Source organism: Lithobates pipiens, unplaced genomic scaffold (assembly GCF_037356315.1).
Source record: "Lithobates pipiens isolate NorthernLeopardFrog02 unplaced genomic scaffold, aLitPip1_a1.2 Scaffold_94, whole genome shotgun sequence".
NCBI lineage: Eukaryota > Metazoa > Chordata > Amphibia > Anura > Ranidae > Lithobates > Lithobates pipiens.
Genome location: NW_027507917.1, coordinates 1,155,824 through 1,300,002, shown reverse-complemented (window position 1 = coordinate 1,300,002; position 144,179 = coordinate 1,155,824). Strand labels below are relative to the sequence as shown.

Sequence of the window (144,179 nt, the reverse complement as noted above, 5' to 3'; positions counted from 1 at the left end):
GTGATGGCACATAATTGTGAAGTGGAAGGAAAATGATAAATGATACAAATAAATATGTGAAAAGTGTGGGGGGAGGGGCATTTGTATGGCGCCCCCCGGAGTCAATACTTTGTAGAACCCCCTTTCTCTACAAGTCTTTTTGGGGGTGTGAAATGGCTATTTTGATGATAGGCAACTCCTATCCTCATTATGATTAGTGGTTCCAAATTAATAATAACTACTGCAGTAGGGAACAGACACAAAAGATACGCTCAACATCTTTCCAAATAACCGTTCTCCTTTATTATGACGCATTTGAAGGTTTTTATACACATGATAACGTAGGTATCACATTAATATTACAATTGTACGTTTATGGTAACAAGGGGCGTAACATAGGCAGGCTAATTCTAATCAGGACTCGAAAGAATGCAAAACATGTACTGAAAACATTATTAGTGCCGTGTGCACAGTGAGGGCATTGTGCAATACGTATAAAATAGAATACAATTATATACAGAACCTACAAATTTCCATTACAGGGTGTCTCTACCAGCTTTGCACATCTAGAGAGGACATTTCTGCCCATTCTTCTTCTTTGTAAAATATCTCAAGCTCTGTCAGATTGGATGGAGAGCGTCTGTGATCAGCAATTTTCAGGTCTTGCCACAGATTCTCAATGTGATTTAGGTCTGGACTGTGACTGGGCCATTCTAACACATGAATATGCTTTGATCTAAAGCATTCCATTGTAGCTCTGGCTGGATGTTTCGGGTCGTTGTCCTGCTGGAAGGGGAACCTCCGCCCCGGTCTCAAGTCTTTTGCAGACCCTAACAGGTTTTCTTCTAAGATTGCCCTGTATTTGTCTCCATCCATCTTCCCATCATCTCTGACCAGCTTCCCTGTTGCTGCTGAAGAAAACCATCCCCACCACATGATGCTGCCACCACCATGTCTCACGGTGGGGATGGTGTGTTCAGATTGATGTGCAGTGTTAGTTTCCCCCACACATAGCATTTTGTTTTTAGGCCATAAAGTAGAGTTTTGGTCTCCTCTGACCAGATCACCTTCTTCCACATGTTTGCTGCCCCCTCCCCCACATGGCTTCTCACAAACTACAAACAGGACTTCTTATGACTTTCTCTCTCCAATGTCTTTCTTCTTGTCACTCTTCCATAAAGGGCAGATTTGTGGAGAGACGACTAATAGTTGTCCTGTGGACAGATTCTCCCCCCTGAGCTGTGGATCTCTGCAGCTCCTCCAGAGTTACCATGGACCTCTTGGTTCTTCTCTGATGAATGTTCTCCTTGCCCGGCCCGGTCAGTTTATAAGTTTGACATAAGTTTGATTTCTTTTTTTGTTGCAATGTGGGTCTACATAATGAATGAATGAAATATTTGTATAGCGCACAACGCAAACCAACCTCAAGGCGCTGTGAAGAGCTTGATTGTCCATCATCTAGAAGAGGAAGGTCTTGAGTTTTTTCCTAAAAGCCAGGTGATTTTCTTCCAGGCGGATGTTGATTGGTAGAGCATTCCATAGCCGAGGCCCTTGGACAGCGAATCTCCGATCCCCCTTGGATTTATACCGGGCTTCGGGCACGAGGAGGAGGTTTTTGTTGGCTGATGGAAGACTGCGGTTTGGTGTGTAATGATTTATTTTCTCCATTAGGTATTGCGGAGCTTCTCTATGCACGCATTTGTGGGTGAGGCAAAGGGTCTTGAACGTGATCCGATTTTTTACGGTTAGCCAATGTAAGCTCCTCAGTGAAGGAGAGATGGATTCCCAGGGTTTTTTTCCTGTTATCAGCCTTGCCGCCGTGTTTTGGATCAGTTGTAATCGCGCAAGTTGATATTGTGGTAATCCTATGTAAAGCGAGTTTGCGTAGTCCAGTCGTGAATTAATGATTGTTCCAACTACCACTGCTTTGTCATTCTTTGGGATAAAAGGGATGAGTCTGCGAAGCATGCACAGCAGATGGTGAGATCCACTGACTACAGATCCTATTTATGCATCCATTGACATTTGTGCGTCTAAAATGACCCCGAGACTCTTGGCTTTGGTCTTTGGGAGATAGTCTGCCCAAAGTTGGCGGTTGGTGCCCAGGAGGTCTTGGTTAAGGTATTATGGTTTTGGTGTAGGATAAGAAGCTCTGTCTTTGATTCGTTGAGTTTGAGGGAGTTGGTGGTCATCCAGTCTTCTATTAAATGGAGGCAATTTTCTAGTTGTTGGTGGCGATCTCTTTGTCCAGTGATATGGAAATAAAGTTGCGTGTCGTCAGCGTAAGAGTGGAAGCAGAGATCTGAGCATCTGATGATTTGGAGGAGTGGGCGAATGTAAATGTTGAAGAGGACGGGTGACAACGGAGAGCCTTGAGGGACTCCGCAAGCGACTGCCCGGGGTTCAGATTTTTTCAATAAGTCAGATCTTTTTTTTATATACATTTATTATTCTAAATGCAGCAGCAGTGTGGTATAGTCTATTAAATAATTGTTTTTTTAATGATTTTTAGGGGATTATTTTCAGCGCAATAATAATATTCATACTATTGTTTTAGTGTACGAAGGCGCCTTGTTATTTATTTTCTTAAATGTATTTCATGGACCATCCCAGTCCCAATATAGAACTGTTCAGTCAGTGCTTAGGGGAGGACAATAGCAGCTAGCACCAGAGGTCAATGCACCCAATCACACTCAGTGAAATCTATGAATATGGGTACAACGCTCAGAAAACATATGTACACAAAGACCTAAAAATCATGCAATATATGTTCCTAAAGCCTCATACACACGATCGGACTTTGTACAAACTTTCCCGTGGATTTTTGTACAAAGGGCGTCGGCCGTGAACTTGTATTGCATACACACGGCAGGACTTTTTCAGCCAACTTTCACCAAATCACGTGTTTTTTTTCGGCTCTTTACCGCCACCTTTGGTCAACTTCTGTATTGTTGTCTGATCTTTTGCATTGGTTTCTGAGCATGTGTGTTTGTACTTTGTACAAAAGTCCTATGGTTTTCTGTACACACGATCGGACTTTGCTCCATCGGACTTTTGTTGCCGGAAAGTTTGTCCGTTCGCACAGCCAACAAAAGTCAGATGAAACCCGAAAAAGTTTTGTCCGATGGAGCGTACACACAGTCGGATGTTGCTCCAAAACAGCTAATTTGCATGTTTGTTGTCAAAAAGTCCTATCATGTGTATGGGCCTTAAGCGTGTTTAACCTTATCATCTTGGTTTTAGACCAATGTTCTTAACACTCAATATATGTTCCTAAAGCCTCATACACACGATCGGACTTTGTACAAACTTTCCCGTGGATTTTTGTACAAAGGGTGTCAGCCGTGAACTTGTATTGCATACACACGGCAGGACTTTTTCAGCCAACTTTCACCAAATCACGTGTTTTTTTTCGGCTCTTTACCGCCACCTTTGGTTAACTTCTGTATTGTTGTCTGATCTTTTGCATTGGTTTTGCAAATCCTATCACCCCTGCAGGGGTAGCGTGTATGTAGTCCCACTCTGTTTAACTATTTCAGCCAGGTGTCCGCTTTATAGGCTCTAGAGGCATCCCTCGGGCTCCAGGTTAGATGGACGTAAGCATTAGTGTATTCCACATGGAAGAAAGAGATCAGCTCCCATAGTGTAGTATAAAATGTAAAATGTATAAAGAAAATGTATATAAAAAGTCAAACTACATAAAACCAAGCAGCGTATATCTCTTCACAACGCTTCCATATAGCTGTCAGCTAGGCAAAGCACAGACAGGCTGCTGGGGGGGGGATTGCGCTCCACCCTCTGGAGTTCCCGGAAATGACGTAGTGTGCGGGGCTCCTACGTACGCGTTTCGTCACAGATGTCTTCAGTGGCGGTGCCACATTGATACACGCTACGTCGTATATAGGAGAGCATCCATGCCTGTCCAACCCCCAGCGCTGGAACCGACCGATCCAACCTAAGGGGCACGTCAATTACCCAGAGTGTGTATGCAAATACACGACAGCGATCGTTGTCAGCGAGGATATGTCAGATCTGACATATAAAGTGTGTAGCCAATAAAAATGACAGTATTAAAAAGAAAATAGATTGGACGCCATGGCTGCGCTTTCCTACTAAGAGGGACTTTATAAGCATATGCATGTCGAAACCCAGCGCATGGATAGTATATGATTGGGATCTATATGGCATTACTCATGGACTCCCCCTAGGGGCAGAGGGTAAACCTCTGGGTGACCCCAGCTTCCTGTTCTTGGGACGGGGGACACGCACCACATACTAATAACTAGTAGTTTTCCAGTTAGTATCCTCAGTATATATAATTTAACATCACCTCTATTATTGTTTTTCTTTTTATATCAGTATAAATGAGAATGTAGCCCGGTATGTGGATAGATAAAAAAATTGGGATACAAGATTATAGGTGACGCTATCAATATGCGGTGGGTCCCCGGACTAGTTTTACCAGGTAATATCTGGTTCGGTTCATGGAGTGGTTACGCTCCAGGGTTTTTGCCCTCTGCCTCTAGGGGGAGTCCATGAGTAATGCCATATAGATCCCAATCTTATCTTATCCACGCGCTGGGTTTCGACATGCATATGCTTATAAATTCCCTCTTAGTGTAGTTATATATGCGGTATGGGAGAGCGCAGCCATGGTGTCCAATCTATTTTCTTTTCAATACTGTAATTTTTATTGGCGACATACTTTATGTGTCGGATCTGACGTATTCTAGCTGACAACGATCGCTGTAGTGTATTTGCCTACACACTCTGGGTAATTTGACCTGCTCCTTAGGTTGGTTCCAGTGCTGGGGGTTGGACAGGCATGGATGCTCTCCTATATATACGACGTAGCGTGTATCAATGTGGCACCGACCATGAAGACGTCTTTGACGAAACGCGTACGACGGAGCCACGCACACGACGTCTTTTTCTGGGAACTCAAGAGGGTGGAGCGCACGCCCTGCCGCTGTCATCCCCCAGCTCGGGGTTTACACCAGCAGCCTGTCTGTGCTTTGCCTAGCTGACAGCTATATGGAAGCATTTTGAAGATATATATGCTGCTTGGTTTTATGTAGTTTATTTTATATGAAATTTGAATTTTTGGGAGATGGTTATATTCTTTCTATTTTACTCTGTTCTATCTATTCTATTGTTTTTTCTGTTCTATTTTATTCCCCTCTGTTCTATTTGAACTAATTCTATCTGAATTTTGGGAAATGGTTATATATTCTTTCCATTCTATTCTATTGTTTTTTTCTATTCCAATCCTTTTATTTTCTATTCCATTCTATTCTTTTCTAATATATTATTTTCTATTTTATTCCTTTGTTTTCAATTCTATTGTATTCTAGACATGTGCGATTAGTTTCGTACGAATTTCCCAAAATTCGTACGTTCGGGAGGATCCGAAATACAAATTGCCGTGCGTCCGAATTCTGTACGCAATACGAACTTTTGTTTACGAATTTCGGATCAGTTGTCGTCGAATCGACGATGACTCAGTCATTATGCTTATTATGAGGGGCTCCCACCATCCCTGTGCTATGCTGACTTCCTCCTGGGGCTGTACCTCTGCTGTGCTCATTATGAGGGGCTCCCACCATCCCTGTGCTGACTTCCTCCTGGGGCTGCTTATTATGAGGGGCTCCCACCATCCCTGTGCTATGCTGACTTCCTCCTGGGGCTGTACCTCTGCTGTGCATATTATGAGGGGCTCCCACCATCCCTGTGCTGACTTCCTCCTGGGGCTGCTTATTATGAGGGGCTCCCACCATCCCTATGCTATGCTGACTTCCTCCTGGGGCTGTACCTCTGCTGTGCATATTATGAGGGGCTCCCACCATCCCTGTGCTGACTTCCTCCTGGGGCTGCTTATTATGAGGGGCTCCCACCATCCCTGTGCTGTGCTGACTTCCTCCTGGGGCTGTACCTCTGCTGTGCATATTATGAGGGGCTCCCACCATCCCTGTGCTGACTTCCTCCTGGGGCTGCTTATTATGAGGGGCTCCCACCATCCCTGTGCTATGCTGACTTCCTCCTGGGACTGCTTATTATGAGGGACTCCCACCATCCCTGTGCTGTGCTGACTTCCTCCTGGGGCTTCTTATTATGAGGGGCTCCCACCATCCCTGTGCTGTGCTGGCTTCCTCCTGGGGCTGCTTATTATGAGGGGCTCCCACCATCCCTGTGCTGTGCTGACTTCCTCCTGGGGCTGTACCTCTGCTGTGCTTAGTATGTCAGTACAGCACAGGAATGGTGGAAACCCCTCATACTGAGCACAGCAGAGGTACAGCCCCAGGAGGAAGTCAGCACAGCACAGGGATGGTGGGAGCCCCTCAAAATAAGCAGCCCCAGGAGGAAGTCATCACAGCACAGGGAAGGACCATGAACTCTGAAATGCAACATGTATAGTTCCCCATTATTGATATCAATGAGAAGAATAGTGCCCCATCATTTGTGTCAGTGGGAGGAATGGTGCCCCATCATTTGTGTCAGTGGGAGGAATGGTGCCCCATCATTGGTATCAATGGGAGAAATAGTGCCCCATCATTGGTGCCAGTGGGAGGAATAGTGCCCCATCAATGGTGTCAGTGGGAGAAATAGTGTCCCATCATTTGTGTCAGTGGGAGGAATGGCGCCCCATCATTGGTATCAGTGGGAGGAATAGTGCCCCATCATTGGTGTCCATGGAAGGAATAGTGCCCCATCATTGGTGTCAGTGGGGGGGGGGGAATAGTGCCCCATCATTGGTGTCAGTGGGGGGGGAATAGTGCCCCATCATTGGTGTCAGTGGGAAGAATAGTATCTCATCATTGGTGTTAGTGGGAGGAATAGTGCCGCATCACTGGTGTCAGTGGAAGGAATAGTGCCCCATCATTGGTGTCAGTGAGAGGAATAGTGCCCCATCATTGGTATCAGTGGGAGAAATAGTGCCCCATCATTGGTGTCAGTGGGAGGAATGGTGCCCTATCATTGGTATCAGTGGAAGCAATAGTGCCCCATCATTGGTGTCAGTGGGAGGAATAGTGCCCCATCATTCGTATCAGTGGGAGGAATAGTGCCCCATCATTGGTGTCAGTGGGGGGGGGGAATAGTGCCCCATCATTGGTGTCAGTGGGGGGGGGGAATAGTGCCCCATCATTGGTGTCAGTGGGAAGAATAGTATCTCATCATTGGTGTTAGTGGGAGGAATAGTGCCGCATCACTGGTGTCAGTGGAAGGAATAGTGCCCCATCATTGGTGTCAGTGAGAGGAATAGTGCCCCATCATTGGTATCAGTGGGAGAAATAGTGCCCCATCATTGGTGTCAGTGGGAGGAATGGTGCCCTATCATTGGTATTAGTGGAAGCAATAGTGCCCCATCATTGGTGTCAGTGGGAGGAATAGTGCCGCATCACTGGTGTCAGTGGAAGGAATAGTGCCCCATCATTGGTGTCAGTGAGAGGAATAGTGCCCCATCATTGGTATCAGTGGGAGAAATAGTGCCCCATCATTGGTGTCAGTGGGAGGAATGGTGCCCTATCATTGGTATCAGTGGAAGCAATAGTGCCCCATCATTGGTGTCAGTGGGAGGAATAGTGCCCCATCATTCGTATCAGTGGGAGGAATAGTGCCCCATCATTCGTATCAGTGGGAGGAATAGTGCCCTCATCATTGGTATCAGTGGGAGGAATAGTGCCCCATCATTCGTATCAGTGGGAGGAATAGTGCCCTCATCATTGGTATTAGTGGGAGGAATAGTGCTCCATCATTTATATTAGTGGGAGGAATAGTGCCCCATCATTGGTATCAGTGGGAGGAATAGTGCCCCATCATTGATGTCTGTTGGAGGAATAGTGCTCCATCATTGGTATCAGTGGGAGGAATAGTGTCCCATTATTGGTATCAGTGGGAGGAATAGTGCCCCATCATTGGTATAAGTGGGAGGAATAGTGTCCCATCATTGGTATTCGTGGGAGGAATAATGCCCCATCATTGGTATCAGTGGGAGGAATAGTCCCCCATCATTCGTATCAGTGGGAGGAATAGTGCCCTCATCATTGGTATTAGTGGGAGGAATAGTGCCCCATCATTCGTATCAGTGGGAGGGATAGTGCCCCATCATTGGTATAAGTGGGAGGAATAGTGTCCCATCATTGGTATTAGTGGGAGGAATAGTGCCCCATCATTCGAATCAGTGGGAGGAATAGTGCCCCATCATTCGTATCAGTGGGAGGAATAGTGCCCCATCATTCGTATCAGTGGGAGGAATAGTGCCCCATCATTCGTATCAGTGGGAGGAATAGTGCCCCATCATTGGTATTAGTGGGAGGAATAGTGCCCCATCATTCGAATCAGTGGGAGGAATAGTGCCCCATCATTCGTATCAGTGGGAGGAATAGTGCCCCATCATTGGTATCAGTGGGAGGAATAGTGTCCCATCATTGGTAATAGTGGGAGGAATAGTGCCCCATCATTGGTGTCAGTGGGAGGAATAGCGCCCCATCATTGGTGTCAGTGGGAGGAATAGTGCCCCATCATTGGTGTCAGTGGGAGGAATAGTGCCCCATCATTCGTATCAGTGGTAGGAATAGTGCCCCATCATTGGTGTCTGTTGGAGGAATAGTGCCCCATCATTGGTGTCAGTGGGAGGAATAGTGCCCCATCATTGGTGTCAGTGGGAGGAATAGTGCCCCATCATTGGTGTCAGTGGGAGGAATAGTGCCCCATCATTGGTGTCAGTGGGAGGAATAGTGCCCCATCATTGGTGTCAGTGGGAGGAATAGTGCCCCATCTTTGGTGTCTGTTGGAGGAATAGTGCCCCATCATTGGTGTCAGTGGGAGGAATAGTGCCCCATCTTTGGTGTCTGTTGGAGGAATAGTGCCCCATCATTGGTGTCAGTGGGAGGAATAGTGCCCCATCATTGGTGTCAGTGGGAGGAATAGTGCCCCATCATTGGTGTCTGTTGGAGGAATAGTGCCCCATCTTTGGTGTCTGTTGGAGGAATAGTGCCCCATCATTGGTGTCTGTTGGAGGAATAGTGTCCCAAGGGCCAGATAAAGGCAGGCAAGCAGAGGGCCACATCCAGCCCCTGGGCCATAGGTTGAAGTGGGGGGGTTTGAAACCATTTCCAGATAAAAGTTCTGATTTTAAAATGAGCACGAATAATAAAAACCTTTCCCCGGTAGACGAGTGGTTAGGGAATAGGGAATAGTGTTATATGAATGGATATGGATGGTCGGAGGATTGTCTTTTTATTTATTTTGTTACAACTAAATTTGTGATTGAGTTGCAGTCAAAGCTAAAAAATAAAACGTTCTCTAGAACCTTTTTATTCGATTTTAACCACTTGCTTACCGGGCACTTAAACCCCCCTCAGTCCCAGACCAATTTTCAATTTTCAGCGCTGATGCACTTTGAATGACAATTGCGCGATCATACAACACTGTACCCAAATGAAATTTTTATCATTTTTTTTCCCACAAATAGAGCTTTCTTTTGGTGGTATTTGGTTACAGCTCGGAGTTTTATTTTTTGCTAAACAAACAAAAAAAGATGCAAAAAAAAAAATCATGTTTAATAGTTTGTTATAAAATTTTGCAAACAGGTCATTTTTCTCCTTCATTGAAGTGCGCTGATGAGGCTGCACTGATAGGCTGCACTGGTGGGCACTGATAGGCTGCACTGGTGGGCACTGATAGGCTGCACTGGTGGGCACTGATAGGCTGCATTGGTGGGCACTGATAGGCTGCACTGGTGGGCACTGATAGGCTGCACTGGTGGGCACTGATAGGCATAGTTAAGGCGGCACCGATGGGCACAGATAAGGCGGCACTGATGGGCACAGATAAGATGGCACGGATGGGTGGCACTAAGGGGCACTGATGGGTACCACTGATAGATGGGACTGATAGGTGGCACTGCTGGGCACTGATGGGCGGCACTGCTGGGCACTGGTAGATGACACTGATGGGCACGGATATGTGGCACTGGGGTGCAGCACCTTTGTTGAGGCAGATTGTGGGCACTGCTGGGTGGCACTGTGGGCACTGCTGGGTGGCACTATGGGCACTGCTGGGTGGCACTGACGCGGGGCACTTATTTTTTTAATGCTGTTTAGTGATGAGGGGGCAGGTGGGCACTGGCAGGGCTGTCCGTGATCGGGACTGATGTCCCGATCACGGCCGCCGGTGATCGGCTCTTTTTTTTTCTCCTCGCGCTGTCAGCACGAGGAGGAATAATAGCCGATTACCGGCTCCGTTATATCACATGATCAGCTGTCATTGGCTGACAGCTGATCACGTGATAAGGGGTCGGGATCGACCCCTTGCTCGGATCGGTGATCAGGCAAGTCTCATAGACTCGCCGATCACAGAGCGCGCCGCGCTCGCCCCTCAGGGGGCACGCAGGCCGCTCGTGCACGGGACGACGTCAATAGACGTAGTCCCGGCAAAGGAGATCCGCGCTGTAGCCGTCATTCGGCTATAGCGCGGGTCTCAAGTTGGTAATGCCTGTCCCATGGAAATGTACTTTGGTAGAAGAGAATCCTTTTGAGCCGCTGTCGAATTAGCTTTGTCTTCATGCCGTAGATGAGCGGGTTCCAGAAGGGCAGGAATAAGATATAGAAATTGGAGGAGAGGATGTGGACGTTATGAGGGACGGCGTCCTGTCCAAAGCGGTATGTGACGAATGAGAAAATCGCACAGAAATAAGCCACCACGATAATACTGATGTGGGAGCTGCATGTTCCGACTGCTTTCTGCCGGGCGTCCTTGGTGGGCATCCTGAAGATGGCTTGTAGGACCATAGAGTAGGACAGTCCAATGACGAGCAAGTCGCACCCGGTGACACAAAGAGACATCGCCAACCCATAAACACTGTTAACATATTTGCTGCCACACGCTACATTGACCACGGCCATGTGATCGCAGTACGAGTGCAGCACAATGTTCCCACCGCAGTACTGGAGCCGCCCGACCAGAATAGGAATGGGGGCGATGACCGCGATGGCTCTGAGCAGAATGACGAGGGCAATCTTCTGCAGAAGGCTGTAGGTGAGGACGGAACTGTATCTGAGCGGGGAACAGACGGCCACACAGCGGTCGTATGCCATAGCAGCCAGGATCCCCGACTCGATGACCGAAAGGCAATGGACGAAGAACATTTGGGCGAGGCAGCCGGGGGAATCGATAAGACCGCCATTCGCCCAGAAGATCCCCAGAGTCTTTGGCACGGTGGAGCTGCAGAAGGCCAAGTCGTTGAGGGCAAGCATGGAGAGGAAGAAATACATGGGGGTATGGAGGCTCTCCTCGGTTTTGATGATGTACAGAAGGGAGCCGTTGCCCAGGATGGCCAGGATATAGAGGGCACAGAAGACGACTGATATCCACGCCACTCCATTTTCGAAGCCAGGGATTCCGATGAGGAGGAACGTAGATGGCATGTGGAGACTAGTGTTCGGAACAGGGAGCATGGCCAGTTACTGCCAGGAATAAAGGAGCCAATCACTGATAAAAAACAAAACACTTATAATGAGAAAGGAACAAAATAATTACATTAACCTGTCAACACATAGATTTTGCCTATGGAAAAGGCTTGAAAGAAATGTACAGTAAATTTCTTGGCCACTTTTCAGAGAACATGAATGACAACGCAAAAACTTTTCTTTCCCTCATGGTTAGTGTTTGGCTGAAGCCATTTATTATTAATCACCTGTGTTTACTCTTTTTATATCATAATGACAACAGAAACAACTCAAATGACCCTGATCAAAAGTTTTCACACCCCGGTGATTTTGGCCTAATAACATGCACACAAGTTGACACAAAGGAGTTTAAATGGCTATTAAAGGTCACCATCCTCACCTGTGATCTGTTTGCTTGTAATTAGTGTGTGTGTATGAAAGGTCAATGAGTTTCTGGACTCCTTAAAGACCCTTGCATCTTTCATCCAGTGCTGCACTGACCTCTCTGCATTCTGAGTCATGGGGGAAAGCAAAAGAATTGTCAAAGGATCTGCCGGAAAATGTAGTTGAACTGTATAAAACAGGAAAGGGATATAAAAAGATCCAAGGAGTTGAGAATGCCAATCAGCAGTGTTCAAACTCTAATCAACAAGTGGAAAATTAGTTGTTCTGTTGAAACCAAACCACGGTCAGGTAGACCAACTAAAATTTCAGCCACAACTGGCAGGCCACAATTGTTCGGGATGCAAAGAAAAAACCCACAAATAACTTCAGATGAAATACAGGACTCTCTGAAAACATGTGGTGTGGCTGTTTCAAGATGCACAATAAGGAGGCACTTGGAGAAAGATGGGCTGCATGGTCGAGTCGCCAGAAGAAAGTCATTACTACGCAAATGCCACAAAGTATCCTGCTTAAAATACGCCAAACAGCACAGAGACAAGCCTCAGACCTTCTGCCACAAAGTCATTTGGAGTGATGAGACCAAAATATAGCTTTTTGGTCACAACCATAAACACTACATTTGGAGAGAAGTCAACAAGGCCTATGATGAAAAGTCCACCATTCCTACTGTGAAACACGGAGGTGGGTCGCTGATGTTTTGGGGATGTGTGAGCTAAAAAGGCACAGGAAATTTGGTCACAATTGATGGCAAGATGAATGCAGTATGTTATCAAAAAATACCGGAGGAACATTTGCATTCACCAGCCAGGAAGCTGCGCTTGGGACGTACTTGGACATTCCAACATGACAATGACCCAAAACACAAGGCCAAGTCCACCTCTCATTGGCTACAGCAGAATAAAGTGAAGGTTCTGGAGTGGCCATCTCAGTCTCCTGACCTCAATATCAATGAGCAACTCTGGGGAGATCCCAAAACCTGCCGTTCATGCAAGACAGCCCAAGAATTTACAGGCACTGGAGGCTTTTTGCCAAGAGAAATGGGCAGCTTTACCATCTGAGAAGATAAAGAGCCTCGTCCACAAATACCACAAAAGACTACATGCCCTCATTGATGTTAAAGGGGGCAATACACGGTATTAGGAACTCGGGTATGTAAACTTTTGATCAGGGTCATTTGGGTAGTTTCTGTTGCCGTTATGATTTAAAAAGAATAAACATGGTTGATTGATAATAAATGGCTCCAGCCAAACACTGACCATGAGTGAAAGAAAAGTTTTTGTGTTTATCATTCATATCCTCTGAACAAATGGCCAAGAAATCATAAATTCTGCCAGGGTATGTAAACTTATGTGCACAACTCTAACAATAACATGAATGCATTGCATGCTTATACCGAGTGAAGCTAATACAATACGAGTTGAATTGATAGTACATCAATATAATAAAGTGACAATAGATTAAAGTGCATATAGTGATATTTGGTGCAAAACAGTCTTTTCTTCGTGCAGAAAGTTGCTGTAGTGCTCCGTGTCCCCTCTGTGGTAATCCGTCCACCTCCCATTGGTAGTGTAAAGATCCACACTCACCAGAAAGATCCGCACTCACCAGAAAGATCCGCACTCACCAGAAAGATCCGCACTCACCAGATGAATTGGACTCCTCTGCTTTATAGCAAAAAGAGTCTACAGTTCCTATAGGTCATTTAATGGAGACCAATCCCAATGTGATATCCTCTAGTCTCCTCTGGTGACTCCTCTATAATGGATGTCCTCCAAAGCTGACTACGGGGCTCCAGGGATAGACAGTGTGCAGCAGGCAGTGTACAGAAAAGACACATCGATATAATAAAGTGACAATAGTTTAAAGTGCATATAGTGATATTTGGTGCAAAACAGTCTTTTCTTAGTGCAGAAAGTTCTGTAGTGCTCCGTGTCCCCTCGGTGCCATTGCCTCCACCTCCCGTTTGGTAGTGTAAAGATCCACACTCACCAGAAAGATCTGCACTCACAAGAAGGATCTACACTCACCAGAAAGATCCACACTCACGAGAAGGATACACACTCACCAGAAAGATCCACACTCACCAGAAAGATCCGCACTCACCAGAAAGATCCGCACTCACCAGAAAGGTCCGCACTCACCGGAAAGATCCACACTCACCAGAAAGATCCACACTCACCAGAAAGATCCGCACTCACCAGAAGGATCTACACTCACCAGAAAGATCCACACTCACGAGAAGGATACACACTCACCAGAAAGATCCACACTCACCAGAAAGATCCGCACTCACCAGAAAGGTCCGCACTCACCGGAAAGATCCACACTCACCAGAAAGATCCACACTCACCAGAAAGATCCACACTCACCAGAAAGATCCGCACTCACCAGAAAGATCCACACTCACCAGAAAGATCTGCACTCACCAGATAAGTTGGACTCCTCTGCCTTATAGCAAAAAGAGTCTGCCATGCCTGTAGGTCATTTAATGGGGACCAATCCCAATGTGATATCCTCTAGTCTCCTCTGGTGACTCCTCTATAATGGATGTCCTCCAAAGCTGACTCCGGGGCTCCAGGGATAGACAGTGTGCAGCAGGCAGTGTACAGAAAAGACACATCGATATAATAAAGTGACAATAATTTAAAGTTCATATAGTGATATTTGGTGCGAAACAGTCTTTTCTTAGTGCAGAAAGTTCTGTAGTGCTCCGTGTCCCCTCGGTGCCATTGCCTCCACCTCCCGTTTGGTAGTGTAAAGATCCACACTGACCAGAAAGATCCACACTCACCAGAAGGATTCACACTCACCAGAAAGATTCACACTCACCAGAAAGATCCACACTCACCAGAAGGATCCACACTCACCAGAAAGATTCACACTCACCAGAAGGATCCACACTCACCAGAAGGATACACACTCACCAGAAAGATCCACACTCACCAGAAAGATCTGCACTTACCAGATGAGTTGGACTCCTCTGCTTTATAGCAAAAAGAGTCTACAGTTCCTAGAGGTCATTTAATGGGGACCAATCCCAATGTGATATCCTCTAGTCTCCTCTGGTGACTCCTCTATAATGGATGTCCTCCAAAGCTGACTCCGGGGCTCCAGGGATAGACAGTGTGCAGCAGGCAGTGTACAGAAAAGACACATCGATATAATAAAGTGACAATAGTTTAAAGTGCATATAGTGATATTTGGTGCAAAACAGTCTTTTCTTAGTGCAGAAAATTCTGTAGTGCTCCGTGTCCCCTCGGTGCCATTGCCTCCACCTCCCGTTTGGTAGTGTAAAGATCCACACTCACCAGAAAGATCCGCACTCACCAGAAGGATCTACACTCACCAGAAAGATCCACACTCACGAGAAGGATACACACTCACCAGAAAGATCCGCACTCACCAGAAAGGTCCGCACTCACCGGAAAGATCCACACTCACCAGAAAGATCCACACTCACCAGAAAGATCCGCACTCACCAGAAGGATCTACACTCACCAGAAAGATCCACACTCACGAGAAGTATACACACTCACCAGAAAGATCCACACTCACCAGAAAGATCCGCACTCACCAGAAAGGTCCGCACTCACCAGAAAGATCCACACTCACCAGAAAGATCCACACTCACCAGAAAGATCCGCACTCACCAGAAAGATCCACACTCACCAGAAAGATCTGCACTCACCAGATAAGTTGGACTCCTCTGCCTTATAGCAAAAAGAGTCTGCCATGCCTGTAGGTCATTTAATGGGGACCAATCCCAATGTGATATCCTCTAGTCTCCTCTATAATGGATGTCCTCCAAAGCTGACCATGGGGCTCCAGGGATAGACAGTGTGCAGTGGGAAGTGTACAGAAAAGACACATCGATATAATAAAGTGACGATAGTTTAAAGTGCATATAGTGATATTTGGTGCAAAACAGTCTTTTCTTAGTGCAGAAAGTTCTGTAGTGCTCCGTGTCCCCTCGGTGCCATTGCCTCCACCTCCCGTTTGGTAGTGTAAAGATCCACACTGACCAGAAAGATCCACACTCACCAGAAGGATTCACACTCACCAGAAGGATTCACACTCACCAGAAAGATCCACACTCACCAGAAGGATCCACACTCACCAGAAAGATTCACACTCACCAGAAGGATCCACACTCACCAGAAGGATACACACTCACCAGAAAGATCCACACTCACCAGAAAGATTCACACTCACCAGAAAGATCCACACTCACCAGAAGGATCCACACTCACCAGAAAGATTCACACTCACCAGAAGGATCCACACTCACCAGAAGGATACACACTCACCAGAAAGATCCACACTCACCAGAAAGATCCACACTCACCAGAAAGATCTGCACTTACCAGATGAGTTGGACTCCTCTGCTTTATAGCAAAAAGAGTCTACAGTTCCTATAGGTCATTTAATGGGGACCAATCCCAATGTGATATCCTCTAGTCTCCTCTGGTGACTCCTCTATAATGGATGTCCTCCAAAGCTGACTCCGGGGCTCCAGGGATAGACAGTGTGCAGCAGGCAGTGTACAGAAAAGACACATCGATATAATAAAGTGACAATAGTTTAAAGTGCATATAGTGATATTTGGTGCAAAACAGTCTTTTCTTAGTGCAGAAAGTTCTGTAGTGCTCCGTGTCCCCTCGGTGCCATTGCCTCCACCTCCCGTTTGGTAGTGTAAAGATCCACACTCACCAGAAAGATCCGCACTCACCAGAAGGATCTACACTCACCAGAAAGATCCACACTCACGAGAAGGATACACACTCACCAGAAAGATCCACACTCACCAGAAAGATCCGCACTCACCAGAAAGGTCCGCACTCACCGGAAAGATCCACACTCACCAGAAAGATCCACACTCACCAGAAAGATCCGCACTCACCAGAAGGATCTACACTCACCAGAAAGATCCACACTCACGAGAAGGATACACACTCACCAGAAAGATCCACACTCACCAGAAAGATCCTCACTCACCAGAAAGGTCCGCACTCACCAGAAAGATCCACACTCACCAGAAAGATCCACACTCACCAGAAAGATCCGCACTCACCAGAAAGATCCACACTCACCAGAAAGATCTGCACTCACCAGATAAGTTGGACTCCTCTGCCTTATAGCAAAAAGAGTCTGCCATGCCTGTAGGTCATTTAATGGGGACCAATCCCAATGTGATATCCTCTAGTCTCCTCTATAATGGATGTCCTCCAAAGCTGACCATGGGGCTCCAGGGATAGACAGTGTGCAGTGGGAAGTGTACAGAAAAGACACATCGATATAATAAAGTGACGATAGTTTAAAGTGCATATAGTCATATTTGGTGCAAAACAGTCTTTTCTTAGTGCAGAAAGTTCTGTAGTGCTCCGTGTCCCCTCGGTGCCATTGCCTCCACCTCCCGTTTGGTAGTGTAAAGATCCACACTGACCAGAAAGATCCACACTCACCAGAAGGATCCACACTCACCAGAAAGATTCACACTCACCAGAAAGATCCACACTCACCAGAAGGATCCACACTCACCAGAAAGATTCACACTCACCAGAAGGATCCACACTCACCAGAAGGATACACACTCACCAGAAAGATCCACACTCACCAGAAAGATCCACACTCACCAGAAAGATCTGCACTTACCAGATGAGTTGGACTCCTCTGCCTTATAGCAAAAAGAGTCTGCCATGCCTGTAGGTCATTTAATGGGGACCAATCCCAATGTGATATCCTCTAGTCTCCTCTGGTGACTCCTGTATAATAGATGTCCTCCAAAGCTGACTCCGGGGCTCCAGGGATAGACAGTGTGCAGCAGGCAGTGTATGGAAAGAAAAGAACTCCTCATAGAGTAATATCCTCAGGTTTATTTAAAACAGCTTACAAAAGAATTAAAAACTGTCAGTATGACAGAACTGGTGTCATCGTAAGACCATCAGCCCAGCTTGTGTGGAGACATGGTTACTGTTCAGCACATAGCGTGTGTTCCACTCTCCTGGCTGGAAGTGACGTTTGAGAGAGTGAGCTTGACGCGTTTCGTCATAGAGCTGTAACGTTCTCAAAATCAGGAAGCTCTCTTGCGTTCCATTCCCTTTAATAGGCTTGTCACGTCATGTTACACTCCTCCCCCTCCCATCCATCCCTTTCACTGGATACAGGGTAGAGCACCAGGGAGTACACCCCAATTAATGATTGTGCCTTTTATTTCGTGTTACCTCAGCCCAGGGGGAGGCAACCCCCCATTCGTCACTGGTGGAGGATTTTGTGGTGTAATATTCAAAAAAATTTGATTTATGGACATTTACATATTTTGGACATCATTTGATATTGGATTTTTGAATTTGGTTTAATTATATTGAGCGCTACTGTGGAAATATTATTAAATGGGTGATAATTGTGAAAATAAATGAAAATACTTAAAAACTATCTGTGAGAATTACATTTGAGTTTAAAAATAATATAAAAAAAAAAGAAATACAAATAAAAAATAAAACATTAAAATAATAACATTAAAAATTAAATAAATAAACATTATATATATATATATATATATATATATAAATATATTGCTGGGACGATGGTCTTACAGTGATGCCAGTTCTGTCATACTGACCCTTTTTTCATTTTAATCATTTTGTAAGCTGTTTTAAATTAGCGCATGAACGGATCACCGCCTTGTGCTTCACATGAACGGATTACTGCCTTGGAGAACATCCATTATAGAGGAGTCACCAGAGGAGACTAGAGGATATCACATTGGGGTTGGTCCCCATTAAATGACCTACAGGCACGGCAGACCCTTTTTGCTATAAAGCAGAGGAGTCCAACTCATCTGGTGAGTGTGGATCTTTCTGGTGAGTGTGGATCTTTCTGGTGAGTGTGGATCTTTCTGGTGAGTGCGGATCTTTCTGGTGAGTGTGGATCCTTCTGGTGAGTGTGGATCTTTCTGGTGAGTGTGGATCTTTCTGGTGAGTGCGGATCTTTCTGGTGAGTGTGGATCCTTCTGGTGAGTGTGAATCTTTCTGGTGAGTGTGGATCTTTACACTACCAAACGGGAGGTGGAGGCAATGGCACCGAGGGGACACGGAGCACTACAGAACTTTCTGCACTAAGAAAAGACTGTTTCGCACCAAATATCACTATATGAACTTTAAATTATTGTCACTTTATTATATCGATGTGTCTTTTCTGTACACTGCCTGCTGCACACTGTCTATCCCTGGAGCCCCGGAGTCAGCTTTGGAGGACATCCATTATAGAGGAGTCACCAGAGGAGACTAGAGGATATCACATTGGGATTGGTCCCCATTAAATGACCTACAGGCACGGCAGACCCTTTTTGCTATAAAGCAGAGGAGTCCAACTCATCTGGTGAGTGCGGACCTTTCTGGTGAGTGCGGACCTTTCTGGTGAGGGTAGATCTTTCTGGTAAGTGTGGACCTTTCTGGTGAGGGTAGATCTTTCTGGTGAGTGTGGACCTTTCTGGTGAGTGTGGACCTTTCTGGTGAGTGTGGACCTTTCTGGTGAGTGTAGATCTTTCTGGTGAGTGCGGATCTTTCTGGTGAGGGTAGATCTTTCTGGTGAGTGTGGACCTTTCTGGTGAGGGTAGATCTTTCTGGTGAGTGTGGACCTTTCTGGTGAGTGTAGATCTTTCTGGTGAGTGTAGATCTTTCTGGTGAGTGCGGATCTTTCTGGTGAGTGAGGATCTTTCTGGTGAGTGCGGATCTTTACACTACCAAACGGGAGGTGGAGGCAATGGCACCGAGGGGACACGGAGCACTACAGAACTTTCTGCACTAAGAAAAGACTGTTTTGCACCAAATATCACTATATGCACTTTAAACTATTGTCACTTTATTATATCGGTGTACTATCAATTCAACTCGTATTGTATTTGCTTTGCACGGTATAAGCATGCAATGCATTCATGTTATATAGTCACATTCATCATCCAAGGTTATAGAATTCAAAAGAGTGTAGCCATAGAACATATTAACAACTAGGAGGAGCAGGCGCTCTCTATACCCTATTTTATTATTCCTTTATATTGGCTTGTGAAGTTTACAAATGCGGAAACTTAGAAATTGAACGAAAGGTTTAGCATCGGGAAACACGTTTTAAAAGATAAAAAGTGTATTTTATATACAAGCGTATAACCAAGACCAACATGAGGGACAAACGAGGAGGAAAGAGGGACGGGGGGACTTTGTTCCAAACCAGGGAGAGTCCCTCGAAATCCGGGACATTTGTATGGGCACACTGCTGGAGTCCTGGAAATGTTATATGTGACTGGCTCAGTGATCTCAGTACAGCACTGCAGTATATGTCAGAGCTATATAGATGTATAATAATAACAGTGTGTGACTGTGGAGGGGATATTAGAGCGTAAGCTCCTCTGGTACAGAGACTGATGTGACTGGCTCACTGTTCTCTGTACAGCACTGCGGTATATGTCAGAGCTACACTGTATTGTCAAAAGTATTGGGACACATGCCTTTACACGCACATGAACTTTGATGGCATCCCAGTCTTAGTCCGTAGGGTACAGTATTGAGTTGGCCCACCCTTTGCACCTATAACAGCTTCAACTCTTCTGGGAAGGCCGTCCACAAGGTTTAGGAGGGTGTCTATGGGAATGTTCGACCATTCTTCCAGAAAAGCATTTGTGAGGTCAGATACTGATGTTGGATGAGAAGGCCTGGCTCGCAGTTGCTACTTCATCCCAAAGGTGTTCTATCAGGTTGAGATCAGGACTCTGTGCAGGCCAGTCAATTTCCTCCACCCCAAACTCACTCATCCATGTCTTTTATGGATCTTGATTTGTGCACTGGTGCGCAGTCATGTTGGAACAGGAAGGGGCCGTCCCCAAACTGTTCCCATAATGTTGGGAGCATGAAATTGTCCAAAATGTCTTGGTATACTGACACCTTAAAAGTTCCCTTCACTGGAACTAAGGGGCCAAACCCAACCCCTGAAAAACAACCCCCACATCATAATCCCCCTTCCCCCGACACCATAACCCCCTCCCTGCACACCATAATCCCCCCTCCCCCTACACCATAATCCCCTCCTCCACCAAATTATTTGGACCAGTGCACAAAGCAAGGTCCATAAAGACACAGATGAGCGAGTTTGGGGTGGAGAAACTTGACTGGCCTGCACAGCGTCCTGATCCTCAACCCGATAGAACACCTTTGCGATGAATTAGAGTGCAGACTGCGAGCCAGGCCTTCTCGTCCAACATCAGTGTCTGACCTCACAAATGTGTTTGTAGAAGAATGGCCAAACATTCCCATAGACGCCCTCCTAAACCTTGTGGACGGCCTTCCCAGAAGAGTTGAAGCTGTTATAGCGGCAAAGGGGGGGGCAACTCAATACTGAACCCTACGGGCTAAGACTCGGATGCCATTAAAGATCATGTGCGTGTAAAGGCAGGCGTCCCAATACTTTTGGTAATATAGTGTATGTTTTATTAGTAAAAATACCATTGCTATAGTACCTGTATATCCTCACTGTGCACAAGAAGTCTTGTGGAATATGATGGAAATTTAGATCATAATAGTAATATTGATGTGTTTCCCATAGATGCCCCTAACCTATACAAAGATATTGGCACTAACTATTCCAATATATATATATATATATATAAAATAATAATAATAATAATTTATTAGGAAGGAGGTCCAGCCTGGGTGTCGTTATATCGGGTCCGGTACTCACCGCCTCTTTCCTCTGCACACCGGGGATAGGAGATCCAGGAACCCGGCAGACGTATATAAAGATGTCCGCTCACCCAGGTGACCCCCCCCTCCCCCCCCCCCCCCCGATTAATTATGTTTCAGAAGAAATCACAGCACACTCCCGGGAATTTAACAGTCCCATAAGATTAAACCGTCCGGCTGAAATAATACTCTACAATGGGAGAGCTAACTATCCCAATGGGGAAGGCAATTAAAATGAATTAACACAAAATAAAAAGGAAGTGCGAAACCACAATAAATAAAAATAAAAAAGGCAGTGTAAAACCACAATAAATAAAAATAAAAAGGCACTGTAAAACCACAATAATAAAAATAAAAAAGCAGTATAAAACCACAACAATAAAAATAAAAAGGCAGTGTAAACCCACAATAAATAAAAAAAAAAAAGACAGTATAAAACCACAATAAATAAAAATAAAAAGGCAGTATAAAACCACAATAAATAAAAAGGCAGTGTAAAACCACAATAATAAAAATAAAAAGGCAGTATAAAACCACAATAAATAAAAATAAAAAGTCAGCATAAAAACACAATAAATAAAAATAAAAAGTCAGCATAAAACCACAAAAAATAAAAAGACAGTATAAAACCACAATAAATAAAAATAAAAAGACAGTATAAAAACACAATAAATAAAAATAAAAAGGCAGCGTAAAACCACAATAATAAAAATAAAAAAGCAGTGTAAAACCACAATAAATAAAAATAAAAAGGCAGTATAAAACCACAATAAATAAAAAGGCAGTGTAAAACCACAATAATAAAAATAAAAAGGCAGTATAAAACCACAATAAATAAAAATAAAAAAGCAGCTTAAAACCAAAATAAATAAAAATAAAAAAGGCAGTATAAAACCACAATAAATAAAAAGGCAGTATAAAACCATAACAATAAAAATAAAAAGGCAGTGTAAAACACATGAATTGGGTGATGGTAGCTAGCTTCTGCCATAACAATGTCATTCCTCGTCAAAGTGCCGACGTATAACGGCGGAGGGCGGTCCGGAAGTGGTAAAGATAACTAACATATGAACTGCATTTTTTTATCTGATAATGTTTTGCAAAAATGATTCTATTTTTTTATGCAATGCATAGACAAAGAATGTACTAAAACCAAACCAAACAAGAAAACTTTTATCAATGATCATCATTTTAACTGTAAAAAAATTAATTTTGCAAGACAATATCACAAAAAATTATCACATGAACGGATTACTGCCTTGTGCTTCACATGAACAGATTGGCGTGTTGTGATTCACATGAACGGATCGACGTCTTGTGCTTCACATGAACAGATTGGAGTCTTGTGCTTCACATGAACGGATTGGCGTCTTGTGCTTCACATGAACAGATTGGCGTCTTGTGCTTCACATGAACGGATTGGCATCTTGTGCTTCACATGAACAGATCGGCGTCTTGTGCTTCACATGAACGGATCGGCGTCTTGTGCTTCACATGAACGGATCGGCGTCTTGTGCTTCACATGAACGGATCGGCGTCTTGTGCTTCACATGAACGGATCGGCGTCTTGTGCTTCACATGAACGGATCGGCGGCCTGGTGCTTCACATGAACGGATTGCGGCCTGGTGCTTCCCATGAACAGATTGGCGTCTTGTGCTTCACATGAACAGATTGGAGTCTTGTGCTTCATATGAACGGATTGGCGTCTTGTGCTTCACATGAACAGATTGGAGTCTTGTGCTTCACATGAACAGATTGGCGTCTTGTGCTTCACATGAACGGATTGGCGTCTTGTGCTTCACATGAACGGATTGGCATCTTGTGCTTCACATGAACAGATCGGCGTCTTGTGCTTCACATGAACGGATCGGCGTCTTGTGCTTCACATGAACGGATCGGCGTCTTGTGCTTTACATGAACGGATCGGTGTCTTGTGCTTCACATGAACGGATTGGCGTCTTGTGCTTCACATGAACGGATCACCGCCTTGTGCTTCACATGAACAGATTGGTGTCTTGTGCTTCACATGAACAGATTGGTGTCTTGTGCTTCACATGAACGGGTCATCATTTTAACTGTAAAATATAAGTTTTGCAAGACAATATCACAAAAAATTAGCGCATGAACGGATCACCGCCTTGTGCTTCACATGAAGGGATTACTGCCTTGTGCTTCACATGAAGGGATTACTGCCTTGTGCTTCACATGAAGGGATTACTGCCTTGTGCTTCACATGAAGGGATTACTGCCTTGTGCTTCACATGAACGGATTGGCGTCTTGTGCTTCACATGAACGGATTGGCGTCTTGTGCTTCACAGGAACGGATTGGCGTCTTGTGCTTCACAGGAACGGATTGGCGTCTTGTGCTTCACAAGAATGGATTGGCGTCTTGAGCTTCACATGAACGGATTGGCGTCTTGAGCTTCACATGAACGGATTACTGCCTTGTGCTTCACATGAACAGATTGGCGTCTTGAGCTTCACATGAACGGATTACTGCCTTGTGCTTCACATGAACAGATTGGCGTCTTGTGCTTCACATGAACAGATTGGCGTCTTGTGCTTCACATGAACAGATTGGAGTCTTGTGCTTCACATGAACAGATTGGAGTCTTGTGCTTCACATGAACGGATTGGCGTCTTGTGCTTCACATGAACAGATTGGCGTCTTGTGCTTCACATGAACGGATTGGTGTCTTGTGCTTCACATGAACAGATTGGCGTCTTGTGCTTCACATGAACAGATTGGCGTCTTGTGCTTCATATGAACGGATTGGCGTTTTGTGCTTCACATGAACGGATTGCCGCCTTGTGCTTCACATGAACAGATTGGCGTCTTGTGCTTCACATGAACGGATTGGCGTCTTGTGCTTCACATGAACGGATTGGCATCTTGTGCTTCACATGAACAGATCGGCGTCTTGTGCTTCACATGAACGGATCGGCGTCTTGTGCTTCACATGAACGGATCGGCGTCTTGTGCTTTACATGAACGGATCGGTGTCTTGTGCTTCACATGAACGGATTGGCGTCTTGTGCTTCACATGAACGGATCACCGCCTTGTGCTTCACATGAACAGATTGGTGTCTTGTGCTTCACATGAACAAATTGGTGTCTTGTGCTTCACATGAACGGGTCATCATTTTAACTGTAAAATATAAGTTTTGCAAGACAATATCACAAAAAATTAGCGCATGAACGGATCACCGCCTTGTGCTTCACATGAAGGGATTACTGCCTTGTGCTTCACATGAAGGGATTACTGCCTTGTGCTTCACATGAAGGGATTACTGCCTTGTGCTTCACATGAAGGGATTACTGCCTTGTGCTTCACATGAAGGGATTACTGCCTTGTGCTTCACATGAACGGATTGGCGTCTTGTGCTTCACATGAACGGATTACTGCCTTGTGCTTCACATGAACGGATTGGCGTCTTGTGCTTCACATGAACGGATTGGCGTCTTGTGCTTCACAGGAACGGATTGGCGTCTTGTGCTTCACAAGAATGGATTGGCGTCTTGAGCTTCACATGAACGGATTGGCGTCTTGAGCTTCACATGAACGGATTACTGCCTTGTGCTTCACATGAACAGATTGGCGTCTTGTGCTTCACATGAACGGATTGGCGTTTTGTGCTTCACATGAACGGATTGCCGCCTTGTGCTTCACATGAACGGATTGGCGTCTTGTGCTTCACATGAACGGATTGGCGTCTTGTGCTTCACATGAACAGATTGCCGCCTTGTGCTTCACATGAACCAATTTTTTTTTGTACTGTTTTGCCCTGCCCAGGTCAGAGCTCTGCTGTAAAGGGGATGGCAAGAGGCTGATAACAATTTAATGTACAACATGTATCACACATGTATTACACCGCTCACATTATAAAAATGCCAGGCTGCACGTAGAATCTGCCATTATGAGGATGCTGCTGGAAATTGGATTGTTGAGAGCAGATAACATTTTTTCCCCCTAAAGACATTTCCCAGTCCCATAGACTTCGGTTAGACAGTCTCCTGTCCTCTCCGACCTCGGGACAAAGCTTTATAGAAGTCTAGAGGGCTGTAATGTGTGGGAGTGGCCAGGGCAGCGGAGATTTGTGGTGCTAAATATAAACAAACATTGGAACCACGGCAAGCATGGCATTGAGGTGTTTCCATTGGAAGGGAGAGAGTGGGGTGGTTTCGGTCAGGAGAAAGAGGCCAAAAGGGTAATTGCACATAGTGCTGTATGTATACAATACCTGTGGGGCTGCTGCGAAAACAGAACATCACTGTAGTAGTCACTGCTACTACAGTGATCACCGTGATCTTCTAGGTCCCGTGCCAAGCAGCTGTCCTCCTGCGTATATCTATAGGACCACTTCCTTAGCGCTCCTATAGGTATACTTACATTGGTCCAAGGGTGGTCAATTGGTGCGCTTAGAGAACATGACAACAGGCAATGGAGACACACAGAGGAACCTTCTTCATTTATTGAAGACAATTAGAAAATATAAAAAATGCTCAGAACATTCCTGACTTCAGCATCAGAGGCAAGAAAGGGAAATCAGACATATATATACTTCCATATATACTTCCTATAGAGACTTCCATACTGAACTGGAAAACGGAGCCCATATATACTTCCTATAGAGACTTCCATACTGAACTGGAAAACGGAGCCCATATATACTTCCTATAGAGACTTCCATACTGAACTGGAAAAACAGAGCCCATATATACTTCCTATAGAGACTTCCATACTGAACTGGAAAACAGAGCCCATATATACTTCCTATAGAGACTTCCATACTGAACTGGAAAACAGAGCCCATATATACTTCCTATAGAGACTTCCATACTGAACTGGAAAAACAGAGCCCATATATACTTCCTATAGAGACTTCCATACTGAACTGGAAAAACAGAGCCCATATATACTTCCTATAGAGACTTCCATACTGAACTGGAAAAACAGGACCGTATATGCTTCCTATAGAGACTTCCATACTGGGCTGGAAAACAGAGCCCATATATACTTCCTATAGAGACTTCCATACTGAACTGGAAAAACAGGACCCATATATATACTTCCTATAAAGACTTCCATACTGGGCTGGAAAACCAGAGCTCATATATACTTCCTATAGAGACTTCCATACTGAGCTGGAAAACCAAAGCTCATATATACTAAAGAAACTTCCATACTGGACTGGAAAAACAGGACTCCTATATACTATAGTCTTCCTTACTGGACTGGAAAAACAGAGCTCATATATATACTTCCTATGGAGACTTCCATACTGAACTGGAAAAACAGGAGCCATATATATACTTCTTATTGAGATTTCCATACTGAACTGGAAAAATGGCTCATATATACTTCCTATAGAGACTTCCTTACTGGACTGGAAAAACAGAGCCCATAAAAAGTATCTCACAAAAGTAAGTACACCCCTCACATTTTTGTAAATCTTTTCATGTGACAACACTGAAGAAATGACACTTGTCTACAATGTTAAGTAGTGAGTGTACAGCTTGTATAACAGTGTAAATTTCTTGTTCCCTCAAAATAACTCAACACACAGCCATTAATGTCTAAACCGCTGGCAGCAAAAGTGAGTACACCCCTAAGTAAAAATGTCCAAATTGGGCCCAAAGTGTCATTATTTTGTGTGGCCGCCATTATTTTCCAGCACTGCCTTAACCCTCTTGGGCATGGAGGTCACCAGAGCTTCACAGGTTGTCACTGGAGTCCTCTTCCCCTCCTCCATGATGACATCGCAGAGCTGGTGGATGTTGGAGACCTTCCCCTCCTCCACCTTCTGTTTGAGGATGTCCCACAGATGATCAATAGGGTTTAGGTCTGGAGACATGCTTGGCCAGTCCATCACCTTCACCCTCCGCTTTTTTAGCAAGGCAGTGGTGGTGTTGGAGGTGTGTTTGGGGTGGTTATCATGTTGGAATACTGCCCTGCGGTCCAGTCTCTGAAGGGAGGGGCTCATGCTCTGCTTCAGTATGTCACAGTACATGTTGGCATTCATGGTCCCCTCAATGATCTGTAGCCCCCCAGTGCCGGCAGCACTCATGCAGCCCCAGACCATGACACTCCCACCACCATGCCTGACTGTAGACAAGACACACTTGTCTTTGTCCTCCTCACCTGGTTGCCCCCACACACGCTTCTCACCATCTGACACCAAATACCTTTATCTTGGTCTCATCAGAGCACAGGACATGGTTCCAGTAATCCGTGTCCTTAGTCTGCTTGTCTTCAGAAAACTGTTTGTGGGTCTTTCTTGTGCATCATCAGTAGAAGAGGCTTCCTTCTGGGATGACAGCCATGCAGACCAATTTGATGCAGTGTGCGGCGTATGGTCTGAGCACTGACAGGCTGACCCCCCACCCCCCCTACAACCTCTGCAGCAATGCTGGCAGCACTCATACATCTATTTCCCAAAGACAACCTCTGGATATGACGCTGAGCACGTGACCTCAACTTCTTTGGTGGACCATGGTGAGGCCTGTTCTGAGGGGAACCCGTCCTGTTATACCCCTGTATGGTCTTGGCCACCGTGCTGCAACTCAGTTTCAGGGTCTTTGCAATCTTCTTATAGCCTAGGCCATCTTTATGTAGAGCAACAATTCTTTTTTTTTTCAGATCCTCAGAGAGTTCTTTGCCATGAGGTGCCATGTTGTACTTCCAGTGACCAGTATGAGAGAGTGAGAGCGATAAAACCAAATTTAACACACCTGCTCCCCATTCATACCTGAAAAATGGCTAATTGGGCCCAATTTGGACATTTTCACTTAGGGGTGTACTCACTTTTGTTGTCAGCGGTTTAGACATTAATGGCTGTGTGTTGAGTTATTCTGAGGGGACAGGAAATTTACACTGTTATACAAGCTGTACACTCACTACTTTACATTGTAGACAAGTGTCATTTCTTCAGTGTTGTCACATGAAAAGAGAGAAGAAACGATTTACAAAAATGTGAGGGGTGTACTTACTTTTGTGAGATACCGTATACTTCCTTACTGGACTGGAGAAACAGAGCCCATGTATACCTCCTATACAGACCTCCATATTGGACTGGAAAACCGAGCAGGGGTCAGCAGTCTGCGGCACACGGGCCATGGCGGGCATGAGAAGCCATTTTGAGTGGCACTTGGAAGATTGATAGTCATCTGTCTACAAATTTTTTTATTAGGATTTAATTAAAAATGAGTTGTCTAGTTCATAGTATGGTGAGTTTACCAGATGTAAGAATGAAAAGTAACCATACGGCACGCTATGGTACACTTGGCATGCCGGCTGTCTAGTGCCAGTACAGTAAACTGCCACTTGTCATCTATTTATGAAAAAAAATTGCTGGAGGAATATCACAAACATTTGGCCAGTCGCAGAGGCGTAACTAGAACCGTCAGGGCCCCCCGATAAAAGAAAACATGAAGGATCTGAGCCGGGGGCCCTTCCCACTGACCCTGGGGCCCTTTACAGAGTCCCCCCTTACATCAGAGTTCCCAGCACTCTCAGAGACCCCTGAATGAGGGCTTCCACTTTAAGGTGCAGGGGAGGAACTCTGCGGACCCTGATGTAAAGGGGCACTTTGCAGACCCTGAAAGAAAGGGGAATGCTGTGGACTCCGGTGTAAAGGGAAACTCTGATGTAAGAGGACTCCAAAACCCCCGTGATACAAAAAGACGCCACCTGCTGGTGGTAAGTAAGGCTTGTTTTTTTTTTCTCGGTTTATCCTTGGGTTTGTTTGTGACTCCAGAACCCCCCTTTACATGAGAGTTTGCAGAGTTCCTCTTTACCAAAAGATTACTCCTGCACTGTGATATAAGGGGGGAACGCTGGGAACTCTGATGTGGGGGGGAGCTCAGGTTACCAGAGTACCCATTTATATCAGATTTCCCCTTTACACCAGAGTCTGCAGAGTGAATACACTAAAGTAAAGTGGTTCACTGATGTAAGAGGGGACTCTCATTTTGGGGGCCCCCCCACTTACCTTAGGTTCTTCACCCTGCCTTACATCAGGGACCCCCCCCCCCCCACAGAGTGACTGACTGCCCCACAGACTTTGCTCCATCCTGTGTATGGCGCTTGCAGATTTTCTCATAACTTTTAAAGCGAATGCAAGGGGAGGGGAGAGAGGAGGCCTGGGGCCCACTACAGTGGCAAAGCACCAGGGCCCGGTGCCAAGTGAGACCTTTGCAATGCTGGTAGTTCCGCCACTGGCCAGTCATAATGAATTCTGTCTGTATTTTGCTTAATACAGTGATTTCCTGTGATCGCCATCCTCATCTAACAGGCCATAATGGCGCTATTTTTCCTCAATCAGAAAAACATCTCACTGGGGGCCCCTAGATGGAGCTGGCGATCATAGGAAATCACCGCGATAAGCAAAATATGGTCAGAATTTGTGACGACTGAGCAAATTTTTTTACAAGTAGACCCATTCCGCCTCTTTCACATAGGCTTCAAGACCCTTATACCGTGGATGTGTTTTTTTTTCCAGCATCTGTTGACTCCATTCAATTCCATTAGGACACAGGGCTCCATGGACACAGCCATTCCACCTAATGTGATACCCTTTATGGCAATAACAAATAGCTACACTTAGGTGGTGGCGCCCTCTCTCTTTTGATTGATTTGTGGATGAGTGAACCCAAACGCACACTGTGTGTGTCCTAATGACTGGGTTGTCTGCACGTAGCACCTGTAGTCTAGGGGCAGTGATGGCACACCCAGATGTTTTTGGAACTACATTTCCCACGATGCTCAACTACACTGCAGAGTGCATGGTCATTCACTTGGGCGCTGAGGTCCATGTACCATGAAGGCCCTAGACCAGTGATGGCAAACCTTGGCACCCCAGATGATACCCATCACTAAGCCATGGAGGGAAACACATTGGGGGCATGGCCTGGTTGGTGTCCAGCGCTGAGGATGACCACTCCATTCATTGCAATAGGACACCATAGATGTATAACTTCCAGGAGTCACCCTTCCTTCCTTAAGCTCTTGGAACCCCAGATGTTTTGGGGAATGTAGGTCCAAAAAATCTGGGGTGCCAAGAGGTTTGAAGGCTTCCATGCTGGACCCAGGGAAGTGATGGGGAACCTTGGCACCCCAGATGTTTTGGAACTACATTTCCCATGATGGTCAACTACACTGCAGAGTGCATGAGCACCATGGGAAATGTAGTTCCAAAACATCTGGGGTGCCAAGGTTCACCATCACTTCGTTGGGTTTAAGGAAGGAAGGGTGACCCCTGGAAGTCGGACATCTATGGTGTCCTACTGCGATGAATGGAGTGGTCATCCTCAGCGCTGGACACCAACCAGGCCACGCCCCCAATGTGTTTCTCTCCATGGCTTAGTGATGGGTTTCATCTGGGGTGCCAAGGTTTGCCATCACTGGTCTAGGGCCTTCATGGTACATGGGTCTCAGCTGAAGTGAATGAGGTCTTATTGTGAAAAGGGTTGCTGACTCTTGGTCTGAAGGCTTCCATGCTGGACCCAGGGAAGTGATGGTGAACCTCGGCACCCCAGATGTTTTGGAACTACATTTCCCATGATGGTCAACTATACTGCAGAGTGCGTGAGCATCATGGGAAATGTAGTTCCAAAACATCTGGGGTGCCAAGAGTTTAAGGAAGGAAGGGTGACTCCTGTAAGTTATACATCTATGGTGTCCTACTGCGATGAATGGAGTGGTCATCCTCAGCGCTGGACACCAACCAGGCCATGCCCCCAATGTGTTTCCCTCCATGGCTTAGTGATGGGTATCATCTGGGGTGCCAAGGTTTGCCATCACTGGTCTAGGGCCTTCATGGTACATGGGCTTCAGCGCCCAAGTGAATGAGGTCTTATTGTGAAAAGGGTTGCTGATTCTTGGTCTGAAGACTTCCATACTGGACCCAGGGAAGTGATGGCGAACCTTGGCACCCCAGATGTTTTGGAACTACATTTCCCATGATGGGCAGCACAGTGGTGTAGTGGTTAGCACTTTCACCCAGCAGCAATAGGGTTGCTGGTTCAAATCCCGACCACGACACTATCTTCCTGGAGTTTGCATGTTCTCCCTGTGCCTGCGTGGGTTTCCTCCGGGTACTCCGGTTTCCTCCCACACTCCAAAGACATGCTGGTAGGTTAATTAGACCCTGTCCAAAAAAATTGGCCGTATGTGTATGTCAATGTTGTAAGTGTGTCGGGACCCTACAGGTTAAAGGACCGCATAAAAGCTGCAGATGGACACCGTTGGCAAGAAAGCGCCCTGAGGCGATTCAGTTCGCATAGGTAGCGCTATACAAGTCATTCATTCATACCCTGCAGAGTGCATGAGCACCATGGGAAATGCAGTACCAAAACATCTGGGGTGCCAAGAGTTTAAGGAAGGAAGGGTGACCTCTGGAAGTTGGTCATCTATGGTGTCCTACTGCAATGAATGGAGTGGTCATCCTCAGTGCTGGGCACCGACCAGACCATGCCCCCAATGTGTTTCCCTCCGCCCCCTCCAGAGCTTAGTGATGGGTATCATCTGAGGTGCCAAGGTTTGCCATCACTGGTCTAGGGCCTTCATAGTACACGGGCCTCAGTGCCCCAGTGAATGAGGTCTTATTGTGAAAAGGGTTGCTGACTCTTGGTCTGAAGACTTCCATGCTGGACCCAGAGAAGACAGTGGATTTATGCACAGGAGGATGTGGGGGCTCATTCAACACCAGAACACATGGAGAAATACGTTGACCTCTGCTACAGACATTTTTAGAGTCTCCATCCTGATTGGCAAAATGCTGTTTGGCACACCCAGAATGCAGCATGCAGGAGCAGGAACACGCTATATGGAAGAACTATGGATTTTCCCCTGTCCGTTCATTCTTTCTCAGCTGGAAAATACAGGACAACGTGTCCAGAGCGATGGGGCCCCAGGCACCCTCTCAGTCAGGGGTCCTGCAGTGCTATGAGAAGTATGGCAGCTCCTTCCAGTAACCAGAGGGGTGCGCCGTCTCTTAGGTGGACCTCCATATAGTATAAGGGGGAGATGTGACTGGTGGAACCTCCTACCTGCACAGCCAGTATCATATATAGGAAAACATTCCACCTGTATATTATCAGTATTTTCTCATCCGTCTGTAACTGAAAACTGTCAATATGGAATATGAAATAAATCTTTATCTGCTATTCAAGTTACAGTTGAGAACGCCTCTGCTGGGAGGCAGCTCCGGGAAGCACTGATATCTCCAACAACGGGATTGGTTAATGCTTCAAAGCACGCACAGAAGGCTTCTCATGCGGTTTCGTGTCATTAAGGGTGGAGGGGGATAAGTGCTTGCAATGCTCACACCTCCACTTAGATTGTAGAAGCGCAGGGGGAGGGACTTTGCAGTTTTCAGCGGCAGTTTTTGATCTAATACGGCACCACTGGCTGGTAGAGCGATGGCGGAAGCTTGTCGCTCTTGCGTCTGGTGCGCAGCTGTTCGTTCAGCCTGTTGCGCACCTCGCTGTGATCACATTTGCGCAGACTGAAGTGGCGCTCCACGATCGCCATCACGCGCTGCTTGACGTTCAGCGGGATCCCCTTCCTGCCCCGCAAGCCGTCCAGGTTGACGCGGTTCACCCAGCTCTTATAGATGTCGAAGGGGATGAGGGCGCGGAAGACGAGAGCCGCGAACCTGCCCGGCTTCCCGGCGCTGCGGGCCAACAGCGTCCACTCCTTCTCCGTGCTGAGCGGATGCACTGCGATGTTGGGTAGGCGCTCTCCGGTCTGCAGGGAAGCGTACTGGGGGAGTCTGTAAAAGGGAAACTCGGGGGAGGGGCTTGGCTCCGGCTCCTCCTCCTCTCGTTTGATGGTGGTCGTGGGTAACATATCGTCTTCCAGGTCAGGAGAATTCCTGTACAACCAGGAAAGGCGATCGTGTCTCTGATCGGAGACTGTGTCTAGAGGGGATCTGTAGGCACAATGTAAACTGCTCTCCGGGGAGGCCCGGCCCGGTTCTGTACACTGCCGCTCCTCGGGGGTCTGGTTCCACAACGAACAGCGATCCTGGGCCAGAGCAGCGGAGGGCTGCGGAGGGCCGACACTGGACGAAGCATTGGCGGCGCCCATCATTTCCTTCAGCTCCTTCATTTCTTGCATCAGGTGGTCCATCGCGGCTCTCATGCAGTCCCTCTCGTTCTGAGCGCGGGCCGCGCTTTTGCGGCACCGCCTCAACTCCCGCAGTACCTGCTGCTGGATCCGACCCGGCCTTGTGTTCTGCCACCATAAAGAAGAAAAAAAAACAGCAAGAATTAGACTTGAAGGGGCAACATTCAAATGACAACAAGAGAAACTGAAATATAAATATGGTTCAAAAGGAACAAAATTGTTTGGGATTCATTTTTTTCTCTTTAAATGGCCATATTTGCCAGCCATGTTTCTTCAGAACCTATGTAGGATTATCTTCCTTTTAGACTTGCTGATTGGGGGGGCGGGGGGTCTAAAAGAAAACCAATAGATTCCAAACCCGAGCAAATCAATGACCAAAAAACAAATAAACTACAATAAAGATCTTCAATTAATGCTACTGTATAGTAAGAAAAAACAAAAAAACTTTAAAGTACCCTCGTCTTATATATTTGAAGAAAAAAAAATGGATGGCAGAGACTCTAAGGCAACTATGGACTTTCGTGGTACGGCAAGAACTTACATAAACTCTCATATAAAAATATATAAATTTATTAGAAAAATACAAAAACACAATTAATAGAACAACCCTTCAGAACAAGGTATGGACAATACACATAGACAAATCTCCATAAAGGAACTGGAACAGTAAGGCGTATATTTAATCATCCACAATAGGGGAGGACAAAATGACGATCGAACTGATTCAAACTCAACATGTTTCGCGCAGTAACCGCTTCTTCAGGAGTAAAGTTCACAGGAGATTATATGTAGTTGTCTCTATAAAGAATAAACATTCAAATAATTAAGTATACAAATCAAAAAAAAAATTATATAATTTAAATAGAGGTGCTACAAAAGACTGAATACATAATCTAACCCCCTCTTATTCCTCTGCCACAGAGGGGAATATAATAGACAATCTCTATGATGCACACATAATTACATAAGATGGAATTATGAGTCTTCTGCCACTCACAGACAAAGGCCCATGAAGGATAGTAAAAAATAAATAAATCGAGCTTACCATAACAAATCGAACAAAATGTCAATATAGATATATGATAACTTATCAATAATACAGACCTATAATCATTTCATAAAAAAAAAAAAAAATGTATTCAAAAATATGGTGGCGTGGCGGTGGGTGGGTGGCAGATCTCCAAAAGACGATAAAAGGAGCCACAAAGCTGGCTGGCTTTTGTTAATGAAAGTATTATATGTCTGTATTATTGATAATGGGATTTTTATATACAGCTTACCTGTAAAATCCTTTTCTTGAGAGTACATCACGGGACACAGGAGCTTCATTACATAGTGGGTTATATAGGCACCTCTGGTGATTGGACACTGGTTGACCCTAATTAAGGAGAATTCCTCCCCTATATAACCCCTCCCATCTGGGAGGCACCTCAGTTTTGTAGCAAAGCAATAAGAAACCACGTAAAACCCAAGAGGGGCGGGAGCTCTGTGTCCCGTGATGTACTCTCAAGAAAAGGATTTTACAGGTAAGCTGTATATAAAAATCCCATTTTCTTGATCATACATCACGGGACACAGGAGCTTCATTACATAGTGGGATGTCCCATAGCAATGCTCAGATTGAGGGGAGGGAGACACAGATCATAAACATAGACCGCCAGGGACCTGAGGACCTAAACTGCAGCCTGCAGTACACTGCGCCCGAAGGCGATATCCTCTTGCCCTCTGACATTCACCTGATAGAATCTGGTGAATGTGTGGACTGATGACCAAGTCGCAGCCTTACAGATCTGAGCCAGGGAGGCCTGGTGATGCACTGCCCAAGAAGCACTGACAGCCCTAGTAGAGTGCGCTTTCACCTGAAAAGGAGGAATCTTCCCCTTTAAGCCATAGGCCTGAGAAATAACCTGTCTGATCCACCTTGAGAGAGTGGACCCTGACCTGCCTGACCCTTTCTGGGGCCTTCCGGCAGAATAAATAAACAATCAGTTTTCCTTATCTCCGAAGTTGCTTGAAGATAAATACTGATTGCTCTAACCACATCCAAAGTGTGTAAAGACTCTTCCTCTGTGGACTGAGGGTCCGGAAAAAAGGATAGTAGGATTACATCCCGATTCAAATGGAAACCCGAAACCACCTTAGGTAGAAAGGACCTGTTGGGACGCATGACCACCTGGTCCTTATGGATAATTAAATACGGCTCCTTACTGGAAAGAGCTGCCAACTCTGATACTCTTCTAGCCGTGGATATGGCTACTAAGAAGACCAGCTTTTTAGTCAGGAGAGCTAAAGAAGCCAGCTGCAAAGGTTCAAATGGTTGCCCCTGTAAGGCCGAGAGAACCAAATTCAGATCCCATGGGCATACCGGAGGTTTAACTGGCGGTTTTGTCCACATAGCCCCCTGGATAAAAGCCCGTACCAGGGAATGTGATGCAAGCGGTTTTTGAAAAAATACCGACAGGGCCGAAATCTGCACTTTGATAGTGCTTATGGCCAAATTCATTTCTAGGCCTGACTGGAGAAAGGCCAAGATTCTGCTAATGACATACCTTCTAGGATGCCATCTCCTGGGTTCACACCAGGAAACATATGTCCTCCAGATCTTGTAATAAATACGCCTGGAGGCCGGCTTTCTGGCATTGACCAGAGTAGAAAGGACTGGCCCCGAAAGGCCACGGTCTCTCATAATGTGGGTCTCAGCAGCCAAACCGTCAAATTCAGACTGCGTAAAGCAGGATGGTAGATTGGACCCTGTGAGAGCAGATCTGGCCGGAGAGGAAGGATCCATGGCCTGCCTACTGCCAACTTCATGATTTCTGCATACCATGGTCGCCTGGGCCAAGCCGAGGCCACCAAAAGGACCGACTTCGTCTCCCTCTTGACCCTTCCCAGGAACCGCGACAGTAGCGGGCTCGGGGGGAAGGCATAGATCAGATTGTACTGATCCCAGGGAACCGTCAGAGCATCTGACCCCTGAGCAAGTGCATCTCTTGTCCTTGATACAAACTCGTCCAGTTTCCTGTTGAACCTGGATGCAAACAGATCTACGTCTGGAGTGCCCCACTTGTGACATATGTTCTGAAACACGTCGGGGTGCAGAGCCCACTCTCCTGGGCACAATTGCTGGCGGCTGAGAAAATCCGTCTGCCAATTCTCCACTCCTGGGATAAAGACTGCAGAAAGACACGGAACATGCTTTTCTGCCCAGACAAGTATGCGATTCACCTCCTTTTGGGCCACCAGACTTCTGGTACCGCCCTGGTGATTGATATAAGCCACTGCGGTGGCATTGTCGGACTGAACCCGAACCGGGAAACCTCGCAGTCTGTAAGACCACTCTATGAGTGCCATGTAAACTGCCCGAATCTCCAAGATATTTATGGGCAGTAGACTTTCGGTCGCAGACCATTTCCCCTGCGAGCACGTTCCCTCCAATACAGCTCCCCAGCCTGTCAGGCTGGCATCTGTTGTGATAATCTTCCATGAGAGAGGAAGAAAAGTTTTGCCTTTCAGCAAATTCCTGGTTTGTAACCACCAGACAAGACTTTTGCGTGTCCCGGGGGATAAACGCATAGGAAGATCCAGGGATTGGGGCTTCCTGTTCCAAGCCGCAAGGATGCATCTTCGCAGAGGCCTCGAGTGGAACTGGGCGAATGGGACGGCCTCGAAGGAGGCGACCATCTTTCCCAATAGTCTCATGCACAACCGAATGGAGGAAGATCTTCTGCCCAGAATCAGGCGCACCAGATCTCCGATGGCCAAGGCCTTTAGCCTTGGAAGAAACACCCTGCCCTGAGCGGTGTCGATAATCATACCTAGGTATTCCAACCTGGTAGTCGGTTGTAGGGACGACTCTTCTAGGTTTATAATCCAACCTAGGCGTTCTAGATGTTCTAGCGTTTTGGTGACGCTGCGACTTAGGAACGCTGCAGTTCTCTCCATGAGAAGCAAGTCGTCTAGATAAGCCATGACGGCTATACCCTGAACTCTTAAGATTGCTAAGAGAGGGTCCAGAATCTTTGTGAAGACTCGAGGGGCTGTAGCAAGCCCGAACGGCAAGGCCACAAATTAAAAATGGCGCCGCTCTACCGCGAACCTTAGAAATTTCTGGTGTGCGGGAAAAATTGGCACATGGAGATATGCATCCTTGATATCTATTGATGCCATGAATTCTCCCCCATGCAGGGAGGAGACCACAGTGCGGATTGACTGCATTCGGAAGGTCTGGATGTGTAAAAACCGGTTCAGATCCTTCAGATCCAGGATAGGTCTGACACTTCCATTTGGTTTTGGAACGGTGAAGAGATTTGAATAAAACCCTGAACCCTGATCTTTCGGGCTCACTTCTACTATCACACCCTGGGATAGTAACTGATCTAAGGCCAGAAATAGCGGTTTCTGCTTTACTGGATCCTTGGGGATCCTTGACCTTAGGAAACGAGAAGGTGGAATCTCCTGAAACTCTAGCCTGTAGCCCCGAGATACTGAAGAGATCACCCACTTGTCCTGAATCTCTTCCCGCCAGGCGCCTGCAACTGCAGGAGCCTTCCCCCCACTCTGCCGAGCAGGGGCGCCCCTTCACAAGGAGGTTTTGGGGGTCTGCTTGGCAGGCTTTCGCCCCCAAGTCTTTTTCTGTCCCTGGGCTCGGCCTTGAACCTTTCTAGCAGAGGAGGACTGAGAAGGCCGTCGCCACTGTTTAGAGCTTGATGCTCTTAAGAGAGAGAGAGAGAGCACGCCTGAATGAAGGACGTTTGCTCTTTATGACTGGAAGGAGAGTAGACTTACCTCCTGAAATATTTTGGACGAATTTATCTAATTCTTCCCCAAACAAACGCTCCCCTTTAAACGGGAACCCAGTCAAATGCTTTTTGCATGACAGCTCAGCAGCCCAATTCTTTAGCCATAGAGCCCTTCGCATGTGAACCAACATGAGGGATAAACGTGATGCTTGTTGAACAGAATCCAAAATCGCATCAGTTATGAAACACAGGATGTGAGGCAATTCTGCATAATTTTCTACTTCCTCACTGGGAAGGAGTTCAAACATCTGTTTAACTTGTTCCGTGAGAAACTGACACAACCCCACGGCTGCGACTGTAGGTTGCACCACAGCGCCAGCCATGGAAAAGGAGGCTTTTTAATAAGGTTTCCAGCCTTTTATCAGTTGGATCCTTGAATACCTGCGCATTATCCAAAGGACAAGTTAGGTTTTTATTCACACAAGAAACAGCCGCATCGACAGATGGGACCCCCCATTTCTTGGTGAAACTTTCCTCCACAGGATAATGCATAGAAAACCTTTTGGGAGGAGTAAACAGTTTATCGGGATGTCCCCAATCCTCATGCATCAATTTATCCATTAAAGGATGAATTGGGAAGGAACAAGCAGTCTGTGGGGCTTTCCTGACTCCCAGGGAAGAGACAGAGGATGTAGCGACTTCAGAAGCCGGCATTCTGAATGTGGTACGCACCAATTCAGTATAATACTGCACCTGCTTTCTGAGTGCCTGGGAGGAGGGGACTATCTCCTCTTCCTCTGACTCATCCGACTGCTCATGATCCCTTATCCAAAGATAGGGATCCCTCCTCATTTTCAGAACAACTATCTGAGAGAGGGATTTCAGCAGAGGGAGGGGATCTACCCCTTTTCCTGCTATCTTTTAGGGAAGCAGAAATAAAATTCATGATTCTCCCTTCAAAACCCTCCAATGTAGCCCTCAGGGAGTCCTCAGTGACATATACCGGGGCTGCGACATTAGGAGAGGCTGCAAAACCTGAAAGGGGCACCGACTCGTCTTGAGAGGCTGGCTCCAGTCTTGCAGAGGGGGATGGTAATTTACAGGCACTTTTGGAACCCCTGGACCTAGGCGGTGACTTGCCAGTGCTCTTATTACCTCCCCCTGAGACCCTCTTACGAGGAGACATAGTACTAGGCTACAAAGCAGAGGTACTAGTACAAGTGCGATCACTGTTGCGCTAAAAGTCTCACAATAAATCAATATATGCTTAAACTGCACAACCTGATGCTGAGTAGGTGTCTTAAGGTTTGCCTGGATCCAATCCCCACGGATGCTTACAGCCCACAGCTCCTGTGTGTCCAGTTACAGTCCCCTGACGCTCTGGGCTTTTTAAAAACTGCCGCCTGGCGCCTGCGCAGTACAGCGCCGTGCACACTGACATGAACGGCTCGCAACCACACCCCCCCTCCTCCATAAGGCCGGGAGCGCGCCCGGCGCGCGTGCATGCGTCCGCGCGCGTGCACGAGGACCGCGGAATCCAGGGGGGGATGAGAACCCAAAACGGAGCAGCGTGGGACCCCTGAACTGCGTGGGACCCCTGTTTACCTTCATCTGTGGCAGGGACTGTAATGGAGACGTGAGTAGCTGGAGAAACCAGGCTTTCACTGAGCGTGTTTGTATTGAAAGGCATGTAAGTATGCATCAGGCTGCTCTTACTCCCTCTAGTGGTGGAAACCAGGTAAGACATACAACTACTCACAATGAAGAAATCCATTCATATATTTAAATATACAGGATGACTTCCCTTACCTGTCCCCGCCGCAGGAATTGCTGAATCAGACCAATTCCAGCCTTCACCCATCACGGCGGGTATTGTTAGCCAACCTTCAGGTATATCTGGGGTTCTTACGAAAAGATCCTCCCACCTGGGCCATGTAGAAAGCTCTGCCAGAAACTTTCGGGCGCTCTGAGTAAACAGTACCCCAAGTCTGGTTTTCCCAGAGCCCAGTCTTCCAATGGAGAGGACTTACAGGCAAAACCTCGCTTCTTCGGCAGACGAGGCCCGGGTACCATACCATCTTGGGAGTCAAATATCGGCCCGGGGTATGGATCCGGTTTGTTGTAGCCCTTCGGCCCTCGCAGGGACCTGCATAGAGCTAAGTTTTACGTGACCATCACCCAGACACTGGTGAAAAAACTGAGGTGCCTCCCAGGTGGGAGGGGTTATATAGGGGAGGAATTCTCTTTAATTAGGGTCAACCAGTGTCCAATCACCAGAGGTGCCTATATAACCCACTATGTAATGAAGCTCCTGTGTCCCGTGATGTATGATCAAGAAAAGTTATTATCATATCTATTTATATATCTATATTGACATTTTAGTAAATGTTGATTGACATAGATATCAATTTTGTTTCTTTCTGACAGCGAGTATACTTATTTTCCGTTTGTGTATCTTGTCCTGGCACCCACACTCGCCCCGGGAATTTGCACCTTGGGGCTTTTAGACGTCCCCTTGATTTGTTGGATTTGGTTATGGTAAGCTAGATTTTTTTTTTTTTACTATCCTTCATGGGCCTTTGTCTGTGAGTGGTAGAAGACTCATAATTCCATCTTATGTAATTATGTGTGCATCATAGAGATTGTCTATTATATTCCCCTCTGTGGAGTAAGAGGGGGTTAGATTATGTATTCAGTCTTTTCTAGCACCTCTATTTAAATTATATTCACATAATTATTATTTGTTATTTTTTTTGATTTGTATACTTCATTATTTGAATGTTTATTCTTTATAGAGACAACTACATATAATCTCCTGTGAAAATGTACTCCTGAAGAAGCGGTTACTGCGCGAAACATGTTGAGTTTGAATCAGTTCGATCGTCATTTTGTCCTCCCCTATTGTGGATGATTAAATATACACCTTAATGTTCAGTTCCTTTATGGAGATTTGTCTATGTGTATTGTCCATAATTTATACCGTTACATGACCATATCCACTGTCACTACCGAATAAATCCAAATAGTGGCAGTGGGCCCCTCTGAAAGAAATAAGTCCTTATGTCACTCCTCAGAGTCTACAAGGCCGAAGCCGTAGCTAACATATAGTCAGAAAAAAAAGAAAGAAAAGAGACTTTTCCCCTGCTGTTGTGTCCCGCTTTTAACTTGCGTACCAACAGCAGGAAAAAAGAAAAGTAGCTACCTTAGGTTTTGGTGAACACATAGGACATTTGATTAATATCAAAAATATTTTTATTTCTTTCTATACATAAAACAATAAACCTTGATTGAATTGCATCAATCGATCCTAGATGTTTATAGAGACAACTACATATAATCTCCTGTGAACTTTACTCCTGAAGAAGCGGGAACTGCGCGAAACATGTTCAGTTTGAATCAGTTCGATCGTCATTTTGTCCAGTATGGCCTTACTGTTCAGTTCCTTTATGGAGATTTGTCTATGTGTATTGTCCATACCTTGTTCCGAAGGTTGTTCTATTAACCACTTTCAGACCGGACCATTTTGCTGGTAAATGACCAGAGGTCTTTTTACAATTTGGCACTGCGCTGCTTTAACTGGTAATTGCGCGGTCATGCAATGTTGTACCCAAACAAAATTTGCGTCCTTTTCTTCCCACAAATAGAGCTTTCTTTTGATGGTATTTGATTGCCTCTGCGATTTTTATTTTTTGCGATATAAACGTAAAAAGACCGCAAATTTTGAAAAAAAATGATATTTTCTACTTTTTGTTATTAGAAAAATCCAATAAACTCAATTTTAGTCATACATTTAGGACAAAATGTATTCAGCCACATGTCTTTGGTAAAAAAAAAGTCAATAACTGTATATTTATTGGTTTGCGCAAAAGTTGTCACATCTACAAACTAAGGTACGTTTTCTGGAATTTACGCAGCTTTTAGTTTATGACTGCCTATCTCATTTCTTGAGGTGCTAAAATGGCAGGGCAGTACAAAACTCCCCCAAATGACCCCATTTTGGAAAGTAGACACCCTAAGGAAATTGATAAGAGGCATGTTGAGCCCATTGAATACTTTGCTTCTCCTGAGTACGGGGATACCACATATGTGGGACTTTTTGGGAGCCTAGCCGCGTACGGGGCCCCGAAAACCAAGCACCGCCTTCAGGCTTTCTAAGGGCGTAAATTTTTGATTTCACTTCTCACTACCTATTACAGTTTTGAAGGCCATAAAATGCCAAGATGGCACAAAACCCCCACAAATGACCCCATTTTAGAAAGTAGACACCCCAAGCTATTTGCTGAGAGGCATTTTGAGTCCATGGAATATTTTATATTTTGCCACAAGTTGCGGGAAAATTACAAACTTTAATTTTTTTTTTTATTTTTTTTTCACAAAGTTGTCACTAAATGATATATTGCTCACACATGCTATGGGCATATGTGAAATGACACCCCAAAATAAATTCTGCTGCTTCTCCTGAGTACGGGGATACCACATATGTGGGACTTTTTGGGAGCCTAGCCGCGTACGGGGCCCCGAAAATCAAGCACCGCCTTCAGGCTTTCTAAGGGCGTTACAGTTTTGAAGGCCATAAAATGCCAAGATGGCACAAACCCCCCCCCCAAATGACCCCCTTTTGGAAAGTAGACACCCCTAAATTTAGGGGTACACTAGTGAGACTAGGTAATAAATGGCGGGTGCCCTGAAACTATAAAAAAAATAACTAACCAACCAGCGTCACCTGTAACAGTTATATGGTGATCACTGGTGAAAGGGTTAACTAGGGGGCAATCAGGGGGCTTTATGCGGTAGTATATGGGGGTCCCTGGCGCTATAAAAAGCTGCGGCGAACCTAAATACCTACCTGCCTAACTAGCATCACCTGTGACACTAATACAGCGATCAGAAAAACGATCGCTTATTAGGCTGGGTTCACACTGGAGCGATGTGGGAACGCCACGAATCCGCGGCGGGTTCCCGCATCGCATGCCTCCCGGCGGCAGTTCACACTGCCCTATGCGAACTGCTGGGAGTGTCAGTGAAATGTTAATGAATGAATGAATGAATGAAATACTTATATAGCGCACAATGCGAACTGAATCGCCTCTAGGCGCTGTGGCGAGCTTTGATCATCTGCTAAAAGAGGAAGGTCTTGAGTTTTTTCCTAAAAGCCAGGTGATTTTCTTCCAGGCGGATGTTGATTGGTAGAGCATGAATGACACCCCCAGATCAGTTCGCATATCGCAGTGCGATCTGCAAACTCGGATCGCATGGTGTGAACACCCATGCGATCCGATTCTGCTGCGGTCCAAAAAAAGGGTCCCGTGCGAGTTTGCGGCGGGTGCGGCGGGTGCGACGCGAATTCAGCCATACTATCTGTATAGCTGAACTCGAATCGCACAGAGATCGGATGCGATTTGCATTGCAGTGCGGTGTGAATCACATCCGTTCTCATAAACCGCTGCAATGTGAACCCAGCCTTAGTGACACTGGCGACGGGGGGTGATCACGGGGTTAAACCTTTATTGGGGGGGTTAGGGGGGTACCTTAGAACTAAAGGGGGCTAACCCTAACTGCCCTAACAGTTATTACAGTCACAAATGACACCCGCCGGGTGATCAGGGGGTTAAACCTTTATTAGGTAATAAATGGCGGGTGTCCTGAAACTATAAAAAAATAACTAACCAACCAGCGTCACCTGTAACAGTTATATGGTGATCACTGGTGAAAGGGTTAACTAGGGGGCAATCAGGGGGCTTTATGCGGTAGTATATGGGGGTCCCTGGCGCTATAAAAAGCTGCGGCGAACCTAAATACCTACCTGCCTAACTAGCGTCACCTGTGACACTAATACAGCGATCAGAAAAACGATCGCTTATTAGGCTGGGTTCACACTGGAGCGATGCGGGAACGCCAGGAATCCGCGGCGGGTTCCCGCATCGCATGCCTCCCGGCGGCAGTTCACACTGCCCTATGCGAACTGCTGGGAGTGTCAGTGAAATGTTAATGACACCCCCAGATCAGTTCGCATATCGCAGTGCGATCTGCAAACTCGGATCGCATGGTGTGAACACCCATGCGATCCGATTCTGCTGCGGGCCAAAAAAAGGGTCCCGTGCGAATTTGCGGCGGGTGCGACACGAATTCAGCCATACTATCTGTATAGCTGAACTCGAATCGCACAGAGATCGGATGTGATTTGCACTGCAGTGCGGTGCGAATCACATTCGTTCTCATAAACCGCTGCAATGTGAACCCAGCCTTAATGCAAAAAAAAAAAAGCAATTGGTGTCACTGTGACTGGGGGGGCAGGGGTAATTGGGGGGTGATCGGGGGGTAAAGGGGGGGTGTGAGTGTGCCTGGCATGTTCTACTGTATGTGGGGTGTGTTGGTGCAACTCACCGAACCCCTCTCCTCGGTGCCGGAACGAAAAATACCGACACGGAGGAGAGATTACATCACTTCCTCTCCTGTGTTTACATTACAGGAGAGGAAATGATGTCACGGGACATTTTCATTCGTCGGGAGCGATCGCGAGGGGGTGGCCATGAATGAATGGCCGTCCCCTCGTCCGGGATCGCTCCCGAACGAACACCGACCGCCGCAGGCACCGGGCGGGGGCCCGATCGGGCCCCCGACCGGCGGGCAGGCAAGGACGTACATGTAAGCCCTTATGCCTGCCCGTGCCATTCTGTCGATGTACATCGTCGTGCGCCGGTCGGCAAGTGGTTAATTGTGTTTTTGTAGTTTTCTAATAAATTTATATATTTTTATATGAGAGTTTATGTAAGCACTTGCCGTACCACGAAAGCCCATAGTTGCCTTAGATTCTCTGCCATCCATTTTTTTTTCTACAATAAAGAGCTGCGTGTTGTAAAAGTGTAAGAAAACACCTCTGATGTGAAAAAAAAAAGGAACCACACTCTTATATTATAAATTGCATATCATAAATCACTATAGTAAACAAACAAATAAATAAATACATCTTCATTTGAATTATGAAAAATACATAAAAATTGTGAAGTCCATGTATAGATTCCAATAACGTCCTCAGTGAGTATAGGAAAGATTCCTCTCCACCCGCATGCAGACACACTGTGCACTCACCAGACTTCATCGACCCCCTATTACAGGGAGTCAAATTACGCATATGGGAAAATCCAAGACGTCATACATGAGGTCACAGGAATTAATCCAAACCGCTGCCATCATCCATTCAATATATACCCCGTTTCCCCTAAAATAAGACCTAGCGTGATTGTCGGTGTTGGCTGCAATATAAGCCCTACCCCCTCAAATAAGCCCTACCCTGTTTCCCCCGAAAATAAGCCTTACCCTGAAATAAGACCTACTAGGGCTTATTTGGGGGGGTAGGGCTTATATTGCAGCCATCACCGACAATCACGCTAGGTCTTATTTTAGGGGAAACAGGATATATATAAAAAATGACAAAAATTACGTATCTCAAACACCACCCAACGCCGTTTCGTCAGCCTACGTCTGACGTCTTTGGGGTTTACCCCCCCCCCATTCCTATACAATACATGCTGATCCCGGTCTTCTTTGATGTAAGTGCAATACAACCTTCTTTTTTAAATAAATGAATTGAATTACTGCATCATGCGAGTGTTCTTTCCTCTCCCTCTCTATATGGCAAAACTGGAGCCTTCAATTACGCTATCTATATATATATATATAGAATGGATGATGGCAGCGGTTCGGATTCATTCCGGTAACCTCATGTATGACATCTTGGATTTTCCCATATGCGGAATCTGACTCCCTGTAATAAGGGTCAACTGAGTCTGGTGAGTGCATAGTGTGTCTGCATGCGGATGGAGAGGAGCCTTTCCTATACTCACTGAGGGCGTTGTTCACGTTCCGCTGATGGGGGTCTGCCTGATTAAAAACAACAGGCCCTCTGATGATTGGTCGCAAGAAATCATGTGATCTAGGCTGCCTAGGCTAGGTGCTATTTTCCAGCTTGCAATTAATAAATGGACATCCCTTAGCATGATGCTCCATAACATCCCCCTCTGAGAGCTGGCAAGGGATGCTCTGCCATGGTGGCCTTTCAATCCCCACAGCTCTGATCCCCTCTCACAGTTGATCATGTGATCCCTACTGCAGGTAAAATAAGTATTGAACACGTCACCATTTTTCTAGCTAAATCTATTGGTAAAGGTGCTACTGACATGAAATCCCCCCCCCCCCATGTCGGTAACAACCCGTGCAATCCATACATACAAAGACACCAAAACAAATACGTTCAGAAATGAAGTTCTGTGTAATAAAATGGAATGACGCGGGGAATAAGCATTGAACACATGAAGAAAGGGAAGTGTAAAAAGGCATGGAAAGCCAAGACACCGGCTGAAATCTATCAGTAATTAGAAAAATTATCCTGGTTCAGTCTCAACTGATGGCCTATAAAAAGGTGTCTTATTACCAAGGTGTCACAGAACAAACATCTCATGATGGGTAAAAGCAAAGAGCTCTCTCAAGACCTTCGCAACCCTATTGTTGCAAAACATACGGATGGCATTGGTTACAGAAGGATTTCTAAACTTCTGAATCTTCCAGTGAGCACTGTTGGGGCCATAACCTGGAAGTGGAAAGAACATCATTTAACTATAAACCGGCCATGACCAGGTGCTCCTCACAAGGTTCCTAAAGGCCCTGTACACACGATCTGACTTTTTGACAACATGCAAACGAGATGTTTTAAGGCAACATCCAACCGCGTGTACGCTCCACCGGACACACTTTTTCGGGTTTTCATCTGACTTTTGTTGGCTGTGCAAACGGACAAACTTTTTCGACAACATAAGTCCGATGGAGCAAAGTCCGATCGTGTGTATAGAAAACCATCGGACTTTACAAACAGGAATGATCAGAACCAATGCAAAAGATCAGACAACAATACAGAAGTTGACCAAAGGTGGCGGTAAAGAGCAAAAAAAAACAGGTGATTTGGTGACAGTTGGCTGAAAAAGTCCGATCGTGTGTATGCAATACAAGTTCACGGCCAACGCCCTTTGTACAAAAGTCCACGGGAAAGTTTGTATAAAGTCCGATTGTGTGTATGAGGCTTTACAGAGGAATGAAAAGAATCAGAAGAGTTGTCCAAGAGCCAAGGACCACTTGTCGAGAGCTTCATAAAGACCTGGAATTAGCGGGTACACAATAAGTACTGCACTCACCCGCCATGGCCTGTATGCACGCTCACCACCATGCAAGACTCCATTGCTGAAGAAAAATCATTTTGAAGCTCGATTAAAGTTTGCTGCACATCATTTAGACAAGCCTGTGAAATACCGGGAGAATATAGTCTGGTCAGAGGAGACCAAAATGGAACTCTTATGGATGCCATAATACACACCCAGGGGCCACTCGGACAATGCCCGAGGGCCCCCGGGCCACTAGGGGGCGCCATCAGGGTTGCCAGCCTCAGTAAAACCAGGGACAGTATGTAAAAATCTGTGGTGTTTTTTTTACATCTGTCTCTGAAATGTCCCTTACCGACATCATTTTGGTCTAAAAATCCTGAGATTATAGCTGCCCCACCTCTCCAGTACCTTCTCAGCCAATGAAAACATGTCTGTGTATACTGTGTGTACATGTACGTGTATACTGTGTGATTGTATACTGTGTGGCCTGGGGGCCCCATGAGTTGTCAGTCCGACCCTGTACACGCCATGTTTGGAGGTCACATGGCACATCACCCCAAAAACACCCCCCATACCAACAGTGAGGTTTGGAGGTGGGAACATTGTGGTGTGGGCGGGGCTGTTTTTCAGCAGACGGTACCGGCAAACTTCATATCATTGAAGGAAGGATGAATGGAAAAATCGGACCAAGACATTCCTGATATAAAATCTGCTGCCATCAACCAGGATGGTGAAGATGAAACGAGGGGGTGGACATCCCAGGAGGACATCCTAGGAGGACATCCCAGGAGGACATCCCAAGAGGACATCCCAGGTGGACATCCCAGGGGGACATCCCAGGGGGACATCCCAGGAGCACATCCCAGGTGGACATCCCAAGAGGACATCCCAAGAGGACATCCCAGGAGCACATCCCAGGAGCACATCCCAGGAGGACATCCCAGGAGCACATACCAGGAGCACATCCCAGGTGGACATCCCAGGAGGACATCCCAGGGGGACATCCCAGGGGGACATCCCAGGAGCACATCCCAGGTGGACATCCCAGGAGGACATCCCAAGAGGACATCGCAGGAGCACATCCCAGGAGCACATCCCAGGAGGACATCCCAGGAGGACATCCCAGGAGCACATCCCAGGAGCACATCCCAGGAGCACATCCCAGGTAGACATCCCAGGGGGACATCCCAGGTGGACATCCCAGGAGGACATCCCAGGAGGACAATCATCCCAACACACAAAGCCAAGGAAACTCTCAATTGGTTTCAAAGAAAGAAAATAAAGCTGCTAGAATGGCCCAGTCAATCGCCTGACTTGAATCCAATAGACATCCCAGGAGGACATCCCAGGAAGACGTCCCCCATGACATCCCAGGGGGACATCCCAGGGGGACATCCCAGGAGGACATCCCAGGAGGACAATCATCCCAACACACAAAGCCAAGGAAACTCTCAATTGGTTTCAAAGAAAGAAAATAAAGCTGCTAGAATGGCCCAGTCAATCGCCTGACTTGAATCCAATAGACATCCCAGGAGGACATCCCAGGTGGACATCCCAGGAGGACATCCCAGGAAGACATCCCAGGAAGACATCCCAGGGGGACATCCCAGGAGGACATCCCAGGGGGACATCCCAGGGGGACATCCCAGGGGGACATCCCAGGTGGACATCTCCCAGGGGGACATCCCAGGAGCACATCCCAGGAGGACATCCCAGGGGGACATCCCAGGGGGACATCCCAGGAGGACATCCCAGGTGGACATTCCAGGTGGACATTCCAGGTGGACATCCCAGGAGGACATCCCAGGAGCACATCCCAGGAGCACATCCCAGGGGGACATCCCAAGAAGACATCCCAGGAAGACATCCCAGGAGGACATCCCAGGAGGACATCCCAGGTGGACATTCCAAGTGGACATCCCAGGAGGACATCCAAGGAGGACAATCATGCCAACACACAAAGCCAAGGAAACTCTCAATTGGTTTCAAAGAAAGAAAATAAAGCTGCTCGAATGGCCCAGCCAATCGCCTTGAATCCAATAGAAAATCGATGGAAAGAACTAAAGATCAGAGTTCATAGAAGAGGATCACGGGACCTTCAAGATCTGTAGACTGTGTGGAAGAATTGGGCCAAAATCACACCTGGGCAACGCATGCGACTCGTTCCTCCATACAGGAGACGGCGCCTTGAATCCGTCATCACCAACAAAGGATTTCGTACCAAGTATTAAATACATTTCAGTTAGCGGGTTTAATACTTTTTTCTCCCCCGCGTCCTTCCATTTTATTACACAGAACTTCATTTCTGAACGTATTTGTTTTTGGTGTCTTCGTATGTATAGATTGCACTGGTTGTTACCAACATGTGGGGGAAAACTTCATGACAATAGCACCTTTCCCAATAGATTTACCTAGATTTTACCCGCTGTACGTCCGCTGCGACACGCGTAGGGCGGAGGCTTCATTGACAAAACTGAACAATGCCCAACACAAAAAAAAAAAAAAGAGAGAAAATTTCCCCAGGGACTATACAGGTGGGGATCTGAATATATGTACAACGGTAGTACAAAAGTAATACATTTTATTAGAATAGTATACAAATAAACACATTAAAAAAAACAATATATTGCACAATTCATACAGATAAATCTATAGATCATGATATGGAGGGCTCTAGAATATGAGACCATGTACACCGGAGGTGGCCTCACATTCATATTCTCCTTCTCCAGTAAGAAATGAAAGGCTGGGGTCACCTTTTGTAAAAAACAAAAACAAAAACAAATGCACGTTAAAAATGTGCATTTATTACAGTGCCTTGAAAAAGTATTCATACCCCTTGAAATTTTCCACATTTTGTCACGATACAACCAAAAACGTAAATGTATTTTATTGGGATTTTATGTGTTGGACCAACACAAAGTGTCACATAATTGTGACGTGGAAAGAAAATTATAAATGGTTTTCACATTTTTTTTTACTAATAAATATGTGAAAAGTGTGGGGGAGGGGGGCATTTGTATTCAGCCCCCTTTACTCTGATACCCCCTAACTAAAATCTAGCGGGAACCAATTGCCTTCAGAAGTCACCTAATTAGTAAATAGAGTCCACCTGTGTGCAACTAAATCTCAGTATAAATACAGCTGCATCTGTGAAGCCCTCAGAGGTTTGTTAGAGAACCTTAGTGAATAAACAGCATCATGAAGGCCAAGGAACACACCAGGCAGGTCAGGGATGAAGTTGTGGAGAAGTATAAAGCAGGGTTGGGTTATAAAAAAAATATCCCAAGCTTTGAACGTCTCACGGAGCTCTGTTCAATCCATCATCGGAAAATGGAAAGAATATGGAACAACTGCAAACCTACCAAGACATGGCCGTCCACCTAAACTGACCGGGCCGGGCAAGGAGAGCATTCATCAGAGAAGAGCCAAGAGGTCCATGGTAACTCTGGAGGAGCTGCAGAGATCCACAGCTCAGGGGGGAGAATCTGTCCACAGGACAACTATTAGTCGTCTCTCCACAAATCTGCCCTTAAGACCCCTTTCACACTAGAGCCTATCCCCTATTTTGTAGACGCTATAAATTTTGCGCAAACCAATCGATATACGCTTATTGCGGGTTTTTTTTGTTTGTTTTTTTACCAAAAATATGTAAAATAATATGTATCGGCCTAAACTGAGGAAAAAAATATTTTTTTTTTTTAAATGGGGATATTTATTATAGCAAAAAGTAAAAAATATTTTTATTTAAATTGTCGCTCTTCTTTTGTTTATAGCGCAAAAAAATAAAAACCGCAGAGAGGATCAAATACCACCAGAAGAAAGCTCTATTTGTGGGGGGAGGTTAATTTTGTTTGGGTGCCACGTCCTACAACCGAGCAAATTGAAATCAGTTAAAGGGACGCAGTGCCGAATCGCCAAAAAAGTGCTCTGGTCAGGAAAGGGGGGTAAAATCCCCCGGGGCTGCTGAAGTGGTTAAAGGGAACCATCCTCACCTGTGATCTGTTTGCTTGTAATTAGTGTGTGTGTAATAAAAGGTCAATGAGTTTCTGGACTCCTGACAGACCCTTGCATCTTTCATCCAGTGCTGCACTGACGTTTCTGGATTCTGAGTCATGGGGGGAAAGCAAAAGAATTGTCAAAGGATCTGCAGGAAAAGGTAGTTGGACTGTATAAAACAGGAAAAGGGATATAAAAAGATATCCAAGGAATTGAGAATGCCAATCAGCAGTGTTCAAACTCTAATCAAGAAGAGGAAAATGAGGGGTCCTGTTGAAAACCAAAACCACGGTCAGGTAGACCAACTAAAATTCCAGCCGCAACTGCCAGGAAAACGTATGAGCACAACTGTACTGCTAACAACAGAGGAATCAGCACAAGGGACCTATCCTGCTGTCTGGGAGCATACCTCGGTCTGTGTGGCTCGATCGGTAGAGGTAGAAACAGGGGAGTGCAGCTTCTCCACCTTCACCACCTCGCCGGATGCACTGCCCGTACATTCCTGACCTTCCAGCAGGGGGCGATCTTCGTTTTGGGCATCTGCTTTCTGCTCAGCGTCACATCTGAAAGAAAACTATAAAAAAGGAATTGTCATAAACTCTGTGTGTGTTTTTTTTTCTTTTTGACACTTTTTTTGGTGAATGAGTAGGGGTAGAATTTATGTACCCCTACTCATTCACATAGGAGGGGGGGGCAGGATCTGGGGGGGGGGGGGGCTCCTTGTTAAAGAGGAACTGCAGTCGGCTCACATAATTTGTAATAAAAACATCTTTGCCAATCTGAAGCTTCCCTCCAACCACTTTGCATATTATTTTATACAGGGCTCGGCAAACCCCAGGTGCCAGGTCGCCATGGCGACCTAGAAATCGCACCCTGATAAGCGATAAGCAGCCCAATCATTGGCTGGTGTTTGATAGCTGCTGGGTCCCACCCAACCCAGCCGGGTCCCGCCCACCCCGACCGGGTCCCGCCCACCCCCGACATTAAGCTCAATTCTGACAGCTCCCCTCTGTTACTTTTCAGTTTCACACTGAGTGTCCAGTGTGAAACCTGCCACTGCTAATCAGTGCCATCTGCCACCGCCAACCAGGGCCACCTGCCGGTGCCAACCAGTGCCTGCCAGTGCCACCTGCCATCACCAACCAGTGCCACCTACCTGTGCCATCTGCCAGTGACAACCAGTGCCACCTGCCACCGCCAATCAGTGCCACCTGCCACCGCCAATCAGTGCCACGTATCACCGCCAATCAGCGCCACCTGCCATCGCCAACCAGTGCCACCTACCTGTGCCATCTGCCAGTGACAACCAGTGCCACCTGCCACCGCCAATCAGTGCCACCTGCCACCGCCAATCAGTGCCACCAAACAGTGCCACGTGCCTCCGCCAATCAGTGCCACTGCCAATCAGTGCCACCTGCCAGTGCCAATCAGTGCCACCTGCCAGTGCCAACCAATGCCACCTGCCAGTGCCATCTGTCAGCTCCATGTGCCAACCAGTGCCATCTGTCAGTCCCAAACCAGTGCCACCTGCAACTGCTACCTGCCAGTGCCATCTGCCCGTTCCAACCAGTGCCGTCTGCCAGTTTCAACCAGTGCCACCTGCCTAAACCAACCAGTTCCATCTGTTGTCAGCCTTACTCTTTCTGGTCAGCCCATAACCCTGATGTAACAGCTTCACATTGAAGTTATTGACTGGGTGCTCCATTGTGAGTTAGGCGGCGTACACACGCGGGGACTGTCTGCCGAAACTAAGTTCGTCAAACAGTCCGCTCAAACTTTTGAATGAACGAACACGCCCACACACGGCACTTTTTGAGCGGACAAATACGGCAAACTTTGTTCGTCGTACTAAGTCCGCGCAACTTTTGAAATGAACGGACTCGCCCACACACGAGGCAACAGTCCGCTCATTTCGAGCGCGTGTGCAGGTAGGCGGGGCCCGCGACGGAGACGTTGCGGGCTCCGCCGCCTGGAATGTACTTAAAGGGGAACCCCAACGCCGAAAAAAAATCGGCGTGGGGGTCCCCCCAAAGTCCACAACAGACCCTTGTCCGAGCACGCTACCCGGCCGGCCAGGAAAGGGGGGCGAGCGAGCGCGCCCCCCCTCCCGAGCCGTACCAGGCCGCGTGCCCTCAACATGGGGGGTGCCTTGGGGAAGGGGGGGCCGCGCGGCCCCCCCACCCCAAAGCACCTTGTCCCCATGTTGATGAGGACAAGGGCCTCTTCCCGACAACCCTGGCCGTTGGTTGTCGGGGTCTGCAGGCGGGGGGCTTATCGGAATCCGGGAGCCCCCTTTAATAAGGGGGCCCCCGGATACCGGCCCCCCACCCTATGTGAATGAGTATGGGGTACAATGTACCCCTACCCATTCACCTGTAAAATAAAAGTACCCAAAAAAAAAAACACAACACACGAGATAAAATATTTTATTGCACAGCTCCGGGGGTCTTCCGTCTTCGGGGGTCTTCTCGCCGGACTCCTCCGCTATCTTCTTGTAGCTCTTTTGCTAGCGGAGGAGTCCGGCTTTCTTCCTCCCCGCCGCCGGCCTCTTCTCCCGACTTCGGGGGTCTTGTCCCCCTCTTCGGTTCTTCTGCCGGGCCACCGCGCCTTCTTATAGCTCTTTTGCAGGCGGTGGCCCGGTCTTCTGTCGCCGCCGCCTTCCGTTCTTCTTCTTCTTCTTCTTCTTCTCCAGGAGATGTTGACACGTCGCTCTCTCCGGCCGGAATGCCAGAGCCGCGCTGTGCGGCCACTTATATAGTGACAATGGGGCGGTGTCACATGGTATATGTCACATGGGTTGGTCACATGGTGACCCCGCCCCCTTACGATGTCATAGTCCCCATGTGACATCAACCCATGTGACCAACCCATGTGACATATACCATGTGACACCGCCCCATTGTCACTATATAAGTGGCCGCACAGTGCGGCTCGGGCATTCCGGCCGGAGAGAGCGACGTGTCAACATCTCCTGGAGAAGAAGAAGAAGAAGAAGAAGAACGGAAGGCGACAGCCTTCCGTTCTTCTGCCGGGCCACCGCGCCTTCTTATAGCTCTTTTGCAGGCGGTGGCCCGGCAGAAGAACGGAAGGCGGCGGCGACAGAAGACCGGGCCACCGCCTGCAAAAGAGCTATAAGAAGGCGCGGTGGCCCGGCAGAAGAACCGAAGAGGGGGACAAGACCCCCGAAGTCGGGAGAAGAGGCCGGCGGCGGGGAGGAAGAAAGCCGGACTCCTCCGCTAGCAAAAGAGCTACAAGAAGATAGCGGAGGAGTCCGGCGAGAAGACCCCCGAAGACGGAAGACCCCCGGAGCTGTGCAATAAAATATTTTATCTCGTGTGTTGTGTTTTTTTTTTTTGGGTACTCTTATTTTACAGGTGAATGGGTAGGGGTACATTGTACCCCATACTCATTCACATAGGGTGGGGGGCCGGTATCCGGGGGCCCCCTTATTAAAGGGGGCTCCCGGATTCCGATAAGCCCCCCGCCCGCAGACCCCGACAACCAACGGCCAGGGTTGTCGGGAAGAGGCCCTTGTCCTCATCAACATGGGGACAAGGTGCTTTGGGGTGGGGGGGCCGCGCGGCCCCCCCTTCCCCAAGGCACCCCCCATGTTGAGGGCACGCGGCCTGGTACGGCTCGGGAGGGGGGGCGCGCTCGCTCGCCCCCCTTTCCTGGCCGGCCGGGTAGCGTGCTCGGACAAGGGTCTGTTGTGGACTTTGGGGGGACCCCCACGCCGATTTTTTTCGGCGTTGGGGTTCCCCTTTAAGTCCATACCAGGCGGCGGGGCCCGCGACGTCTCCTTCGCGGGCCCCGCCTACCTAGAGACGCGCTCGAAATGAGCAGACTTTCCTCCGAGCGGGAACAGTTTGCTCATTTTGAAAGTGGCCTACACACGGGCGGACTGTCCGCTCAAACCAAGTTTCAGCGGACAGTTTTTCGGAATTTCCGAAAAACTTTGTTCGTCAAACTGTCTGCTGAAACTGTCCGCTGAAGCCCCACACACGAGCGGACTGTCCGCTGAAACACTGTTCAGCGGACAAAGTTGAGCGAACAGTCCGCCCGTGTGTACGCGGCCTTAGGGGGCGAAAATTACTGGCCTTACCCCAGGAGCTGACAATCCATACCACTCTAAAAAAAAATGGCTCCTAACTTTTTTAACTGGCTCCTAGATTCAAAGCAAATTTGTCAAGACCTGATTTTATATATACTGTGATTCTGTACTTGCCAAATATGCTGCAGAAATCTCCCTCCGCTGAGTCTGGCTGCAGCCATTTTGACTGTGGGCAGCTGAAGCTGCTGCCTGTTCACTTCCTGGATTTACACAGAGGCACACCTCCAGCTCTGCAACTTTCATTTGGCCCTCTTATGACTCATCCCCCCTCCCTCCCTGGCAAACTCTCCAGTGAGTGAGAGAGAGCGCTGTGTATGATGTCATAAGCCTAGGATAATGACCAGACAAGAAACAGGAAGTGGGCTGTATAAGGGACTTACTGGCAGAAAAAGATATGTTTTTTTTTTTACATACAGCTGTCAGCGCCAAACCTGCTGACAGCTGATGAGTCGTCCGTTGTTAAGGACGCAGCGCCTGGCTTCCCGGCCTGTTCCTTAGCAACCGGCTCAATGCGATAAATTACCGCATGAATGCGGTAATTACCGCTCAAACACTGCATTTGTTATTTAAACTATAAAGTAAACCCCTCCCCCCCATCGTTTTCAGCCAAGGAAGCCGCCATTGTTTCCTCTGTTTAATCTACAACTGCAATGACGCTGCACATGTGATCAGTTATGACACCGGCCATTGGATGGTTTGACAGTTTTGTTGAGCGCACAACCAATGGGAGTGTCACATTGCCGACACGTGCCGCAAATTAAACTGCTTTATGGATGGCTTTACTTCTGCTTTAAGGCAAAATTCTTAGTGAACGGCACATTCAAAACGGATTTACCGCAAGCGCTATTCTACCACGTTTTATCTGCCGTTAGTGAACTCTTAGGCTCCGTGCACACTGGAGCTCATAAACAACCGTTTTTTGGAATGTGGGTGTTTTTTTTTAACAGCCCATGAACTCCACTCTATGTTATCCTATGTGTCCATGCACATACTCTATGTTATCCTATGTGTCCATGCACGCACTCTATATTATCCTATGTGTCCATGCACATACTCTATGTTATCCTATGTGTCCGTGCACGCACTCTATATTATCCTATGTGTCCATGCACACACACTCTATGTTATCCTGTGTCCATGCACGCACTCTATGTTATCCTATGTGTCCATGCACGCACTCTATATTATCCTATGTGTCCATGCACGCACTCTATATTATCCTATGTGTCCATGCACGTACTCTATGTTATCCTATGTGTCCATGCACGTACTCTAAATTATCCTATGTGTCCATGCACGCACTCTATATTATCCTATGTGTCCATGCACATACTCTATGTTATCCTATGTGTCCATGCACGCACTCTATGTTATCCTATGTGTCCATGCACGCACTCTATGTTATCCTATGTGTCCATGCACGCACTCTATGTTATCCTATGTGTCCATGCACGCACTCTATGTTATCCTATGTGTCCATGCACGCACTCTATATTATCCTATGTGTCCATGCACGTACTCTATGTTATCCTATGTGTCCATGCACGTACTCTATGTTATCCTATGTGTCCACGCACGCACTCTATGTTATCCTATGTGTCCATGCACGCACTCTATATTATCCTATGTGTCCATACACGCACTCTATATTATCCTATGTGTCTATGCACGCACTCTATGTTATCCTATGTGTCCACGCACGCACTCTATATTATCCTATGTGTCCATGCACGCACTCTATGTTATCCTATGTGTCCATGCACGCACTCTATGTTATCCTATGAGTCCATGCACGCACTCTATGTTATCCTATGTGTCCATGCACGCACTCTATATTATCCTATGTGTCCATGCACGCACTCTATATTATCCTATGTGTCCATACACACACACTCTATATTATCCTATGTGTCCATGCACGCACTCTATATTATCCTATGTGTCCCTGCACGCACTCTATGTTATCCTATGTGTCCATGCACGCACTCTATGTTATCCTATGTGTCCACGCACGCACTCTATATTATCCTATGTGTCCACGCGCGGACTCTATATTATCCTATGTGTCCACGCACGCACTCTATGTTATCCTATGTGTCCATGCACGCACTCTATGTTTCCATACACGCACTCTATTTTATCCTATGTGTCCATGCACGTACTCTATATTATCCTATGTGTCCATGCACGTACTCTATATTATCCTATGTGTCCATGCACGCACTCTATGTTTTCCTATGTGTCCATACACACACACTCTATGTTATCCTATGTGTCCATGCACGCACTCTATATTATCCTATGTGTCCATGCACGTACTCTATATTATCCTATGTGTCCATGCACGCACTCTATGTTATCCTATGTGTCCATGCACGCACTCTATGTTATCCTGTGTCCATGCACGCACTCTATATTATCCTATGTGTCCATGCACGCACTCTATATTATCCTATGTGTCCATGCACGCACTCTATATTATCCTATGTGTCCATGCACGCACTCTATATTATCCTATGTGTCCATGCACGCACTCTATGTTTCCATACACGCACTCTATTTTATCCTATGTGTCCATGCACGTACTCTATGTTATCCTATGTGTCTATGCACGCACTCTATATTATCCTATGTGTCCATGCACGCACTCTATATTATCCTATGTGTCCATGCACGCACTCTATATTATCCTATGTGTCCATGCACGCACTCTATATTATCCTATGTGTCCATGCACGCACTCTATGTTTCCATACACGCACTCTATTTTATCCTATGTGTCCATGCACGTACTCTATATTATCCTATGTGTCCATGCACGTACTCTATATTATCCTATGTGTCCATGCACGCACTCTATGTTATCCTATGTGTCCATACACACACACTCTATGTTATCCTATGTGTCCATGCACGCACTCTATATTATCCTATGTGTCCATGCATGTACTCTATATTATCCTATGTGTCCATGCACGTACTCTATGTTATCCTATGTGTCCATGCACGCACTCTATGTTATCCTATGTGTCCATGCACGCACTCTATATTATCCTATGTGTCCATGCACGTACTCTATGTTATCCTATGTGTCCATGCACGTACTCTATGTTATCCTATGTGTCCACGCACGCACTCTATATTATCCTATGTGTCCATGCACGCACTCTATGTTATCCTATGTGTCCATGCACGCACTCTATGTTATCCTATGAGTCCATGCACGCACTCTATGTTATCCTATGTGTCCATGCACGCACTCTATATTATCCTATGTGTCCATGCACGCACTCTATATTATCCTATGTGTCCATACACACACACTCTATATTATCCTATGTGTCCATGCACGCACTCTATATTATCCTATGTGTCCCTGCACGCACTCTATGTTATCCTATGTGTCCATGCACGCACTCTATGTTATCCTATGTGTCCACGCACGCACTCTATATTATCCTATGTGTCCACGCACGGACTCTATATTATCCTATGTGTCCACGCACGCACTCTATGTTATCCTATGTGTCCATGCACGCACTCTATGTTTCCATACACGCACTCTATTTTATCCTATGTGTCAATGCACGTACTCTATATTATCCTATGTGTCCATGCACGTACTCTATATTATCCTATGTGTCCATGCACGCACTCTATGTTTTCCTATGTGTCCATACACACACACTCTATGTTATCCTATGTGTCCATGCACGCACTCTATATTATCCTATGTGTCCATGCACGTACTCTATATTATCCTATGTGTCCATGCACGCACTCTATGTTATCCTATGTGTCCATGCACGCACTCTATGTTATCCTGTGTCCATGCACGCACTCTATATTATCCTATGTGTCCATGCACGCACTCTATGTTTCCATACACGCACTCTATTTTATCCTATGTGTCCATGCACGTACTCTATGTTATCCTATGTGTCCATGCACGCACTCTATATTATCCTATGTGTCCATGCACGCACTCTATATTATCCTATGTGTCCATGCACGCACTCTATATTATCCTATGTGTCCATGCACGCACTCTATATTATCCTATGTGTCCATGCACGCACTCTATGTTTCCATACACGCACTCTATTTTATCCTATGTGTCCATGCACGTACTCTATATTATCCTATGTGTCCATGCACGTACTCTATATTATCCTATGTGTCCATGCACGCACTCTATGTTATCCTATGTGTCCATACACACACACTCTATGTTATCCTATGTGTCCATGCACGCACTCTATATTATCCTATGTGTCCATGCATGTACTCTATATTATCCTATGTGTCCATGCACGTACTCTATGTTATCCTATGTGTCCATGCACGCACTCTATGTTATCCTATGTGTCCATGCACGCACTCTATATTATCCTATGTGTCCATGCACGTACTCTATGTTATCCTATGTGTCCATGCACGTACTCTATGTTATCCTATGTGTCCACGCACGCACTCTATGTTATCCTATGTGTCCATGCACGCACTCTATATTATCCTATGTGTCCATACACGCACTCTATATTATCCTATGTGTCTATGCACGCACTCTATGTTATCCTATGTGTCCACGCACGCACTCTATATTATCCTATGTGTCCATGCACGCACTCTATGTTATCCTATGTGTCCATGCACGCACTCTATGTTATCCTATGAGTCCATGCACGCACTCTATGTTATCCTATGTGTCCATGCACGCACTCTATATTATCCTATGTGTCCATGCACGCACTCTATATTATCCTATGTGTCCATACACACACACTCTATATTATCCTATGTGTCCATGCACGCACTCTATATTATCCTATGTGTCCCTGCACGCACTCTATGTTATCCTATGTGTCCATGCACGCACTCTATGTTATCCTATGTGTCCACGCACGCACTCTATATTATCCTATGTGTCCACGCACGGACTCTATATTATCCTATGTGTCCACGCACGCACTCTATGTTATCCTATGTGTCCATGCACGCACTCTATGTTTCCATACACGCACTCTATTTTATCCTATGTGTCCATGCACGTACTCTATATTATCCTATGTGTCCATGCACGCACTCTATGTTTTCCTATGTGTCCATACACACACACTCTATGTTATCCTATGTGTCCATGCACGCACTCTATATTATCCTATGTGTCCATGCACGTACTCTATATTATCCTATGTGTCCATGCACGCACTCTATGTTATCCTATGTGTCCATGCACGCACTCTATGTTATCCTGTGTCCATGCACGCACTCTATATTATCCTATGTGTCCATGCACGCACTCTATATTATCCTATGTGTCCATGCACGCACTCTATATTATCCTATGTGTCCATGCACGCACTCTATATTATCCTATGTGTCCATGCACGCACTCTATGTTTCCATACACGCACTCTATTTTATCCTATGTGTCCATGCACGTACTCTATGTTATCCTATGTGTCTATGCACGCACTCTATATTATCCTATGTGTCCATGCACGCACTCTATATTATCCTATGTGTCCATGCACGCACTCTATATTATCCTATGTGTCCATGCACGCACTCTATATTATCCTATGTGTCCATGCACGCACTCTATGATTCCATACACGCACTCTATTTTATCCTATGTGTCCATGCACGTACTCTATATTATCCTATGTGTCCATGCACGTACTCTATATTATCCTATGTGTCCATGCACGCACTCTATGTTATCCTATGTGTCCATACACACACACTCTATGTTATCCTATGTGTCCATGCACGCACTCTATATTATCCTATGTGTCCATGCACGTACTCTATATTATCCTATGTGTCCATGCACGTACTCTATGTTATCCTATGTGTCCATGCACGCACTCTATGTTATCCTATGTGTCCATGCACGCACTCTATATTATCCTATGTGTCCATGCACGTACTCTATGTTATCCTATGTGTCCATGCACACACTCTATGTTATCCTGTGTCCATGCACGTACTCTATATTATCCTATGTGTCCATGCACACACTCTATGTTATCCTGTGTCCATGCACGTACTCTATATTATCCTATGTGTCCATGCACGCACTCTATATTATCCTATGTGTCCATGCACGCACTCTATATTATCCTATGTGTCCATGCACACACACTCTATGTTATCCTGTGTCCATACACGCACTCTATATTATCCTATGTGTCCATGCACGTACTCTATGTTATCCTATGTGTCCATGCACACACTCTATATTATCCTATGTGTCCATGCACACACACTCTATGTTATCCTGTGTCCATGCACGCACTCTATATTATCCTATGTGTCCATGCACGTACTCTATGTTATCCTATGTGTCCATGCACGTACTCTATATTATCCTATGTGTCCATGCACGCACTCTATATTATCCTATGTGTCCATGCACGTACACTATGTTATCCTATGTGTCCATGCACGTACTCTATGTTATCCTATGTGTCCATGCACGCACTCTATGTTATCCTATGTGTCCATGCACGCACTCTATGTTATCCTATGTGTCCATGCACGTACTCTATATTATCCTATGTGTCCATGCACGCACTCTATGTTATCCTATGTGTCCATGCACGCACTCAATATTATCCTATGTGTCCATGCACACACACTCTATGTTATCCTGTGTCCATGCACGTACTCTATATTATCCTATGTGTCCATGCACACACACTCTATGTTATCCTGTGTCCATGCACGCACTCTATATTATCCTATGTGTCCATGCACGTACTCTATGTTATCCTATGTGTCCATGCACGTACTCTATATTATCCTATGTGTCCATGCACACACACTCTATGTTATCCTGTGTCCATACACGCACTCTATATTATCCTATGTGTCCATGCACGTACTCTATGTTATCCTATGTGTCCATGCACACACTCTATATTATCCTATGTGTCCATGCACACACACTCTATGTTATCCTGTGTCCATGCACGCACTCTATATTATCCTATGTGTCCATGCACGTACTCTATGTTATCCTATGTGTCCATGCACGTACTCTATATTATCCTATGTGTCCATGCACGCACTCTATATTATCCTATGTGTCCATGCACGTACACTATGTTATCCTATGTGTCCATGCACGTACTCTATGTTATCCTATGTGTCCATGCACGCACTCTATGTTATCCTATGTGTCCATGCACGCACTCTATGTTATCCTATGTGTCCATGCACGTACTCTATATTATCCTATGTGTCCATGCACGCACTCTATGTTATCCTATGTGTCCATGCACGCACTCAATATTATCCTATGTGTCCATGCACACACACTCTATGTTATCCTGTGTCCATGCACGTACTCTATATTATCCTATGTGTCCATGCACACACACTCTATGTTATCCTGTGTCCATGCACGCACTCTATATTATCCTATGTGTCCATGCACGTACTCTATGTTATCCTATGTGTCCATGCACGTACTCTATATTATCCTATGTGTCCATGCACGCACTCTATATTATCCTATGTGTCCATGCACGCACTCTATGTTATCCTATGTGTCCATGCACGTACTCTATGTTATCCTATGTGTCCACGCACGCACTCTATATTATCCTATGTGTCCATGCACGCACTCTATGTTATCCTATGTGTCCATGCACGCACTCTATGTTATCCTATGAGTCCATGCACGCACTCTATGTTATCCTATGTGTCCCTGCACGCACTCTATGTTATCCTATGTGTCCATGCACGCACTCTATGTTATCCTATGTGTCCACGCACGCACTCTATATTATCCTATGTGTCCACGCACGGACTCTATATTATCCTATGTGTCCACGCACGCACTCTATGTTATCCTATGTGTCCATGCACGCACTCTGTGTTATCCTATGTGTCCATGCACGCACTCTATGTTATCCTATGAGTCCATGCACGCACTCTATGTTATCCTATGTGTCCATGCACGCAATCTATATTATCCTATGTGTCCATGCACGCACTCTATGTTATCCTATGTGTCCCTGCACGCACTCTATATTATCCTGTGTGTCCATGCACGCACTCTATGTTATCCTATGTGTCCATGCACGCACTCTATATTATCCTGTGTGTCCATGCACGCACTCTATATTATCCTGTGTGTCCATGCACGCACTCTATATTATCCTGTGTGTCCATGCACGCACTCTATGTTATCCTGTGTGTCCATGCACGCACTCTATGTTATCCTATGTGTCCATGCACGCACTCTATGTTATCCTATGTGTCCATGCACACACTCTATGTTATCCTATGTGTCCCTGCACGCACTCTATATTATCCTGTGTGTCCATGCACGCACTCTATATTATCCTGTGTGTCCATGCACGCACTCTATGTTATCCTGTGTGTCCATGCACGCACTCTATGTTATCCTATTTGTCCATGCACGCACTCTATGTTATCCTAGGTGTCCATGCACGCACTCTATATTATCCTATGTGTCCACGCACACACTCTATGTTATCCTATGTGTCCATGTACACACTCTATATTATCCTATGTGTCCATGTACGCACTCTATATTATCCTATGTGTCCATGCACGCACTCTATATTATCCTATGTGTCCATGCACGCACTCTATGTTATCCTATGTGTCCATGCACGCACTCTATATTATCCTATGTGTCCATGCACGCACTCTATATTATCCTATGTGTCCATGCACGCACTCTATGTTATCCTATGTGTCCATGCACGTACTCCATGTTATCCTATGTGTCCATGCACGCACTCTATGTTATCCTATGTGTCCATGCACGCACTCTATATTATCCTATGTGTCCATGCACGCACTCTATATTATCCTATGTGTCCATGCACGCACTCTATATTATCCTATGTGTCCATGCACGCACTCTATGTTATCCTGTGTCCATGCACGCACTCTATGTTATCCTATGTGTCCATGCACGCACTCTATGTTATCCTATGTGTCCATGCACGCACTCTATATTATCCTATGTATCCATGCACGCACTCTATATTATCCTATGTGTCCATGCACGCACTCTATGTTATCCTATGTGTCCCTGCACGCACGCTATGTTATCCTATGTGTCCATGCACGCACTCTATATTATCCTATGTGTCCATGCACGCACTCTATATTATCCTATGTATCCATGCACGCACTCTATATTATCCTATGTGTCCATGCACGCACTCTATGTTATCCTATGTGTCCCTGCACGCACGCTATGTTATCCTATGTGTCCATGCACGCACTCTATATTATCCTATGTGTCCATGCACGCACTCTATGTTTCCATACACGCACTCTATTTTATCCTGTGTCCATGCACGCACTCTATATTATCCTATGTGTCCATGCACGCACTCTATGTTATCCTATGTGTCCATGCACGCACTCTATATTATCCTATGTGTCCATACACACACACTCTATGTTATCCTATGTGTCCATGCACGCACTCTATGTTATCTTATGTGTCCATGCACGCACTCTATGTTATCCTATGTGTCCATGCACGTACTCTATGTTAGCCTATGTGTCCATGCACGTACTCTATGTTAGCCTATGTGTCCATGCACGCACTCTATATTATCCTATGTGTCCATGCACGCACTCTATATTATCCTATGTGTCCATGCACGTACTCTATGTTAGCCTATGTGTCCATGCACGCACTCTATATTATCCTATGTGTCCATGCACGCACTCTATATTATCCTATGTGTCCATGCACGCACTCTATGTTATCCTATGTGTCCATGCACGCACTCTATATTATCCTATGTGTCCATACACACACACTCTATGTTATCCTATGTGTCCATGCACGCACTCTATTTTATCCTATGTGTCCATGCACGCACTCTATGTTATTCTATGTGTCCATGCACGCACTCTATGTTATCCTGTGTCCATGCACGCACTCTATATTATCCTATGTGTCCATGCACGCACTCTATATTATCCTATGTGTCCATGCACGCACTCTATGTTATCCTATGTGTCCATGCACGCACTCTATGTTTCCATACACGCACTCTATTTTATCCTATGTGTCCATGCACGTACTCTATGTTATCCTATGTGTCTATGCACGCACTCTATATTATCCTATGTGTCCATGCACGCACTCTATATTATCCTATGTGTCCATGCACGCACTCTATATTATCCTATGTGTCCATGCACGCACTCTATATTATCCTATGTGTCCATGCACGTACTCTATGTTAGCTTATGTGTCCATGCACGCACTCTATATTATCCTATGTGTCCATGCACGCACTCTATATTATCCTATGTGTCCATGCACGTACTCTATGTTAGCCTATGTGTCCATGCACGCACTCTATATTATCCTATGTGTCCATGCACGCACTCTATATTATCCTATGTGTCCATGCACGCACTCTATGTTTCCATACACGCACTCTATTTTATCCTATGTGTCCATGCACGCACTCTATATTATCCTATGTGTCCATGCACACACTCTATGTTATCCTATGTGTCCATGCACGCACTCTATGTTTCCATACACGCACTCTATTTTATCCTATGTGTCCATGCACGCACTCTATATTATCCTATGTGTCCATGCACACACTCTATGTTATCCTATGTGTCCATGCACGCACTCTATATTATCCTATGTGTCCATACACACACACTCTATGTTATCCTATGTGTCCATGCACGCACTCTATGTTATCCTATGTGTCCATGCACGCACTCTATGTTATCCTGTGTCCATGCACGCACTCTATATTATCCTATGTGTCCATGCACGCACTCTATATTATCCTATGTGTCCATGCACGCACTCTATATTATCCTATGTGTCCATGCACGCACTCTATGTTTCCATACACGCACTCTATTTTATCCTATGTGTCCATGCACGTACTCTATATTATCCTATGTGTCCATGCACGTACTCTATATTATCCTATGTGTCCATGCACGCACTCTATGTTATCCTATGTGTCCATACACACACACTCTATGTTATCCTGTGTCCATGCACGCACTCTATATTATCCTATGTGTCCATGCACGCACTCTATATTATCCTATGTGTCCATGCACGCACTCTATATTATCCTATGTGTCCATGCACGCACTCTATATTATCCTATGTGTCCATGCACGCACTCTATGTTTCCATACACGCACTCTATTTTATCCTATGTGTCCATGCACGTACTCTATGTTATCCTATGTGTCTATGCACGCACTCTATATTATCCTATGTGTCCATGCACGCACTCTATATTATCCTATGTGTCCATGCACGCACTCTATATTATCCTATGTGTCCATGCACGCACTCTATGTTTCCATACACGCACTCTATTTTATCCTATGTGTCCATGCACGCACTCTATATTATCCTATGTGTCCATGCACACACTCTATGTTATCCTATGTGTCCATGCACGCACTCTATGTTTCCATACACGCACTCTATTTTATCCTATGTGTCCATGCACGCACTCTATATTATCCTATGTGTCCATGCACACACTCTATGTTATCCTATGTGTCCATGCACGCACTCTATATTATCCTATGTGTCCATACACACACACTCTATGTTATCCTATGTGTCCATGCACGCACTCTATGTTATCCTATGTGTCCATGCACGCACTCTATGTTATCCTGTGTCCATGCACGCACTCTATATTATCCTATGTGTCCATGCACGCACTCTATATTATCCTATGTGTCCATGCACGCACTCTATATTATCCTATGTGTCCATGCACGCACTCTATGTTTCCATACACGCACTCTATTTTATCCTATGTGTCCATGCACGTACTCTATATTATCCTATGTGTCCATGCACGTACTCTATATTATCCTATGTGTCCATGCACGCACTCTATGTTATCCTATGTGTCCATACACACACACTCTATGTTATCCTGTGTCCATGCACGCACTCTATATTATCCTATGTGTCCATGCACGTACTCTATATTATCCTATGTGTCCATGCACGCACTCTATGTTATCCTATGTGTCCATGCACGCACTCTATGTTATCCTGTGTCCATGCACGCACTCTATATTATCCTATGTGTCCATGCACGCACTCTATATTATCCTATGTGTCCATGCACGCACTCTATATTATCCTATGTGTCCATGCACGCACTCTATGTTTCCATACACGCACTCTATTTTATCCTATGTGTCCATGCACGTACTCTATGTTATCCTATGTGTCTATGCACGCACTCTATATTATCCTATGTGTCCATGCACGCACTCTATATTATCCTATGTGTCCATGCACGCACTCTATATTATCCTATGTGTCCATGCACGCACTCTATGTTTCCATACACGCACTCTATTTTATCCTATGTGTCCATGCACGTACTCTATATTATCCTATGTGTCCATGCACGTACTCTATATTATCCTATGTGTCCATGCACGCACTCTATGTTATCCTATGTGTCCATACACACACACTCTATGTTATCCTATGTGTCCATGCACGCACTCTATATTATCCTATGTGTCCATGCACGCACTCTATATTATCCTATGTGTCCATACACACACACTCTATATTATCCTATGTGTCCATGCACGCACTCTATATTATCCTATGTGTCCATGCACGCACTCTATGTTTCCATACACGCACTCTATATTATCCTATGTGTCCATGCACGTACTCTATATTATCCTATGTGTCCATGCACACACTCTATGTTATCCTATGTGTCCATGCACGCACTCTTTGTCTCCATGCACACACTCTATGTTATTCTATGTGTCCATACACACATTTTAGCTTTTATCACCAGTGGAGGCTGTTCTCTGAACGCCATAAGATCGCATTCAAAGTGCCGTTTTTCTAACCACCAAAAAAAAAAAAGCTAAAAAAATGCTAAACGCTTATAAACGCGCGTTAACTAGCGTTCGGCGTTCTATTTTTTTTTTCAAAGCATTGCGGGAGTTTGGGAATGCATTGTGGCAGGGGTTGACAAATTTGTTTGGAATCTAGGAGCCAGCTAAAAAAAGTTAGGAGCCAGGTTTTTTTTTTGTTTTTTATTTTCAATATAAAAATGTATTATATAAAAATTATATAAAAATTAGCTTTATTTTCAACATAAAAATGAACCAATGTTTAATTTAACACAGAAAGACAACTAGAACCAAACATTATATATATATAGGCATTTAACTTGTGTAGGTAATGAATATATTCTGATGTGACACCAAGTGTTTAACCACTTGCCGACCGCCGCACGACGATATACGTCGGCAGAATGGCACGGGCAGGCATATGGGCGTATATATAAGTCCCTGCCTGCCCGCGGGTGGGGGGCCCGATCGGGCCCCCCCCCCCGGTGCCTGCGGCGGTCGGCATTCCTTCGAGAGCGATCCGGGATGAGGGGGCGGCCATTCATTCATGGCCACCCCCTCGCGATCGCTCCCGACGAATAGGAATCCCCCGTGACATCACTTCCTCTCCTGTAATGTAAACACAGGAGAGGAAGTGATGTATTCTCTCCTCCGTGTCGGTATTTTTCGTTCCGGCACCGAGGAGAGAGGATCGGTGAGTTGCACCAACACTCTACACACACAGTAGAACATGCCAGGCACACTCACACCCCCCCTTTACCCCCCGATCACCCCCCCAATTACCCCTGCCCCCCAGTCACAGTGACACCAATGTCATTTTTTTTTGCATTGGTGTCATTTGTGACTGTAATAACTGTTAGGGCAGTTAGAGTTAGCCCCCTTTAGTTCTAATGTGCCCCCCTAACCCCCCCAATAAAGGTTTAACCCCGTGATCACCCCCCGTCGCCAGAGTCACTAAGGCTGGGTTCACATTGCAGCGGTTTATGAGAACGAATGTGATTCGCACCGCACTGCAGTGCAAATCACATCCGATCTCTGTGCGATTCGAGTTCAGCCATTCGCCGCACCCGCCACACCCGCCGCAAATTCGCATGGGACCCTTTTTTTGGCCCGCAGCAGAATCGGATCGCATGGGTGTTCACACCATGCGATCCGAGTTTGCAGATCGCACTGCGATATGCGAACTGATCTGGGGGTGTCAGTAACATTTCACTGACACTCCCAGCAGTTCGCATAGGGCAGTGTGAACTGCCGCCGGGAGGCATGCAATGCGGGAACCCGCCGCAGATTCGTGGCGTTCCCGCATCGCTCCAGTGTGAACCCAGCCTAATAAGCGATCGTTTTTCTGATCGCCGTATTAGTGTCACAGGTGACGCTAGTTAGGCAGGTAGGTATTTAGGTTCGCCGCAGCTTTTTATAGCGCCAGGGACCCCCATATACTACCGCATAAAGCCCCCTGATTGCCCCCTAGTTAACCCTTTCACCAGTGATCACCATATAACTGTTACAGGTGACGCTGGTTGGTTAGTTATTTTTTTATAGTTTCAGGGCACCCGCCATTTATTACCTAGTCTCACTAGTGTACCCCTAAATTTAGGGGTGTCTACTTTCCAAAATGGGGTCATTTGGGGGGGGGGTTTGTGCCATCTTGGCATTTTATGGCCTTCAAAACTGTAACGCCCTTAGAAAGCCTGAAGGCGGTGCTTGGTTTTCGGGGCCCCGTACGCGGCTAGGCTCCCAAAAAGTCCCACATATGTGGTATCCCCGTACTCAGGAGAAGCAGCAGAATTTATTTTGGGGTGTCATTTCACATATGCCCATGGCATGCGTGAGCAATATATCATTTAGTGACAACTTTGTGAAAAAAAAAAAAAAAGTTTGTAATTTTCCCGCAACTTGTGGCAAAATATAAAATATTCCATGGACTCAACATGCCTCTCAGCAAATAGCTTGGGGTGTCTACTTTCTAAAATGGGGTCATTTGTGGGGGTTTTGTGCCATCTTGGCATTTTATGGCCTTCAAAACTGTAATAGGTAGTGAGAAGTGAACTCAAAAATTTACGCCCTTAGAAAGCCTGAAGGCAGTGCTTGGTTTTCGGGGCCCCGTACGCGGCTAGGCTCCCAAAAAGTCCCACATATGTGGTATCCCCGTACTCAGGAGAAGCAGCAGGATTTATTTTGGGGTGTCATTTCACATACGCCCATAGCATGTGTGAGCAATATATCATTTAGTGACAACTTTGTGTAAAAAAAAAAAAATATTTTTTTTTTTGTCATTATTCAATCGCTTGAGGCAAAAAAATAAAATATTCAATGGGCTCAACATGCCACTTATCAATTTCCTTAGGGGGTCTACTTTCCAAAATGGGGTCATTTGGGGGGGTTTTGTACTGCCCTGCCATTTTAGCACCTCAAGAAATGAGATAGGCAGTCGTAAACTAAAAGCTGCGTAAATTCCAGAAAACGTACCTTAGTTTGTAGATGTGACAACTTTTGCGCAAACCAATAAATATACAATTATTGACTTTTTTTTTTACCAAAGACATGTGGCTGAATACATTTTGGCCTAAATGTATGACTAAAATTGAGTTTATTGGATTTTTCTAATAACAAAAAGTAGAAAATATCATTTTTTTTCAAAATTTGCGGTCTTTTTACGTTTATATCGCAAAAAATAAAAATCGCAGAGGCAATCAAATACCATCAAAAGAAAGCTCTATTTGTGGGAAGAAAAGGACGCAAATTTTGTTTGGGTACAACATTGCATGACCGCGCAATTACCAGTTAAAGCAGCGCAGTGCCAAAGTGTAAAAAGACCTCTGGTCATTTACCAGCAAAATGGTCCGGTCTGAAAGTGGTTAATGCTGGTTAACTAAAGAATGTGACTGCTTTTATTTCCGCCATATTCCCGCTTATTTACCGCCATACCCCCCACTAAGGGTCCGAACAGGTCCGCCTGAAAAACTGACAGGCGAACCTGATCAGACAGCCAGTGTGAAAGGGGCCAAGCAGGGAGATTACAAATAATACTTTTTTTTTTTTCCTTAATTAAAATTAAAAGTTTTTTTACTTTTAAAAAACAAATAAAAATAAAAGCTATTATGAAAAAAATAAAATAAAATAAAGCTATATGAAGCTATTTAAACCGTACCACACTCACCAGATGATGCCCGCAATCACTTCACTTTCTCCACTTTGGGAAGGAGATGGACGGGCAGTGAAAACAGGCAGGGCTTTGAAGCCCCATTAGCATTGCATTAGCATTTGTTGGATGTGTTTTAATATCAACATCCACCACAAGATGGCGCCAGATTACAGAAGGACTTCAGAAGCTGCGGCCTCAATTACTGGCCTGCGCGGCCCGATGCGATCGCACGGCGGGGGGGTCGGGGTCCACACGGAGGCAGGATACCCCAGCTGCGTCGCCCCAGGACGCAAATTATAGTCGCAAATGCGACCTGGCGCCCGGGGGGTTTATCGAGCCCTGCATTGTGGGATTTTTGGAGTGTATTTTTAGTAAAAACGCTCATAAACGCATTTAAACGCTAGTACAATACGCTGTTAAAAGCACGTTTTTCAGCCAGCGTTTTCTGCCAGCAATCTGGAGTCCAGAAAAAGCTTTTTTGAGCTCCAGTGTGCATGGAGCCTTGGTGAATTGACAATCATTGTCATGTGAATTATGGTGGAGGGTAGAGGTAGTTTTTTATGACCATGAGAGATATATATATATATATATATATATATATATTTATTATTTTTTTTGCATTTTTTTTTTTAGCATTTTTGTATACTGATTTTTTTTTTGTATTAAGCAAAATAAAACTAAGCCATACTGCAAAAGTCCCATTAAAAAAAAACTCTTATGCCGCGTACACACGAGCGGACTTTTCAAGGGACTAGGTCCGACGGTCTCTCTGACGGAGTTCCGACTGACTTTCCGAATGAACGGACTCGGCCACACACAATCACACCAAAGTCTGACGGATTTGAACGTGACGACGTACGACCGGACTAGAATAAGGAAGTTCATAGCCAGTAGCCAATAGCTGCGCTAGCGTCGGTTTTTGTCCGTCGGACTAGCCTACAGACGAACGGATTTCTCGGTCCGGCGGAGTTCCGGTGGAGTTCCGGTGGGAAAATTTAAAACATGCTCTATTTCTAAAGTCCGCCGGATTTTTGGCAAGCAAAGGTCCGAATGGAGCCCACACACGATCGAATTGTCCGGCGGACCAGTTCCATCGGACCTTTGCTGTCAAAAAGTCCGGTCGTGTGTACGCAGCATAAGTCTGGTGCTGGTCCTCTTTTTTTGCTGAGCTTAGTGTCCTCCTGTAGGTGGAATTACACCCACAAGTTAGGAATTCACAATACTGTGCCCCCCTCATTGAACAATGGCTGATGATATATGTGTGGCCAGCATAGTATCCTCCATAGACACTGCTGTAACCTCATGATATAAATACCGTATTTATCAGCGTTTATAACACGCACCCCAAGTTTAGGAGGGAATTTTAAGGAAATAAACTTTTAGGAGGGAAGTTTAAGGAAAAAAAACTTACATTTAAATGCCCATCAATGCAGCCTTATCAGTGTCATTGCAGCCTTGTCATTGTAGCCTTGTGGGTGTCATTCTAGCCTTGTCATTGCAGCCTTGTTATTGTAGCCTTGTCAGTGTCATTGCAGCCTTGTCAGTGTCATTGTAGCCTTGTCATTGCAGCCTTGTTATTGCAGCCTTGTCAGTGTCATTGTAGCCTTGTCAGTGTCATTGTAGCCTTGTGGGTGTCAGTGTAGCCTTGTCATTGCAGCCTTGTTATTGCAGCCTTGTCAGTGTCATTGTAGCCTTGTCATTGTAGTCTTGTGGGTGTCAGTGTAGCCTTGTCATTGCAGCCTTGTCATTGTAGCCTTGTCAGTGTCATTGTAGCCTTGTCATTGCAGCCTTGTTATTGTAGCCTTGTCAGTGTCATTGTAGCCTTGTAATCGCAGCCTTGTTATTGTAGCCTTGTCAGTTTCATTGTAGCCTTGTCAGTGTCATTGTAGCCTTGTCATTGCAGCCTCGTTATTGTAGCCTTGTCAGTGTCATTGTAGCCTTGTCAGTGTCATTGTAGCCTTGTCATTGCAGCCTTGTTATTGTAGCCTTGTCAGTGTCATTGTAGCCTTGTCAGTGTCATTGTAGCCTTTGTCATTGCAGCCGTGTCATTGCAGCCTTGTTATTGTAGCCTTGTCAGTGTCATTGTAGCCTTGTCAGTATCATTGCAGCCTTGTCATTGTAGCCTTGTCAGTGTCATTGTAGCCTTGTCAGTGTCATTGCAGCCTTGTCAGTGTCGCTGTAGCCTTGTCACTGTCATTGCAGTCTTGTCAGTGTCATAGCAGGCTTGTCATTGTAGCCTTGTCATTGCAGCCTGGTCAGTGTCATTGCAGCCTTGTCAGTGTAGCCTTGTCAGTGTCGTTGTAGCCTTGTCAGTGTCACTGTAGCCTTGTCAGTGTCATTGCAGCCTTGTCATTGTAGCCTTGTCATTGCAGCCTTGTCAGTGTCATTGCAGCCTTGTCATTGTAGCCTTGTCATTGCAGCCTTGTCAGTGTCATTGTAGCCTTGTCATTGTAGCCTTGTCAGTGTCATTGTAGCCTTGTCAGTGTCATTGTAGCCGTGTCATTGTAGCCTTGTCAGTGTCATTGCAGCCTTGTCATTGTAGCCTTGTCATTGCAGCCTTGTCAGTGTCATTGTAGCCTTGTCAGTGTCATTGTAGCCTTGTCATTGTCACTGTAGCCTTGTTAGTGTCATTGCAGCCTTGTCAGTGTCATTACAGCCTTGTCAGTTTCACTGTAGCCTTGTCAGTGTCATTGTAGCCTTGTCACTGTCATTGTAGCCTTGCCCCAGTGTCATTTGTAGACTTGTCATTGTAGCCTTGTCATTGCAGCCTTGCCCCAGTGTGATTTGTAGACTTTTCAGTGTAGCCTTGTTCCAGTGTCATTGCCGCTTTCCAGTTTAAAAATGGCACTGCCGAGATACAGAGCCGGATGTCCTGTGTATCTTGGCGTCGCTCTGTGGCTCTCGGCCACTCTCCGCTGATTGTGAGCCACCGAGATCATAGCTGAGTGTACTCGGCTAGACTCGGCTCCGCTCACAGTCACGCCCAGTCCCTGTGTCCATCATAGGGCAGGACTGAGCATGACTGTGAGCGGAGCTGAGTCTAGCCGAGTACACTCGACTATGATCTCAACGGCTCGCTCCTCCGCTCACAATCAGCGGGGATCGGGGTATAACACGCACCCACGATTTTCCCCTGATTTTAAGGGGAAAAAAGTGTGTGTTATACACCAGTAAATACGGTACGTTAAACAAATAATGTTAATAAGAATGCTGACTATAAAGGGGTAATCTCACCTCAATGGCAGGTTCAGGGTGAGGAGGAGTTGGTGGTGTCTCTGTTGGGCACTCTTCAACTTTAGGGTCTCTCTCCATGCAGCTGGTGGTCTCCCTCCACCTGGGGAAGCTCTGCTCCCACCCTGTTCTTAGATTCTCCCCGGAATGTTTCTGCAGGTGGCGCTGCAGCGATTTCTTGCGGATGAAGCGATCCCAGCAGTAGGGACACTGATAGGGGCGCTCCCCGGTGTGACGCCTCACATGGGCCACCAGGTCGGTCTTGCGGCTGAAGCTCTTGGGGCAGCAGGTACAGTGGAAAGGCTTGTGCCCGGCGTGACTCCAGAGGTGAGTGGTCAGGGTGGAGTTCTGCCGGAAACTCTGCCCACACTGGTTGCAGGTGTACGGCCGATCCTCCGTGTGCGTCTTCCTGTGGGCCGCCAGGTGCTGCTTCTTCACAAAGGTCTTGCCACAGATGCTGCAGCGGTGGGGCCGGTCCTGACAGTTTCCCATCTGGTGGGATACGAAGTCGATGAGGTGACTCCAGCTCTCCCCACAATGGGCACAAGCGTGCGTCTTTTCTGCGTTGCCGGACAACTCCTGCCTTTCCTGCTCGACGCGATCCGTCACAGCACGTGTTTTAAGGCTTTCACTACCAGGGCTGAGTCCAGCTCCACCCAGGTCACTTCTCTCCTCGGAGCTGCCATTATGCAAAGTGGCTTCCAGAGTGACCCCGTTATGGGAGGGACTTTCAGGTGATTTCTTTGTAGACGCTTCCTCTTCTCCCGACCTGCTGGCTCTCCTTACCAACCGCAGGGACCTCCTACTGACCCCCCTCGCTGCCGGCCGCTGACTGGCACGCTTCCAATGAGTCCATCTGGTCTGACCTTCTTTAGTGCGTCCATTCACGGCCACGTTATCTGCAGATGACAGGACTGTAAATGATAACAGAACTGCAATGAGCAACACAAGTAAGCATACTGTATACAGTAACGTACAGTGCTTTGAAAAAGTATTCATACCCCTTGAAATGGTCCACATTTTGTCATGTGACAACCAAAAACGTAAATGTATTTTATTGGGATTTTATGTGATGGACCAACACAAAGTGTCACAGACAAAAAACAAGCCCTGGACTGCAGCACTCTTCAGAAGACCACTTTCTTTTATTGGAAAATCACATCACAGCTCAACAAACACAGCGAACAAGGAAAAATTGCTGACGTTTCGCACTAGCTGTAGTGCTTAATCATGCTATGATTAAGCACTACAGCTAGTCGCTTCTATGAGGAGGTGAGTTGCCAGCTAGATAAAGGAAGGCCCGTAGACGTGGTGCATCTAGATAAAGGAAGGCCCGTAGACGTGGTGCATCTAGATAAAGGAAGGCCCGTAGACGTGGTGTATCTGGATAAAGGAAGGCCCGTAGACGTGGTGTATCTGGATAAAGGAAGGCCCGTAGACTTGGTGTATCGAGATAAAGGAAGGCCCGTAGACGTGGTGCATCTAGATAAAGGAAGGCCCGTAGAGGTGGTGCATCTAGATAAAGGAAGGCCTGTAGAGGTGGTGTATCTAGATAAAGGAAGGCCCGTAGAGGTGGTGCATCTAGATAAAGGAAGGCCTGTAGAGGTGGTGCATCTAGATAAAGGAAGGCCCGTAGAGGTGGTGCATCTAGATAAAGGAAGGCCCGTAGACGTGATGTATCTAGATAAAGGAAGGTCCGTAGACATGGTGTATCTAGATAAAGGAAGGCCCGTAGACGTGGTGTATCTAGATAAAGGAAGGCCTGTAGACGTGGTGTATCTAGATAAAGGAAGGCCCATAGACGTGGTGTATCCGGATTTTGCAAAAGCATTTGACACAGTTGCCCATAAACGTTTACTGTACAAAATAAGGTGACCCCACAATATATAAATACCAGACTGGTGACTCCACAATATATAAATACCAGACTGGTGACCCCACAATAGGGAGAAAACGTTTTCACAAAAAAAGGAAAAATTGCTGACGTTTTGCACTAGCTGTAGTGCTTAATCATGCTATGATTAAGCACTACAGCTAGTCGCTTCTATGAGGAGGTGAGTTGCCAGCTAGATAAAGGAAGGCCCGTAGACGTGGTGCATCTAGATAAAGGAAGGCCCGTAGACGTGGTGCATCTAGATAAAGGAAGGCCCGTAGACGTGGTGTATCTGGATAAAGGAAGGCCCGTAGATGTGGTGTATCTGGATAAAGGAAGGCCCGTAGACTTGGTGTATCGAGATAAAGGAAGGCCCGTAGACGTGGTGTATATAGATAAAGGAAGGCCCGTAGAGGTGGTGCATCTAGATAAAGGAAGGCCCGTAGACGTGATGTATCTAGATAAAGGAAGGCCCGTAGACGTGGTGTATCTGGATAAAGGAAGGTCCGTAGACGTGGTGTATCTAGATAAAGGAAGGCCTGTAGACGTGGTGTATCTGGATAAAGGAAGGCCCGTAGACGTGGTGTATCTAGATAAAGGAAGACCCGTAGATGTGGTGTATCTGGATAAAGGAAGGCCCGTAGACGTGGTGTATCTAGATAAAGGAAGGCCCGTAGACATGGTGTATCTAGATAAAGGAAGGCCTGTAGACGTGGTGTATCTAGATAAAGGAAGGCCCGTAGACGTGGTGTATCTGGATAAAGGAAGGCCCGTAGATGTGGTGTATCTAGATAAAGGAAGGCCCGTAGACATGGTGTATCTGGATAAAGGAAGGCCCGTAGACGTGGTGTATCCGGATTTTGCAAAAGCATTTGACATAGTTGCCCATAAACGTTTACTGTACAAAATAAGGTGACCCCACAATATATAAATACCAGACTGGTGACTCCACAATATATAAATACCAGACTAGTGACCCCACAATAGGGAGAAAACTTTTTCACAAAACAGAGTTTAACAAGACACGTGGCCACTCATTCAAATTAGAAGAAAACCTTAAACTTTGTAGAGGGTTCTTTACTGTAAGGGCAGCAAGGATGTGGAATTCCCTCCCACAGGCGGTGGTCTCAGCGGGGGGCATCGATAGTTTCAAAAACTATTAGATAATCACTTGAATGACCGCAACATACAGGGATATACAATGTAATAGTGACATAATCAAACACATAGGTTGGACTTGATGGACTTGTGTCTTTTCTTAACCTCACCTATTATGTAACTATAACATTTTCCTTCCACTTCACAATTATGTGGCACTTTGTTTTGCTCTATCACATAAAATCCCAATAAAATATATTTACGTTTTTGGTTGTAACATAACAACATGTGAAAATTTTTCAAGGGGTATGAATACTTTTTTAAGGCACTGTATATACGTACATATACACACAGTATATGGATATAAATATACAGTATATATCCACTGATCGTTAGGAATACTCTGTCTGGTATCCCGTATACTTCAGAAGAAGTGTCATGGTGGACTCCCAATTATCCACCAATATCCAATAAAGACAAACGAAGGGACACGATCTCCACTGCAAAAATATTTTTCTTTACTGAATGTAATCCAAACAATATGTATATTTAGCAGCTGCTCTATACATGTATTGTATGGATTACATTCAGTAAAGGAAAATATTTTTTCATTGGAGATCGTGTCCCTTCATTTGTCTTTATAAATCTATCTATCTATCTATCTATCTGTCTATCTATCGTCTATCTATCTATCTATCTATCTATCTATCTATCTATCTATCTATCTATCGTCTATCTATCTATCTATCTATCTATCGTCTATCTATCTGTCTGTCTGTCTGTCTGTCTATCTGTCTGTCTTTATCTCTATCTATCTATCTATATATCTCTATCTATCTATCTATCTATCTATCTATATCTCTCTCTATCTATCTATCTATCTATCTATCTATCTATCTATCTATCTATCTATCTATTTATCTATCTATCTATCTATCTATCGTCTATCTATATATATCTCTATCTATCTATCTATCTATCGTCTATCTATCTATCTATCTATCTATCTATCTATCTATCTGTCTGTCTGTCTGTCTGTCTATCTGTCTGTCTATATCTCTATCTATCTATCTATATATCTCTCTCTATCTATCTATCTATCTATCTATCTATCTATCTATCTATCTATATCTCTCTCTATCTATCTATCTATCTATCTATCTATCTATCTATCTATCTATCTATCTATCTATATCTCTCTCTATCTATCTATCTATCTATCTATCTATCTATCTATCTATCTATCGTCTATCTATCTATCTATCTATATATATCTCTATCTATCTATCTATCTATCTATATATCTATCTATCTATCTCTCTATCTATCTATCGTCTATCTATCTATCTATCTATCTATCTATCTATCTATCTATCTATCTATCTATCTATCTATCTGTCTGTCTGTCTGTCTGTCTATCTGTCTGTCTATATCTCTATCTATCTATCTATATATCTCTCTCTATCTATCTATCTATCTATCTATCTATCTATCTATCTATCTATCTATAGCTCTCTCTATCTATCTATCTATCTATCTATCTATCTATCTATCTATCTATCTATCTATATCTCTCTCTATCTATCTATCTATCTATCTATCTATCTATCTATCTATCTATCTATCGTCTATCTATCTATCTATCTATATATATCTCTATCTATCTATCTATCTATCTATATATCTATCTATCTATCTCTCTATCTATATATATCTATCTATAGCCATTTATCTATGTATCTATCTATGTATCTATCTATCTATGTATCTATCTATGTATCTATCTATCCATCTCTCTCTCTATCCATCTATCTATCTATACATACACACAGTGTATGAGGATAGAGATGATACTGTCTCTTTGTCACATGAATAGCATATATATATATTCTGTATATATATATATATATTTATGGCCCAGAGCCCTCTGACCGATACGGATAAGGATGACAAACAAGGTTAACATAAACTCGCTTACTTGAAATGGACCTGAAAGTGTGCCCTGGTCTAACGTACGGTATACCAAAATAAGGGGGCATACCCTAGATAGAGAAATGAGTAATAAATGAAATGAAAATGAAATGGAGTGAAATGAGTACTCACCCGAGGAGTATAATGCTTGAGAAATGCCCTGACAGGGGATGGGTGGGTGGGTATCGCGCACCGGAACCGACGAGGGAGCTAGGCGAACGGGCTGGTTATATACTCCACCGTGCTCCACCCATAATTCCAGGCCACCATACTGGCCTTTCTATTTATGGCCCAGAGCCCTCTGACCGATACGGATAAGGATGACAAACAAGGTTAACATAAACTCGCTTACTTGAAATGGACCTGAAAGTGTGCCCTGGCCTAACGTAGGGTATACCAAAATAAGGGGGCAAAAACATACAGGTAGGGAATGCATTTATTGATTCGAGTTTGTTACTGGGTGAGCTTGACAAAGGCCTGGGCCATCTCTACTTGCGGATTGGGTATGTAACGGGCAAAACAGGTGGACTTCCATCTACCCAACTTTTTGATAACGTGGACTGGGACCCCTTGGCGGGAGGCAGTTGAAGCAGCTCCGATACGAAATGAATGTCCGGAGTAGTGAGCCGGATTGAGGTGAAGGATGCCCAGGAGTATCCTGACATGCTCCATGAACTGGGCTGCATTCAGTGGCTTACCGTGGAATGGCAGAAGCGGGCCAGTTCCTGGTTGATCGGCCAGAAGGGTCAACAAGCGGGTGAGAATGGCGACCGGGCACCAGAGGTTGTTGGTTTTATAAAAATGTATGTCCGTACCTGGGCCAAGCTGCTGCGTCTTGGATACTGCTATATGTAGGATAAAATGGTCTCCGTGCCTGACCAGGTGGTGCTTGCACAGCATGCGAGCTGAGGGGCTACTGGAGGTAAACTCGCCTGGCCGTAAGAAGCCGTAGAAGGCCAGGTGTATGGCTGCTTGTATAATGATACTAGTGTGGAGCCCGAAAGGTGCAGTGGCCAGAATATCAGACATGTTTCTGAAAACGTCTCCTGTGATAGGCAGGCGTTTGGCGGAGGCCGTAGGCTGGCGTTTCTGGATGCCGCGCATGACAGCCCGAATGGCGTGGAAAGTGAACAAGGAGGGTTCGGCAGGGTCCTGGAGGGACGTAAAATGTTGTACCCCGGCCAGGTATAGCCGGATCGTGTTAAAGGATAACACCAAGTCCGAGTGGCAATGGGCAATGAAGGCCAGGACTTGCTTGACCCGGGAGGTCTCTGTGGAGTGAGATGTTAAGAAACGGTTAAAGGCCCTCCAGGCTGTTTGATAGGCCTTGCGGGTATTGTCTGAGAGGGAGTGATCGATGAGTTGAGTTGCGGCTACTAGGTGAGGGGTTAATCCAGGGTCAGTTGAGACCAGTCCGGGATAGCTGCTGACGTTGGTCCGGCTCCGGGCACCTGATCAAAAAAGGAAACTAAGTTAAAGCGGGAGAGGGCGTCCGCTGCCCGATTACATTTACCAGGGATAAAGGCACAATGAACGTTAAATTGAAATAATAACGAGAGCTGGACCAGTCGCCGCAGGAAGGACATAATCTCCAGAGACTTAGACCTGCCTTTGTTAATGATTTCCGCAGTGGCGAGATTGTCCGTTGAAAAGGTCACTGTTTGACCCGACCAACTGCGGCCCCATGTGTGGGCAGCGGCTACGATGGGGTACAACTCGAATAGGGAGGACGTCTCGGTGAAGCCCGGAATTGCCAGTATCTGAGGAGGCCAGGGGGCTGCGAGCCAGAGGTGGCCAAAAATTGCCGCAAAACCCGTGGAGGCCGCTGCGTCGGTCACGACCTGAGGTGAAGAGGAGGACACGGAGGGAATGAACAGGGACACGCCATTCCAGGACGTTAGGAATTCCTCCCACATGGCAAGATCTGCTATAGCTGCGGGGTCCAGGCTGAGGACGTGCTCCGGGTCTTGTGAATGGGACAGTAGGACTAACAGGCACGATACGAATGCGCGACCTTGAGGGATGATGCGCATGGCAAAATTAAGCATACCGAGAAGGGACTGTAGCTGCCTCTTGGTGCAAGTTCTGGTGCGGGTGAAGTCCCTCATGACCGTCCTGATGCGGCTTAGTTTATCCGGGGGGAGGCTGGCCTGCATAGTGCTGGTGTTTAAGCTGACCCCGAGAAAGGTGATTGCCTGCGCTGGGCCCTCCACCTTGTGCTCAGCAATGGGGACGTTAAGGTTATTGAAGACCACCCTTAGTTTATCCAGATCCCCTGGAAGGGAGCCAGGTGACTCGATCAGCAGGAAGTCATCCAAATAGTGTATGACTCCCTGGCACTGGGCTACGTGCAGCAAGATCCATGCGAGAGCCTGCGCAAACGAGTCGAAGAGCCAGGGGCTACTCTTGGACCCGAAGGTTAGCTTAGTGGCAAAATAGTAGAGCTCCCTCCACTTGATGCCATGCCAGCACCAGAGAGATGGATGGATAGGAAGGAGCTTGAAGGCATCTGAGATGTCAGCCTTGGAGAGCCATGTTCCTGTGCCTGACTTGAGAATGGCCTGGATGGCCGTGTCTACTGATGCGTATTTAAGGGAGAACTCCTCAGAGGGAATAAGGGAATTAAGACTGGGGACAGAGGAAGAATAAGGCGCTGACAAATCGTAGACCAACCTGAGTTTATTGGAGAACTTGCCCTTGACAAGCCCAATAGGGCTGACTCGCCAGGTGTTAAATGGGGGCTTCGTGAAAGGGCCTATGACAAAGTCCCGGTCTAGCTCTGCCTGTAATAGCTGGTCGATGGCTTGTACATCCGTGGCTGCTGACCGCAGGTTCTGGCACTCGTGTGTAAGGTGAGGGAGAGAGACAAGTCCTGTATGAAAGCCCTGAGTGAAGCCCTGAACTAGGTAGGCGGCAAGTGAGGGGGTGGGATGATTGGCGAGGTAGACACTGAGCCACAACACGTTGACCCGGCTTAGTCAAGATCTTTTAGCCTGCTTGACCTCGCACATGAGCCTGGGATGAGCTCTATGACATCGTGTGCATACGTGGAGCAGCCTGCACTGACTGAAATTGCACGACCCGCTGTTGTAGTTGTTGCAGATGGCTGCGCCTCCCATGGTCTTGACCGGGCGTCCCAGTTTATCTGTCTGCGGCAGGCGTACCGGCGCCGGTAGGCCCTGGGCAGTACCTGAGGTCGACGGACCGTCTAAGGGCGGGGCTGCCACTGAGCTGGCACACCAAGTCGCGGTGTGAGTAGCCGACTGGCAAATGGCACAAAGGGGAGACCGCAGCCCCGCGAAGTGTCGGCAGAACAGCTCGGTGTCCATGACACTCCAATCAGTAGGTATCTGAAATTGGGAGAGCCTGGCGGCCGCCTTAGCGGAGAAGGAGCGGTGATAGTCATAAAATGAAAAACCGCCGTATTTATACCCCAGGTCGACTACCACGTGGAGGTAACGATCCAGTTCCTCCCTCCTGCCGGGGGAGGCCGAGCAGATGACGTCCCTCAGCATGCCGAAGGCCAAGGTGAACTCGGTGACAGAAAGCTTCCTGTCCAGCCTGGGGTCTTTGGCTTTGAGGACCACCGACACGTCCCCCCAAGTGTAAGCTTTGTTTTCTGCCAGCTCATGAATGGAGATAAGAAGTGAAGCCAGATTGACGTCCTTGCCCTCTAGGATGTCCTTCCTGATGTTGGCTGATATTAAATGAGAAGGGTACACTACTGGTGTACACCCGGGGGTACCTGCGCTGGTGTTATCCACTGCTTGTGAAGCTGGTATTGGAGGAGAAACGGATGGGCGGGTCTCGAGGAGGGCCACCCGACTCTGAACCTCTGACATTGAGGTCGTCAGAGATGACACCAGAGTGTGGAGCTGCGTGATGGAAGCAGCGATAGAGCCCAGGGAGGCCTGCTGGGCACTATCCTCAACCGCGGCTGGGGGAGGAAAGAGGAGCCCGTAAAGTTCGGCCTTTCTGGCTGTAGCTGGAAAGGGTACACCCCTGCGCCTTAACTCGGCTGTTAGCCTGGGAATGGTCCACGCTCTGAAGGACCTTTGGCTGCCACTCTCTGAGACAAGAGAAGGGGACAACGGAGCCGTGTAGTCCTCGCTGCCAGCCTGGGACATGGTGGCAAAATCCAGGCTTGGTGAGCCTATTAATCCCTGGGTCTGGGTTTTCTCCTGTACGGAACCTATGAGGGTGACATGGATTACAAGACTCGTAGGAGACTCCTGAGAAAACATTTTTAAAGAGAAGGATACTACCGCTCGTAAGCGTTTCCCTCCCAGATGACCCTCTCTTACCTACGGAGGCACCGTTCGACCAGGTGCAGGTTGGACCTACTGAGAACTCGACTGATCTGAGGAGATGAAGGTGAAGTTTTGTTTGAGAATCCTACACCTAAAGAGAGATGTCTAGCTAACTAGTGGAGGTGAGACTGGAAATGTGATAAATGACATAAATGAAATGAACGGACAACCGAAATTTGCTCTTTAGAATAACGTACATACGACAACAGAGACGTGACTTGGTTGCGTCGCCGATGCAAAACAAAATTTTCCTTTAATTCTTTTGAGGCAATTCAACAGTGAAATGAGGCTGATGATCAAGGCCCCCCGATAGAAATCCGGCATTGAAGAGTCAACTGGACTAACCGGGAAGCAGTATGTGACCGTGAAATGAGTGGATCCGCCATGACAGAGATCTGAATCGCCATGCCACAAACTTGCGACCGAGCACGAAACGGACTCTGGAGCATGTACTGAAATGAGGCCATTCCTGGGGCACGCCGATACGAATTTAGTACACGGAAGTGACTATTCGTACCGGAACGTGATAAGTGAAATGAAATGAAAACCCATGACAAAGACATGAATCAAAGGACGAGCCCATGAACCCAACAGAAGAATCCTGTCTTTGGAGCATGTACCGAAATGAGGCGTAATAGCTGGGCGCACCGGAACGAATCGGTACATAACCAAATGCAACAGGATTCGAATCGGAGCGTAATAAGTGACTGAAATGACATCCCATGACAGAGACAAGTTTCAACGACTGGACAGATGGTTACCACAAAGAATCCGTCTCTGGAGCATGTACTGAAATGAGGCGTAGCAGCTGGGCGCACCAGAACGAATCGATGCATAAGGAATGCGATGGGATTCGAATTGGAGCGTAATAAGTGACAGAAATGATAAGCCATGACAGAGACAAGATTCAATGACTGGACTGATGGTTTACAATAAAGAACCCGTCTCTGGAGCATGTACTGAAATGAGGCGTAGCAGCTGGGCACACCAGAACGAATCGGTGCATAACGGAATGCGACAGGATTCGCTTTGGTGCGTAATAAGTGACAGAAATGATATGCCATGACAGAGACAAGTTTCAACGACTAGACTGATGGTTGCAACAGAGAAACCGTCTCTGGAGCATGTACCGAAATGAGGCGTAGCAGCTGGGCACGCCAGGACGAATCGGTGCATAGCAGAATGCGACAGGATTCGAATTGGCGCGTAATAAGTGACAGAAATGATATGCCATGACAGAGACAACATTCAACGACTGGACTGATGGTTACAACAAAAGAATCCGTCTCTGGAGCATGTACTGAAATGAGGCGTAGCAGCTGGGCACGCCAGGACGAATCGGTGCATAGCAGCATGCGACAGGATTCGCATTGGCGTGTAATAAGTGACAGAAATGAAAGCCATGACAAAGACTAGAATCAAGGACCGTACTTGAACCTGCGAGTGACTCAGTCTCTGGAGCATGTACAGAAATGAGGCCGAACCCTGGGGCACTTCGAAGCGAATCGGTGCATTGGAGATGCGACGGGATTCGCATCGGAGCGCGGTAAGTGACAGAAATGATGAAATGACTTTAGAAATGGTAGAAATGAAATGATCCGACATAACAGACTGAAATGATTGAAACGACTCGAAATGATTGAAATGACTGAAATGATTGAAATGAAATGAAACGAAATGACAGACATAGTACAAACAGCATGAAATGATTGAAATGCTTAAACTTGTTCGGATTTGAAACGGTCCGACCGTTTCATGATTTTGAACAACATTAGATTGCCATTGGCCGGAGTGCTCAGTTTAACGTGACAAGCAGACGGCTGTAATTTCGAAACGGTTCGATCGATTCGAACATAGAAATGATCGGGGGAGTCGTTCGGTTTAGCAGCGACGTGCTACGAAACGAAGTGCCTGGTGGCAAGAACGACATGTACCGAAAAGTGATAACGGCTTCTTTCGAAGAAGGGGTAGTGACATGAAGTAACGAATACGAGTGCCACAGTTAAGACGTTCGTGCAATCTAGAGTGAGTGGTTCGTGAGTTCAGGAATCTAGTTTACGTGACTTTGTAACACATGAAATGAAATGGGTGCCGAAGCCCTACCTGCGACAGCCGGCCCAGACGTGTTGTACGACAACGGAAAAATTTTGATTTGAGTATAGCGACTCAGACGGCAATCAGACGGACGCTGACGAACGACAAGGCTTTGTCGACACTAAGGCGGACGGAACAGCGTGGAACTCACGAACCCGGCTCACTGAAAGGTCTCGAGGATAGTCGGCCCTTGATTTCTGACGTATCAGATATCGCGCACCGGAACCGACGAGGGAGCTAGGCGAACGGGCTGGTTATATACTCCACCGGGCTCCACCCATAATTCCAGGCCACCATACTGGCCTTTCTATATATAGTATATAGATGTATATATTTGTATGTGATGGTTGTCTTCACAGAGCTATCTATCTATACATCTAGTATGGTGTAGGGTGTAGGAGAAAATTGTGGAGATTCACCACCCCGGTAGCGTAGTGCCTGTGGGGTGTTGGGGTTTCTGAGGAGCAGAATTAGTACTTGATAACATGGATAAGCGTGGCCCTGAACTGACCTGCGGTCTCCTCACCAATGTCCACACAGGGGTCTTCTCCTCTCTCAATCTTCAGCACAATCTCTGGAGGGGATGCTGAGAGTCCTGCAGAGAGACCGCCACACATTACATGCTACATGCGAACGCTTTGGGATTGATTTACTAAAGGCGAATAGACTGTGCACTCTGCAAGTGCGGTTGCTCCAAAGCTTAGTGTGATGGACTCACCCGGGACAGAGGCTTTCGGAGAGGACTGAATGAACCCCCTGCCTACTGACTATGGGCCCTGGATTTTAAGGGAACAACACTCGTTGTGAGGTGTATGCCTGGGGTCCCTTGAAGTAATGTTACTTTGCAGTCAAGTCCATGTCCCCCCCCAAAAAACACAGACTCTGGGAACCCTGTATATGCCATATTATAAATAGTGAGTGCTTCATAATGTTGGGACTCAAAGAAGATGCTGATGTCTTCAACTCCAGCCACCTGTCTGTCCGTTGTCTGTTATAATGTGTTTATTGTAAATAATGCTAGTGAGGGATCTAAGAGTCTTTCACCCATTGTTGTTTGTGTTAATTAACTCTGCTATTGTGTGAAGGAGTTCTGTGTTGATATTTCTGATAATGTGTATTGTAGAGCTGCCACGACGAGTCGACGTAATCGATTACGTCGACTACAAAAATACGTCGATGTCCGTACAGGACGTTGATGCGTCACACTGCTCCATGTCTCCCGCTCTCCTCCGTGCTGCCGTCCCCCTCTCTTCTCCCCCTCCGTGCATCTGTCCCCCTCCGTGCCACCGCCCCCCTCTCTTCTCCTCCTTATTGCTGCCGCCCCCCTCTCTTCTCCCCCTCCGTGCATCTGTCCCCCTCTCTCTTCTCTGAGTCCCCCTTCGTGCATCTGTCCCCCTCTCTCTTCTCTGTGTCCCCCTCTGTGCATCTGTCCCCCTCTCTCTTCTCTGTGTCCCCTTCCGTGCATCTGTCCCCCTCCATGCTGCCGCCCCTCTCTCTTCTCCCCCTCCGTGCATCTGTCCCCCTCTCTCTTCTCTGTGTCCCCCTCCGTGCATCTGTCCCCCTCACTCTTCTCTGTGTCCCCCTCCGTGCCTCTGTCCCCCTCTCTCTTCTGTGTCCCCCTCCGTGCATCTGTCCCCCTCTCCCTTCTCAGTGTCCGCCTCCGTGCATCTGTCCCCCTCTCCCTTCTCAGTGTCCGCCTCCGTGCATCTGTCCCCCTCTCCCTTCTCAGTGTCCGCCTCCATGCCTCTGTCCCCCTCTCTCTTCTCTGTGTCCCCTTCCGTGCATCTGTCCCCCTCCGTGCTGCCGCCCCTCTCTCTTCTCCCCCTCCGTGCATCTGTCCCCCTCTCTCTTCTCTGTGTCCCCCTCCGTGCATCTGTCCCCCTCACTCTTCTCTGTGTCCCCCCTCCGTGCATCTGTCCCCCTCACTCTTCTCTGTGTCCCCCCTCCGTGCATCTGTCCCCCTCCGTGCTGCCGCCCCTCTCTCTTCTCCCCCTCCGTGCATCTGTCCCCCTCTCTCTTCTCTGTGTCCCCCTCCGTGCATCTGTCCCCCTCACTCTTCTCTGTGTCCGCCTCCGTGCCTCTGTCCCCCTCTCTCTTCTCTGTGTCCGCCTGCGTGCATCTGTCCCCCTCCGTGCTGCCGCCCCTCTCTCTTCTCCCCCTCAGTGCATCTGTCCCCCTCTCTCTTTTGTGCCCCCCTCTGTGCATCTGTCCCCCTTCTTCTCCCCCTCTGTGTTGCTGTCCCCCTCTCTCTTCTGTGTCCCCCTCCGTGCATCTGTCCCCCTCTCTCTTCTCCCCCTCCATGCTGCCGCCACCCCCTCGGTATCTCAGGATGGAGAGCGGAGGTAGAAGCCGGTAAACCCGGCTCCTTCGTTTTCAGAATGGACAGAGTCAGTGACCACCGACTCTGTCCATTCACATAACTGAAACATTGTAACCTCCTGTGATTACCATGTCTCAGTTAATGAATGGAGAGAAGCCGCTGTCTTTTCTACATTCATTATCAGTGCAGCAGAGGCTGCAGAGAAAGGGACTGGGGAATCTGTGTCTCCAGTCCCTTTCCCTGTCTCAAATGGGAGATGTCAGAGGTCTGTTAAGACCCCTGATATCTCACCATAGCCCCCCCAACAGGGCTGATAAAAAAACATTGCAATAAATAATAAAAAAAAATTGTAAAAAATAATTTAAAAAAAAACAAAAAAAAAAGAAAACACACTGACACTGTCCCCACACACCCTCCCCCTAAAAAAAAGAAAGCATTGTAAAAAATAAATTATAAACATACATGGACTTCTGAACAGAAAATAAAAAGCTAAGATAAAATAATATATATATATTCTTTTATCTTAACTTTACAAAAAATAAGTACATAAAAAAAGGTAAGATAAAAGAATATAAGTACATACTTATATATAATATATATATATATATATATATATATATATATATATATATATATATATATATATATATATATATGTATGTACTAGTTATATTCTTTTATCTTACCTTTTTTTTTATGTACTTATCATTTTTTGTAAGGTTATCCAAAGGATTAATTAGCTAATAAAAAAAAAAAACCACTAGATTAATAAAAATAAATAAATAATCATATAGTCGATGACTAATCGAAAAAATAATCTATAGATTAGTCGACAAACGAATCTTTAGTTGCAGCTCTAGTGTATTGTATAGTCAGTGTGCTAGGAGACAACAAGGCTGACCTGAAAGGTCATATCTCTGAGTCACCTAGTCTGGTTAGTTAATTAGCTCATGTTAATTAGGTTTCCGGTTACAGTTTGTATTGCCACCCTGGAGTACACATTTGCGTGGGATAGCAAATAAAACAGTTCATGTCCCAGCTTTGTAACTGAGCTAGTCTCATCTGGTCTTTGGTTACAATATTTGCCCGTAATATCTGAAAGGTCCAGATTGGAGGAAGCAGTGTACTAATGTAACGGTAGGGAGGGAGACGCGCTGACGTCGTCGCCGTCTAGGACGGGTGTTTGCAAGCCGGCCGGCGTTCCTCTTATGAGCTTTTATTGGTTTTACTAATGTAAGTGCAATACTTTTTTGCTACAATAAATTGTTTTTATTGATTCGCACAATGGCGCGTTCTCTTTTTTATCCACTGAGATTATGATCGCTGGGTACTGATCTGCCGATCGAGTTTGCGATCTCTTGGCTTGGTCTCGGTGCGCTCACAGTCAGCTCCTGCCATTGTCGGTCTGATGTCCGGATGCTGATCTTACAATACAAGGCTTTTCACTGCTTGCCTTCTGGTAAGCGCATACGTTGTGCGGCGGAGGATCACAGGCATCGGTGTTTTGTCTGCACAGAAGGATTTTATTAAATGTATCATCTTCACATATTTCACTGGACTGAGATACAATCTTCCATCGTCCTCCTATATTTGGGGACTGGCTATTTATCATGGATTATACACTATTATAATATTCATTTATTACGTATTAATATAGTGATTATTTGGTGTAATATTTTTTGGTTTCTAATATGTTTTAGTTTAATTTCATTGCGCAGATTTTTTTTTTTTTTAATATTTTTATGATCATTTTTACGTGTTTGTATATATCTTAGAAGTTGAGCTGCAGCTATATTTCGATTATATTGAATTTTTAGTTTTTAGCGCGGCATTTCACTCTTTTTTTTTTTTTTCTGGTACTAATGTAAGCACCCAAGCGAACTGCGACGGGGATCCGTTACACTTAGTAAACGAGGGGAAGCTCTGCTGGCTTCTATCATCCAATCACGTGCAAGCAAAAATGCTGTTTTTTTTTTTTGTTTTGTTTTTTCCTTGGACGTGATTGGGTTATTCCTCGCAAAGTAAAACTTGAAGGGCGGCACAGTGGTGTAGTGGGCGGCACAGTGGTGTAGTGGGCGGCACAGTGGTTCGTATCCCAACCATGACACTACCTGCCTGGAGTTTGCATGTTCTCCCTGTGCCTGCATGGGTTTCCTCCCACACTACAAAGACATGCAAGGTAGGTTAATTGGCTTCTGTCCAAAAATTGGCCCCAGTATATGAATGTGAGTCGGGAACCTTGGATTGTGGGCTCCTTGAGGGTAGGGACCGATGTGAGTGTGCAATGTACAGGGATAGGGACAATTGTAGACACTCACACTAGATGGACTGGTGTCTTTATTCAACCTTACTAACTATGCAACTATACTGAGCTCTGGATCAACTGTACTTGCAAAGTGCACGGTCTATCTGCCTTTTAATAAATTGCCCCCCCCCCCCATATCCTCCATACTGCACCATGATCCAGGAGGATAATGCAGCTGTATAGAGGCATCACATATATTCAAGAATGGCTCACCCAGGGCGGTCAGGTTCTTGTAGTTGTCCGTCATCACCTGGCAGTACAGATCCTTCTGCTGGTCCTTTAGCCCCTTCCACTCCTCCTCCGAGAAGCACACCGCCACATCATCAAACGTCACCAAAGCCTGCAATACACAAATGCTGGCTGACCCTAGACAATGGAGTGGTATGGGGGGGGAGGGGCGGGGGGGGGGGGGGTAACAAGGGATCCCCTGCCCTGGGAAGACTTTTTCGCACTCCTAAAACTTTTAACTAAATCCATTTTATTTCTTCCGCACCTTCCGGGTATTTTACCTCAAAGCTTCACCTCGGTGTTTCCGTCACTGCGTCCCTTTGCTGCCGGGTAGGAAAAATATGGAAGAAAAGGGACAGAAGTGGGGTAAGTAGGTTATTGGCCCTTAAAAAAAAATGTGTTCTTAGGGTGGGAGCATCAGCTCAAATGTTTTCAGAAGTGATTATTTTTTGAACTCACAAGGTAGTTGAAAGATGCCTTTGGATCAGAGCACCAGCCTTCAGTTGGAGGACACTACCCTGTTTCCCCCGAAAATAAGACCTAGCGTGATTGTCGGTGATGGCTGCAATATAAGCCCTACCCCTCCCCCATAAGCCCTACCCTGAAAATAAGACCTAGCGTAATTGTCAGCGATGGCTGCAATATAAGCCCTACCCCCCAAATAAGCCCTACCCTGAAAATAAGACCTACACTGACTTTTTCTAGGGCTTATTTGGGGGGGGGGGTAGGGCTTATATTGCAGCCATCGCCGACAATCACACTAGGTCTTATTTTCGGGGGAAACAGGGTAGGTACCAAAACAAAAGCACGGCCCAAGCTTCCCCCAACGGATTACTCCAACCCTAATACTAAATAATTATGCCGGACCCAACAAACTATCCTAATACTGAGCATCTCTACCTAACCCAACTGACTTAACTAACCCTTACTGTATATTATGCAAGCCAGCTTAACTTTACTACAACAAGTAAGAGTAACCAAGCCTAACGCAACCAACTACGAGCCTATAACGCAGCAACCAAGTCTAATCCAACTAGCTCCACAGACACTTCTCCAGTGCTGGGGTAATATGGGGAAGAGAGGGTGAGAACTGCCAGGGTTTATTAAATGTCCACCTGTCCATCTTCCCACCGGATCCATCTTCCCACCGGATCCATCTTCCCACCGGATCCATCTTCCCACCGGATCCATCTTCCCACCGGATCCATCTTCCCACCAGATCCATCTTCCCACCAGATCCATCTTCCCGCCGGACCCAGGGCTGCTGATCAGTGCAAGAGTTGATGGTGGAGGTCCCCACCTCAACGCAGGGACTTCTGCAGCTCACATATATAACACACACACACACACCATAACCTATACAGCTTCTTTCCGTCTTGTCTATAGTCTGTCTGTTATATAAGATGAGGGCTGAGCCTACCCAGAGGCTTATTACTACAGAGCAGACCCCCCCCCATCACCGGGCATCTGAGGGCCATGAACAGCAGTCACGTGGCCCTGGAAGCTCTCGTAGGTCACCTGCATGATGGAGGTTCAGAGCAGCTCCTGGTCACTTAGAGGAGACATCATCATCCCGCTTCATCTGTATACGGAGGGAGGAGGGGGCTCTCTGTGTAAAGCACAGTCTACCGTAATGGGGAATCTCTATATAGAAATGGCAAGGTTATGCAGTAAGAGTCACATAGGGCAAAAGGATCTATATGTTATAAAGAGGAGTGTTAAGTATGCAGAGGGGTTCTATATGGTATATGGGAGAGGGTTACATATAGGAAGAAACTCTAAATACTATCTGGAGGGTGGCTATTAATAGCAAGGAGCTCAGTATAGTATATGGCGGGGGTGTATAGAGGAAGAGGCTCTATATATTATAGAGGTGCTATATAGGTGAAGGGGCTCTATATGGTATATGGAGGAGATTATATAGGGGAAGAGGCTCTATATGATATACGGAGGGTGCTATGTAGGGGAAGGGGCTCTATATGGAGAAGATTATATAGGGAAATGGTTCTATATGATATACGGAGGCGGTTATATAGGGTAAATGGTTTTAAATGGTACATGGAGGAGGTTTTATTTTATATATATATAAATGGGAAGGGGCTCTGCATGTTATATGGAGAAGATTATATAGGGAAAATGGCTCTATATGGTATACGGATGTGGTAATATAGAGGAAGGGGCTCTATATGCTACATGAAGGAAGGTTATATAGGGAAAGGGGATCTATATGGTATATGGAGGAGGTTATATAGGGGAAGGACCTCTATGTAATATATAGAGAGAATTATAAAGGGGAAGTGTCTCTATATGGTGTATGAAGGAGGTTATATAGGGGAGGAGGCTCCGTATGGTATATGTAGGAAGGTTATATAGGGGAAGGGGCTCTATATGGTAGGGGTCTATATAGGGGAAGGGGCTCTATATAACATACTATAGAGAGGTTGTATAGGGGAAGAGGCTCTATACTATAGAGGATGATATATATGGGAAGAGGCTCTATATAATATTCTATAGAGGGGGTTATATAGGAGAAGAGGCTCTATATAACATACTATAGAGGGGGTTATATAGGGGAAGAGGCTCTATATAATATACTATAGAGGGGGTTATATAGGGGGAGAGACTATATATAATATACTATAGAGGGTGTTATATAGAGGAAGAGGCTCTATATAATATGCTATAGAGGGGGTTATATGGGAAGGGGCTCTATAGAATATACTATAGAGGGGGTTATATAGAGGAAGAGGCTCTATATAATATACTATAGAGGGGGTTATACAGGGGAAGAAACTCTATATAATATACTATATAAGGGGTTATATAGGGGAAGGGGCTCTATATAATATACTATAGAGGGGTTATATAGGGGAAGGGGCTCTATATAACATACTATAGAGGGGTTATATAGAGGAAGAGGCTCTGTATAATATACTATAGAGGGGGTTATATAGGGGGAGAGACTATATATAATATACTATAGAGGGTGTTATATAGAGGAAGAGGCTCTATATAATATGCTATAGAGGGGGTTATATGGGAAGGGGCTCTATAGAATATACTATAGAGGGGGTTATATAGAGGAAGAGGCTCTATATAATATACTATAGAGGGGGTTATACAGGGGAAGAAACTCTATATAATATACTATATAGGGGGTTATATAGGGTAAGGGGCTCTATATAATATACTATAGAGGGGTTATATAGGGGAAGGGGCTCTATATAACATACTATAGAGGGGATTGTATAGGGGAGGAGGCTCTACATAATATACTGAAGAGGGGGTTATATAGGGGAAGAGAATCTATAAAATATAATATAGAGGGGGTTATATAGGGGAAGAGAATCTAGAAATATATACTATAGAGGGGGTTATATAGGGGAAGAGGATCTATAGAATATACTATAGGGGAAGAGACTCTACATAATATAACATAGAGGGGGTTATATAGGGGAAGAGGCCATATATAATATACTATAGAGGGGGTTATATAGCGTAAGAGACTATATAATATACTATAGAGGGGGTTATATATACTATAGAGGGGGTTATATAGGAGAAGAGGCTCTATATCAGGGATATGCAATTAGCGGACCTCCTCCTGTTGCAAAACTACAAGTCCCAGCTATATAGGAGAAGAGGCTCTATATGGTATATGAAGGAAGGTTATAGATGGATAAGGGCTCTATATGGTATACAGAGGGAGTTATAAAGAGAAATGGGGTTTATAAGGTACACAGAGGGGGAGGGGGGGTTATATAAGGAAACTGGTTCTATATGGAGGAAGGTTATATACAGGAGTGAACTCTATAGAGGGAGGTGATGGATGAGAAGGGACTCTACATTATACATTGAAGGGGTTCTATATAGAGGAAGGAGGTTCATATATGGAAGGATTGTATAATGCATACAGAAACTGTTATATACAGGTGAATGTGGGCTTTATATGGTATATGGAGAAAGGTTATATACAGGAATAGACTCTATATAGTATACGGAGGAGGCTGTATATAGATGGAAGGGGTTCTGTATGGTATGTGAATGAAGATGATATCAGGCATATGTGATACATGGAAGGGGGTATTATAGAGGGGTGTGTATGGTATATAGAAGAAGACTATATCAGGGAGGGAGGTGTATATGGAGGGGATTGTTATAGAAGATAGGTAAGGTATATAGAGGTCAGGGCTTTATATACTCTATGGGGGGGTGTATAGAGGAAGGTTATCTGTATGAAGAGAAGATGTAGAGGAGATATCTGGGTTATATGAGGAAGGAGGACTCCATAGGGGAACGGGCTGTATACAGAGAGGGGTCTGTTGTATATATAGGGGGATGTTATAGAGAGGGGACAGGGTATACATAGAGGGAGGTTACATACAATGGGGGGGGGGGGGGGTCCTGTGTTATATATATATATATATATGGTTATATACAAATTTGGGGGTGGGGGGTCTGTGTATGAAGATAGTATACAGAGGGAGGTTATATACAGGGGGGGGGGTCTGTGTGTGGTATATATAGAAGGAGGTCATATGTTATATATATAATATAGAGGGAGGGTATATACAGGGGGGGGTCTGTGTGTGGTATATATAGAGGGAGGTTATATACAGAGGGGGGGTATGTGCTATATATAATATAGAAGGGGGGTATATACGGGGGGGGGGGCTGTGAGTGGTATATATAGGAAGGTTATATACAGGGGGGGTCTGTGTGTGGTATACAGAAGACAGGCTGTATACAGATGGAGGTTATATACAAAGGGGGGGTCTGTGTGTGGTATATAGAGGGAGGGTATATACAGGGGGGGTCTGTGTGTGTGTGTGTGTATATATATATATATATATATATATATATATATATATATATATATATATATATATATATATATATATATATATATATATATACATATATATAATACAGAGTGAGGGTATATACAGAGGAGGGGGGTCTGTGTTATATATACATATAATACAGAGGGATGGTATATACGGGGGGGTCTGTGTTATATATACATATAATACAGAGGGAGGGTATATCCGGGGGGGGGGTCTGTGTGTGGTATACAGAAGACAGACTGTATATAGAGGGAGGTTATATACAGAAGAAAGGGTCTGAGTTATATATATAAATGGAGGTCATACACGGCTCTCTATAGGGCACACACAGGCGGGGTACGCCGGACAGGACGGTATATGGAGGTGATATTATTGGGGTTCCCCAGTATTGCAGTGTCTTCTTTCAGCTCCCAGTAATGCATTGCGGCCGGAAGTTCCCGCCCGCACATCCGATGACGTCATGCGTCCGCCGCGTCTCCCACGGCCGTCTGTGGCGCCGCCCACAGTGTCCCTGTTTGCCCTATAGGGGGAGGTAGGGCGGTGTTGTTGTGACTCGAGTCCCCTGTCCTGTGTACAGACCGCGCCCCTCCCCCCACCATACATTCACCAATCACATGGTACAATCTCCTCATATCGGGGGAGGGGTTCCTGAGTATTACAAAGATGGGGGGGTGCAGTCCGCCCCCCCATGTGTGAGACACACAAAGGTTCCATTCCCATAGAAATCTATAATAATAATATAAAACACACTGGAAGGAGGAGAATTGTAGGTCAGGAGGAGGAATAATGGAGGCCAAGAAGAGGTGAGAGCGCGGTCACTAAGTGGTCAGCACTTCCGCCTCGTAGGACCGGGGTCATCGGTTCAAATCCCAACCACAACACCGATTACTGGGAGTCTGCATGTTCTCCCCGTTCCTGTGTGGGTTTCCTCCGGGTACTCCGGTTTCCTCCCACACTACAAAGACATGCTGGGAGGTTAGTTGGCTCCACTCTATATTGGCCCCAGTATGTGAATGAATGTGAGTTAGGGATCTTAGATTGTAAGCTCCTTGGGCACAGGGATGGATGTGAATATACAAAAGATGTGTAAAGCGCTGTGTAAATTCATGGCACGATACAAGTACCTGTAATAAAAAAAAAAAAGGGGGGGCAGAAGGAGGATGACTGCTAGTCAGGAATAGGTCAACTGCACACCGAAAGGAGGTCAACTACGGATCCAAAGCGAAGGAGTGCGTGTCGGAAAAAGGAGGAGGAGTGCGTGTCGGAAAAGGAGGAGGAGTGCGTGTCGGAAAAAGGAGGAGGAGTGCGTGTCGGAAAAAGGAGGAGGAGTGCGGGTCGGAAAAAGGAGGAGGAGTGCGTGTCGGGAGAAGGAGGAGTGCGAGTCAGAAGAAGGAGGAGTGCGAGTCAGAAGAAGGAGGAGTGCGAGTCGGAAGAAGGAGGGAGTGCGAGTCGGAAGAAGGAGGAGTGCGAGTCGGGAGAAGGAGGAGTGCGAGTCGGGAGAAGGAGGAGTGCGAGTCGGGAGAAGGAGGAGTGCGAGTCGGGAGAAGGAGGAGTGCGGGTCGGGAGGAGGCAGGAGTGCGGGTCGGGGAGGAGGCAGAGTGCGGGTCGGGAGGAGGCAGGAGTGCGGGTCGGGAGGAGGCAGAGTGCGGGTCGGAGAAGGAGGAGTGCGAGTCAGAAGAAGGAGGAGTGCGAGTCAGAAGAAGGAGGAGTGCGGGTCGGGAGGAGGCAGAGTGCGGGTCGGGAGGAGGCAGAGTGCGGGTCGGGAGGAGGCAGAGTGCGGGTCGGGAGAAGGAGGAGTGCGGGTCGGGAGAAGGAGGAGTGCGGGTCGGGAGAAGGAGGAGTGCGAGTCAGAAGAAGGAGGAGTGCGGGTCGGGAGAAGGAGGAGTGCGGGTCGGGAGAAGGAGGAGTGCGGGTCGGGAGAAGGAGGAGTGCGGGTCGGGAGAAGGAGGAGTGCGGGTCGGGAGAAGGAGGAGTGCGAGTCGGGAGAAGGAGGAGTGCGAGTCGGGAGAAGGAAGAGTGCGAGTCGGGAGGAGGAGGAGTGCGGGTCGGGAGAAGGAGGAGTGAGGGTCGGGAGGAGGCAGAGTGCGGGTCGGGAGAAGGAGGAGTGCGGGTCGGGACGAGGCGGAGTGCGAGTCGGGAGAAGGAGGAGTGCGAGTCAGAAGAAGGAGGAGTGCGGGTCGGGGAGAAGGAGGAGTGCGGGTCGGGAGAAGGAGGAGTGCGGGTCGGGAGAAGGAGGAGTGCGAGTCGGGAGAAGGAGGAGTGCGAGTCGGGAGAAGGAGGAGTGCGAGTCGGGAGGAGGAGGAGTGCGGGTCGGGAGAAGGAGGAGTGAGGGTCGGGAGGAGGCAGAGTGCGGGTCGGGAGAAGGGAGGAGTGCGGGTCGGGACGAGGCGGAGTGCGAGTGGGAGAAGGAGGAGTGCGGGTCGGGAGGAGGCAGAGTGCGGGTCGGGAGGAGGCAGAGTGCGGGTCGGGAGAAGGCAGAGTGCGGGTCGGGAGGAGGCGGAGTGCGGGTCGGGAGGAGGCAGAGTGCGGGTCGGGAGGAGGCAGAGTGCGGGTCGGGAGAAGGAGGAGTGCGAGTCAGAAGAAGGAGGAGTGCGAGTCGGGAGAAGGCAGAGTGCGGGTCGGGAGGAGGCAGAGTGCGGGTCGGGAGGAGGCAGAGTGCGGGTCGGGAGGAGGCAGAGTGCGGGTCGGGAGAAGGAGGAGTGCTGGTCGGGAGAAGGAGGAGTGCTGGTCGGGAGAAGGAGGAGTGCTGGTCGGGAGAAGGGAGGAGTGCTGGTCGGGAGAAGGAGTGCGGGTCGGGAGGGAGGTGGAGTGCGGGTCGGGAGGAGGCAGAGTGCGGGTCGGGAGGAGGAGGAGTGCGGGTCGGGAGAAGGAGGAGTGCGAGTCAGAAGAAGGAGGAGTGCGAGTCAGAAGAAGGAGGAGTGCGAGTCAGAAGAAGGAGGAGTGCGGGTCGGGAGGAGGCAGAGTGCGGGTCGGGAGGAGGCAGAGTGCGGGTCGGGAGGAGGCAGAGTGCGGGTTTGGGAGGAGGCAGAGTGCGGGTCGGGAGGAGGCAGAGTGCGGGTCGGGAGAAGGAGGAGTGCGGGTCGGGAGAAGGAGGAGTGCGAGTCAGAAGAAGGAGGAGTGCGGGTCGGGAGGAGGCAGAGTGCGGGTCGGGAGGAGGCAGAGTGCGGGTCGGGAGGAGGCAGAGTGCGGGTCGGGAGAAGGAGGAGTGCGGGTCGGGAGAAGGAGGAGTGCGGGTCGGGAGAAGGAGGAGTGCGGGTCGGGAGAAGGAGGAGTGTGGGTCGGGAGAAGGAGGAGTGCGAGTCAGAAGGAGGAGTGCGGGTCGGGAGAAGGAGGACTGTGGGTTGGGATGAGGGGGAGTGTGAGTCGGGAGAAGGAGGAGTGCGGGTTGGGATGAGGCGGAGTGTGAGTCGGGAGAAGGAGGAGTGCTGGTCGGGAGAAGGAGGAGTGCGGGTCGGGAGAAGGAGGAGTGCGGGTCGGGAGAAGGAGGAGTGCGGGTCGGGAGAAGGAGGAGTGTGGGTTGGGAGGAGGCAGAGTGCGGGTTGGGAGGAGGCAGAGTGCGGGTTGGGAGGAGGCAGAGTGCGGGTTGGGAGGAGGCAGAGTGCGGGTCGGGAGGAGGCAGAGTGCGGGTCGGGAGGAGGCAGAGTGCGGGTCGGGAGAAGGAGGAGTGCTGGTCGGGAGAAGGAGGAGTGCTGGTCGGGAGAAGGAGGAGTGCTGGTCGGGAGAAGGAGGAGTGCTGGTCGGGAGAAGGAGTGCGGGTCGGGAGGAGGTGGAGTGCGGGTCGGGAGGAGGCAGAGTGCGGGTCGGGAGGAGGCAGAGTGCGGGTCGGGAGAAGGAGGAGTGCGGGTCGGGAGAAGGAGGAGTGCGAGTCAGAAGAAGGAGGAGTGCGAGTCAGAAGAAGGAGGAGTGCGAGTCAGAAGAAGGAGGAGTGCGGGTCGGGAGGAGGCAGAGTGCGGGTCGGGAGGAGGCAGAGTGCGGGTCGGGAGGAGGTGGAGTGCGGGTTTGGGAGGAGGCAGAGTGCGGGTCGGGAGGAGGCAGAGTGCGGGTCGGGAGAAGGAGGAGTGCGGGTCGGGAGAAGGAGGAGTGCGAGTCAGAAGAAGGAGGAGTGCGGGTCGGGAGGAGGCAGAGTGCGGGTCGGGAGGAGGCAGAGTGCGGGTCGGGAGGAGGCAGAGTGCGGGTCGGGAGAAGGAGGAGTGCGGGTCGGGAGAAGGAGGAGTGCGGGTCGGGAGAAGGAGGAGTGCGGGTCGGGAGAAGGAGGAGTGCGGGTCGGGAGAAGGAGGAGTGCGGGTCGGGAGAAGGAGGAGTGCGGGTCGGGAGAAGGAGGACTGTGGGTCGGGAGAAGGAGGACTGTGGGTTGGGATGAGGGGGAGTGTGAGTCGGGAGAAGGAGGAGTGCGGGTTGGGATGAGGCGGAGTGTGAGTCGGGAGAAGGAGGAGTGCTGGTCGGGAGAAGGAGGAGTGCGGGTCGGGAGAAGGAGGAGTGCGGGTCGGGAGAAGGAGGAGTGCGGGTCGGGAGAAGGAGGAGTGCGGGTTGGGAGGAGGCAGAGTGCGGGTTGGGAGGAGGCAGAGTGCGGGTTGGGAGGAGGCAGAGTGCGGGTTGGGAGGAGGCAGAGTGCGGGTTGGGAGGAGAAGTAGTGCGGGTCGGGAGAAGTAGTGCGGGCCGGGAGAAGTAGTGCGGGCCGGGAGAAGTAGTGCGGGTCGGGAGAAGTAGTGCGGGTCGGGAGAAGTAGTGCGGGCCGGGAGAAGTAGTGCGGGTCGGGAGAAGTAGTGCGGGCCGGGAGGAGGACAACTGCAGTCCAAAAAGAAGACAACTGTGGATCAACAGGAGGACATCTATGGGTCGGAAGAATGCCAGCTTTCAAGTCAGAATGAGGACAACTTTGGGTCAGAAAGGACAACTGGGGGGTCAAAAGGAGGTCAGCTGCAGATCAGAAGGAAGACAAGTGCAGATCAGAAGATTGACAACTGCAGGTCAAAAGGAGGTCAGCTGTAGGTCAGAAGAAAGACAACTATGTGTAAGAAGGTAGGCAACCACACGCTAAAAAGGAGGTCAGTTGTGGGTCAGAAGTACAACTGCATGAAAAAAGGTGGGCAACTGCAGGTAAAAGGAGGTCAGCTATGGGGGCAGGAGGAGGTAAGATAGGAGACAACTGCGGGTAAGAATTAAGACGACTGCACGTTAGAAGTCAGGAGGACAACTGTGGATCAGAAAGAGGACCATTTCAGGTCAGAAAAAGGACAACTTCTGGATAGAAAGAGAAAAACTTTGGGGCTCAAAGAGAGAACTGAAGGCCAATGAAAAGACAACTGCTGGCCAAAAGGAGGGCAGATTTTGCTCAGAAGAGAGAGAACGACAGGTCAGAAGTAGATCAGGTTTGGTCCAAAAGGAGGACAAATACTGATAAGATATGGGACAACTCTGTATCAGAAGGTCAACTGTGGGTCAGAATGAGGCCAGCTGTGTGTCGGAAGTTCAACTACAGGTCAGAAGGAGCACAACTGCGAGTCAAAATGAAGACAACTATATTTCAGAAAAAAAATCAACTGCGAGTCAGAAGAAAGATCGCTGCAGACTAAAGAGTAGACAACTGCAGGTCAGAAGAAGGACAACTGTGGGTCAAAAGGACATCAAGTGCAAGTGAGAAAAAATACAGATCAGAAGTTAAATCGTAAATGAGGACAACAATGGGTCAGAAGAATGTCAAATGTTGGTCAGAATGACACCTGCAGGTGGAAGAGAAGGCAACTGAAGGTCAGGAGCACAACTATGGGACAGAAAGAGGACAACTTGTCAGAAGGAGGATAACTGTGGGTTAAAAGGAGGTAAACTGCAGGTCAGATGGAAGACAACTCCAGGCCAAAGAGAACAACTCCAGACCACCCCCCATCAAATAATTCTCTGCAGCTATTACCTTTTGTACCACCACCCCCTCCCTTTAGAATGTAAGCTCTATGAGCAGGGCCCTCCAGTACCTTCTGTATTGAACTGTACTGTAATTGTGTTGTCCCCCCCCCCCCCCCTATACATTGTAAAGCGCTGCGTAAACTGTTGGCGCTACATAAATCGCATATAATAATAATAATATGGAGGTCAGCTTCAGGTTAAAAGGAAGCCAGTTGCGGGTCAGAATGACAACTACAGGTCAAAAGAGGGTGAGCAGGAAAACTGCAGATCAAAAGGACAACAACTGAGGGTCAAGAAGAGGACAACTGTATGTCCAAGGATGGCTTGAGGTCAAAAAGAGGACAGCTACGTGTCAAAGGAGGTCAGAAGCAAGACAACTGCAGAAGTAGGTCAAGTACAGGTCAGGAGGAGGACAACTGTGGGTTAGAATGAGGACAACTATGGTTCAGAAGAAAGTCAACTGCAGGTCAGATAAAGGACAACTATGAGTCAAAAGGTTTGATTCAGAGCTCGTCAACTGCAGGTCAGAAGGAGAATAACCATAGGTCAAGAAGACAGTTGCACGTCAGAAAGAGGTCAACTTTGGGTTAGATGGACAACTGCAGGACAGAAGGAGGAAAACTGCAGATCAGAAGAAAACTGCAGGCCAGGATGACAACTACCAACCTAAGAGGACAAAATGGTCAAAAGTACCTGTATTTGTCCTATGCATGTTAGACGGCCAACTGCGGGTCCAAAAGAGGATCACTGCAGGTTAAAAAGGAAAAAACTGCAGGTCAGAAGGAAATCAACCACAACTGAGGACAACTGCAGGTCAGATAAAGTTTAACCTGCAGAAAAGAAGGACAATAGCAGCCTAGAAGGAGGACAGATGCAATGATACATAGTCAGTTTATTACATAGGGGCTGCAGTACCGTACTGTGGCCACCAAATGGCACCCTCGAGGCAATAAAACATAGTTCTTGTATTACACAGGAGTTGCAGCATCGCACTGTCGCCGCCAGGTGGCACCCTTGAGGCAATAATACATAGTTCTTGCATTACATAGGGGCTGAATTACCGCACCATGGCCGCCAGGTGGCGCCCTCGAGGCACTAGCACATAGTTCTTGTATTGCACAGGAGATGCAGTACTGCACTGTGGCCACTAGGTGGCGCACTTCGGGCAATATTACATAGTTCTGCAGGCCAAAAGGAGGTCATCTGCTGTAAGGAGGACAACTGCAGTCCAAAAAGAAAACTGTGAATTCAAAGGAGAACATCTATGTGTCAGAAGAATGCCAACTTTTAGTGTTTCTAAACCTATATATAAAAATAACAAAACATACCTATAATTACCTGCTCTGTGCAATCGTTTTGCACAGAGCAGCGCCCCAGCCTCTTCTTCTGGGGTCCCCTGCTGGCACTCCAGGCCCCTCCTTTTCAACGGGTGCCCCCCGAAGAGCTGCTTTCCTTGGCGGGCTCCCAAGTCCCGCTACTACATCCATTGACACAGAGGGACAAAGCCCCGTCACAGGATTTGATTGACAGCAGCGGGAGCCAATGCCTCCTGCTGCTATTGATCTGTGCAATGAAGAGATATCGGCTGGAGCCACATCGCTGGATCGTGCTCAGGTAAGAAAAAGTGGCGGCGGCGGGGGGGGGGGGGGGGGGGGGGGTGGGGGCAAGGGTCCGGAGCACAAAAGGTTTTTCACCTTAATGCATCGAGTGCATTAAAGTGAAAAACCATGAGACTTTACAATCACTTCAAGTCAGATGGAGACCAACTTTGGGTCAGAAGGGACAACTGGGGGGTCAAAAGGAGGTTAGCACTGAGAATCAGGATGACAAGTAGAAGGCAAAAGGTTGAGAACTGCAGGTCAAAAGGAGGTCAGCTGTGGGGCAGGAGGAGGTTAGATAGAGGACAACTGCGGGTCAGAATTAAGACGACTGCAGGTCAGAAGGAGGAAAAATGCTGGTCAGAAGGGGGACAGCTACAGGTCAGGTCAACAACTGTGGGTCAGAAAGAGGACAATTTCAGGTCTCAAGAGGGACAGCAAGAGAAAAACTTAGAGGTTCAGAAAGAGAACTGCAGGCTAATTAAACCACGGGTCAAAAGGAGGTCAGCTTTTGGTCAGAAGGGAGACAACTACAGGTCAGAAGTAGATCACGTTTGGCTCAAAAGGAGGACAAATGCTGGTTAGATATAGGACAACTCTGGATCAAAAGGTCAGCTGCAGGACAGGAGAACTGCAGGTCAGAAGGAGCACAACTCTGAACCAAAAAATGAGGACAACTATGTTTTAGGAGAAAGTCAAGTGCAGGTCAGAAGAAGAAAAACTGCAGGTCAGAAGGTAGTCGACCACAGCTGAGGACAACTGCAGGTCAGATAAAGTTAAACTGCAGGAGAGGACAATAGAGGGTCAAAAGGAGGATAGATGCAAGTCAGAATGAGAACTTCAGATCTGGAGGACAACTGCAGGTCAAAGAAACTGTGCAACAGTAAGAGGACAGCTGAGGACAATTTGGGGTCAGAAGGAAGTTAACTGCATGTCAGAAAGAATACAACTACAGGTCAACAAGAGGCCAGTTGTAGGTCTGAAGGACAACTACAGTTCAAAAAGGAGTCAGCTGTTGGTCAAATGGTGGACAACTGCAGGCCAAAGACAAGACAAATGCAGATGAAAAGGTCAGCTGCGTGTCAAAGGGAGGACAACTGTGGGTCAGAAGAAAATCAACTGAAAAATCAGATGGAGGACAAATGTTGGTGAAAAGGAAGAGGTTAGCTACAGATGAAAAGGTCAACTGCAGGTCAGGAGGACAACTGTGAGTCAGAAGGCCAACTTTGGGTCAGAAGGAAGTCAACTGTGGGTCAGAAAGAGGTCAAGTGCAGGTGAAAAGTACAAAAGGTCAGAATGAATTAAACCGCAGGTGTGTAGAGGACAACTGCAGGTCCAAAAGGAGGTCAGCCCTGGGTTTGCAGGTCAAGTGCAGGTCAGGACAGCTGTGAGTCAGAAGAGTGTGAATCACAGGTGAGAAAGACAACTGCAGGTCAGAAGAGTGTCAACCTCGGGTCACAAGGACAATTCCAGGCTATAAAGAGGTTAGCTGCCGTTCAAAATGAGGTCAGCTGCAGGTCCTAAGAAAGTCAACAGTGAGTTGGAAGAAGGGCAACTATGGGTCAGAAGACGATCAACTGCAGATCAGAAAGAGGACAACTGTGGTTCAGAAGGTCAACTTGATATCAGATCTAGGACAACTGCGGGTCAGACAGCAGTCAACTGCATGAGTACAACCGCTGGTCAGGAGGGAGACAAAAGGAGGTCCGCTGCATGTCAGAAGTTCGACTGCGGGTCAGACTGAAGACAGGTGCAGGCCAGAAGGAGGACTAACGGTGGGTCAGAAGGTGGCCAGTTGCAGGTAAGGAGGACAACTGCGATTAAAAGGGAGGTCAGCTGCAAGTCAAAAGGACAACAATTGCGGGTCAGAAGAAGGTCAATTGCAGGTCAGAAAGAGGACAACAGCAAGCTAAAAGGAGGTCAGCTACAGGGGAGGAGGACGACAGTTGTAGGTCAGGAGGTGATCAACTGTGGGTTAGAGGGACAACGGCAGCTGTGGATCAGAAGGAAATATTTTTTTTTTTTTTTTGTAAGGCGAAATTCCCATAAATCAGATAAAGACCATATTTCTGGTTTTATTAGGACACGACCTAACATGGAGAAACACCTTGAAGTGTACGTACAATACTTGAATCCATGGCCTCCTGGTTCCTCCTGTGATTCCAGTTCTGACAGCCAGTCCCCCCCGTAGCTGCTCTTCTAAAGCCTCATACACACGATCGGACTTTTAAACAAACTTTCCCGTGGATTTCTATCTAAAGGGCGTCGGCCGTGAACTTGTATTGCATACACACGGCAGGACTTTTTTTCAGCCAAACTTTCACCAAAAATCACGTGTTTTTTTTTTTTTCTGCTCTTTACCGCCACCTTTGGTCAACTTCTGTATTGTTGCCTGATCCGTTTGCATTGGTTCTGAGCATGCGTGTTTGTAAAGTGCGATGGTTTTTTTTTTTTTTTTTTTTTTTTTCACTGTACACACGATCGGACTTTGCTCCATCGGACTTACGTTGTCGGAAAAAAAAAGTTCGTCCAACATTTGATGAAAACCGAAAAAGTTTTTCCTGAAGGATCGTACACACCGGTCGGATGTTGCCTTCAAACAGTTCATTTGCATATTTGTTGTAAAAAAAAAAAAAAAAAAAAAAAAGAGTCCGATGGTGTGTACACGGACCTTTACTCATCTCAGATCTTGTTGCTTCTCCTTATTAAACGGCACCTGCCACAAATCCCCAATCTGGAGATTGCCCCCTAGTGCCAATTTACTTTTTTTGTTGTGTGTGGCACCTTAGCGTGTGTTGTATCATAGTTTCATAGTTAGTAAGGTTGAATAAAGACACCAGTCCATCCAGTTCAACCTGAGTGAGTGTCTACAATTGTCCCTATCCCTGTACATTACACACTCACATCAGTCCCTACCCTCAAGGAGCCACAATCCAAGGTCCCCATTCATATACTAGGGCCAATTTTGGACAGAAGCCAATTAACCTACCTGCGTGTCTTTGGAGTGTGGGAGGAAACCGGAGTACCCCGAGGAAACCCACACAGGCACAGGGAGAACATGCAAACTCCAGGCAGGTAGAGTCGTGGTTGGGATTTGAACCAGCGACCCTTCTTACTGCTAGGTGAGAGTGCTAACCACTACACCACTGTGCTGCCCCAGAACAGCCCACTGAATATGAATGGGCTCCCCCACTATGGCGACCTGGAAGCGACGCCATGACCTCACTTCTGGGTTAACTGGATGCAAACGGCACCACTTTTACCATTTTAAAACTCAAAAGCATTTAAAAAAAAAAAAAAACAGCGATCCTGGAGTTGTGAAGGCTTTTATGTGCAGAGGAGGGATTCGGGGGGTCCTACAGATCGCAGATCTCTCCATAAAGAGGACCTGTCGCTGCCTATCGCTTGCACAAGCGGCGTTTACACTCCCTTGCGAAAGCAAAACAAGCGATTCAGAAAAAAATAAAAATATTAACGCTCCGCAAAACTTGACTCATCGCACCGCGCTTGCATTCGTTTTCAATGGCGCCCAAAACGCGGGTACAGCTCCACCATGGTAATAAACGCAGCAAACCGAAATCGCATGAAGCTCGTCGCTCAAAAAAAAAAAGGAGGAGGAGCTTCTTTTTTCGGGTGACAAGCTTCGCCGCGATTATTGAGGCAGCACCACCACACACATCCGCGTTTAGGTGCCACTTAAAAAAAAAACGAACAGCACCTGAATAAGCATGGTGAGATTCATCAGTTTTGCAGCACATTTTGGGATCGTAGGCAGAATCACATTAAACCCAACCCCCCCTCCCCCCACAGGTGTGAATGGGGCCTGAAAGTTGCACAAGAGTTTGCACCCCCCCATGTATGTGTTTACAGTCTGTCAAGATTCCCCAGTCTGAGGAGGGCTGCATGCAGGCATGTACTGGCTATTGGGACTAGCGGGAGTTTCCCGGTGGGCCGATGGCTCAGTGGGCCACTCTGATGTAAGGGGGCTGGTAATGGGACACTCTGATGTAAGGGGGCTGGTAATGGGACACTCTGATGTAAGGGGGCTGGTAATGGGACACTCTGATGTAAGGGGGCTGGTGATGGGACACTCTGATGTAAGGGGGCTGGTGATGGGACACTCTGATGTAAGGGGGCTGGTGATGGGACACTCTGATGTAAGGGGGCTGGTGATGGGACACTCTGATGTAAGGGGGAGCTGATGGGACACTCTGATATAAGGGGGAGCTGATGGGACACTCTGATGTAAGGGGGCTGGTGATGGGACACTCTGATATAAGGGGGAGCTGATGGGACACTCTGATGTAAGGGGGCTGGTGATGGGACACTCTGATGTAAGGGGGAGCTGATGGGACACTCTGATGTAAGGGGGCTGGTGATGGGACACTCGGGTGTAAGGGGGCTGGTGATGGGACACTCTGATGTAAGGGGGAGCTGATGGGACACTCTGATGTAAGGGGGCTGCTGATGGGACACTCTGATGTAAGGGGGTGCTGATGGGACCCTCTGATGTAAGGGGGCTGGTGATGGGACACGCTGATGTAAAGGGGGTGCTGATGGGACCCTCTGATGTAAGGGGGCTGGTGATGGGACACTTTGATGTAAGTGGGCTGGTGATGGGACACTCTGATTTAAGGGGGCTGGTGATGGGACACTCTGATGTAAGGGGTGCTGATGGGACACTCTGATGTAAGGGGGCTGGTGATGGGACACTCTGATGTAAGTGGGCTGGTGATGGGACACTCTGATGTAAGGGGGCTGGTGATGGGACACTCTGATGTAAGGGGTGCTGATGGGACACTCTGATGTAAGGGGGCTGGTGATGGGACACTCTGGTGTAAGGGGGCTGGTGATGGGACACTGATGTAAGGGGGCTGGTGATGGGACACTCTGATGTAAGGGGGTGCTGATGGGACATTCTGATGTAAGGGGGTGCTGATGGGACCCTCTGATGTAAGGGGGTGCTGATGGGACACTCTGATGTAAGGGGGCTGGTGATGGGACACTCTGATGTAAGGGGGGTGGTGATGGGACACTCTGATGTAAGGGGGTTGGTGATGGGACACTCTGATGTAAGGGGTGCTGATGGGACACTCTGATGTAAGGGGGTGGTGATGGGACACTCTGATGTAAGGGGTGCTGATGGGACACTCTGATGTAAGGGGGCTGGTGATGGGACACTCTGATGTAAGGGGGTGCTGATGGGACATTCTGATGTAAGGGGGTGCTGATGGGACCCTCTGATGTAAGGGGGTGCTGATGGGACCCTCTGATGTAAGGGGGCTGGTGATGGGACACTCTGATGTAAGGGGGCGCTGATGGGACACTCTGATGTAAGTGGGCCGGTCTGGATGAAGTCCAGGGCCAAATTTCTGTCCCAGTCCAGCCCTGGCTGCATGGTAGAGCTGCAAGATTCTGGAAAAAAAATGAGAATCCCGATTTTGTTTATTTTTATTTTTTGCTTAGAATAAAGATCACGATTTTCGTGGCGTTATATCATCTTTCACAGTATACCAAAAAAAAATAAAAAATTGGGCTAACCTTATTGTTTAGTTTTTTTTTTTTTAATTCATTAAAGTGTATTTTTCCCCCCCAAAAAACAGCATTTGAAAGACCATTTCACAAATACCGTGTGACATAAAATATTGCAACAACCACCATTTTATTCTCTAGGGTCTCTGCTAAAAAAAACTATATATATATATATATATATATATATATATATATATATATATATATATATATATATATATATATATATATAAAATGTTTGGGGACTCTACATCATTTTGTAGTGAAAATTTTTAACTTGAAACCAACAAGTGTCGGAGAAAGTTTAAGGCCGCGTACACACGCGCGGACTGTTTGCCCAACCTTGTTCGTCAAACAGTTTCGGCAAACAGTCCGCTCAAAATTTGCATGAGCGGACTTGCCCACACACGAGCGGACTGTTTCAGCAAACTGTTTGCCAAACAGTTCGCTCAACTTTTGAAATGAACGGACTCGCCCACGTAAGGAGGCAAATCCGCCCATTTCGAGCGCGTCTCCAGGTAGGCGGGGCCCGCGAAGGAGACGTCGCGGGCTCCGCCGCCTGGAATGGGCTTAAAGGGGAACCCCAACGCCGAAAAAAATCGGCGTGGGGGTTCCCCCAAAGTCCACACCAGACCCTTGTCCGAGCACGCTACCCCGGCCGGCCAGGAAGGGGGCCGAGCGAGCGCGCCCCCCCTCCTGAGCCGTACCAGGCCGCGTGCCCTCAACATGGGGGGTGCCTTGGGGAAGGGGGGGCCGCGCAGCCCCCCCACCCCAAAGCACCTTGTCCCCATGTTGATGAGGACAAGGGCCTCTTCCCGACAACCCTGGCCGTTGGTTGTCGGGGTCTGCGGGCGGGGGGGCTTATCGGAATCCGGGAGCCCCCTTTAAGAAGGGGGCCCCCGGATACCGGCCCCCCACCCTATGTGAATGAGTATGGGGTACAATGTACCCCTACCCATTCACCTGTGAAATAAAGTACAAAAAAAACACAACACAGGGGAAAAAATATTTTATTGCACAGCTCCGGGGGTCTTCCGTCTTCGGGGGTCTTCTCGCCGGACTCCTCCGCTATCTGTGTGTAGCTCTTTTACTAGCGGAGGAGTCCGGCTTTCTTCCTCCCCGCCGCCGGCCTCTTCTCCCGACTTCGGGGGTCTTGTCCCCCTCTTCGGTTCTTCTGCCGGGCCACCGCGCCTTCTTGTAGCTCTTTTACAGGCGGTGGCCCGGTCTTCTGTCGCCGCTGCCTTCCGTTCTTCTGTCGCCGCCTTCGGTTCTTCTGCCGGGCCACCGCGCCTTCTTGTAGCTCTTTTACAGGCGGTGGCCCGGTCTTCTGTCGCCGCTGTCGTCGCCGCCTTCCGTTCTTGTTCTTCTTCTCCTGGAGATGTTGACTCGACGAGCTCTCCGGCCGGAATGCCAGAGCCGCGCTGTGCGGTCACTTATATAGTGACAATGGGGCGGTGTCACATGGTATATGTCACATGGGTTGGTCACATGGTGACCCCGCCCCCTTACGATGTCATAGTTCCCATGTGACCAACCCATGTGACATATACCATGTGACACCGCCCCATTGTCACTATATAAGTGACCGCACAGCGCGGCTCTGGCATTCCGGCCGGAGAGCTCGTCGAGTCAACATCTCCAGGAGAAGAAGAAGAACAACAAGAAGAAGAACAAGAACGGAAGGCGGCGGCGGCGACGACGACAGAAGACCGGGCCACCGCCTGTAAAAGAGCTACAAGAAGGCGCGGTGGCCCGGCAGAAGAACCGAAGGCGGCGACAGAAGAACGGAAGGCAGCGGCGACAGAAGACCGGGCCACCGCCTGTAAAAGAGCTACAAGAAGGCGCGGTGGCCCGGCAGAAGAACCGAAGAGGGGGACAAGACCCCCGAAGTCGGGAGAAGAGGCCGGCGGCGGGGAGGAAGAAAGCCGGACTCCTCCGCTAGTAAAAGAGCTACACACAGATAGCGGAGGAGTCCGGCGAGAAGACCCCCGAAGACGGAAGACCCCCGGAGCTGTGCAATAAAATATTTTTTCCCTGTGTTGTGTTTTTTTTTGTACTTTATTTCACAGGTGAATGGGTAGGGGTACATTGTACCCCATACTCATTCACATAGGGTGGGGGGCCGGTATCCGGGGGCCCCCTTCTTAAAGGGGGCTCCCGGATTCCGATAAGCCCCCCGCCCGCAGACCCCGACAACCAACGGCCAGGGTTGTCGGGAAGAGGCCCTTGTCCTCATCAACATGGGGACAAGGTGCTTTGGGGTGGGGGGGCCGCGCCCCATGTTGAGGGCATGCAGCCTGGTACAGCTCAGGAGGGGGGGCGCGCTCGCTCGCCCCCCTTTCCTGGCCGGCCGGGTAGCGTGCTCGGACAAGGGTCTGGTGTGGACTTTGGGGGAACCCCCACGCCGATTTTTTTCGGCGTTGGGGTTCCCCTTTAAGCCCATTCCAGGCGGCGGAGCCCGCGATGTCTCCTTCGCGGGCCCCGCCTACCTGTACACGCGCTCGAAATGGGCGGACTTTCCGAGCGGGAACAGTCCGCTCATTTCGAAAGTACAACGGACAGGCCCACACACGGGCGGACTGTTCGCTCAAACACAGTTTCAGCGGACAGTTTTTCGGAATTTCCGAAAGACTTTGTCCGTCCAACTGTCCGCTGAAAGCCCACACACGAGCGGACTGTCCGCCCAAACACTGTTCAGCGGACAAGGTTGGGCGAACAGTCCGCCCGTGTGTACGCGGCCTTAGTCTTTAAATGGATAAACTTCCCTCATTTACAGACCGAAGTTCGTTCCTTTGATCTAAAGAACCAAAACGTTACAATGTTTCTAGTTAGCTCAGCGGCTGAGGAATGTTGTGAAACTTGGCAGACTGCCTGTTTTTTTTATTTATTTTTTGACAGCTGGGGGCTTGAGTGGAGAACTCTGCATAGAATCGGGAAAATGCTTTGTTAAGATCGCGAGGAGTAAAGAATCGAGATCTTGATTTTTAATGATTAAGCAGGCAGCTCTACGGCCTGGGTGAAGTGTTACAGTTAGTACCTTTATATGCTTTTATATATATATATATATATATATATATATATATATATATATATATATATATATATATATATATATACACATATGCTTGTATATGCTTTTTGAATGCTGGAGTGATCATGTATACCTGGGACTGCATGGAGTAGCTTGTGAGAGAAAAAAAAAAAAAAAAAAAAAGGAGAAAGGCTGGTGCTATCCTCTACGCTCTTCTCAAAACCTCCTACTCTCAAGATCTCTCATCTCCCCCTCCCATGCTCGTCTCCAGGATTTCTCCAGACTCTCTCACATCCTCTGGAACTCACTACCTCCACCTGTCCGGCTACCTTCAGGCAAATCCCTGAAAACTCATCTCTTCAGGAAAGCCTATCATGTCTCCAAACTAATCTTTTACCACTTCCATCAGCTCATTCCCGTTACAACCTTTTGTACCACGTGCCCCACCCTATTAGATTGTAAGCTCTTCTGAGCAGGGCCCTCTTAATCCTTTTGTATTTCATTGTATTATAACAGTATTGTCTCCCTTTTATATTGTAAAAGCGCTGCGTAAACTGTTGGCGCTATATAAATCCTGTTTAATAACAATAGTTAATGCAGGTGAACAACTGTCAAATAATCCAACAGGTTTCGACCATCAGGCCTTGATCAGGATTACGGCCTAATGGTCGAAACACGTTGGATTTCTTTGGCTGTTGTTCACCTGCAGTAATAAAGCGATTTTTTTGTAGTCGATTTTCATGGCACCAGCCTTTCTCCATTTTTTGAGGATTGTACATGGAGGTTTGCAGAGATTTCCCAGGCTGAGTGCCGTGTTCTTGAGGCTCACCAGGCATTACACAGGAGGTGGTAACTCGGATGCACTTGTTCCTGCATGCTTGTTAACTGCAATAGCAGACGACCCTCCATGTGCCGCTCTGAACCAAGTCTGACTCGTCTAAGTTCTATGCTTTATAGCCCCTGACCAACACAATGCTGCATTGTTGGCAAAGCTTAATCCAAAAATCAGCTAGTTTCAGGGAGGCACACTTATTCCAGTTAACCTCTTGCTGACTATTTAAAGCGGAGGTGCACACAAAAATGGTACCGCCCTTTTTCAGAACCCTCCCCCCCTCCAGTGTCACATTTGTCACCTTTCAGGGGGGAGGGGGGTGCAGATACCTGTATAATACAGGTATCTTCACCCACTTCCGGGTATAGACTCCTGCGGGAGTCTCGCCCCTTCACATCCCCCACCCCCGCTGTGTTCTGGGAAACACGCAGGTCCCAGAACACAGCGGGGACCAGTTAGGACGCGCGGCGAAACTCGCGCATGCGCGCCAGGGAACCGGGAAGTGAAGCTGCAATGCTTCACTTCCTGATTCCATCCCGAGGATGGCGGCGGCAGCAGCAGCCAATAGCCGAGCGACTGATTGGCTTTGGCTGCTGACATCGTGGGCACCCTGGGACAGGTGAGTGTCCATTTATTAAAAGTCAGCAGCTGCAGCATTTGTAGCTGCTGGCTTTTAATATTTTTTGTTTTTGTTTGAGTTGGGCCCCCGCTTTAATGCAGCAATAATGCAAATGGGTCTTAAAAAGGCTTTTCGCTCTGCCGCGCCGCAGTGTGGGGTGCCGCGCAGCGTACTCGTCGGTTTCGCATAGATTTCCATTATGCCCGGTGTTTTTGGGGCATTTTCTAGAAAGGGCAGCAATCCTTGCTGCGCTTTCAGAAAACGCACCAAAAATTGCAGGACGTGTTTACGGGAAACTATGGGTACAATGTGCTGCACCCGAACTGCAATGTGAAAGCAGCACAAGCCTTGGGGGTCACATATATATGTGAAGGGGGGGGGGGGGGTGGGGGGCGCAGTGAATTCTTCACGTTTCCTGCACCACGTTCATGCGATCTGCTACAGGTGCCCATCTTAAATGAACCACACCCCAAAAGGGGTTACAGAAATGCAGTGTGAATGTCGGAATCGGATTGCATGGGTGCGAACACCCATACGCCGGTGTTCTGCCAAAAAGCGCCCCCCCCCCCCCCCCACCCCATCGGATAGTGTCTGCCCCGTACTGCGCAGGCGCAGCGCAGTACAAGGAGACTCCGAAAGTCTCCGAAGATGAATGGCGCCTGCGCAGTTGCTAGTACCTTCTGCACTGAGTCCAGGTTAAAGCCCCACCATGCAAGTAGACATACGGTAGCACTTAGTATCAGGGCCCCTCGCTTCACTCGCCACGCTCCGGGCGCGGGCTCGCTTCACTCGCCACGCTCCGGGCGCGGGCTCGCTTCAGTCGCCACGCTTCGGGCGCGGGCTCGCTTCAGTCGCCACGCTTCGGGCGCGGGCTCGCTTCAGTCGCCATGCTTCGGGCGCGGGCTCGCTTCACTCGCCACGCTCCGGGCGCGGCCTTGCTGCGCGCTGTAATTTTTATTCTAGCTCTGTGTCCGCTTGGATGATGGGGTTTCAACCTGGACTCAGTGCGCAGGCGCCGTTCATCTTCGGAGACCTTCGGCGTCTCCTTGTTCTCCGTACTGCGCAAGCGCAGTACAGGGAGGACACTATCCGACGGGGGACACTATCCGACACAAGACCGGCACCATTTTCGTGTGCGGTGCAGTCTGAGCCTATACAAAATGAATGGGCTGAAATAGCACTGCAAAAGACCCGCATGTGATTTGAACAGGAATGCGGTGCGATTCCTGTCCGAGTCACATGCAGTTTCCCCGCATCGCACCTGTGTGAACCCACACGGGTAACCGACTGCCACATGCGTCCAGGGGGGGGGTTCCGTGTTGAGAGTGAGCTCCCTGCACAGTGACCAACAGCTCCCGCTCACCGTTTATGATAAGGGACCAGCAGGGTGCGCTGTTGATCATGTGACCGCTGCGCCAGTCATTCAACACAATTAGGAGGTCGCCTAAAGGGCAGGTTGGGGTTAACAAAGATAGCAGTCACCATCATGCAGTTCACTCGTCGGGCCTCATTCACACGAAGTTGGCGGAGTAGTAAAAACCCTGAGGTTGAGCTGCACTTTCACCCCCCCGGCTGTAGTGAATGTGGGCGCTCTCTGCACGTAGTTGCAGCATGATAGTGCGGCGGTCAAAAGGGTCACAGCAGGCTGTACAATGCCTCCTCGCCGCCTGTCAAATGCTCTTAAGAGACTGAAGCTCATGTGATCGAACCCTCGTGTAATAAAACGAATCTTAGGCTAGGTTCACATTGCAGCGATGCGGGAACGCCGCAAATCTGCGGCGGGTTCCCGCATCGCATGCCTCCCGGCGGCAGTTCACACTGCCCTACGCGAACTGCTGGGAGTGTCAGTGAAACGTTAATGACACCCCCAGATCAGTTCGCATATCGCAGTGCGATCTGCAAACTCGGACAGGAATCGGATCGCATGGTGTGAACACCCACATGCGATCCGATTCTGCTGCGGACCAAAAAAAGGGTCCTGTGCGAGTTCGGGGCGGGTGCGATGCGAATTCAGCCAATACTATCTGTATACTATCTGTATGGCTGAACTCGCATCACACAGAGATCGGAGGTGATTTGCACTGCAGTGCGGTGCGAATCACATCCGGTTCTTGTAGCCGCAGCAGTGTGAACCCAGCCTTAAGGTTTAATATGTCAGGATCACTACAGGTTACCGGACGCCACAGCAGCCACCAAGTGTCCAACGTTCATCATACATCAGTCAGAGGACTCTTCATACAGACACGCATGAAATAAAAGCCGGGACCACCAGTGCAGCACAGATCAGTTTACAGACAATTCACAGACAGGACAAAGACGACTTCCATTTAGATGTTGGTAAAATTTCGAAGGTCCTTTAAAATGGGGGTGAGATCGGGGTAGGCAGAGGGGGCATTTGTTCATAATTATTAGTAGGACATGACAATCCTTCCCCCCCCTGTGTGATAGGACATATGCTGTATACCAATGGTCAACAGGTCATGTTTTCAGGCTTTCCAATTATTCTAATCAGTTTCACTGCCTTAATGATGACCACCAGTCGTTTAATCTGAGGGAAATCCTGAAAGCACGACCTGTCGGGGGGGGGGGTAACTCGGGGACCGGAGTTGAGAAATGTTGCTGTGTACCTGACAAACCGGAGAGGCTGCAATCTGCATTTACCACCCACTGAGACGCGGGACGTGGACCGAGAATAAATCGCTGTACAGGGCCAGCTTTGTGGTCCTGGCCCTGGTTACCACCCATTATGGATAAGTCCAAGATGATATAGACACCTGACCTTCACACCTATATCAGCTTAGTGGGCTTCTCCAAAAACCATGGACATCGATATTGAGTTTCCGCAGTGCAAATCACATCCGATCTCTTGTGCGATGTGATCGCATCCGGCCCAAATTCGTACAGGACCCCCTTTTTTTTTTTGGTCCGCAGCAGAATCGGATCGCATTGGGTGTTCACACCATGCGATTCCGATTCCTGTCCGAGTTTGCAGATCGCACTGCGATATGCGGACTGATTTGGAGGGGTCGTTAACTTTTCACTGACACTCCCAGCAGTTGGCATAGGGCAGTGTGAACTGCCGCCCGGGAGGCAATGCGATGCGGGAACCCCGCAGTGGATTTGCAGCGTTTCCCCGCATCGCAGCAGTGTGAACCCAGCCTATCAGAGGAGATGAGGGTCAGAGGGTGAAAACTGGGGAAGATGCTACAGATGGTCCGGGGGCCTGCACATCACATACCAAAAAGGGCCACACAGGAGCAGACTGACCATTCAGCCACTCAGGCACTGCACGAGGGCCCTGGGGCACCAGGGGGCCCCATCAAGGTTTCCAGCCTCAGTAAAACCAGGGACAGTATGTAAAAATCTGTGTTTTTTTTTTTTCACATTTGTCTCTGAAATGTCCCTTACCGACATCCTATTGGTCTAAAAATACTGAGATTATAGCTGCCCCGCCTCTCCAGTACCTTCTCAGCCAATAGAAACATGTCTGTGTATACTGTGTGTACATGTATGTGTGTACTGTGTACCATGTGTGTACTGTGTGTGTGTACTGTGTGTGTGTGTGTGTACTGTGTGTGTACTGTGTGTGTACTGTGTGTGTACTGTGTGTGTGTGTATGTACTGTGTGTGTGTGTATGTACTGTGTGTGTGTGTATGTACTGTGTGTGTGTGTGTATACACTGTGTGTGTGTACTGTGTGTGTGTACTGTGTGTGTGTGTGCTGTGTGTGCTGTGTGTGTGTGTGCTGTGTGTGCTGTGTGTGTGTGTGCACGTGTGTGTGTGTGTACGTGTGTGTGTGTGTGTACGTGTGTGTGTACGTGTACGTGTGTGTGTACGTGTACGTGTGTGTGTACGTGTACTGTGTGTGTGTGTACTGTGTGTGTGTGTACTGTGTGTGTGTGTACTGTGTGTGTGTACTGTGTGTGTGTACTGTGTGTGTGTGTGTACTGTGTGTGTGTGTGTACTGTGTGTGTGTGTACTGTGTGTGTGTGTACTGTGTGTGTGTGTACTGTGTGTGTGTGTACTGTGTGTGTGTGTACTGTGTGTGTGTACTGTGTGTGTGTGTACTATGTGTACTGTGTGTGTGTACTGTGTGTGTGTGTACTGTGTGTGTGTGTACTGTGTGTGTGTGTACTGTGTGTGTGTACTGTGTGTGTGTGTGTACTGTGTGTGTGTGTACTATGTGTACTGTGTGTGTGTACTGTGTGTGTGTGTACTGTGTGTGTGTGTACTGTGTGTGTGTGTACTGTGTGTGTACTGTGTGTGTGTGTGTGTGCTGTGTGTGTGTGTACTGTGTGTGTGTACTGTGTGGCCCCATAATCTCGGATTGCCTGGGGGGGCCCCATAATCTCCAATTGCCCGGGGGGGGGGGGCCCATGAGTTGTCAGTCCGCCCCTGGGGCCACATGTGACCTTCGGGGCTGCAGGTTGGGCACCAGGGTCTTGGATTGCAAGCTCCTCGAGGGCAGGGACTAATGTGAATGTAAAAGGTATGTCAAGGACTGCAAAAAAAAAACGTGCGGCTATATAAATACCCGGCGTCATAATAACGGGGAACCGCGGCCTAATACTTACTATATCTACAACTCGTGACACATCAGTGTGATGGTCAGTGGGAGTTCCTCACACTTGTGGTCATTGGGAAGAATTCCCACCTTAGAAAGAGCTAAAAAGATCAATGGGAACTCATCAAGGAACCCCTACAACCTCTGGAGGAACCCAGCTTTAGATTGACCTTGATGGACACGATTAGAAACCTTAAAAAACAACTGAGATAAAAAGGTAATAAAAACTATCTACAAATGTTATCCCAGGGGGTCAGTACAGGTGATTACAGGTTGCAGCCTCTCCCTGGAAATAGATATACTGTAAGGGCAGACCACCAATGGTGACCGAGTCCACCGCAGACCTTTATGGGGATCGTCGATAGAACGAGTCAACGCGTTTCAGGAGTTCATACACACCTCCCTTCATCAGAGCTTGATCTATTATACAACTTCAACAATTGCCGTAACCCAAAAACATTTAATCACCGAGTCCCAACTATATTTGCACATTTCACTACAGGGCCCACGGGATCTTCCTTCCACGGGTGCCCACAGAGGGTGGACCTACCTGGTTTCCTGGCAGTTGTGGGGAAGAGACGGTCAGGGACTGCGAACGGGACGCAAGAGACGGTCAGGGACTGCGAACGGGACGCAAGAGACGGTCAGGGACTGCGAACGGGACGCAAGAGAAGGTCAGGGACTGCGAACGGGACGCAAGAGAAGGTCAGGGACTGCGAACGGGACGCAAGAGACGGTCAGGGACTGCGAACGGGACACAAGAGACGGTCAGGGACTGCGAACGGGACGCAAGAGACGGTCAGGGACTGCGAACGGGACGCAAGAGACGGTCAGGGACTGCGAACGGGACGCAAGAGACGGTCAGGGACTGCGAACGGGACGCAAGAGACGGTCAGGGACTGCGAACGGGACGCAAGAGACGGTCAGGGACTGCGAACGGGACACAAGAGACGGTCAGGGACTGCGAACGGGACACAAGAGACGGTCAGGGACTGCGAACGGGACGCAAGAGACGGTCAGGGACTGCGAACGGGACGCAAGAGACGGTCAGGGACTGCGAACGGGACGCAAGAGACGGTCAGGGACTGCGAACGGGACGCAAGAGACGGTCAGGGACTGCGAACGGGACGCAAGAGACGGTCAGGGACTGCGAACGGGACACAAGAGACGGTCAGGGACTGCGAACGGGACGCAAGAGACGGTCAGGGACTGCGAACGGGACGCAAGAGACGGTCAGGGACTGCGAACGGGACACAAGAGACGGTCAGGGACTGCGAACGGGACACAAGAGACGGTCAGGGACTGCGAACGGGACACAAGAGACGGTCAGGGACTGCGAACGGGACACAAGAGACGGTCAGGGACTGCGAACGGGACACAAGAGACGGTCAGGGACTGCGAACGGGACACAAGAGACGGTCAGGGACTGCGAACGGGACGCAAGAGACGGTCAGGGACTGCGAACGGGACGCAAGAGACGGTCAGGGACTGCGAACGGGACGCAAGAGACGGTCAGGGACTGCAAACGGGACGCAAGAGACTGTCAGGGACTGCGAACGGGATACAAGAGACTGTCAGGGACTGCGAACGGGATACAAGAGACTGTCAGGGACTGCGAACGGGATACAAGAGACTGTCAGGGACTGCGAACGGGATACAAGAGACGGTCAGGGACTGCGAACGGGATACAAGAGACGGTCAGGGACTGCGAACGGGACACAAGAGACGGTCAGGGACTGCGAACATGATACAAGAGACGGTCAGGGACTGCGAATGGGATACAAGAGATGGTCAGAGACTGCGAACGGGATACAAGAGATGGTCAGGGACTGCGAATGGGATACAAGAGATGGTTAGAGACTGCAGACAGGACCCAAGAGACGGTCAGAGACTGCAGACATGATACAAGAGATGGTCAGAGACTGCAGACATGATACAAGAGATGGTCAGAGACTGCAGACATGATACAAGAGATGGTCAGAGACTGCAGACATGATACAAGAGATGGTCAGAGACTGCAGACAGGATACAGGAGATGGTCAGAGACTGAACATGATACAGGAGATGGTCAGAGACTGAACATGATACAAGAGATGGTCAGAGACTGCAGACATGATACAGGAGATGGTCAGAGACTGAACATGATACAAGAGATGGTCAGAGACTGCAGACATGATACAGGAGATGGTCAGAGACTGCAGACATGATACAGGAGATGGTCAGAGACTGCAGACATGATACAGGAGATGGTCAGAGACTGCAGACATGATACAAGAGATGGTCAGAGACTGAACATGATACAGGAGACTGTACAGGCTGTGAACATGCTATAGGAGTTGTTGGATACAGGGACATATTACACACCATTGCTATAACAGGACAATTGTGAAACACAGATTAGTATTTTCAGCCCCCCTCGAGGGAAACGCAAAGGGCGGGCACAGGGCGGGCACAGGGTCCTAATAACTTGTGTAACTTGTCTCCTTTAATAATAGCAACTATTAAATGCAAAATAAAAAAAAGATGTGCATCCAATGACTCCTATTTGGGTTTAGGCGGAAAGAAGAGAGAACTCATCCCAGTTCTCTGCAATTTCCAGTGAAAAAACATCCAACCAGTGTCTGTATTAATGAACGGCTTCAGCCCGACTCCATCCAGGCTACGTCCGTCCCATGAATTTTGCCCCTCGCACAGGACTTAGTCATGGAGGACGAAACGCGTCGGGAGGAGCATACAAACTGGATGGAGCCGGGCTGAAGCAGTTTGTTACTACAGACTCGGGCTAAGCTGGTGTGCGGTGGTTGGATGTTTTATTCACCAGGCACCCGCAGACATTGTTGAAGTTTAATACTTAAGCCCTGATGAAGGGGGCAGCTCCTGAAACACGTGTGTGCATTTACTCTATTGTTTATTCAATAAAAGATGAGGACCCAATTACCACTGATGTGACACCCTTCTACACATCTGCCTTCATTCCAGAACCCCCTTCTTGTATTGGGGGGTGGCTGGGTGTATGGGGACAGCTTCACTCGAAGTGATCCAGCTTGATGAAGGAGACAAGACACTAGCACTGGACATCAGTCATTTGAGATCTAGCGCCCCCTATACACATACCCCGAATCTCTCTATGGAGATAGACACGCACAACAGGCTATTGGGGGGGAAGAATCTGTGGATCACACCGTGGTGGGTGACCTCATATTGCACCTGACAGACAGGTGGACACGTCCTGCCAATTCACAAGCCAGAGCACTGGTTTGCCCGGGAAACACATTATCTGTAGGGTGGTGGCTTAGAGTCTTATCACAGGGAGGGGGAGGGGGAGGGGGGGGTAACAGCACCAATGCAGGATAACAGAAGGGTCCATCAGACGCCCAAAGTGCAGACCCAGGGAGAAGTCTGGAGCAGCAGTCTGAATGCATAAAATGGGCCAGATATGGGGCACCTCGTCATCAGAGGCCAGAGAAGTGTGGGTCCATTCCAGGGGCAGCGAGGGATTCCTTCTCAGAGTGTTGCTCACACACTGGGTACACTCCAGGGGCAGCGAGAGCTTCCTTCTCAGTGTTGCACTGGGTACACTTCAAGGGCAGCGAGAGCTTCCTTCTCAGTGTTGCATTGGGTACACTCCAGGGGCAGCGAGAGCTTTCTTCTCATTGTTGCACTGGGTACACTCCAGGGGCAGTGAAAGCTTCCTTCTCAGTGTTGCTCACACACTGGGTACACACCAAGGGCAGCGAGATCTTCCTTCTCAGTGTTGCACTGGGTACACTCCAGTGGCGGCGAAAGCTTGCTTCTCAGTGGTACACTGGGTACACTCCAGGGGCAGCGAGATCTTCCTTCTCAGTGTTGCACTGGGTACACTCCAGTGGCGGCGAAAGCTTGCTTCTCAGTGTTGCACTGGGTACACTCCAGTGGCGGCGAAAGCTTGCTTCTCAGTGTTGCACTGGGTACACTCCAGGGGCGGCGAGATCTTCCTTCTCAGTGTTACACTGGGTACACTCCAGGGGCAGCGAGATCTTCCTTCTCAGTGTTACACTAGGTACACTCCAGGGGCAGCGAGATCTTCCTTCTCAGTGTTACACTGGGTACACTCCAGTGGCAGCGAAAGCTTCCTTCTTAGTGCTGCTCACACACTGGGTACACTCCAAGGGCAGCGAGATCTTCCTTCTCAGTGTTACACTGGGTACACTCCAGTGGCGGCGAAAGCTTCCTTCTAAGTGTTGCTCACACACTGGGTACACTCCAGGGGCAGCGAAAGCTTCCTTCTCAGTGTTGCTCACACAATGTGCACACTTCAAGGGCAGCGAAAGCTTCCTTCTCAGTGTTGCACTGGGTACACTCCAGGGGCAGGGAAAGCTTCCTTTTCAGTGCTGCTCACACACTGGGTACACTCCAGGGGCAACGAGAGCTTCCTTCTCAGTGCTGCTCACACACTGGGTACACTCCAGTGGCAGCGAAAGCTTCCTTCTCAGTGTTGCACTGGGTACACTCCAAGGGCAGCGAAAGCTTCCTTCTCAGTGCTGCTCACACACTGGGTACACTCCAAGGGCAGCGAGAGCTTCCTTCTTGGGGTGTTGCTCACGTCATCCCCAGCACAGGCTCATGGATCACAATGTCGTCACTGTTGACACCGATATCATCTGCCCATTACCCGAAGCCAGTACACAGTCAGGATGTGGCAAGAGAAGCCAATCATCTGAAGGATCTGCAAAACATAAGAGATTGTCCTCACGCCAAACCCCAAACACAACCCATAGCCCGTCATCTGCCATGAACACACTTGATGCGCTACGGTCTGTGTATTTAAGCTTGTGTTCCCCTAGAAGAATAGCTCCTGGGATGGTCGATGTGCGGTCTGCCCGTTAGTTCGCTCAAGTAATAGCAATTAAAATGGGGCCTAGAGACCAACCCTGACCAGAAGTGGTCAGACTGAGGTGACCGGTCTTCCCACTGAAGTGCCCATGCCGTGTCCGGGGGGCCGGGGCCCTGCGCTCTTATAGCCGTGTGTGAGCACAACACGCAGACGCCTCAGCTGTCTCCCACTATGGGTCCATCTCCCTTCACATCAACGCGTCACACCTCATCCTTGCGTATACACCACCGACGGCCCCAGCACGTCACCGTGGACCTTCTGGTGTTTGAGGAGCTCGGACCTCCAGCGGTAACTCTTGCCGCACTCGTTGCACGGGTAAGGCCGCTCCCCCGTGTGCGTCTTGACGTGGGTGGTGAGGTGCTGCCGCTGAACAAAGCACTTGCCGCACTGTTTGCACTTGTAAGGCCGCTCCCCCGTGTGAATGCGCTTGTGGATGATTAAGGCCGTCCGGCGACGGAAGACTTTGCCGCACTCGTTGCACAGGTTGGGCTTCTCGCCGGCCTGGTGGCTGCGCTGATGCTTCAGCAAGTCCGAGCTTCGCGCGAACCGCTTCTCGCACTCGTTGCAGGAGAAGAGCTTCTCCCGGGGGGCTCTGCGATGGTCCAGGAAGGGCAGGCTGTGCCGGAAGCCGCGGAGAGGGTCGGTGGAGGTGTGAGGCTCCGCCCCCTGGGCGCTCTGCCCCGCGAAGTCACCGGCGTGATTCAACTCGCCGCTAAGAGGGATGTGATCCTTCGAATCCATGGAAACCGCCAGCTCTCCGGGGGGCCTCTCCGGGGCCATTTCCTTCCCGTTCTTATTAATCCACACTTCACCTGCTGGGTATAAAGAAGAAACACAATCAGATACTCAGAAATTTAAATCCAGACCCATCTACAGTCATCATAACCACGTAACGACCAGCCGCCGTCGTTATACGCGGAATACCGCTGTCATGGTAGCAGATGGCTGCCATAACCCCCGGCATCCTTTTAAACGGCGGGTGGCTGGCTTTCCGTTCAAAGTGGTCTCTGCGACGGATTCGCCGCAAGATCACTTATTCGCTACAGGTCGCCTCCACCGCTTACCGGAGCCGTCGGTAGCGGCGGAGACGACCCGGTCCTCTCCCCTGTGAGAATGGATGCTGAGCGAGGGAAAGATGGCCCCCATTCGGCTCCATACCATTGGATGACGGAAGCGACATCAAACGTTACTTTCACTTTTTTATTTTTTTTCAAAAAGACATTTATTTTATTTGTTTAATTGCATTTTTAGTGTAAATATGAGATGTGAGGCCTTTTTGCCCCCCCCCCCCCCCCCCCCAGATCTCACATTAAAGAGGTCCTGCCATTAGAGCTGGGCGATTTAAAAAAAAAAAAAAAAATCGATTCACGATTCGATTTTTTTTTTTTAACCACTTAAAGCGGGGTGCCCCCTAAAAAAAAAAAAAATAATTAAAAGTCAGCAGCTACAAATACTGCAGCTGCTGACTTTTAATAATCAGACACTTACCTGTCCCAGGGTCCAGCGATGCGGGGGAGCGAAGCCCCCCCCCTCGTTCCCCGCTCCACACGCGGCGCCGTCATTCTTGCTGTGGGCACACAGCCGGGCACCCACTGCGCATGCCGTCATACGCCGCACAGTCACCTGGGACACGTGACGGGTTCCAGGTGACTGTGCGGCGCGAGGGGAAGTGATGTCACCAGCCCGGGCAAGGAAGAAGGCAGACTACGAGGGACACCCTAGCAACAGGTATTTAGAGGTGAGTAAAAAAATTATTAATTATTATTTATTTTTTTAAAGAATTTTAAACTATTTTTTATTTTTTGGGGGGCAACACCACTTTAAAGCGGGAGTCCGCCGGGACTCCGCGTTTTTTTTTTTTTTTTAAAAGCCAGCAGCTACAAATACTGCAGCTGCTGACTTTTAAAATAGTGACACTTACCTGTCCAGCGCGCCCGCGATGTCACCCGAAGCCGATCTGTGGATCGTCTCTCGGGTGCTGCCGCCGCCGCCATCTTGGGTATGGGAATCAGGAAGCGGAGCCTTTCGGCTTCATTTCCCGGTTCCCTACTGCGCATGCGCGAGTCGCGCTGCGCAATAAGGACGCTCCCCGCTGCCTCTGGGATCCGTGTGTTTCCCAGCAGGCAGCGGGGCACTTGCGGAAAGGGGCGTAATCTACGCCCCTTTCCGCAGAGAGCTATCCCGGAAGTGGGTGCAGATACCTGTACTGTACAGGTATCTGCACCCCCCCTCCCCCCTGAAAGGTGCCAATTGTGGCGCCGGAGGGGGGGAGGGTTCCGATGAGCGGAAGATCCACTTTAAGGTGGACCTCCACTTTAAGGACCGAGCCTCTTTTTCAGATTTGGCTTTTACATGTTTAAAATGTTTTTTTTTGCTAGAAAATTACTTAGAAAAAAAAAAAATATAATGTTTGGGGTTTCTAACACCCTAGAGAATAAAATGGCGGCCATTGCAATACTTTTTTTCGCACCGTATTTGCAGAAGTGGTCTTACAAGCGCACTTTTTTTGGAAAAAATTCACTTTTTTGAATAAAAAAAATGACAACCGTAAAATTAGCCTAATTTTTTTTTTTTTTTATATTGTGAAAGATAATGTTACGCCGAGTAAATTGATACCCGGACATGTCACGCTTCAAAACTGTGCCCCGCTCGTGGAATAGCGTCAAACTTTTACCCTCAAAAATCTCCATAAGCGACATTTAAAAAAAATTCTACAGAGGTGGTCTAGGGCTAGAATTATTGCTCGCTCTATACCGATCGCGGCGATACCTCACACGTGTGGTTTGACCGCCGTTTTCATATGCGGGCGCTACTCACGTATGTGTTCGCTTCTGAGCGCAAGCTCGTCAGGACGAGGCGTTTTAAAAATTTTTAGTTTTTTCTTATTTATTTTACTTGATTTTATTTATTTTTACACTTAAAAAAAAAAAAAAAAATTGGATCACTTTTATTCCTATTACAAGGAATGTAAACATCCCTTGTAATAGAAAAAAAAAAAGCATGACAGGTCCTCTTATATATATGAGATCCGGGGGGTCAAAAAGTCCTCAGATCTCATATTTGGACAAAAATGCAATAAAAAAAAAATAATTATATATATATATGTGTGTGTATGTATATATATTTTAACCACTTAAGCCCCGGACCATTTTCCAGCTAAAAAGGACCAGGCCCCTTTTTTGCTAATTCCTGCACTGCGTTGCTTTAACTGACAATTGCGCGGTCGTGCGACGTGGCTCCCAAACAAAATGGACGTCCTTTTTTTCCCACAAATAGAGCTTTCTTTTGGTGGTATTTGATCACCTCTGCGGTTTTTATTTTTTGCGCTATAAACAAAAAAAAAAAAAAAAAAAGAGCGACAATTTTGAAAAAATAAAAAAAAAGCATTTTTTTTTACATTTTTCTTTAATAAATATCCCCAAAAAATATATAAACTTTTTTTCCCCTCAGTTTAGGCCGATACGTATTCTTCTACATATTTTTGGTAAAAAAATAAATACAAATAAATCACAATAAGCGTATATTGGTTTGCCCAAAAGTTATAGCATTTACAAAATAGGGGATAGTTTTATGGCATTTTTATAAATTTTTTATTTTTTTACTAGTAATGGCGGCGATCAGCGATTTTTATTGTGACTGCGACATTACGGAGGACACATCGGACAATTTTGACACATTTCTGGGACCACTGTCATTAATACAGCAATCAGTGCGATTAAAAATGCACTGATTACTGTAAAAATGTCACTGGCAGTGAAGGAGTTAACCACTAGGGGGCAGTGTAGGGGTTAAGTATGTGTGTGTGTGTGTGTTTTTTAACTATAGGGGGGGGGCGTGGCTTGCCGTCCGACATCACTGATCGTCTTTCCCTATAACAGGGAAGAGACGATCAGTGGCAGGCTCAGCAGGAAGAACGAGGAGAGGTTTGTTCTTCAGCTCTGTGACCCGATCGCGGGACACCGGCGGCGATCGGGGGCCGCGGGTCCCGGAGCTCAGGAACGGGTCGCGAGTGCGCCGCCCCCACAACCCAAGCCTGGGCACTTTAAGGGCAACGTACCTGTACGTGCTTGTGCCCAGCCGTGCCATTCTGCCGACGTACATCGGCGGGAGGCGGTCCTTAAGTGGATAAAGCACCCCGTCCCGCCGAGCTCACGCGCAGAAGCGCCCGCATTTGAAAACGGTGGTCAAACCACACATGTGAGGTATCGCCGCGATCGTTAGAGCGAGAGCAATAATTCTAGCACTAGACCTGTAGAAATGTTTAAACATTCGCCAATGGAGATTTTTTTTTTTAAGTGACAGTTTGTCGCCACTCCACGAGCGGGCGCGGTTTTGAAGCATGACATGTTGGGTATCAATTTACTCGGAGTAACATTATCTTTCACAATATAGAAACAAATTGGCCTAACTTTACTGCTGTCTTATTTTTTTATTAAAAAAAAAAAAAAAAAGTATTTTTCCCCCCCAAAAAAATTGCGCTTTTTAGACCGCTGCGCAACTACGGTGTGATAAAGTATTGCCATGACCGCCATTTTATTCTCTACAGCAGTGGTCATCATCACTAACAGGCCAGGTTTTATGTATTACCTTGGGGGAGAAACAAGTGTGAAAAGGGGCCTTACCCAGTGATATGAGGGAGTCGGCGCTGTCCTTAAGCATATTCCGGTACAGCTCCTTTTGCCATTCCTCCAGATCCTTCCACTCTTCGGAGAAGCACACCGCCACGTCATCAAACGACACCGGAGCCTAAAACCACAATAATGTCACTATACTGAGTCATTCAACCCCCCCTCCCCCACCTCACCTCCCCCAAATTCACAACAGTGCGACCACTTCCAGTAATTTCAACAAAAAGCTGCATTTTTCCATTCCGTCACGGCCATCTTGGTTCACCCAAGCCGCACTAAGCCTACAGTCTGAAGTCGCCAAGCGGACATCTTGTTACACCCACCGAAATCTTGAATTTCACATTTATTTTTACCACTAAACTCCGCTTATCATCGAATACAGTATTTAGAAGTCTGTCTGACTGTTTTGATGTTGAATTTTAAAAGCGGCGGCAAGGCCCGCTTGATCTCACCGGTTTGCTAATCTGACAGAACACCTCCGCTTTTAAAATACAACATCACAACAGCGTCGCCGACTTCTAAATCCTGTATTTTATGATCTAAGCCGAGTGTACTGGTAAACATAAGTGTGAAATGCAAAACAAAAACACAGGTGGGTGTAACAAGATGTCCGCTTGGTGACTTCAGACTGTAAGCTTACTGCAGCTGAGTGCTGGGTGTACCAAGATGGCAGTGACGGAACGTCACTTCCGTTACAAGTTTTGACGAGTCTCCTAATTTGACGGAGCACCAACATTGGGGGGGCGGGGCATTACACAGCTAGTCAGTCACATGTAATGTAGCCATAGGAGTTTAGACCCCTTTACCTCTCCAGCACTGTGCACCCTCTGGTGTTTGAGCAGCTCGGACCTCCAGCGGTAGCTCTTCCCGCAGAGCGTACACGGGAAGGGCTTCTCCCCGGTGTGGGTCTTCAGGTGGGTGGTGAGGTGCTGGCGCTGTACGAAGCTCTTCCCGCACTGGGCGCACTGGTACGGACGCTCCCCGGTGTGAATGCGTTCGTGGATGAGCAGCGAGGTGTTGCGCCGGAAGCACTTGCCGCACTGGTTGCACACGTAGGGTCGCTCTCCGAGGTGGCTGCGCTGATGTCTCACCAGGTCCTGACTGTGCAGGAAGGTCTTCTCACACTGAGTACACGGGAACAAGCGCTCGGGTCCGCCACCGCCGCCGCCACTCGGGTTCTTATCCGTGGCGTTCCCAACCCCGTTGGCTTCCCGGTGTGTGCTCTGACCACCGTTGATGGCTTTCCAATCGTCCTCTGCGGACACAAAATAAAACGGCGTCAGTCCGGAGTCACAAACATCATTCCATTAGTCAGCAATAAGCCAACAACATTTATTTTGTGGGGGAGGGGTATTTTTATTTACTGTAAAATTACATTTCTTGGAGTTCATTGACAGACATGGAAATTCAGAGATCGTGGTGTTATACCGCCCCCTACAATTATAAGACACCCCCCCCCCCCCTCTATTACCAGGATGCCAAAGTCAAGAGCAGTACCAAGAGGATATGAGACCCCTCCCCTCCCCCCCCCAAATAGAAAAGGAAATAAAATAGTTACTAAACCCAGTAATATGACGATAGTTCATCTAATAATAACTAAACACCCTAAGACACAAAAAATATTTTTTGTTTGAGTTTGGGTGTTATATTATTAATAATAATAATAATAATAATAATGTATTACATTTTTTTTTACGTTTAGAGGTTATTCTTTTTTTTATTAATATATTATTCATTTATTTTACTCATTTATGATGATTTTTTATTTGTGTATTAATATTACTTTTATTTGTTTATATATTATTACTATTTAATTTTTGGCTTTTTTTTTTTTTCATTTGAGCAGAAAATCGCGCAGAAACGTGCAAAAAAAGTTTGGGTGTTATTATTATTATTATAATAAATTACATTTTTTTTTTAAGGTTAGAGGTTATTCTTTTTTTTATTAATATATTATTACATATTATTCATTTATTTTACTCATTTATGATGATTTTTTATTTGTGTATTAATGTTACTTTTATTTGTTCATATATTATTACTATTTAATTTTTGGCTTTTTTTTTTTCATTTGAGCAGAAAATCGCGCAGAAACGTGCAAAAAAAGTTTGGGTGTTATAATAATAATAATAATAATGTATTTAATTTTTTTTTAAGGTTAGAGGTTATTCTTTTTTTTATTAATATATTATTGCATACTATTCATTTATTTTACTCATTTATGATGATTTTTATTTGTGTATTAATGTTACATTTATTTGTTTATATATTATTACAATTTAATATTTTTATTTTTTTTTCATTTGAGCAGAAAATCGCGCAGAAACGTTAAAAAAAAAAAAAAAAAAAAAAAAAACGCGCGTTTACATTCATTTCTATGTGAATACAAACAGAAATGCCCAAATCTGCCAGATTCGAGCCACAGAAAAAAAGCTCCAGAATTTGTTTGGCTTCAGGCGTTTTGGGAGTGGAGATGTGAACCGTCTCCATAGAGAATAATTGATTCTCCCCCCCCCCCCAGCGTTTTGGAGCTTCAAGCTTACAAAACCGCTGAGGTGTGAATGGGGCATTAAACCCGGTAATATGAAGATAGTTCATCTAATAATAACAACTAACATAAAAAAAAATTATTATCATTATTAAGAATGTATTTTTTGTTTGAGTTTATTGTTATATTAATAGTAATAAAGTATTTCATATTTTTTAAGGTTAGAGGTTAATCATGTTTTATTAATGTATTATTACATACTATTCATTTATTTTACTAATTTATGATTTTTATAGTTATTTGTGTATTTATTTTACATTTATTTGTTCATATATATTATTACTATTTCATTTTCGACTTTCCTTTGAACAGAAAATCGCACAGAAATGTGCAAAAAAAAAAAAAAAAAAAATGTGTTTACATTCATTTCTATGGGAATACAAACGCGCCAAAAACGCCCAAATCTGCCAGATTCGAGCCACAGAAAAAAGCTCCAGAATTTGTTTGGCTTCAGGCGTTTTGGGAGTGGAGATGTGAACCGTCTCCATAGAGAATAATTGATTTTTTATTTTTTTATTTTTTTTTTGCCCTCCCTTCAGCATTTTGGAGCTTCAAGCTTACAAAACCGCTGAGGTGTGAACGGGGCATTAAACCCGGTAATATGAAGATAGTTCATCTAATAATAACAACTAACTAAACACCCTAACACAAAAAAAAATATTATTATTATTATTATTAAGAATGTATTTTTTGTTTGAGTTTGTTATATTAATAGTAATAAAGTATTTAATATTTTTTAAAGTTCATCTAATAACAACAACTAACTAAACACCCTAACACAAAAAAAAATATCGCATAGAAAATGAATGTAAACATTTGTTTCTGCGTGATTTTCTGCGCAATTTTCTGCTCAAATTAAAAAAAAAGTCAAAAATTAAATAGTAATAATATATGAACAAATAAATGTAACATTAATACACAAATAACTATAAAAATCATCATAAATTAGTAAAGTAAATGAATAGTATGTAATAATACATTAATAAAAAAAAATGATTAACCTCTAACCTTAAAAAATATTAAATACATTATTATTATAATTAGGAATGTATTTTTTTTTTGAGTTTGGGTGTAATATTATTATTAATAATAATAATAATAATGTATTTATTAGAGGTTAATAATTATTTATTAATGTATTATTACATACTATTCATTTATTTTTACTAAATTTATGATGGATTTTATAGTTATTTGTGTATTTATTTTACATTTATTTGTTCATATATTATTACTATTTCATTTTTGACTTTCCTTTGAACAGAAAATCGCACAGAAACGTGCAAAAATAAATAAATAAAAAAACACGCGTTTACATTCATTTCTATGGGAATACAAAAGCGCCAAAAACGCCCAAATCTGCCAGATTCGAGCCACAGAAAAAAAGCTCCAGAACTTGTTTGAGCTTCAGGCGTTTTGGGAGTGGAGATGTGAACCGTCTCCATAGAGAATAATTGATTTATTTTTTTCCCTCCCCCCAGCATTTTGGAGCCTCAAGTTTACAAAACCGCTGAGGTGTGAACGGGGCATTAAACCCGGTAATATGAAGATAGTTCATCTAATAACAACAACTAACTAACTAACTAAACACCCCAAAACAAAAAAATAAATCTCATAGAAAATGAATGTAAACATTCGTTTCTGCGCAATTTTCTGCTCAAATAAAAGAAAAAGTCAAAAATTAAATAGTAATAATATATGAACAGATAAATGTAACATTAATACACAAATAACTATAAAAATCATCATAAATTTGTAAAATAAATGAATAGTATGTAATAATACATTAATAAAAAAATGATTAACCTCTAACCTTAAAAAATATTAAATACATTATTATTATTAGGAATGTATTTTTTTGTTTGAGTTTGGATGTAATATTAATAATAATAATAATGTATTTATTCATAATATATGAACAAATAAATGTAACATAAATACACAAAAAACTATAAAAACCATCATAAATTAGTAAAAATAAATGAATAGTATGTAATAATACATTAATAATTATTAACCTCTAATAAATACATTATTATTAGGAATGTATTTTTTTGTTTGAGTTTGGATGTAATATTAATAATAATACATTTATTAGAGGTTAATAATTATTTATTAATGTATTATTACATACTATTCATTTATTTTTACTCATTTATGATGATTTTTATAGTTATTTGTGTATTTGTGTTACATTTATTTGTTCATATATTATTACTATTTAATTTTTGACTTTTTTTTAATTTGAGCAGAAAATTGCGCAGAAACATGCAAAAACGAATGTTTACATTCTTTTCTATGGGAATACAAATGCGCCAAAAACACCCAAATCCAACCCCCCCCACGGAGCGCCCACCAAGCCGCTTGCTATGGGGGGCTCTTACGCATGCTCGCTCTTGAGCTGGCTCTGTGTGTGCATAGATATACAGAGCAGAGCTTCCCCCCCCCCACCTCACCTCACGCTCCCTTGTCACTGTCTATGATTGACAGCAGCAAACGGCTCCCACTGTCGTCTCTGAGCCAATGAGGAGGTGGTAGAACGCACAGCGCTGTATCTAGATCGGGCTCAGGTAAGTATAAGGAAGGTAGGTAGGTGGGTGGGGAGGGAGGGTCTTTGGGCTCTGCAAACAGAAGCCTTTACACCCACTTAAAAGGACATTATGCCCGAAGCTGGCATCAAATAAGCCTTGGACATCCACCTGGTAACACTGAGGCATGCTGGGAGTAGGAGAGATCATACCGGGCTGGCTCATGTTTTTTTTTTTTTTCCTTTGCCAGCGAACGTATCCTTCTGTGTATGTACCTATGTGATAAAGACCTTAGACCAGGGGTCTCAAACAGGCGGCCCCTCAGGCCGTTTTGCGAAACTACAAGTCCCATCATGCCTCTGCCTGGGGGGAGTCATGCTTTTAGACCAGGGGTCTCCACCACGCGGCCCCTCCAGCCGTTTGCGAAACTACAAGTCCCATCATGCCTCTGCCTGGGGGGAGTCATGCTTTTAGACCAGGGGTCTCAAACAGGCGGCCCCCTCCAGCCGTTTGCGAAACTACAAGTCCCATCATGCTTTTGACGGTCAGCCTTGCAATGCCTCATGGGACTTGTAGTTTTGCCAAACAGCTGGAGGGGGCCGCCAGTTTGAGACCCCCTGTCTTAGACAGTAAAGCTCCTCGATGGCAGGGACCGATGTGAATGTATTTATATATGTAAAGCAGGGGGGGCAACCTGGGGGACCTCCAGCTGTTGCAGAACTACAAGTCCCATTGTGCCTCTGGGAGTAAATGTAACTGCCTGCCTTGCAATGCCTCATGGGAAATGTAGTTCCACAACAGCTGGAGGGCTACTGGTTGCCTCCCCCGATGTAAAGCTAAATGATCACCACTATATAAATGATGCTTAGACGGGATCTAGAGCAGCGACGGGGAACCTCGGCACCCCCAGATGTTTTGGAACTACATTTCCCATGATGCTCAGGCACTCTGCAGTGTAGTGGAGCATCATGGGAAATGTAGTTCCAAAACATCTGGGGTTCCAAGGTTCACCAGCATGGATCTGGAGGGGGGGGGTGGAGATTTTTTTTTTTGGGGGGGGGGTGTCACACCTGGGGACACAGTTGAACAGATCAGTAATGATGGCCACACATTGTATGGACACAACAACTGGCTGATCCTTTTCATCTCATTCCGGCAAATCTTTTCCTATTTTCGCAGCTATTTTGATCCTTTGCAAATTCGCTGTATTGAAATGAAAAAAAAAAACTCGATAAGTTGTAAAGATCTGCCCAAAAAATTTGCCCGAGGCACCGGCTGCACATCAACCAAGTCACCAAATGATTGATATAAAAAAAAAGATAAATGCATAATAGAAGATTCTGAATTTGTACAAATAAAAAATTAAAAAAAGGGAAGTTCAGCATCTGCACCGCCCACAACAGCCATTCAGAATGCATATCTAAGGGAGCGGATTATTAGCAGACATGAATTGCTTGTTACGGGGCTCTGGATAAATCTCCCGTCCCCCCCGCACCCCCTATAAAAAAGTGCACAGAGGGGACAGACAGGAACCTTCTATGACAGGCCAAGAAAACTCACCAAAGAAATTCTCCTTCTCCATCTTACAGCCGGCATCCGTCTTGGACAGCAGAGACTGGAGGGTGGGGGGAGGGGGGAGACAGAACAGCACTCATTATTACCATCATTCATAAAGATTTACACATACAGTGGGGGACGGAAAGTATTCAGACCCCCTTAAATTTTTCATTCTTTGTTATATTGCTGCCATTTTCTAAAATCATTTAAGTTCATTTTTCCCCCCTCATTAAATGTACACACAGCACCCCATAGTGACAGAAAAACACAGAATTGTTGACATTTTTGCACTCATTATTACCATCATTCATAAAGATTTACACATTGACTATACAGTGAGGACGGAAAGTATTCAGACCCCTTTAACCACTTTCAGCCCCCGGACCAATTTGCTGGCCAAAGACCAGACCACTTTTTGCGATTCGGCACGGCGTCGCTTTAACTGACAATTGCGCGGTCGTGCGACGTGGCTCCCAAACAAAATTGACGTCCTTTTTTCCCACAAATAGAGCTTTCTTTTGGTGGTATTTGATCACCTCTGCGGTTTTTATTTTTTTGCGCTATAAACAAAAATAGAGCGACAATTTTGAAAAAAAATCATTATTTTTTACTTTTTGTTATAATAAATATCCCCCAAAAATATATAAAAAAAACATTTTTTCCCCTCAGTTTAGGCCGATACGCATTCTTCTACATATTTTTGGTAAAAAAAAAAAAAATCGCATTAAGCGATTATTGATTGGTTTGTGCAAAAAAAGTTTTAGCGTTTACAAAATAGGGGATAGTTTTATAGCATTTTTATTAATAATTTTTTTTTTACTAGTAATGGCGGCGATCAGCGATTTTTATTGTGACTGCAACATTGTGGGGGACCCATCGGACATTTTTGACACATTTTTGGGACCATTGTCATTTATACAGCAATCAGTGCTATACAAATGCAGTGATTCCTGTGTAAATGACACTGGCAGTGAAGGGGTTAACCAGTGGGTGGCAGTGTAGGGGTTAAGTGTTCCTAGGGGTGTGTTACTAACTGTGGGGGGGGGGGGGGGCTGGGCTTTCATTTAATGAACACTGATCTCTGCTCCAATCACATGGAGCAGAGATCAGCGTCACTAGTTGCTAGGCAGAATGGAGAAATGTTGTTTACAACGGCATTTCTCCATTCGGCCGCTCCGTGAGACGATCGCGGGGATGCCCGTGGCGATCGAGTCCGCGGGTCCCGCGACCGGACTCATGGAGGTCCCGACCAGCGCGAGAGCGCGCCGCCGGCGGCGCGCTCCCGATGGCAGGGCAGCAAATTTAAAGGGACGTAAATGTACGCCCATTTGCCTGCCCGTGCCATTCTGTCGACGTACATCATCGTGCGCTGGTCGGCAAGTGGTTAAATTTTTCACCCTTTGTTATATTGCAGCCATTTTCTAAAATCATTTAAGTTCATTTTTTCCCCCTCATTACACAAGCACCCCATAGTGACAGAAAAACACAGAATTGTTGACATTTTTCGCAGATTTATAAAAAAAAAAAAAAACTGAAATATCACATGGTCCTCAGTATTCAGACCCTTTGCTGTGTGGCACTCATATATTTAACCACTTGCCGACCGCGCCATAGCCGAATAGACGGTTACAGCGCGGCCGTGTTTTCCTGGGTGGCTGTCCATGGACGTTCTCCCAGAATGTTGCTCTCTGGGGCGCGCTCCCGCCAACATCCGTGACCGCCGGGTCTTCGCGGTAAACAGCCGCTGGTAGAGGGCGTTTACCATGTGATCGCTCCGTCAAATAACGGAAAAAAAAAAAAATCACATGTAAAAAAAAAAAAACAGTGTCATGGGGAGAGAGGGCAGCAGCGCTGTGGGCTGGATGTGTAGTGCCCACTGCGCTGCTCAGTGCCAATACTGGGCAACACTCTGCGACACTCCACGACACTCCACCAATACTCCACGACACTCCACCAATACTCCACGACACTCCACCAATACTCCACGACACTCCACCAATACTCCACCAATACTCCACCAATACTCCACCAATACTCCACCAATACTCCACCAATACTCCACCAATACTCCACCAATACTCCACCAATACTCCACCAATACTCCACCAATACTCCACCAATACTCCACCAATACTCCACCAATACTCCACCAATACTCCACCAATACTCCACCAATACTCCACCAATACTCCACCAATACTCCACCAATACTCCACCAATACTCCACCAATACTCCCCGACACTCCGCCAATACTCCACGACACTCCGCCAATAAAGTTTATAAGAAATAAACAATTTTTTTTTTTTTTTATCGAATTTTCAGTCTTTTTTGATTTATAGCGCAAAAAATAAAAACCCCAGCGCTGATAAAATACCACCAAAAGAAAGCTCTATTTGTGTGAAAAAAAGGACAAAAATGTCATATATGTACAGTGTTGCATGACTGAGTAATTGTCATTCAAAATGTGAGAGCACCGAAAGCTGAAAATTGGTCTGGTTAGGAAGGGGGGGGGGGGGTTTAAGTGCCCGGTGGTCAAGTGGTTAACTCAGGCGCTGTCCATTTCTTCTGATCATCCTTGAGATGGTTCTACACCAGGGATCCTCAAACTACGGCCCTCCAGCTGTTGCGCAACTCCACATCCCATGAGGCATTGTAAAACTCTGACATTCACAGACATGACTAGGCATGATGGGGATTGTAGTTCCTGAACAACTGGAGGGCCGTAGTTTGAAGACCCCTGTTCTACACCTTCATTTGAGTCCAGCTGTGTGTTGATTATACTGATTGGACTTGATTAGGAAAGCCGCACACCTGTCTATATAAGACCTTCCAGCTCACAGTGCATGTCAGAGCAAATGAGAATCATGAGGTCAAAGGAACTGCCTGAAGAGCTCAGAGACAGAATGGTGGCAAGGCACAGATCTGGTAAAGGTTACAAAAAAAAATCTGCTGCACTGAAGGTTCCTAAGAGCACAATGGCCTCCATAATCCTTAAATGGAAGACATTTGGGACGACCAGAACCCTTCATAGAGCCGGCCGTCCGACCAAACTGAGCTATCGGGGGGAGAAGAGCCTTGGTGAGAGAGGTAAAGAAGAACCCGAAGATCACTGTGGCTGAGCTCCAGAGATGCAGTCGGGAGAAAGTTGTAGAAAGTCAACCATCACTGGTCAGCCCTCCACCAGTCGGGGGTTTATGGCAGAACGGCCCGGCGGAAGCCTCTCCTCAGTGCAAGACACATGGAAGCCCACATGGAGTTTGCTAAAAAAAAAAAACATCTGATGGAATCCAAGATGGTGAGAAATAAGATTCTCTGGTCGGATGAGACCAAGATAGAACATTGTGGCCTCAATTCTAAGCGGTATGTGTGGAGAAAACCAGGCACTGCTCATCACCTCTCCAATACAGTCCCAACAGTGAAGCATGGTGGTAGCAGCATCATACTGTGGGGGTGTTTTTCAGCTGCAGGGACAGGGCGACTGGTTGCAATCAAGGGAAAGATGAATGCGGCCAAATACAGGGATATCCTGGATGAAGACCTTCTCCAGAGTGCTCAGGACCTCAGACTGGGCCGAAGGTTTACCCTCCAACAAGACAATGATCCTAAGCACACAGCTAAAATAACGAAAGAGTGGCTTCACAACAACTCCGGGACTGTTCTTGAATGGCCCAGCCAGAGCCCGGACTTAAACCCGACTGAGCATCTCCGGAGAGACCTAAAAATGGCCGCCCACCAACGTTTACCATCCAACCTGACAGAACCGGAGAGGATCTGCAAGGAGGAGGAATGGCCGAGGATCCCCAAATCCAGGTGTGAAAAACTTGTTGCATCTTTTCCAAAAAGACTCATCATGGCTGTATTACATCAAAAGGGGCTTCTACTAAATACTGAGCAAAGGGTCTGAATACTGAGGACCATGTGATATTTCAGTATTTCTTTTTTAATAAATCTGCAAAAATGTCAACAATATATATATGTTTGGGGGTTCTAAGCAATTCTCTAGCATAAAAGAATAGATTTTAACTTGTAAACACAGAGTCTGATAGATAGGCCCGGTCCTTAAGTGGTTAAGCCAACACAGTCAGATCTCTGGACCTGAATATATGTTCTGGGTAGGGATGAGCCGAACACCCCCCGGTTCGGTTCGCACCAGAACCTTCGAACGGACCGAAAATTTGTACGAACTTTAGAACACCATTGAAGTCTATGGGACTCGAACGGTCGAAATCAAAAGTGCTAATTTTAAAGGCTAATATACAAGATACTGTCCTAAAAAGGGTTTGGGGACCTGGGTCAATGCAAAAAAAAGTTTTAAAAACGGCCGTTTTATAGTTGTGTTGATGGATTTGTCCTAGCAGGTATAGGAGGGGAGTGAGGCCCTCTCTGTCTGGCACAGTTAGATCCCATTAGGGGTGCTGGATTGGGGTGGATCCCCCTACTCACCCTTGGAGTTACTAAGCCTCTGTCATCACCTTGTTTGGGACTTCCAATTGAGTATAGTGAATTTACATAGCGCTTTCAGTTTCTAGATAGCCCTTACAGTATGTTGCAGACTGTAAGTGTATGGTTATCACATGTTGTACATTCAGGGAGGTTCACTCTCCCTTTTCTTTATTATCATTGTTCACTTTCTCATGTATGTGCAAGTTTGAAAATAAAAACATATTGAAAGTAAAAACTGCAGTTTTTTCGGGAGCATTGATTTTAATGACGATTACAGTGAAAAAAAAGTGAAATATTCCTTTAAATATGGTGCCTGGGGGGTGTCTGTAGTATGCCTGTGAAGTGCCACGTGTTTCCCGTGTTTAGAACTAGGGATGCACCGAATGGGTTTTTTGGTGCCGAAACCGATACCGAAAATGAAAAATACACTAGGCCGAAAACCGAAACCGATACCGAAACAGCACCGATACCGAAAATGACTGTTTTTAAAAAATATTTTTATACAGGAGGTGGCCAGAGACTGGGGACATGGTACAGGAGGTGGCCAGAGACTGGCGACATGGTACAGGAGGTGGCCAGAGACTGGCGACATGGTTCAGGAGGTGGCCAGAGACTGGCGACATGGTTCAGGAGGTGGCCAGAGACTGGCGACATGGTTCAGGAGGTGGCCAGAGACTGGCGACATGGTTCAGGAGGTGGCCAGAGACTGGCGACATGGTTCAGGAGGTGGCCAGAGACTGGCGACATGGTTCAGGAGGTGGCCAGAGACTGGCGACATGGTTCAGGAGGTGGCCAGAGACTGGCGACATGGTTCAGGAGGTGGCCAGAGACTGGCGACATGGTTCAGGAGGTGGCCAGAGACTGGCGACATGGTTCAGGAGGTGGCCAGAGACTGGCGACATGGTTCAGGAGGTGGCCAGAGACTGGCGACATGGTTCAGGAGGTGGCCAGAGACTGGCGACATGGTTCAGGAGGTGGCCAGAGACTGGCGACATGGTTCAGGAGGTGGCCAGAGACTGGCGACATGGTTCAGGAGGTGGCCAGAGACTGGCGACATGGTTCAGGAGGTGGCCAGAGACTGGCGACATGGTTCAGGAGGTGGCCAGAGACTGGCGACATGGTTCAGGAGGTGGCCAGAGACTGGCGACATGGTTCAGGAGGTGGCCAGAGACTGGCGACATGGTTCAGGAGGTGGCCAGAGACTGGCGACATGGTTCAGGAGGTGGCCAGAGACTGGCGACATGGTTCAGGAGGTGGCCAGAGACTGGCGACATGGTTCAGGAGGTGGCCAGAGACTGGCGACATGGTTCAGGAGGTGGCCAGAGACTGGCGACATGGTACAGGAGGTGGCCAGAGACTGGCGACATGGTACAGGAGGTGGCCAGAGACTGGCGACATGGTACAGGAGGTGGCCAGAGACTGGCGACATGGTACAGGAGGTGGCCAGAGACTGGCGACATGGTACAGGAGGTGGCCAGAGACTGGCGACATGGTACAGGAGGTGGCCAGAGACTGGCGACATGGTACAGGAGGTGGCCAGAGACTGGCGACATGGTACAGGAGGTGGCCAGAGACTGGCGACATGGTACAGGAGGTGGCCAGAGACTGGCGACATGGTACAGGAGGTGGCCAGAGACTGGCGACATGGTACAGGAGGTGGCCAGAGACTGGCGACATGGTACAGGAGGTGGTCAGAGACTGGCGACATGGTACAGGAGGTGGTCAGAGACTGGCGACATGGTTCAGGAGGTGGTCAGAGACTGGCGACATGGTACAGGAGGTGGTCAGAGACTGGCGACATGGTACAGGAGGTGGCCAGAGACTGGCGACATGGTTCAGGAGGTGGCCAGAGACTGGCGACATGGTACAGGAGGTGGTCAGAGACTGGCGACATGGTACAGGAGGTGGTCAGAGACTGGCGACATGATAAAAAGAGATAAGTGTTTGTGTCCCCTCGTGCAGCCAGTGCTTGTGTCCCCTCGTGCAGCCAGTGCTTGTGTCCCCCTCGTGCAGCCAGTGCTTGTGTCCCCCTCGTGCAGCCAGTGCTTGTGTCCCCCTCGTGCAGCCAGTGCTTGTGTCCCCCTCGTGCAGCCAGTGCTTGTGTCCCCCTCGTGCAGCCAGTGCTTGTGTCCCCCTCGTGCAGCCAGTGCTTGTGTCCCCCTCGTGCAGCCAGTGCTTGTGTCCCCCTCGTGCAGCCAGTGCTTGTGTCCCCCTCGTGCAGCCAGTGCTTGTGTCCCCCTCGTGCAGCCAGTGCTTGTGTCCCCCTCGTGCAGCCAGTGCTTGTGTCCCCCTCGTGCAGCCAGTGCTTGTGTCCCCCTCGTGCAGCCAGTGCTTGTGTCCCCTCGTACATCCAGTGCTTGTGTCCCCTGTGTAGTCAGTGATGCAGAGAGAGAGGAGAGCCGCCTCCGCCGTCTGGATCAATAAAGCGCCGGAAACATCACAGCTTTAATTTCAATAGCTGTGTGTTCCCCCGTTGCGCGCCGTCGCATATAGCCCCTCCCCCTTGTCCGGGGAACTGTGATAGACAGATCCCCCGTCCAATCAGGACGGGGGATCTGTCTATCACAGTTCCCCGAACGAGGGGGGGGGGGGGGACTGTATGCGACGGCGCGCGACGGGGGAACACACAGCTATTAAAATTAAAGCTGTGATGTTCCCGGCGCTCTATTGATCCAGACGGCGGAGGCGGCATTCCTGCGCTATACACCTCCCGTGATGGGCAGCACCAGGGGCGGGGGCGGAGCTATGCCCCGCCCAGGCCACGCCCCATTTTCGGCTCAATTATCGGCCGTTTTTTCCTTTCGGCAAATTGCCGAAAGGGCCATTTTCGGCCGATATGTTTCGGCGGCCGAAATTTCGGTGCATCCCTATTTAGAACAGTCCCTGCACAAAATGACATTTAACGGAAAAAAAGTCAATTAAAACTGCTTGCGTTTTTAATGTCATGTCTGGTTCCAGCAATATGGATGAAAATCATTGAGAAAAATGGCATGGGTAGCCCTCCCTGCCCATTACCAGCCTATTTGGGTCTTGTACGGATATTAAGGGGAACCCCCGTACCCATATTAAAAAAAGGAAAAGCGTGTGGCCCCCAGGCCCTATATACTCAGAACAGCAGTATACAGGCGGTGCAAACAAGACAGGGACTGTGTAGGTTTGTTGTGTTAAGTTGAATCTGTTTGTCATTTTCAACCGGTACATTTTTAAAGTGTAGCTCCAGTCAAAAAAACTATTTTTAAGCTTTTTGGAAAAACATAGGGAAGGGTTATCACCCCTGTATAATTTGTTTTGTCGTCCGTCTTTTTTCATCTCACTTGCTGTTGTCTCCTTCCGTTTGCAAGTAGGAGACGTTTGTAAGTTGGATGTTTGAAAGTAGGGGCCTGCCCTATATGCTCTGCAGAAATGGCGGAACAAGGTGTTGGTGTTGCCACAATATTGTAAGCCCTCAAAGTGACTCTTGGTGGGCGCTGGAGCGCCCTGCTGTGAACGATTATATCAAGAATTGTAATTACATGCCATTGTTAAACAGTGGTAGAAAAATTGACCTTTGGTGGTTGTGGTGCTGGTGCCACAACACTATAAGTCCTCACAGTTACTCTGGGTGGGCACAGGAAGGGGCCTTCCTGTGAAATATTATATCAAGAATTGTAATTACATGTCCCTGTTAAACAAGGGCATAAAAATTGGGTCTTAGGCACTGGTGTCACGACACTGCAACCCCTCACAGATACTCTAGTTGTAGTGCAGGAATGAGCCCTGCTGCAAAGCATTGCATCAAAAATTTTAATTACACGCCCCTGTTGAACAGGGGCCGAAAAATTGGGCCTATACACTGCAACCTCTCCCATTTACTCTAGTTGTAGTGCAGGAATGAGCCCTGCTGCAAAGCATTGCATCAAAAATTTTAATTACACGCCCCTGTTAAACAGGGGCTGAAAAATTGGGCCTTAGGCACTGGTGGCGGCGCCCAGAAACAAAAATGTTCTTCCAAGCTATCAGCAAGATCATTGAGGAGGAAGAGGATAGTCAGTCAACATAACAAGACAGTCACTGAACATCAGCATAGGCAGTCTTGAAAGGATGTGATATTTCAAAAAAAAATTATTCTGTTACATCAGCTTCATGTACTTGGTAGCTGGTGGTGATCCTGCCTGTGGCCAATCATGGCTCTCCTCGCTGTCGGCGCTGTGATTGGCCAAGCATGCGGGTTACAGTGCTTGCTTGGCCAATCATCAGCCAGCAATGCACTGTGATGGCGCAGCGCATTGTGGGCCGTGAGCGCCACACGAATATGGTGCGAACGGCCCACAAAGTTCTGGCTTCGTCGAACGGGGCGGTGTTTGAGACGAACATGCATTCGACTCGAACACCCAGCTCATCCCTAGTTCTGGGTCAGTGACACAAATGTATTGAACCCAAAAGATACGTAATCTGATGGCACTGACAATCGCTCATAAAGGACAGTAATCTTTCACAAGCTGCATGGCTATCATTTTTTCTGACCAGACAGTACAGGGGCGGGTCAGGCGGGAACTCACCTCTTCATGCACCTTTTGATGTTTCAGCAGCTCAGAACGCCAGCGGAATCCCTTCCCGCACTGCGCACACTGAAAAGGCTTCTCCCCGGTGTGGGTCTTCAGGTGGGTGGTGAGGTGCTGGCGCTGTACGAAGCTCTTGCCGCACTGGGCGCACTGGTACGGCCGCTCCCCGGTGTGAATGCGCTCGTGGATGAGCAGCGAGGTGTGCCTCCGGAAGCTCTTCCCGCACACGTTGCAGATGTAGGAGCGCTCGTCCGTGTGCACCCGCTGGTGGGTGCGCAGCGTCCTCTTGTTCAGGAAGTTCTTGCCGCACTCCGGACAGGAGTGGCTGCGCTCCGTTTTCTGCGCCCGCTGCCGCAGCAGCAGCCTGGCCCGCTTGCCCAGAGCCTTGCCCCTCTCCAGGGTGCCCAGCGCGCCTTGACCTTCGCGCTTGAAGCGCCTCTTTACTGCGACATCTGGGGAGACGGAAGCAGAAGAGAGTCGATGCATGGATGTGGAATCGGGGATGTGCAGTAAATGGAACTGCTGAGGAACAGACGTTAAAGTGTTACTAAAGTCAACGTTTTTTTTTTTTTTATTATTAAAGCGGAACCTTCAGTCATTGTTTTCAACTTTCTATCTATCAAATCTTCTGCCCTTGTTGTCGTTTTTAATTTTGAAGCGTAAAACTTTTTTTTTTTTCTGCCAGTAAATCCCTTATACAGCCCACTTCCTGCTTCTTGTGTCTGGTCATTGGCCTAGGCCAGTGATGGTGAACCTTGGCACCCCCAGATGTTTTTTGAAATACATTTCCCATGATGCTCCACTGCACTGCAGAGTGCATGAGCATCATGGGAAATGTAGTTTAAAAACATCTGGGGTGCCAGCCAAGGTTCGCCATCACTGGCCTAGGCTTATGACATCATGCACATCTCTCTCACACTCTCGTGACAATTTGCCAGGAAAGGGGGGGG

General features: G+C 47.1%; 3 protein-coding genes across 5 annotated transcripts in view; all 3 read right to left on the bottom strand.

The window, feature by feature from the left end:
• Positions 1-10,218: 10,218 nt before the first annotated feature.
• Positions 10,219-11,435, bottom strand: LOC143973744 (olfactory receptor 52D1-like). The gene has a single exon (XM_077474586.1). The coding sequence runs from the start codon at positions 11,433-11,435 to the stop codon at positions 10,437-10,439; it is 999 nt and encodes a 332-aa protein (XP_077330712.1). The 3' UTR covers positions 10,219-10,436.
• Positions 11,436-30,508: 19,073 nt separating this feature from the next.
• LOC143973740 (uncharacterized) lies at positions 30,509-96,484 on the bottom strand. Of its 3 annotated transcripts, XM_077474578.1 has the most exons (8): positions 96,340-96,484; positions 92,705-92,830; positions 91,468-91,509; positions 91,172-91,298; positions 86,845-86,928; positions 74,991-75,901; positions 51,992-52,156; positions 30,509-33,800 (listed from the first exon to the last, which is right to left on the bottom strand). In XM_077474578.1, exons 4-8 carry the CDS (start codon positions 91,203-91,205, stop codon positions 32,955-32,957), a joined length of 2,040 nt encoding a protein of 679 aa, XP_077330704.1. In that variant the 5' UTR covers positions 91,206-91,298; positions 91,468-91,509; positions 92,705-92,830; positions 96,340-96,484; the 3' UTR covers positions 30,509-32,954. The 3 variants fall into 3 exon arrangements, with proteins under 3 accessions (XP_077330704.1, XP_077330702.1, XP_077330703.1); XM_077474576.1 differs by lacking the exon at positions 91,468-91,509; XM_077474577.1 differs by lacking the exon at positions 91,468-91,509 and having other exon boundaries at positions 74,991-75,886.
• A 19,334-nt stretch (positions 96,485-115,818) lies between these two features.
• LOC143973735 (uncharacterized) overlaps positions 115,819-144,179 on the bottom strand; it is a gene marked incomplete in the record, with an annotated part of 54,195 nt that continues 25,834 nt past the window's right edge. The window contains 5 exon segments of the mRNA XM_077474571.1: positions 115,819-123,798; positions 127,606-127,729; positions 128,418-128,866; positions 134,248-134,302; positions 143,227-143,681. Of these exon segments, the coding sequence (XP_077330697.1) occupies positions 123,191-123,798; positions 127,606-127,729; positions 128,418-128,866; positions 134,248-134,302; positions 143,227-143,681 (1,691 nt within the window).

Bases quoted from the DNA above. Each gene is read 5' to 3' on its own strand.
- LOC143973744 (XM_077474586.1), bottom strand. From the start codon at position 11,435: ATGCTCCCTGTTCCGAACACTAGTCTCCACATGCCATCTACGTTCCTC.
- LOC143973740 (XM_077474576.1), bottom strand. The intron at 86,929-91,171 runs GTGAGCCATTCT...GTCTCTCTGCAG, and splicing joins CAAGAACCTGACCGCCCTGG to GACTCTCAGCATCCCCTCCA. The intron at 33,801-51,991 runs GTATGCTCCCAG...TTATGGTGGCAG, and splicing joins ATCGAGCCACACAGACCGAG to AACACAAGGCCGGGTCGGAT.